Source organism: Solanum lycopersicum, chromosome 4 (genome assembly GCF_036512215.1).
Source record: "Solanum lycopersicum chromosome 4, SLM_r2.1".
Lineage (NCBI taxonomy): Eukaryota > Viridiplantae > Streptophyta > Magnoliopsida > Solanales > Solanaceae > Solanum > Solanum lycopersicum.
In genome coordinates this window covers 5,556,919-5,701,097 of record NC_090803.1, presented here as the reverse complement: position 1 = coordinate 5,701,097, position 144,179 = coordinate 5,556,919, and the positions used below count along the sequence as shown (strand labels likewise).

The 144,179-nt window shown below is 31.8% G+C and overlaps 15 protein-coding genes, 2 long non-coding RNA genes, 4 other non-coding genes and 1 pseudogene across 22 annotated transcripts in view; 7 read left to right on the top strand and 15 right to left on the bottom strand.

Annotated features, from left to right (window-relative positions):
* Positions 1-658, bottom strand: part of IMP1 (myo-inositol monophosphatase 1) — a 3,920-nt gene extending 3,262 nt beyond the window's left edge. Inside the window, 3 exon segments of the mRNA NM_001246972.1 lie at positions 295-345; positions 486-541; positions 646-658. Of these exon segments, the coding sequence (NP_001233901.1) occupies positions 295-345; positions 486-541; positions 646-658 (120 nt within the window).
* Positions 659-7,884: 7,226 nt separating this feature from the next.
* Positions 7,885-8,458, bottom strand: LOC101257951 (cysteine proteinase inhibitor 5-like). The gene has a single exon (XM_004237078.5). It carries the CDS (start codon positions 8,402-8,404, stop codon positions 7,994-7,996), a length of 411 nt encoding a protein of 136 aa, XP_004237126.1. The 5' UTR covers positions 8,405-8,458; the 3' UTR covers positions 7,885-7,993.
* Positions 8,459-29,520: 21,062 nt separating this feature from the next.
* On the top strand, positions 29,521-33,620 carry LOC101261404 (rho GDP-dissociation inhibitor 1). The gene is made up of 5 exons (XM_004236619.5): positions 29,521-30,228; positions 30,782-30,848; positions 32,057-32,275; positions 32,376-32,500; positions 33,249-33,620. Exons 1-5 carry the CDS (start codon positions 29,986-29,988, stop codon positions 33,324-33,326), a joined length of 732 nt encoding a protein of 243 aa, XP_004236667.1. The 5' UTR covers positions 29,521-29,985; the 3' UTR covers positions 33,327-33,620.
* Positions 33,621-36,287: 2,667 nt separating this feature from the next.
* Positions 36,288-36,900, top strand: LOC112941332 (uncharacterized). The gene has a single exon (XM_026030617.2). It carries the CDS (start codon positions 36,396-36,398, stop codon positions 36,711-36,713), a length of 318 nt encoding a protein of 105 aa, XP_025886402.1. The 5' UTR covers positions 36,288-36,395; the 3' UTR covers positions 36,714-36,900.
* Positions 36,901-37,794: 894 nt separating this feature from the next.
* LOC109119998 (BAG family molecular chaperone regulator 5, mitochondrial) lies at positions 37,795-39,371 on the bottom strand. The gene is made up of 3 exons (XM_019213312.3): positions 39,256-39,371; positions 38,821-39,109; positions 37,795-38,265 (listed from the first exon to the last, which is right to left on the bottom strand). Exons 1-3 carry the CDS (start codon positions 39,354-39,356, stop codon positions 37,921-37,923), a joined length of 735 nt encoding a protein of 244 aa, XP_019068857.2. The 5' UTR covers positions 39,357-39,371; the 3' UTR covers positions 37,795-37,920.
* Positions 39,372-40,552: 1,181 nt separating this feature from the next.
* Positions 40,553-44,549, bottom strand: LOC101261704 (fumarylacetoacetase). Its single transcript, XM_019213311.3, has 14 exons — positions 44,213-44,549; positions 43,074-43,152; positions 42,920-42,978; positions 42,718-42,842; positions 42,536-42,610; positions 42,367-42,442; positions 42,192-42,291; positions 42,047-42,106; positions 41,879-41,949; positions 41,750-41,812; positions 41,586-41,650; positions 41,394-41,490; positions 41,141-41,266; positions 40,553-40,782 (listed from the first exon to the last, which is right to left on the bottom strand). The coding sequence occupies exons 1-14, from the start codon at positions 44,414-44,416 to the stop codon at positions 40,720-40,722; spliced, it is 1,263 nt and encodes a 420-aa protein (XP_019068856.1). The 5' UTR covers positions 44,417-44,549; the 3' UTR covers positions 40,553-40,719.
* Positions 44,550-49,428: 4,879 nt separating this feature from the next.
* LOC138347845 (uncharacterized) lies at positions 49,429-50,486 on the bottom strand. Its single transcript, XM_069296390.1, has 2 exons — positions 49,749-50,486; positions 49,429-49,629 (listed from the first exon to the last, which is right to left on the bottom strand). The coding sequence occupies exons 1-2, from the start codon at positions 50,484-50,486 to the stop codon at positions 49,429-49,431; spliced, it is 939 nt and encodes a 312-aa protein (XP_069152491.1).
* Positions 50,487-53,524: 3,038 nt separating this feature from the next.
* Positions 53,525-53,615, bottom strand: LOC112941429 (small nucleolar RNA snoR109). Its single transcript, XR_003246712.1, has one exon. It is a non-coding gene; the product is annotated as a small nucleolar RNA snoR109 (small nucleolar RNA).
* A 126-nt stretch (positions 53,616-53,741) lies between these two features.
* LOC101262004 (large ribosomal subunit protein eL6) lies at positions 53,742-58,568 on the bottom strand. Its single transcript, XM_004236621.3, has 4 exons — positions 58,291-58,568; positions 58,113-58,155; positions 55,345-56,975; positions 53,742-54,094 (listed from the first exon to the last, which is right to left on the bottom strand). The coding sequence occupies exons 3-4, from the start codon at positions 55,876-55,878 to the stop codon at positions 53,939-53,941; spliced, it is 690 nt and encodes a 229-aa protein (XP_004236669.1). The 5' UTR covers positions 55,879-56,975; positions 58,113-58,155; positions 58,291-58,568; the 3' UTR covers positions 53,742-53,938.
* LOC112941431 (small nucleolar RNA snoR109) lies at positions 54,260-54,350 on the bottom strand. The gene has a single exon (XR_003246714.1). It is a non-coding gene; the product is annotated as a small nucleolar RNA snoR109 (small nucleolar RNA).
* LOC112941427 (small nucleolar RNA snoR109) lies at positions 54,614-54,704 on the bottom strand. The gene has a single exon (XR_003246710.1). It is a non-coding gene; the product is annotated as a small nucleolar RNA snoR109 (small nucleolar RNA).
* LOC112941430 (small nucleolar RNA snoR109) lies at positions 54,982-55,072 on the bottom strand. The gene has a single exon (XR_003246713.1). It is a non-coding gene; the product is annotated as a small nucleolar RNA snoR109 (small nucleolar RNA).
* Positions 58,569-61,928: 3,360 nt separating the features above from the next.
* LOC101262609 (uncharacterized) lies at positions 61,929-66,930 on the top strand. Its single transcript, XM_004236622.5, has 3 exons — positions 61,929-62,404; positions 66,009-66,167; positions 66,464-66,930. The coding sequence occupies exons 1-3, from the start codon at positions 62,108-62,110 to the stop codon at positions 66,530-66,532; spliced, it is 525 nt and encodes a 174-aa protein (XP_004236670.1). The 5' UTR covers positions 61,929-62,107; the 3' UTR covers positions 66,533-66,930.
* Positions 66,931-72,558: 5,628 nt separating this feature from the next.
* Positions 72,559-76,405, top strand: LOC101262909 (mediator of RNA polymerase II transcription subunit 11). Of its 2 annotated transcripts, none has more exons than XM_010320925.4 (4): positions 72,559-72,874; positions 74,168-74,236; positions 75,215-75,331; positions 75,754-76,405. In XM_010320925.4, the coding sequence occupies exons 2-4, from the start codon at positions 74,183-74,185 to the stop codon at positions 75,949-75,951; spliced, it is 369 nt and encodes a 122-aa protein (XP_010319227.1). In that variant the 5' UTR covers positions 72,559-72,874; positions 74,168-74,182; the 3' UTR covers positions 75,952-76,405. The 2 variants fall into 2 exon arrangements, with proteins under 2 accessions (XP_010319227.1, XP_004236671.1); XM_004236623.5 differs by having other exon boundaries at positions 72,752-72,879.
* Positions 76,406-77,370: 965 nt separating this feature from the next.
* LOC101263202 (uncharacterized) lies at positions 77,371-78,264 on the top strand. The gene has a single exon (NM_001365485.1). The coding sequence runs from the start codon at positions 77,437-77,439 to the stop codon at positions 77,947-77,949; it is 513 nt and encodes a 170-aa protein (NP_001352414.1). The 5' UTR covers positions 77,371-77,436; the 3' UTR covers positions 77,950-78,264.
* An 8,238-nt stretch (positions 78,265-86,502) lies between these two features.
* Positions 86,503-90,766, bottom strand: LOC101263506 (serine/threonine/tyrosine-protein kinase HT1). Its single transcript, XM_004236625.5, has 3 exons — positions 89,524-90,766; positions 87,921-88,376; positions 86,503-86,914 (listed from the first exon to the last, which is right to left on the bottom strand). Exons 1-3 carry the CDS (start codon positions 89,947-89,949, stop codon positions 86,663-86,665), a joined length of 1,134 nt encoding a protein of 377 aa, XP_004236673.1. The 5' UTR covers positions 89,950-90,766; the 3' UTR covers positions 86,503-86,662.
* An 8,817-nt stretch (positions 90,767-99,583) lies between these two features.
* Positions 99,584-105,381, top strand: LOC101263804 (uncharacterized membrane protein At1g16860-like). The gene is made up of 4 exons (XM_004236626.5): positions 99,584-100,666; positions 103,071-103,226; positions 104,327-104,538; positions 104,675-105,381. The coding sequence occupies exons 1-4, from the start codon at positions 99,923-99,925 to the stop codon at positions 104,865-104,867; spliced, it is 1,305 nt and encodes a 434-aa protein (XP_004236674.1). The 5' UTR covers positions 99,584-99,922; the 3' UTR covers positions 104,868-105,381.
* A 207-nt stretch (positions 105,382-105,588) lies between these two features.
* Positions 105,589-108,974, bottom strand: LOC101264111 (tropinone reductase-like 3). The gene is made up of 6 exons (XM_004236627.4): positions 108,251-108,974; positions 107,000-107,116; positions 106,685-106,819; positions 106,358-106,483; positions 106,170-106,271; positions 105,589-106,078 (listed from the first exon to the last, which is right to left on the bottom strand). Exons 1-6 carry the CDS (start codon positions 108,380-108,382, stop codon positions 105,929-105,931), a joined length of 762 nt encoding a protein of 253 aa, XP_004236675.1. The 5' UTR covers positions 108,383-108,974; the 3' UTR covers positions 105,589-105,928.
* A 13,251-nt stretch (positions 108,975-122,225) lies between these two features.
* Positions 122,226-124,261, bottom strand: LOC101259145 (receptor kinase-like protein Xa21; annotated as a pseudogene).
* Positions 124,262-124,298: 37 nt separating this feature from the next.
* On the bottom strand, positions 124,299-124,808 carry LOC138347844 (LRR receptor-like serine/threonine-protein kinase EFR). The gene has a single exon (XM_069296389.1). It carries the CDS (start codon positions 124,806-124,808, stop codon positions 124,299-124,301), a length of 510 nt encoding a protein of 169 aa, XP_069152490.1.
* A 6,011-nt stretch (positions 124,809-130,819) lies between these two features.
* Positions 130,820-134,699, top strand: LOC101260041 (uncharacterized). The gene is made up of 2 exons (XR_003246419.2): positions 130,820-133,915; positions 134,437-134,699. It is a non-coding gene; the product is annotated as an uncharacterized lncRNA (long non-coding RNA).
* A 1,619-nt stretch (positions 134,700-136,318) lies between these two features.
* LOC112941331 (uncharacterized) lies at positions 136,319-137,380 on the bottom strand. The gene is made up of 2 exons (XR_003246418.2): positions 137,275-137,380; positions 136,319-137,147 (listed from the first exon to the last, which is right to left on the bottom strand). It is a non-coding gene; the product is annotated as an uncharacterized lncRNA (long non-coding RNA).
* Positions 137,381-144,179: the final 6,799 nt, after the last annotated feature.

Genomic DNA, 144,179 nt, shown 5'->3' with positions numbered 1-144,179 from the left:
AAATCATATTGTGCATTTAGAAATAATAAGAATGTATATAGATAAAAAAAAAAAACTTTTAGAGATATATACTAACACTCTTAGCAAAATTCCTGGATACAACATGTTTCTAATAGAACTTTGACTCAAGTAAAGTATCTCAAAGCAGTTTGAAAAAGAGAAAACAAAAATGAAAACAGTAACAACAACGAAATAAAGCACTACGGAAAGCAGTACATAAATTAGTGCGATAACCAAAGCACACGAAACACAAACAATAAGAATCAAAGAGATTTAAAATAAAATAAAAAATACCTGGCCTTTGTGTACCACATGCTTGGTCTCATGAAATCCTTTGCGGATTATCTGCAAAACACCACAAAAATTGACACAATAAAATCATAGGGAACAGAGTAAAAATTTAAACTTCAAAAAAAAAATTGGAACTCTTTTTTAGGAAAATAAAAACAAAAAAATTATTAGGTCATTAATTTTGATTAATTAACCTCTCCAGCTCTTTTAGCTGCATCAACTGCAACAGCCAAGAATTCTTCTAGTGAACCTAAAATCCAAAAAAAATAAAAAAATTAGATGGTGATTTATACACAATTCTAAAATTAATATGTGAATGTGTGTTGTTTGAAGAATAGAGAAATGGAGACTCACCATTTCTAGCCATCTTTTGATATTATATTTTGTTGGGTGATGGATTGGAAAAGAGACAAGTTGATATCATTTAGATTTTATTGCTATACTTAGTGCAAATATAGTTTTTGGGTAATTACAATGTTAGGTTTAGGTTTAATGTTTGTTTATGTATATGATTCCATCTTTTTAAATTTAAGTGGAACTTTTCATATCTCGAGATTTAAATAGTTAAATATATAAATGAAAAATATTTAATTATTTCTTATCAAACTTAATCTGTTTGATTCTCAAAAAATAAAAAATATCACATAAATTGAGACAAAGAAAATATCAACATTATACATATAGCATGCCAACATCAAGGGTCTTTTGTAAATAATTTCTATTTCTATATCTTCACAAATAACCATGTCTATATTCTACTTCCTTAATTCACCTATGAAATTTCACCGATATATTATTATTGTGGTTGTTGTCAGCATCGAGTGTTCGCGGCAGACAATGAGAATAAGTTGAAATATTTAGTTATCAATTGAGACTAAGCTAAAATGTCTAAATATACACTATTAAAATTTTAAATTAGTTATCAGTTGAGACTAAGCTAAAACTTGTTAGATTTGAAATTTTATTAGTAATGCAAAGGAAAGATCAAAGTTCGAAAATAACACTTACATAATTATAGCAAATATTTTATTATTGTTAAATTAGTATGATATATGACAGAACAAAAATGCAATTATTCGTCGACAAATTTGTCAAACATGTCATTTTAATCCTAGAATTTGGAATTTTTGGAGTATAAAGGACAAATTATTCAATTGGAAAAGTATGAGAGGAATATTAGAAGGTGGAAGAATCTTTGGTTGTAAATTGTAATTAATGAAAGTTTTAAAATAGTAATTAAATGCCAAAGTTTTATACTTTGTGGGCAGTAGCACGATGCCTTTTTTTTTTTATGTCATTTATACGCATCTTAATTTATTATTATATCATCTATTCCATCCATAGGTATATAGTATAAGAAATCAGGTTCTTTTAGTATATATAATCAATTATTATTAAGGGTGGAAGCTCGATTTTTTGATTTGATTTAATCAATTTTCTGTTCGATTCTTTGATATTCGATTTTAGAATAGTGTGCACCATAGTTTATATTAAATTAAATCGATTCAATTTATTTTTTTCTATTTTGAATCGATTTACTTCGATATTTTTAAATCAATTTTTTAGTGTGAATCAAAATAAAGACAGAATATAATAACGATAAAGAGTTTCATCACATAAAAATAAAGAGGAAATAGATGATTTTTTTTTTTTAAAGATGCCAAAGGAATTTTTTATGTTTCTTGGCATAGATGGCAAGTCATGGTATTTTTATCTACAGGACTCATTGGATTTAGTCACAAAGAGTCTTGTGATGTAATACAATTGGTTCTTTTATCTGTTCAACAAGGATATTGAATTCAAGGTCATATTAACTTGACTCGTGTTGCTAATGAAAGTTGAATTCGAATTTGTCTGCTTCATGTTCCTTTGAGTAACAACAACTTTGGCTAGTAAATTTTTATTTTTTTTCCTCAGGTTATGATTACTTTGCTCTCCATAAGCGTGATTCCTTAAGAGAAAAACATTTTACTGTTGTCATTTAAAAATTAAAAATTTAAGTGGGTCATGAAAATATTTTAAGTTAAAATTCAAAAATGTATAAGTATTATTAATTAAGCAATATAATTTAAATATTTTTAAATTTATTAAATAAAACTTAGGTTCTTGGATGCATCGTAGTTTCGGAATCCTTGTACCGAACTTCGAATAGAAGAATCGAAGTTTCAGAAAAAAAATCGACACCAAATTGAAACATCGAAGAATTGACACCGAAAAACCAAATTTTTTTTGTTCGATTTGATTTTTCGATATTTATGCCTATCCCTAATTATTATACATCAAGATCAGAGGGCAGACCTAGGTTGTATTCAAGGAATTCACCCAAAAAATACGTTATATAAGTAGAGTCAAATTTTAATTTTATGTGTACGTATATTAAAATGAACCCCGTGAAACTAAGTTAGAAGCTTTAGCTCAAAGGGATAAGGGGTTCAACAAGTGGCTCTTATGTCATGAGTTAGAATTTCATGGGTAGCAATTTCACTTTTCTTTTTTCTCATCCTTTTTAATGCATGGAATTGAGCTTAACTTTTGGATTTGAATCATCTTCTACGCATCTTGATTTTTTATATTTTCCATTATATAATACTATTTCAAAAAAAAATTAAAATTTCTTATTTTTTTCAAAATTTCAAGTGAGCCAGATACAAAGTATCCCAACGTTAACCCACGATTTTCTTTTCTTTTTCATTCTTTTAGTCTCTCTCTAATTTCACTTCACAATCTTATCAGTTACGATTTTCATATCAATTTAATTTTCAGAAGAGTTCTCTCCGGTAAATCAAATTTAAACAACTAAATAGTTATAGGTGTCTCCCAAAAAAATAATAATTTAATACAAGTGTATCTGGATCGTTCTTTTAGTATTGGTATCACTTAACTAAACTTTTCTAATACTAGACAAATATATGATTATGATGATGATAAATGGGCTAAAAATAAAATTATGTATAATTTAGAGACGAATATATGATTATATTCGTCTTTTATTACAAAGTTGCTCCTGCATTTTAAGATCTACATTACCTTGGTATGTCTTTTATTATTTAGTTCTTTTTTCTAAAGTTTCATGTCATCCCTGGTGAGTTCGTTTAAAAAAAATTGGATATGTAGACAATAATGGTACATTATCATATTATTTTGTACCTTGCTTTAAATCTTATGAAGTTATACATAAAATTCTTAATTTTAATTCATTTTGTTTTTCGATATGTTTTCATTAAAGTATTCAATTATATAGTAGAAATTATTTTGATGGAATGTAATTTGCAGAATAATGTATCATATTATAAAATAGTTTAATCATGATATTTAAATAACATATAATGAATATATGATGTTTCATTTAGTATCAGATACAAATATCATCAAGTGGTATTGAGTATTAGTTACTATTTTTATCATTATGTATCAACTAAACAATAAGATTTTTTGTTGTTACTATAATGTATCATGTAACTAATTTTTTTTCTTAGTGACTGCTGAATGTTTGTAGCTGCCTTTGTTGAATTTTTTAGAGATGAAGTCATCATCCATCTAATGATTTCTAAGATGACTATCTTCGCACAAGATATGCAACATTATTATGGAAGTACAATCTCGACAAGGTCAAGGTGAGATATGTTAGTAATAGCGATGATCCACCAAGACCGAAGAGCTATTTCACTCCACAACAAGAAGATGACTTGGTTCATATAGATTAGTAATTATGTACCAATTCACAAACAACTTTTGATGTTTCTTGTTTTTAAGATAATTAACAAATATTTTGAAGGGTTTATTATTTTTCAAGATATATTTTCTCAATTTTTACAATTTTTTGTAACAAAATTGTTTATTTTGAAAATAATTTTTTATATTGTTAGTGCCTTGTTACATTTTGTCTATTATAAGAATTTTATACATCATAATACTTTATACTATATTATTATCTGATATAAAAATATCAAAAAAAAGTACATGATTCATGTATCATGATATGATACAAAAATATCAACTAAATAAGTATTTGATTCGTAATATTTAACAAAATGTGCAATCATATTGTTTTATGTAGTTCTAAGCAACTACATATGCATTTAATATTTAACCATTGCAATGTATATTTTAAGCATGTATCAACTTGATTCCTTTTGTTTGTGATACATTACTATTAACACTTCATTATACGTTACACACAAAATTTCTCGATCACTTTTGTATCAAACACAAAATCATATAGGAAAAATTATAGAAATAAACACCTCTCGTTTTACTTATTTCCATTATCCCCTATTACTTTTAAAAATCTCCAAAATCTTTTATTTCTTTAATGTATTTGAGTTGCATATTAATGTATCTGAGCTGCATATTAATATATTCGAGCCAGTATTTAATGTATTCGAGCTACATATCATGTATTCAAGCTAGTTTTTAATGTGTTCGAAACAATATTTAATGTATCTGAACGACCAATTAATGTATCCGAGACAGTATTTAATGTATCTGAACTACAATTATTGTATTTGATTTTTTTAATTTTTAAGAAATTAATATAATTAAAAACTTATTAGAAATGAATTATAATTTTATGTTAATACTATGGAATTTACACCAATTTTTTTTAGAAAAAAGTCGACCACAAAATGGGGATTCGAATTTACTTTCTTTTTAAAATGGTCTGAGTTGTCACGTTATTTATGCAAGGTTAGTTGCTAAAATGGCACTCTACTTGTGTTTCTAGAACCAGGTTTAGCAATTTTGTCCCTCTTTTTCTTTCTTTTTATGATGCATAAATATAGTTTAGTTATTCTGTCACGACCCAAAACGAACCGCGAGTGGCACCCACACTTACCTTCCTATGTGAGCGAATCAACCAATCTAAACCCCAACATTTCAATTATAATAAACAGAATATAATGCGAAAAACTTAAAACTCATTAACGAAAATCGATTAAATAACTTCTAAAACTCCATACTTATCATTTCCAAAATGTGGAAGTCATCACCATAAGAACATTCTATCCTCAAATTACTAATCTAAGAGTGTCTAGGAAGCTAAATAAGTAAACAGAAGGTCTATGTCCGAACTTCAAGGACATCAAGACATGAATGAGAGAGAATCCAGTCCGAGCTAGGAACAATAGCTCACCCTGAAATCTGGTATGCTGAAGACTGGCTAGAGTTGCGGACGAGTCGAAGTCAATGGCACGTTTGTTGCACTCCACAAATAACAAAGAAGAAAATTACAAGTAGGGGTCAGTACAAGGCACAAGTACTGAGTAGATATCATCGGCCAACTCAAAATAGAAAGCAATATATATCAGATAATAACATAAAATCGACTACCATACTCAACAGATAACAACAACAAGTACCATAACCATTGGCCACAACCCAAACACATCTATGAGGACTCACGCCTCCACACCATACTCTTTTGGAAAATAGGTTCTTTAAATTTGAGTATATTAACATAATTCAAGATTCATTCTTTTTACCATCCTGGTGTCGGAACGTGACACTCCGATCCTCTACTACTATCCTGGTGTCGGAACGTGACACTCCGATCCTCTACTATCCTGGTGTCGGAACGTGACATCCGATCCTCTACTATCCTGGTGTCGGAACGTGACACCCGATCCTCTACTATCCTGGTGTCGGAACGTGACACCCGATCCTCTACTATCCTGGTGTCGGAACGTGACACCTGATCCACTACTACTATCCTGGTGTCGGAACGTGACACTCGATCCACTACTACTATCCTGGTGTCGGAACGTGACACCCGATCCACTACTACTATCCTGGTGTCGGAACGTGACACCCGATCCACTAACCTCATTCTTTTAGTTCATCAAGCCTTCTGTTATACCAAGGCATCATCATTAACAGAGAGGGTTTTAGGTTTAAGCTTCACAACCTCATCTTTCCAACCCATTACAATTACATAATCACATCATGCAAGCATACAATTAAGCATATAGAAGACTTTACAATACTACCCAATACATATCATTCACTATTAAGAGTTTACTATGAAATAGCATAAACCATAACCTACCTCCACCGAAGAATCGTGATCAACAAGCTACTTCCTAATGCCTTTGCTTTCCTCTTCGTTCTCTCTTCTCTCGATCGTTCGTCCTCCCTTCTCTCTGTTCTTTCTATTTTTCCTTATTCAACTCTTTTTCTTTTACCCTAATTACCATATAATTAAGTATAAAAGATGGTAAAAGTAACCCACTATTTATTTCAAGGTTATCACCTTTAACCCCCAAGTAATTAAATTATTAACATTAAACTACTAACTTTATAACCATAAGCAGGAATAGTCCAAAGCACCCCTTAAAACTTTTAACAGAAATCCGACCTAGTCAGGGTTACGCAGCCTATGACGGTCCGTCATGACTGTGACGGTCCGTCACAAAGTTCAGAGAGTTAATTCTGTGGAAGGGCTCGTGACGGTCCGTCGTGCCAACGACGGTCCGTCCTGCCATTCCGTCGTGAAGTTCAGGGAGTCGACCTCAGTATCCAAATTTTCAGAATCTAAGTGTTTTGGAACGAGACACCCGCGACGGTCCGTCGTGCCCATGACGGTCCGTCGTGGGATCCGTCGACCCAGACAGTTATTACCAGAAATAAACTCTACTGCTCAAAACGACTAACAGGTCGTTACATATTCTTTCCATTACAATAGTTAATATTATGATTTTTTGCGATATTTGTTGGATGATTAATTAACATTAGCTAATTATATGTCTCTCTACGTTGTAAAGGCATACGATATCTAGGTATAGCTTATGTCTTATATTAGAAAAATTAAGGATATATATAACGGAGTCAACATGACGAACAAATCATCATTTCCCCATTGAAAGTTTTCTCGGTGAGGTGGTTATTTTTACAGTGTTTTTAATTGAATCAATGAGAAAAGAAAAAATAGCCATGTTTTACACACAAAAATATTAGAAAACTTCTCATATTTCAATAAAAATCTATTTCCCACTATGCATTTTCTCAATAAGCTAATTCAACGAAAAACTCATATTTTATATTATAATTTTTTCATTAATTCGAAATTGAAAAACTTATCTTTCTAAGAGTGAAAAGCCCAAAATAAGAACAATCGCCAATGAAAGATGACTCATAATTTGGCACATTAAATTACAAATTTTAATTCAAGATATTGAATTTTAAAAAGTCTATTACAAGAAAAATAATTTAATTCAAGAAGAAGATTTGCTTTAAAATTAAAGTAATTTTTTCATTAATAAATAAAGCAATCTTAAAAGTGAATGAACACAACATTTCTCGTGATGCTAAAATGTCTTTTTCCCCTTCTCTTTAACACACATGACAACCCTCCTTTGTACTTCATGACAAATTAATCAATTTTTTGTTTAGTGCTTCAAATTTATTATCTCGATTATTTTAGATTTTCATTATATTTGAATTTATTCAGAAGAGAGCGATTTATACTAGAAATTTCTCTAATCCTAAAGTCTAAATTCATCATAACTTTTGATTTGATTTAAAAATAAAAGGGGTCAATGCATATATCATATTCTTAGGAGAAAACCACATAATTTCAAAATAGATCAAGAGAAATTGTTTCATATAAATTGAAAATTCATTTCATTAGCTTCTAAATATTACATATATTAGATTTCTTTCGAAGAATAAAATACTTCGTTCAGATATAATGTTATTATCAACTAAATTAATTAGTAAACATACATTGTTGTTCTACATTTTCTATGCTACATTCTCTAAAGGAAGTAAGGTTCCTAAATTTCTCCCATGGCTTGTCCCACACCTCAGCTAAGTAGTTATGGGGTGGTGAGTCACCGTCTTTGGCGGAGATGACTAGTCGATAATTAATTCCGGCGACAACTTGGCTTTCTCCTTTAGTTATTTTTTGAAACCCTAATTTTGTCTTAGCCTCTTTATTGTGTTCATCTATCGCAAATTTTCCTATCTTCACGACCTCGGGGTCACTTAAATTGGTGATGGGATTCCAACCGCCTACGATAGCCCCTTTCCGACCGCCCTGTGCGTCGGAGACACGTAGGAGAACGGTGGCAACCACCACAAAGAGAGTCCCAAGGATGGGATTGAATTTGATGGCCATTTTTTCTCTAATGTGAAAAGAAAATATTTGTGTTATAACAATTAAAAGACTTCATTGGGTGGACTTATTTATAATGGAAAACCCATACTTGTCAAGGGACTTAAATTTCCGAATTTGTCCTTTAACCTAATTAATACTCCAATTTTATAAAAATCTATGTTTTTTTAAAAGAAAATTATATCATCAACTTACTTATATATAAAATTTGTATCTTTTTATAGATATAAAGAAATTGTTCCCTCATATTCTAATTGAACACATGAAAAAACTACATTTTGCCCTCTAAACAATTAATTATTTATTTGAGAAAATGCACAAGTACCCCCTCAATCTATGCTCGAAATTTCAGAGACACACTTATACTATACTAAGGTCCTATTATCCACTGAACTTATTTTATAAGTATTTTTCTACCCTTTTCGGCCTACGTGTCACTAGTTTAAAAGAAAAAGTCAATCAGCGTTGAGCTCACAATATATTGCCACGTAGGTCAAAAAGGGGTAGAAAATTATTAATAAAATAAGATCAGAGGTAATAGGACCTTAGTATAGTATAAGTGTGTTTCTGAGATTTCGAGCATAGGTTGAGAGGGTACTTGTGCATTTTTCCTTATTTATTTAATCATCTAGTATCCATTTCAAAGTCATGTTGTGTAAAATTTATACATAAAAAAAAGTTTGTATTAATTTTTTTAAAAAATTTTCAAATCTCGAACTCGTAACATCTAACTAAAGATAATATATTCCTTTTCTGACAAGTGGCTAATATATTTATTATAAAATAGACTCCCTGTAAAAAGAAGTTCAAGAAATTAAGTTTTATAAAACTTATCGAATTAGAATGAGGTTTTTAAAATTCTTTAAAAAACCTTTAGAAGACAAATAATTTATTAGTGGATTGAAATAAACTCGATAGCATGATATAGAAATCCCGATGATAAATTATTATTAATAAGAAATTAAGATGTGTTGTAGCTTGATGAATTGATAGGTACGTACATCCATATATATATACAAACATTTTAAAAAATAATAATAATGCTAACCTTATAAATTACTCATACACCATCAAATAAAGTAAATCATCATGCAAAATATACCTATATTAATTGAAGATTCATTGTATTAAATTCTATAAATCACATTAAATATTAATTCATCACTGAAACTTAGGTAAAAGTACATTTTTGGTTCTAGGCTTCTAGTAATTGTTTAAAGGAAGTGAGACTCTTAGAATTATCAGGCTTATCCCACACTTGAGCCAAGTAGTTATGCGTCGAATCACCGTCCTTGGCCTCTATGACCAATCGATAATTCATTCCCACAACAACTTGATTTTCTCCTTTTATTACTTTTTGAAACTTTAACGTTGTTTTCGCTTCTTTGTTATGTTCATCCACCGCAAATTTTCCTATCTCTATCACCTCCTTCGTTATATTGGTTATGGGCTCCCAATCGTCCTGACGACCGACGCTTCTTGCGTCGGAGATATGGAGGAGAATGGTGGTAGCCACCACAAAGAGAGTCACAAGAATGGGGTTGAATTTGATGGCCATTTTTCTTTTTCTTTGTAAGAATGGAAAATATAACTGTTGTGTGTGGTGAATGAAAAGACCTCATTGGGTGCTCTTATTTATATAGTGGAGGATATTCAAATTAATCATTTCACACTAATACTCCAAAATTTCAAAATGTATGAAATATGACTATATTTAGAAATTATACAATTAATTTCTTTTTTCTTCATTTTAATTTAGGACAGAAAATTTTGTCAACACTTGGGTAAGTTTTACCAAAAAAAGATGCACTTAGGTAAGTAAAATATTTGGGCTTTAAGCTCAATTTCCCAAAAAAGACACTCAGGGCTTTAGACCCAAGATCTTTTTCTGTTTGGCATGGGCAAGAGAGGCCCATGTTTTGCCACAGATTGTCCCTATTTTTTTTTGGGGGTGGGGTGGGGTAGTGTTTAATTAGGCAAAAAACAGAAATCACATACTTTTAAAGTAAAATTACTATTTGTTCCTTATAAGTTTATGATAACAAAAATTCCTCAAACTGATACAATAATATATGCATTGAAACATTAATCTGATGTGCGAGATACATTAATCGTTAAGTAAGATGCATTATATTTTAGACATGGCACACTAATCTGATGCGCGAGATACATTAATCTGATGTGCGAAATATATTAATCGTTAAGTAAGATGCATTATATTTTAGACATGACACACTAATCTGATGCGCGAGATACATTAATCTGATGCGTGAGATACATTGATTTCATGCACAAGTTACTAATCTGATGCGCTGATATATTAATCTGATGCACTAATACATAAATCTAATGTGCGAAAATGAAAAATTTTGGGAAATTGTAAAACTAATAGGGGATAATGGTAATAAGAGAACTTAAAGGCAGGGTTTCTGTCATTTTTCCTATTAAAAACATCCAACGAGACTATAAAAAATAGAAAATAATAAACCTTATCAAGTGATCATATAACATTAAATAAAATATTTCATGCAAAGCATAATCATATCATCAACTGAAGATTCGTTTCATTGATGTCAGCAACTTTTATAAATTACACTAGATTTTATTTTAAAGATTAGATACTTGGATCAGATTTAGTATCTTTATCAACAAAATCACTGCACATGTATATATATTCATCAAATTTAGTACATTCTACGAAGGAATTGAGTTTCATAGATTTCCCTTGCTCTTTGTCTGACACCACGACTTTATAGTAATGTGGTGAATCATGGTCCAGGGCGGAGATCATTAGTTGAAAATTAATAGAATTTATTTGACTTTGTCCTGATAATACTTTTAGAAATACTAATGTCGCTTTAGCCTTTTTATTAATTTCACGGATCGCGAATTTTCCTAATTTTACTATTTCAGGATCTTGTAGATTGGATATGTCAACCCAATCGTCTCCGTTAATTACTATTTTCCGACCGCCTTGTACCTCGGAGACATGGAGGAGCACGGTGGCAAACACCACTAAGAGAGTCACAAGGATGGAATTGAATTTGATAGACATTTTCTTTTTTTCTATGTTAGAATGGGAAAATATAAGTTGTGTAGTGATAATGAGAAGACCTCATTGGATGGACTAATTTATAGTGGAGAACTCATACTTGTTTGTGTGTTATATATTTGAAAAGAAATTATACAAATAATAATTAGAAAATTTATTAATTTTAATTGCTTTTTGTTTAAAAAGAAAACAAAGTTTAACTCGAGGACTTAATAGTCAAAGTTTTATAAAGACACATTGATTTGTGAATTATCTGTTAATTTGTTAATTATTATGTATGATAAATGTTTATAGTCAACTGTCATAGTTAATACAATTTGCGAGTTTTTTTTTTTTGTTTGTTTTTTTTAGTTTTTAGGGTGTGTTTGGTACGAAGGAAATGTTTTTGAATTTATTTTCTTATGTTTGGTTGGTGAATAGATAATATTTTCGGAAAATGATTTTTAGTGTTTAATTTATGAATGAAATTTTTTTTTGAAAGACATCTTTTATTTTTACTAGAGTAGAAAATAATTTATGAAATTGAAAATATTTTTTAAAAACAATTTTTTTAAGGGATAGGGGTAGGAGTGAAAAAATAAAAATTTGAACTTAAAGTATTTTTAAAAAACAAAATTAATTTTTGAGGGGGTGGGTGGGTGGCTGCTCGGGGGGGGGGGGGGGGGAATAGGAGTTTAAACATAAAAATTTGAAATTGAAAATATTTTTAAAAAACAAAATTATTTTTTTGGGGAGGGGTGGGGGGAGGGCTGGCCGGTGGTGGGTGGTGGGGGTGTAAGGGATCGGGTAAAAAAATAAAATTTAAAAATTAATTTTTCTTTTAAATTGTTGTTTTTCCCAAAAAAATTAATTTAAAATTGAAGGAGAGTTTTGGAAAATGTTTTGCTTAATTTTTGAAGGGAAGTCATTTTCCTTAATTTTCAGGAAAATGGGTTGATTTGAAAAACATATTCCAAAACTTTTGTCCCAACAAAAATGAGAAAATTGAAAACATTTTCGAGAAAATGTTTTTCTTCATAACAAAAACACTCTTAGTTTTGACCAAATAATCCTATATTTAAGTAATACGTCATAATCGTATATCTATTTCTTCTTTTTCTTTGTATTTTAAATACTCATTAATGAAAGATTTTTAATGCTAAATTTCTATCCGGAATAAATCAATCCCTAGAATATCTTTAAATTTTAAAAAGTTAGTTTTTATTGAGAAAATCAGACTTGATATACCTAAGTTTTCATTTGCAGCACTATGTTTTATAACTCATATAATTTAGAGAAAAGACATTTTAACTTTTCAATCGTTCTATTACCCCATTAAACAATTTTGAATAGATATAATTATATTATTTTGGCAGAATAGTCTGCTGGACCCTCGTACTTGTATCGAAATGTATTATCGACTACTTAGCTTTTTGTCATCTGGAATCCTGAACTTAACCAAAATGAGATTTTTAAATATTTCTGATCCATGTGTGTATCTCACTCTCCCTTACATAGATGACATGTTATATCCATGTCACATATTAATGTCAAATCATAATTTTCTTCATAATAATTTTTCAATTATTAGTAAAAGTATTAAATAAAAGATAAATTTAAAAAAATCTATTTTATCATATAAAATAAAATTAATATTTTTGTACACCTTTCCTCCACCTTTCCTAACTCACCATCACTGTCAAAACTCCACCATCTCCATATCCCCATTTTTTGCTTCTTCGATTTTCACAATCCAGCAATTTGATGAAGTCATGAAACTACTTCACTCGCCGCTAGTGCCATTTTAATTTATTATTGACATTTCTAATCCTCCCTATTTTCACTATTTCAACACCAAGACGGCATCGTAAAATCCATAAGAATCCAATTGTAAAACCCAATATAGCATTTCCAATTTTTCGGCATGGATATCAATACAAATTGATCGGAACAAGGTAGAGGATCTCGTTGATACCGGAGAAATGATGGAGCCATCCGTCGTCTCCATTTTTGACAGCGGCATCCATTTTTGCCGGCGTCATCACCATTTTTACTAGCGAGATCAAAATAACAAGCTAAGTCATCTAACAACCACAATAACAACAACCAAGCCACATATCAACAAGATCTAACCAAACTTTTCATAATCCAATGCTAACTACTATTTCACACCCCAAATTGCTTACCAATACAAGAATAATTTTGACACCAAAAGAGGTCAAGTTACTCATTAGAGATATCAACAACTCCACTAATTTCTGATTTTTCTTTGCTTATTATGTTCACAAAATTTTGCCCAATTTCATTTTTTATTAAGGGTAACAAAAAAAACAAGAAAGAAGTTAAAAGGAGCAAGGAAAGGCAGAAAGATAGAACTTCAGGTATGGGAGGTAAAAAAGAGGAAAAGTGATGATTGAAGAGGAAAAAAAAATAGGAATGGGTCGGGGAAAAAAGAAAAAAGTGAAAGAAAAATGAAGATAAATAACAATATGGTGTGGATAAGAAAGAAAAATAGGTTATGGTTGGAATTGCTGGAAAAAGGTAGTGTGGGAAAGAACATTGAGGTAGTGTGGAGAAGAAGATGGAGTTTTTTTCCTTTTTAAATTAATTTTTTTAAAAAAATAATTTTAATAACTTAAAAGTAAAAGTTGAAATTTCAAATATCACGTTCACTTGCCTTTGCAGGCGTGTGACTAAACTCTCTTGCCAACTCATCTATATTAATGCCACGTAAGGATGATCAATGGTCAGAGGGGTTTAATATATGGTTTTATGTTGAGTATAAGGGTCCAGATGACAAAAAGTTAAGTAGAAGAGTCCATAATACAATCCGATACAAGTACGAGGATTTAACATACTATTCTGCCTATTATTTTTTGTCCACTTGACATAGAGAGTGGTGTGCACTCTCTCAAAGAGAGTGAACAACCTATAATAAATAATATAATTTTATTTTTTATAAGTACTTTATTATAAAATATATTTTCTTATTTTTCTTGTTATTTTAACTTTTTTTCCTTTTTAGTTTTTCTTTCTCTTTCTTCTTTCTTCTTTCTTTTTCAAAAATCCATTCTCATCTCCATCCATTAAAGCTTTTACTTTCAATATCATTATTCTTACTACAATTTCACCTTCCCTTTTTATTACTATTAATATTACTCTCTTTCATTTTAAAATTTCATCTAAATATTTTTTTAAATTTCGAACAATTTGATAAACACATTAGATTTCATTATGATCACAAAGTATCATATAAATTTTTTTATCCGATTTCAATTAAGTTCTTTCAATTTTTGTGAATTAAATGATTCTTTTTAAAATTATTATTTCTAATTTTGAATTTATATGAAAATGAGTAGTTTATGATACCTTCTAAATTTTCTTAGAAAAATAATTAATTTTTCTATCAATAATTCAATAAAGTCTAAAAAATAATATGATATCTATAAAGAATTTGACCAGAAGAAGAAAAAGAAAATAAAAAAATGGGAGTAAGGCTCAATTTGACATGGGGTGTAGGAGGTGAAGAAAAAAAAAGATAATGGAGGAATAAATCACTTGAAAGTGAGAGGTGGGAGATGAAGTGAAATTTTAGATAAATAGAAATTAAAAGTCAAAAAGTAAGAGAGAGAGAAAAAAATAAAGTAAAAAAAAGAGATAAGGAAAAACTCAAAATAAAAAAAATACATTTTAAATTAAATTAACATGTGTCATATAATGATTGGTGTGTGAACAGATTTGCTTCTTAAAATTTGGGGCTGATCGAAAAATGGTATAATAATATATTTTCAAAATTGTTTACTGAGGTAATAGGACAGTTGCAAAGTAAAGTATCTTTTTGCAAATCCGAGACAAGATCAATTGTGCCTTATGTCTTTTCTCTATAATTTATGTAGATTTTAGTCTTTCATACACACCGTGTTATCAAATTTAATTTAGTCGTGTTTAGACTAAAATAAACACAACTAAGATAATTTGTTACTGCATTAAAATGAACTTAAATAGGGTGAATGTAACATAGAGGTTCCTTATAACACTTTCTTATGATGTAACTTTTATATATATATACACTCAGCAGTTTTGGCTCCACCCATATATATACTATGTATCAATATATAAGAAAAAATGATTGATTGTTTTACCCCTTCATTAAAAGATTACGTAATACATAAAAACTGTCATATATTATTTTTCTCAAATAATTATTAAATAATATATAAGACTTTCAAAATTAATTAAAGTCATACTTATTAAATCTTTACTCATTTTGTAAAAGGTGAAGTAAACAAAGTCATATGTTTTGTCTACTTCACGATGTATGAAATGATACTTGTTTCACTCACATCAAACTATCACATTTCTCCGGTGTCATGGAAACTACTTTTATTTGTTGCAATAAAGATCCAATTGACTTGTAATACGAACTTATGGTTAGTTGTTATAGTTTTTAAAACTTTTTGGGTATAAATCATATTTTTCTAAAAAAAATGAAGTATGTTTCCCAAATACTATGGCCAAACACAAGGTGAAATTTCACCCAAATAATATTTGTCAAGAATATTTGGAAATCTATGGACAAACGCTAGCTTAATCTTGTATAAAATTGATCAAATAAGCATATGAGTCCTAGTGACATAATATATATATAAGACATCACATAGAACATAAAATTATCATGTAAATCATCAAATAAAATACTATTTATCTACCGAATCTTTTCAATATTGATCGCAAAAGCTAAATGGTTGGATCGTAAGTAGTAAAAACATGTAAAGTAGTTTACTCGATTGTTGGCCAATGAAAAAATCATCAGATAAATATTCATAAACGATATAGAAGTTAAAAATAAAGGGAGACCATAAGCTTTGTTTACGACCCGATTTCAAAAACTAAAAAGTTCGAAGCTGATTTCGTAACTTTGGTGACTTGTTTAATTTTTTGAAAAATGAGTAATTTTGGGAAGTCGACACTTAATCATTTTGGAAAAATTAAGAAAATCATTTAATTTTTTTTAAAGAAAATGTTTAAATAAATCAGAATCGGATAAGGCTTCAAATAATTCTCTAAGGAAAGATTTACGCATCTTAGAGAATCCGCTAACATTCGGTTGATTACAGATTCAAAAGTTTGGCTAATTTATAAAGAGAACTTAACTTATTAAAAAAGACTTATTGAAAACTTGAATGAAAATCTTTTGATACTTCTAAAATTATCAAGAACAAATTTAACTTGTAACTTTTATCCATAGTTAAGTTTTGAACCATACAATTAATTCAAACTCACCAACATGGATCAAGGGACCTGTTTAATAACTATGAAATGATATAGAAAATCATTACGTCATTTTATACAAAGTTTTGAGTTATATTAAAAGACAACTAATTTATTTTAAGAAAACTTAACGATTTTATCCTATTTAAAAATTTGAACTAAATAATTAGTTCAAATTCGTAAACATGGATTGAAAGCTTTTCAATAACTATGAAAGAACACAAAAGGTTCTCAAGTCATTCGATAAGCTTAAATTAACTAACTTACAAGAGATTTTAAAAATTTGAATACTTGAATACAAATAAAGAAACGTAAAATCCATAAAAACCTCCAAGGATTCATCTAAGTTAATTAAGAGTAAAATATTGCAGCAACATAATAAGAGAAATATATATTAATAAGCTAAAACTAGGAGATACGAGTATAAAGCCTAATGAGAAAAAAACTAGGCTTCACGCCCTTTTAGAATTGGTTTTCTGATGGTATTGTATTGTGGGCAACTTTCACATATAGCAAACAAAAAATTCATATTTGTATGCTATAACATACTTTGCATAATTGCGCTCCATAGCAAACATAAAATTGTATAATTCGCTATACACATACAAGTGTATAATTCGCTGGCCTAAATTGTATAATTCGCTGGCCTATTTCGCTGCAATTGTATAATTCGCTATCCTATTTCACTGCAATTGTATAATGCATAATTGTATAAGTCACTACCTATTTCGCTGCAATATTAAGTGTATAGCAAGAAGATATATGTTTTTCTCTCGCTTTATACAAAAACAGAAACACAATATATACACTTCTGTTGTATAAAGCTAGAGAAAATTGTATTTCACTACAATTGTATAATTCGTTGACCTTTTTCTCTGCAATATTTGAAGTAAAATGTTTGTAAATTGTATAATTAAGTGTATAACACGAAGATATATGTTTTTGCATGTGTATTTACAATTTTCTCTCACTTTATACAAAACAAAAACAGAATTATACACTTCTGTGTATAAAGCAAGAGAGGCGAGCGAGAATGGAAAGTGGCGAGCGAGACTTTTGGGAGAGAGACGCTGGCAAATTTTAGCTAACGTTTGCTATGGAGCACAATTAAATCAAACCCTAACTATTCCATTTATTTTAGGTTATTAGTTTGTTATTATATACAATTTTCCCTTGTATTGTTGTGTGTGGCCCTTTTAGAATTGGTTTTAAAGGGATGGGCTGCTGATGTAATATTGATGTTGGGCTGAGAATGAGATTCGAATTGGTTTAAATTGGGCTTAGACTGATTTTAAAAGATAAAAATAACATCCTATACACATTTAAGACTATATATATCGAGTTATAAATATAATTTTTTTAAAAATAAATCACTTATAGTAAATTATTATCGAGTTATAGTATATCAATTAAAAATATATTCAATTAAAAATAAATTAAAAGTAATTATTTAAATACTAATTAATATGTTTAAATATTTATTTTTATTTTTACAGTCAACTCTTTTAAAACAAACTCTTTAAATTTTTAAACAGATTATAAGTATTAATAGTACCTTTTTAATAATAAATAATAAATTAATATTAATAGTACAGTTACCTTTTTTAAATCAAAAACTAAATTTTAGAGATTTGATTTTAATCAACTTCCTACTTTACCATTGTCCAACAATAACCCATCCCCATCACAGCCTATACATGATCACTATTCATCCTCCCAATACGCCTCACTCATCACCCATCACGCCTCATAGATCACTTTCTTCCCCAAATCCACAACTCAAAGATTCACAATTATTCTTCCACAACACGATTCAACAATTTTGTACGTTTTTAGGACCTTCAAAGAGTATATTCTGTTAAGTTCGTATATAATGTCGAAGAAAATTAGTGGAAGACCTCGTAAAAGTCGAAAATTGATTGAGGGGTCATCATCTGATGATCTTCATGTTCCTTCATTTAATATTTTGACTCAAACTCCACTACACGAATTCACTGGAAAAGAGACGGGTAGTTCTATTAAATCGAAGCTTCAAAAAAATAAAAAAATGAGGCAAAGGAAAGAGGGTCTCTAAAGAAAGGGAGAAGAGGAAGGGAAAAGCTATTCGAACATCTTCAGAATCTGATTCTGACTTAGTTGATGAAATAAAAAATCAAAAATAAAAAAAATCAACAGATATATATGAGTTCAATTTTTTATTTTGTTTGACAATTGTATTTTCTATGAATTTTGTATTAGTTATGTATGAATTATGGATGAATTGATTTTTTAGTTTTGTATGCGAACACTTTATGAGTTTCATAGTCATATTGTAGAATTTTGTTAATTATAATATGTATTACCATTGTATAATTTATGTATGATTTTGATGTATGAATTGATGTATTAGTCCTGTATGGGTATTATTTTGTAGTTTGAAAGTCACATATTAGTTTTTTAACAATTGTAATATGTATTGATATTGTATGCATTCTGTGTGGATTTATGTGTTAGTTTGTATGACTTTTGTATAAATGTTGTATGAATTGATATATGCATTGATGTATTACTGTTGTATGATTTGACAAATACTGTTTCTATGAAATTATATATTACGTTAAATGTTTAATTAGTATAGATACAATGTTGTCCATCACAATAAATCACGTTTTTTCAATAGCAAAATATCTTCAATCACTAAAAAAATAAAAATGCAATCTGTAAACAAGAGAGAGAAACACGATATCTGGAAAAAAATAACAGATTTCAATGTGATTTCATTTTATTAGAGCGTTTTAAGGAATCAAGTCACAATTTAATTTGGTTTCAACTAAATTGAGCTTTTTAAGGTAACTAATTAATCTGATTTTTTTTAAAAAAATCTTTAATAGGCGCTAATCAGTTATTATATTTATCAAATGTAATTATTTTAAATAATGAAACATGATGTTTTCCATTTAAAAGTTGATCCATTATTTTTTTTAAAAAAACAAATGTTTTATATTATTTAAAATCTACCTTTAATTTATAATAATATGCTATAACTTGATATATTAAATGTTATATACTAAAAGGCAAACTCTAATGCTATAGCTTGAGAATATTACTATAAAAAATGCTATATAGCTAATTTTCAGAAAATCTATATATTTCAAGTATATAGAGATATATTTTATAGGGGAAAAAAGAGAAATCGCCTTGAAAATGATTTCTAAAGTATTTTTATTTTTTTCAAAATAATCACTTCAAATTGTTTGAAGTTGGAGAAGCTTAAAAATTAATTAAATTGTTGAAGATCAAAATTGGGTGTCAACAAGCTTCGAGTTTAAATCTTAGATATGAAGAGAGCTTAAGTAGTTAGGGAATGTTTTCTTCCTTTAATAGACATTATGTGACGTGAACCTAAATAGTTAGATCAATAAATGATAAAAAATTTAAAAACAGTTTACATGGTTGTTGACCAACAAAAAGCATAGCAAAAATACATGAAAGAAAAAGAGTTAAATTATATAAAGGTTGATTGATCATAGGCCTCGAGTTTAAATCTTAATAATAAAGAAACTCTTGTTAATTAGGAAGCTCTTCCTTTTCTTAACAAACCTTACATTGAGTGTGATTCTAAATTAGTTGAATCAATGAATATCAAAAATTAAAAATGAGCAAATGGTTGAACAAATATATTAATGCATTCTCAAGTTGGCTAGAAACAAAAAAAAACACTCATAATCTGAGCTGTGTCGACCCTTTAATTATGATGCTCCACTCATGTTGAATTCTTAAAAAATACACTAGTTTCAGAGAACTCGACAAGTATTCATGGACATTTTTGAAGAATTTGAGCAGCATAGCTCATAACTAAACTTTATTATACAATACAGTAACTAATACTACTTCATATATAGTAATTAAATTCTTTATTCTGAAGTCATTTCAACTGGAACTTCAGTACTTTCTTTTTTCCTTCTACATACCTACTGCAGCAACACGATCAATAATTGTTGTCGTTGCTGCTGCAGGTGAGCTTCAGTAACTGACTTAGTTTTTGGTGCATTTGTTGTTCTTTTCACTTCAACTTCAGTTATTGGAGTTGACTCTACTACTGCAACAACCTTCTTAAAATCCAACAAAAAAAATTTCAATCAGTGACAAAAAGTATTAAGATGGTGAGTTTAAGTTTTATGCATTGTCGATATTTATATAATTTGGTCATTGATTAGTGAGTACTGTAATTGTCAGTAAATCTCTTGAAAAACATTAAGTGAGTATACACTATAATATTTATATAATCATGTCACTTATTAGCCAAGTACTGTAATTATATGTAATTTCTAAAGAGACCTAATTAAGTGAGGGTGTACCTGTTGGAAAACATATAAGCACAACAGAAGTATATTAGAATCTTTACTGCTTACATGAATAATAGATAACCAATACCATTTATACTAGACTACATAATTATGCTATAACACATAAATATACTAAAATTTAATTCGATAAAGACGTCTTGAAGCATGAGCATGTTAGACAGAATTTCAAGCGAATCTAAAAGATAGAAATAGCTATGGTCTTTTATAGTGGTCCCAAGTTCACATTCGAACTCTATTAATACTTGGGTGGGCAAGTATCAATTTAAAACTAATCATCTTTTCTAGATTGGAAGAAACCCTACTTATATAGATTTCTTTCCACTCCAAAGAGGAGAAGAAAAAGTCGTGCCCCATTTTACTAACCAGAAAAATAACGCTAGTTTCGTCTTTTTATCTAGAAATAGGATTCAGAGTTCTAGTTAAATATGAGTACGGTAGAGACCACAAAATTAATAACTGAGGCTTTATATTATGGAAATAATTTCAAATAATTAATTTGAATTATTCTTACCATAATAAATTACACATCATTCCACTAAAATTCGTAATTACACTCCTCTATTTATATTTCATAATTTCCCATTAAACACTTATGTAATTTCCCATGTTAAAATTTAAAATACTAATCAATAAATTAAATTACTAATGAATTTAACTTAATCATTAATTTCCGTTAGAGCACTACTTAACTTATTTCATGTGTCAGATTGATAAATCCACTTGCAAAGTTTGACACAATGAAAACTTATAAGTTTCTCAAAAAGGCATATCAATCAATCTCAATAACGAGACATGGATTCCATCAACTAACTTATTATTTCATCAATATATATTATTATCATCCAAACTTACCAGACATATTGACCTATCTCAGAATCTCACCTTTAAATAAATTAAACGATAATTTATATATACAGATCATAATAGTTATATCAGGATTATGAATATAATTGTTGTCAGTCAGTCTAAAACAATTATCTCTACTCAGTCCCGTTCAATGCATACAAAATGCATTAGGACAAAAAGTTGAAACTATACCGCTTACATAATTAGGATAAATTAAAATATAAGTACATTTCAAAATAGGTAAACCCCCATTTTGTCGATTTTCAAATGCAATAGTCCATGGACTTTCGGTGATCAAGAATTTTGACATGTTTTTAATCAAAATTTCTCATGGACATCCTTTAAGACCTTAGTAATAAATCCAGTCAGTCCCAAGGATCAAACTGATCGATTTTCAAGTTCAAACGAGCACTAAAACAGGTAAACCTCCATTTAATCATTTTTCTTATCTATAGTTCATGGATTTTTGGTGATCCAAAATTTTGATGTATTTTTAATCGATATTTTTTATGGACACCCTTAAGACCTTAGTAATAGAGTCAGTTGGTTCCAAGGGAAAAATCGACCTATTTTCAAGTTCAAATGAGCCCTAAAGATAACCCCTATTTTGCCAAATTTTGTGTGCCATAGTCCATGAATTTTTGGTGATCCGAAATTCCAGTATGTTTTTGGATGAAATTTTTCATGGATGTTTATTAGAACCTTTGTTATAGAGATAGTTGGTCCCGAGGGGAAAATCGATCCATTTTCAAGTTCAAACGAGTCTCAAAGCAAATAAACTCTACTTTTGCCAATTGTCATGTGCTATAATTTATGAATTTTTGGTGATCTGGATTCCAGCGTGTTTTTGGCTGTATTTTTTAAGAACATTTTTAAGACTTTAGTAATGGAGCAAGTTGGTCCCGAGGGGCAAACTAACCCATTCTAAAGTTCAAACGAGCTCCAAAACAGGTAAACCCAATTTTATAGATTTTCGTGTGTTATATTCCATTATTTTTGGTGATCCAGAATTCTGGCGAGTTTCTGAACAAAATTTTCGTGTACATCTGTTAAGACCTTAATAGTGGAACCAGTTGATCCGAGGGAAAAACTAACTCATTTTCAAATTCAAACGAGCCTAAAAGCACGTAAACCTCCATTTTATCGATTATCGTATCTATAGCTCATGGATTTTTTGTGATCTAGAATTAATTTACATGAACATCCATTAAATAACTTGGTAATGGAGTCAGGATGTCCCTAGGTTAAAATTAACCAATTTTCAAGTTCAAACAAGCCCGAAAGCAAGTTAATCTCAATTTTATCAATTTTTGTGTGTCCATGAATTTTTGGTGATCTAGAATTCCAGCATGCTTTTGGTTGAAATTTTAATGGATGTCCGTTAAGCCCTTAGTAATGGAGCTAGTTGGTCCCGAGGGGCAAATCGTCCTATTTTCAAGTTCAATGAGCTCTAAAGAAGGTAAACCCCTATTTTACCGATTTTATTGTGCTATAGGCCATGGATTGTTTGTGATACATCACTAGTGTCTTTTTGTCAATTTATTTCATGAACGTCCTTTATGACCTTAGTGATTGAGCTACTTGGCCCCGAGGGGAAAATCGACCCATTTTCAAGTTCAAACGAGGCCCAAATCATTTTGCCGATCTTCATGTGCTATAGTCGATAGATCTTTGGTGATCCAAAATTCTAATGTGTTTTTGGCTGAAATTTTTCATGAACGTTCATTAACACCTTAGTGATGGAGAATGTTGATCAGGAGGGGCAAATCGGTTAATTTTCAAGTTCAAACAAGCCACAAAGAGGCCAAACTCCCATTTTGCTAATTTTCGTATGCTATAATCTATGACTTTTTGGTGATTCGAAATTCCGACGTGTATTTTGTTGGAATTTTTCATGGACGCTTGTTAAGACTTTAGTAATTGATCCAGTTTGTCTGAGGGACAAACCGATCCATATCAAGTTCAAATGAGTCCCAAAGCAGATATACCCCAATTTTATCAATTTTCATGTGCTTAGTCCATGTATTTTTGGTGATTTGGAATTATGGTGTGTTTTTGGCTGAAATTTATTATGACGTTCGTTAAGACCTTACTGACGAATCTAGTCGGTCTTTAGGGAAAAATCGATCCATTTTCAAGTTTCAACGAGCTCCAAAGCAGGTAAATTTTCATTTTATCGATTTTCGTGTGCAGTAGTCCATGGATTTTTGGTAATTAATTCTGACGTTTTTGTGGCCAAAATTTTTCATGGACGTGTGTTAAGACCTTAGTAATGGAGCAATTTGGTCTCAGGAGCAAACCCTGGCCATTTTCAAGTTCAAACGGGCCATAGAGCAGGTAAATCTTATTTTACCTATTTTCTTGTGCTATAGTCCTTGAATTTTTGGTCATCCTAAATTAAGGCGTGATTTTGACCAAAACTTTTCATGGACGTTCGTTAAGACCTTAATAATGGAGTCAATTAACCTCGATGGGCAAACCACTTTATTTTCAAGTTCAAACGAGCCCCAAAGTAGGTAAACCCTCATTTTGCCAATTTTCGTGTGCTATAGTCAATGGATTTTTAGTGATCCTGAATTTCTTCATGTTTTTGGTCGAAAATTTTCATCGACACCCGTTAATGACCTTAGTAATGGAGCTAGTTTGTCCCAAGGGGCAAACTGACTCATTTTCAAGTTCATACGAGCCCCAAAGTAGGTAAACCTCCATTTTTTCGATTTTTGTATAGTATAGTCCATGGAGTTTTGGTGATTCAGAATTTTGGCGTGTTTTTGGTCGAAAGTTTTCATGGACGTCTGTTAAGACCTTAGTAATGGAATCAGTTGGTCCAGAAGGAAAAACCGGCACATGATTTTCAAGTTCAAATGAACGATAAAACAGGTAGACCCCCATAACGGGAAATAAGGATAGTCCATGAATTTTTTGTTATATATGTGATTGACTGTTTTTTGATCGAAATATTTCATGAACGTCCGTTATAACCAATTAAATGGTGAGCGTTGGTTCGGAAGGGCACAAGTAGGTCTTTTCAAGTTCAAATCAAGCATGAAATTAACGCCAACTTATTAAATGGTACATGTTGATTCATAAGGGCAAACATAGGACTTTTAAGTTCTAACAAGGCCCAATGGGAAAATAGGGATATCATGACAACAAAGGGAAAAATCAAAAGAGAGAAGATACATATTGGTGCTGGAAAATAACACAATGAGTACATCAAACACAATAGAAACAAATTATTCATGAGTCAAAGAGAGACACACATGGTATATTCTCAAATCCTTTCCCTTATAACCATGAACGAAAAAATCAAAGCAACAAGTCCGGCCATCGCGGATGGGAAAGCACTGGTGATGGCACTCCCAGGGTCCATCGGAGCCGCCATTGGTCCATGGTTGTGACCTTCATGGGCAGCCACAGAAACCACCATGATCACAACAATAACAATGATGAAATTGAAGACCCTGAATGTCATTATATTGCCTTCTCTTCAAGATTATTATTATCAAATGCTTAACTTTTATATATTTGAACAAATGACAATGTTTTAATTAGGCCTTCATTCCACATGTTTATATAGAAATATTGTTTAAGGGGTGTGGAAATTCCATCGTACTACTATTCATTTTACAAGTTTGTACTTTGTACTATCATTATTCTTATTTGATTTCTTCCATTGACTTTACAAAGGCAATTTTTTTTTTTATCATAATCTAAAAAGTCTACTGATTGTGATATTATTATGTTATACTTTTAAGATATGTATAATTATTTATTTTTAAGAAAAAAATATGTGTGAATACTTTTAAGATATGTATAATTATTTATTTTTAAGAAAAAAATATGTGTGAATAGATGATTCGAGCTAAAAGTCAAATAAGGCATCGAAGAAACAAAAAATATATTAAAGAGACATAATGTTTAACATGATTTAGTCAATTGACCTGTATACGATAAAACTAATATAATCGATCAATAACATAAAAATTATTTAGATAATATCTTTTTTTTTCTTAAACTTAAACTCTTTGATGATAATGTTATGAATGTTATTGTGTCCGAAAGGAAAAAATCTTTAATTTATAAAAGTCAAAAAGAAAAAAATCCTCCAAGAAATTGGTTGCCAAATATAAAAGATTTATATTTTTCTTTTGAGGAAAGAATTAAAAAAAATAATTATGATTAGCTCTTTGTCAATTCAAATAAAGTAAGAAAATCGAAATAAATCAAAAATACCTAACAAAAGGAGGATAATAGAGATAATCTCAACAAGTTAGAAGGAAATTTTAATTTTATTAGTATAGTTAATTTAGTTTGAAGTCATGACACATATTTTATATAGCTAAATATATTATCTAGAGAAAAAAGAATTTAGTGAGCTTCATGGATTGGAATAAGTCCAAGTTTCTTTTTGAGCGTGATAATTATTTTTTTTTTTAAAAAAAGTGATATTAATCAGAGAAACTTTTCTATATAGCTATTAAAAATAATTAAATTACTCTTTATAATTATAGTTTGATAATTATAATTTATAGTTACATGTTATAGGAGGAGAGAGGTGAGCGGAACTGGGAGAGAGAAAGCAAAGAGGCGAGCAAGAGAGAGCAAAGAGTTTAAGAAGTAAATTGTATATGTATATCATTTAGATAATTGTATACTATACATATGTATTTGTACATATGACAAGCGAGATTGAGTGAGAGAGGAGAGATGCGAGCGAGATTGAGAGAGGGAGGAGAGAGGCGAGCAAGAAAGTGGGAGAGAGATGAATTATATTTTATTGGTTAGATTATTGTACATTATACATACGTATTTGTATATTCTGATGAATTATACATATACAAGTGTGGTTAATTATACAAACTCGAAGTCAGCCCACATAATTAATTTATAATATTAGTCGCAAGTGATAATTATAGCAAACTATAACTATGATGAATAAGTAATATACGTTTGCTTAACCGAGTATATTTTTCCTATTAAGTTCTAGTATTGTTAGTTCGTTCACTATGACTCATTAAATCCAATGTTTATTAAGATTTTTTAAAATTTAAATGGAGACTTATACATCAATAGAAATTATGATAACTCGATGAATTATTTTCAAATACATCTTATTATTATAGAGTACACAAAGATTTATTATCATCCTTAATTATTATAGTCATAAGTTTTTTTTAAAAAAGAGGTTATCAATTAATTTTCAAACAAGCATGAAAAAATTAATGATATTTTTAATCTTTTGAGTTGTTTTGTATCGAATTGATTATAACAATTTTGAATTTCCAAAACTAACGTTAATAATATTTCACTGATTGAAAACAAACCTCCACTTTCTTTCATTATAAAAAAACTCTTGTATAAGCTCCTAATAAATGAAAATAAACTTTTGTAAGCTATATTACAATTGATTTGAAAAGACTGAAATTAATTGTGTCACCAAACTTAGTAATTATTTACGTTAAATGAGGACCCCTCCAAAACGAAATTATTTACTTCATTTTGTCCCACTAAATTATCTATCGTGGTTTCAAAAAGTTGTCTTAATAAGTTATTTGTTATTCTTATTTTAAATGATCAGAACAAAAATAGTTATTTTATCTCAATTAACTTTTACTATCGTGGTTTCAAAAGTTGTCTTAATAAGTTATTTGTTATTCTTATTTTAAATGATCAGAACAAAAATAGTTATTTTATCTCAATTAACTTTTACTAGTAATTTCTCTTAAAAATACAATCTACAATAGAGTAAATATTTAATGAAAAATATTATATTTACATAAATAAGGGTAAAATAGACTCCCTCCCCTCCAATAAATAAATAAAAAAAAACTCCTAGTTAATATTTCCTCCATTTCAAATTATTTATGTGATTCTTTTTTATATGTGTTTTAAAAAATATTAATTAAAAGGTGTCTTTTAACTAATTTACCCTTTATTGATATTTAAATAATCGTAACACCATCTCATAATACAATTGAGGTGTTTGTATAGTCTCCAAAGCAATGTCTACAACGATGAAATGTGAAGAAAATAATTAATTTTGTTTTAAATTTTTAGATAATAAATCATTTAAAATAACTATTTTAAAAAGCACGATACATAACTTGTGATTAAAAAAATATCTTTTAAGAAACATATATAGAAAGAAAAAAAATAAATAATACGAAGGGAGCATGTTAGAGTAGGATAAAGTCGAATACAAAATTAATGTGGATTACAAATGGTATAGACAAAATTATCCCAAATTGAAATTCACGTGAAAATTCATTGAAGGGTCACATGAAGTGTCAAATCTACTCATTAAATGATATAATATATTATTACGTTTCATGGTAAATGACAAATGGGAAAAACATAATTAATAACACTATAGATCTTGAACACTGTTTTGTTTCTACAAAAGTTGTAAAAATGAAATAGAAATCAAATTTGTAAATTGTACAAATGTAAGAACAATTATTTGCTATTTAGGGTATGAAGTTAATGATCCAAATTTTGAATCTCATTACTAACAATTATTTGCTATTTAGGGTATAATTTTTTGAAAAAATATTTAGATATAATTATTTTATAAATTAAAATTTTCAACTGACACATGACTGATGAGTTGAAATGTCTCAATGTTACTATAATCATAGGCATGCATTAAAATTAAGCATAATACATAAATATTATTTTTAATCTAACTTCAACAAATAACTATGTTCTCTAACTTTGAATCTGTATAAGTAAACACTTAAATTTGTATAAGATTGAACAAGTAGAAATAAATGTCCTACATGGCATAATATACGTAGGACGCCACGTAGGACACCAAATTGTCATATAGGGTGTCATGTAGGACCAATGTGTTCATTTATTTAATTTTATACAAGTTTAAGTGTCTACTTATACACATCCAAAATTAAAGATCATAGTTATAAGCTGACGTCAAGTTAAAGGTCATATTTATGTATTATGCCTTTAATTTGATAAATAACTTTATTTTTTTTAAAAAAAAAAAGTAAAAGAAAGAAAAAGACAAGTTTCCCAATCTAAATCCAATCTAGCTTTGCATGTGAATCTATAAACAACGACCAGAAAAAGTTAAAAGTAACGGTTGTGTCCACTTACATCAAGCTACAATAATATAATATGATTATATAATAAGATAATTTTAATAAATTTTAAGGAGTTATTAAATAATAAAATTAATGTCTATCGAGTATTCACGAGACATTATGAGTAAAAATTAAACTCAGGAGTCGTTCTAGTAAATCAGTGGTCTAAAGTCAAATTCAAATGGAAGCTTTAAATTTGAATATATATTTTTATAAAATTTATTATAGTCAATAATTTTTTCTTCCTTGAGACATATTGTTCATAATTTGTCAAACTTCTATTACTTCTTAACTCTTTTATGTAGAAAATTATTTTCTACAAATAAAAATAATACTTGATACTTTTTTAAAAAAAAAGACTTATAACCTATTATTTTTTTTTTAAAAAAAAAGGCCTCTCAAATTTGGGGGCTTAAGGCGATTACTTTTTTTATAAAGTTATAGAGTCGACCCTGATTAAAATATTTAATTATCAATCAATAATACATCTAAATACATTCTGTTATACTTGATGCTAAATTTGAGTGTGTGTTTATATCGTCGATCAAATTAATTATTTTTATTATTATTTCTCAAAATATTCGGATCACCATAGGACTACTTCCTTTATGGCGCCTTTTATTAACTTCCTCAAAATAACCCCTCAATTCTCTCTGTTTTTTCCCTTTCATCTATTATTTTTCTCTTGCTGTATTTTTCTCTTTAACAACTTTTATCCTTTCTGGGTATTCGTTTTTTTTTTCTTTTTACCACTTTTTCCTTCATCTGTATGTATTTTTTATGATGACCCACTTCTTGTATTTTAATAAAGATTGATTCTTTTTAGGTTTCTTCAATTTCTTTTTTGGAATTTTCTAATTCTGTTATTATCTTCTTGTTGAGTGAAATTAAATTGTGTGTGAAATTTCTTGTCAAGAACTTGTTTTTGGTTCATGTCAAGAACCTGTTTGATAAAATTCCTGAGTGAAAACTTTTAGATTAGAAAGTATGGGTTTTGATGACAAAAACAAGCAGGGTGAAGAGGAATCAGCCCCTGTTTGTGAGGGAAAGAAAGGTGGAATTGCTGATTCTGATTCTGAGATTGAACATGAGGTTCATGGGAATAAAGTTAGCAGACAGATGAGTGAAAGTTCAATGTATACTACTGAGGATGAAGATGAAGATGAAAATACCAATAAGATTGAGTTGGGTCCTCAATGTACTCTCAAAGAACAATTTGAGAAAGATAAGGTAAGGTGTCTCTGAAAAAAATTGAATCTTTGTGTTCTCTTGATGGTTAATTGTCTGTTTTTTATGTGGTTTTGTTTGTATGATATGATTTGTATTTTCATTTTTTGGGGGAATTTAGGACGAGGAGAGGTTGTGAAGATGGAAGGAAGAGGTTTTTGGTGTTTAATTGTATGCTTTTCATATGTTATTTGTTTGTAAGATGTGATTTGTAGGTTCATTTTTTGGGTATTTAGGATGATTATAGTTTGAGAAGGTGGAAGGAACAGGTTCTTGATGCTTAATTTTATGTTTTTTTTTGGGTAAGTGTGATCTGTATGTTCATTTTTGGGAATTTAAGATGATTATAGTTTGAGAAGATGGAAGGAACAGGTTCTTGATGCTTAATTTTATGTTTTTTTTGGGTAAGTGTGATTTGTCTGTTCAGTTTTGGGAATTTAAGATGATTGAAGTTTGAGAAGATGGAAGGAACAGGTTCTTGGTGCTTAGTTGTATGCTTTTCATATTTTTTTTGTTTGTAAGATGTGACTTGTATGTTCATTTTTTGGGAATTTAGGATGATGAAAGTTTGAGAAGATGGAAGGAGCAGCTTCTTGGAAGTGTGGATATTAATGCTGTTGGAGGTAATTAACTTGTCTTTTTTGGTTTATGAATTTTCTTCATCAACTTTCATGGATTTATGTGCATTTAGAAATTTATGGCTTTTCTATCCTCATCATAAGGTAAGGGTAAGGCTGCGAACACACCACCTTCCCCAGACCCCACTCGTGGGATTTCGCTGGCTATCTTGTTGTTGTTGTAGAAATTTATGGCTTTTGTAGTTTTTTTTGCTCATTATCCCTGTTTAATCCTTCTTTATGGTATCAATGACTATTCCTCTTACAGAATGACAGGTTGAAAGAGCATATCAGGTTATATGAGATCTTCCTATTTTCAAAACATATTTTGTAGTTTGAATTTTGATTTCCTTGATTAAATCTTAGGAAGGTAACTTTTAACAGTGTTTCTCTTTTCCTACCTGCATTGATCTTTCTTTTGGTCCGTGGAGTGCATGATAAAATTGTTAACATTAAAATGTATGTCTTACATCAGAGTGTACTTGGAATATCCTAATAAGATACAAATCATATCCATAACCAAACTGGTGAGAGGATGCATATTCACTGTAGAATATTCGAGATCAGTGTAAGCTAACTAGAGCGACTGTTATTAGCAAAAATATATAGGAGAACTCAAATCTTGTGAAATTTGACATCTTTCAGATTTTGTGATCAAAAGCTTCACATTAAAATCTCCTTATGCATCATTTGCTAATTGTTAATTGTTGAATTGGAACAATGCTAGACTGTGAAAAGCATGGATGGATCTTGTTTCTACGTGCAATTTGTACAGAGTGGTTCTTGTTTCATTGGGATATGTTCAATTAGATGGATCAAACTGTACATTTGGTTGGATCTTAAGAAACATATTTGTTTTGGATAAAATTAATAGATTTGGTAACAAGATTGAAATTTGGTTACGTTTAGTGTTAATACTAGTTCCACAAGTCATGACACAAAATTCTAAGTTTTGCTCTGTAAATCATGGTAATTCAATTTGAAATTCATGTAAAATTATTCTTCTGAGCGGTGCTGTCATTTGCAAATGTCACAATTCAAGAAACTTCTCTTCTTGAATTTCCTGTTATTAGTTTATTCAATGCTCTCCATGTAGGGTTTGAGACTGGTAAATTTTTAGTGAACTTTCATGCAAGAAGCGTTTCTATATATCCTACGAAGCCATATATTTGATAGAAAATTCTGACTCTTGCCTCTGCTGCTTAAAATTGTAGAGTCACTCGATCCAGAAGTGAAGATCTTGAGCCTTGAAATTAAGTCCCCAGGTAGAGCTGATATTGTTCTCCCAATTCCAGAGGATGGAAAACCCAAAAGTCCATGGTTTGTCCTGAAAGAAGGGAGTAAATACCACCTGAAATTCACGTTTCAGGTCAACAATAATATAGTGACAGGTCTCAAATACACGAACACAGTTTGGAAAACTGGTATCAAAGGTACTATGAATGCCCCTTTCATCTCCATCTCTCTGTAAAATGTCAATGTGAGGCCTAACAATTTATTTATATTTTACTTTTTTTCGCAAACCTATCTAAGTGGACAGCATGAAAGAAATGATCGGGGCCTTTAGTCCTCAAACTGAGCCATATACACATGAGATGCCAGAAGAGACTACCCCGTCTGGCATTTTCGCAAGAGGATCTTACTCGGCTAGGACAAAGGTGATTATGGTTCTCATTTCATGCTTCTCTGATAGTGGTGTGTTGTTTCATGCACTTTGATTGTCGTATTACTTTTTGAGCGGAGGGTTTATCGGAAACAACCACTCTACCTCTGAGGTAGGGGTAAGGTTAGGTACGCTGTACCCTCTTCATACCTCACTTTGTGGGACTTCTTTTCGTATGTTGTTGTAGCATATTCTCATCTACCATCCAACTGAGTACGTCCTGTATACCCCAGAAATTAATTTTTTAAGCTCCCACGCTTATCATGTATTAAATTTTGTGAACAGTCTTTTCTCCAGTATGATAGATTGACAGTAATGTTGCAGTTCATTACACATGGTCCTTATCTTTGCCTTATAGTAACGGGACCATTTGAGCTTCTTCGTCTGTTGTTTTCTACTACTCTTTAAGTAAGTGTAGGACCAACAACCCCATACCCAATGTAACCCCACAAGTGGGGTTTGGGAGGGTAGTGTGTACGTAGACCTTACTCCTTACCTTGAGAAGGTAGAGAGGTTGTTTCCATAGAACCTTAGCTCAAATAAAAGTTTAAGTAATCGTAGGACCAGTTTATGAAAATGCCAAATGAAGCAGAGTCATGGATGGTCATGGTTTCGAAAGCATCATTTTTATTTAGGCATTCACCTGAAGCTGAAGTTTGTGACATTCTAGACACGTCTTTCATCTTACACGCTATTATGTGTATCAACTGATCATTGTCATTTTCTTTTGTCTTGCTTTGTAGTTCCTTGATGATGATAACAAGTGCTATTTGGAGATCAACTACACATTTGATATTAAGAAAGAATGGCAGGCAATATGAAGCAAAATTTGTTGTTGCTCGAATCGTTTCCCCGGGACCTTCATGTGTTTTTTAGTTCTTCATTTTTTGTCAGTTTTTTTCAAAATAGGAAAAGGGAAGGGTGGAAATGATTAGTTTGTTTTTCTTTTGGTGAGTGTCATTCAAATAAAGCTGAGCTTTGTCTATGAATGATTTAGATTAACCAAGATTTCTTTTTTTTCTTCTTTCTTTTATGTGCTTTAGGTTCCTTTTGAATGTCTAGAAATCAAGAAGAGATTGTTTCTAAGGAAATAGAAAAACTTTCATTCACAATTATCATAAGTTTATTGCATTCTTTTACTTTACTTTCAACCAAAGATTTCCAATTTTAGGATCTTTGGCTGCTTTTCTCTTTATCTTTTGCTGGTTCAACCAATCCAACTTTCATCTTTCCTTTTCTTTTTCCATAACTGAATTGACATGATGGTTCATCATTTCTGAGTTATATGCCTACAAAAGATTGACACTTCATGTGCTAGATTATTCCGAGTTTGAGCTGTGAAAATATAGAATCTTGCAAAAATGCAGAATCCTTGTGTTCGGTTCTTTTCTGGATTTCATACCTAATGGGAGTTTAGTACGCCGAGATGCCCTTTGTTTTATCTTACCTTAGTAAAAGAAGAAGAGATGTTTCCATTATTTTGACACATTTGTTGCCTAAAAATCAATTGAGAAAACAAAAAAAAAAATGGATAAGAAATTTTGAGGTTGATTTTTTGGTACCAACTACTCAGATCAAAACCACTAAAGATATAATTGCTCAGAATGGCAATAAAAGTTATTTGTCCATCTGTCCCTTTTTTACTAGATAAGAAAATAAACTTGGCCAAACATACATATCATGACAAGTCTGACCTTTCTCCAACTCAAACATTTAAAAAAATAAAAAAATCTTATTAGTTGATTATTTGAAATTTTTGGTGATTTTTTAATTTCAATTCTCAATTTGTATTTTTTATTTTCCAATTTTAAATGGAAAAAAAATCATGATAAGAATTACATTTATTGTCTCATTTTAATTATCGATTTAGCTCTTTCATGCTCTTTAAAGAAAAATATAAGATATAATTAATCAAGTTTTCTTTATAGTTGGAAATAGTTGTAACTTTTAGTCTTGAAGTGGGTTTTGAGATAATTATGTTAAACTAAAGTGACCATTAAAATGGAAAAAAAAGAGTATAAGTGAATGAATGAAATAATATACTCCCTCCGTTTCATTTTATATGTCATTTTTTAAATTTTTAAAAGTCAAACAAATTTATTTTTGATCTTATATTTTTTATAGATCTTTTAAACATTTTGAGTTATCAATTATTGTGACTCAATACTTTTTACGTAGTTTACATATATATAAATATCATTTCAAAAAAATTGAAAAAAAATTTATGTGCAAATTTCCGATCAAACTTAAACTATTTGACTCTCAAAACATAAAAGGTGTCTTATAAATTGATATAAACGTTTTAAGACTTTTTATTGGTGAAATTTTAAAAGTTACTTTTTCAAATTTCATATGTTCAATCAACAAGTGTCACATAAATTACATTTAGGGTGTGTTTGGTATGGAGGAAAACATTTTTTGAAAAATATTTTTCTATTTTCTCATGTTTGGTTGGGTCAAATTTTTTGGAAAATGTTTTTTCAAATCAACTCATTTTCCTCAAATTTAAGAAAATAATTTCCCCCCAAAACACAAGAAAAACATTTTTCAAAACTATCTTCTAACTAACCCCCTAACCACCACATCCTACTAGCCTCCAACCCACCACATCCTACTAGCCCCCAACCCACCCACCCCTACCAGTCCCCCACCCACCCTACTAGCCCCCTACCCCTAATAAAAATTTAAATTTATTTTTTAAAAAATATTTTCAACTTCAAAATTTCAGTTTTTACCCCTAATTTCGACCCCCCAACCCATTTCAAAAAAAATAATTTTAAACTTATCTTTTAAAAATATTTTCAACTTAAAAGATTCATTTTTTTTCATCCTAACTTTCGACCCTCCCCAACAACCCCCCCCCCCTCTCCCCCACTCCCCAATCCAAAAAAAAAATAAAAAAAATTGTAAGTTTGTTTCTGAAAAGATATTTTAAACTTTGAATTTCATTTTTTTTCACTCCACCAAAAAAAATATATATATATTTTTTTTAAAAAAATCAACTTTAAATTTTAATTTTTTTACCCCTGCCCTCTGACCCCCCCACACCCACACCCACCACGAAAAAATTTATAAGTTTGTTTTTTTTAAAAAAAAGATTCAACTTCAAAAATTATTTTCTACTCTAATAAAAAATAAAAGATATTTCTCAAAAATATTTTTCAGAATAATTTTTTGAAAAATATTTTCTACTTATCAACTAACGTAAGAAAATAAGTCAAATATCTATTTGTTTTCCAAGAAAACATGTTACTTCGTACCAAACACACCCTTAGTCCGTTAAAGTATTGAAGGGAAAAGTATAGAGTAGAGCAACAAGGAGATGAGGCACTATTGAGCAAACCAAGACACAGCCAACTTTTAACTGCAATATACATTAAATTGAACTTAAATGCTCATAAAGACCAAGACCAGAGAGTGATAAATTGTAAGTTAAAATCTGTGCCAAAATATAAATTTTGTCTAACAAGTAGGGAAAAAATTTAAATGCATTTGATATTTATATCAAATAGATTCAAACTTATAATAATTAACAATTGATAAACACATGTCATATATATTTGATTTGACGTAAACATCTGACGTGGGACTCTTCAACCCCCTACCCCCGTATTCATTGGAATTCTCACATTTATTTACGAGATACTTATTTCGGATGAGTCAACTGAGTTATGTATCATGAACTTTGAATTGTGCACCAGGTCAAAGACTATACATTTAACACATAGGATAACAAAAGTTGAGATAAGTCTACTATGATACCAATAGTGTTAAACAAATACTCAACATTGACTACCCTCTATAAATACATCTCTTCCCTCTAGTCACCCTCACATAACAAATCACAAAAAGGGTGTCTATAAGCAAAGACATTTGTATACAAGAGACGAATGGGAAAGGGAAAGAGGCTAACAAAGACGCTACTCTTTGAGTGTTTGATAATTCTAATAATAGTGTGTGACATGATCATTTTGCCTAGTTTTGGTTGTCCTACAGATGGTAATGGATGCAGAAACTGCATAGTAAATCACATAAAAATCGACTGTCCAAAATGCGCGCCTATTATGCGCTGCATGGCCAAGTGCTTGTGGTGTGGAACGTCGCGTTCAAAATGCATAAAGAAGTGTGATTGCAAAGGTACTTACCCGAGGCTTTCGGATTGCAAGAATTGTTTGTCACAATGCAAATGTAGCTGCAGCTCTGTGTAAAACATGTCTAATTTTTGCATATGTAAGTTCTCAGTTGTATCAAGCCATGTAGAGAAATCAAGCTAAGGGAAAAGAAATGGTTGTTTAGAGGGGCTAGTTTATCATGTTATATTCACTTTGAAAGAAACATCAACTGCTATGTAGAGAAGTGTTCCAACAATAAGATCTTATTTTTACTTCATTGAAATGAACTGCATATGCTTTTGTTTGAGTACTATCATATGTATAACTGTTACATAGGTGAATTCAGGATTTAGCTTGAATTTTCTCATATTTTGCCTTTTGTAGCTTATATAGACTTTTAATATAACTTGGTAGGATTCACTAGCTGCTAGACATAGAAAGGCATCGAACTTTTGGGCATTGCTTGGGCCGAGCTAGGCTACTAAGTGAGTTAGAAGCACCCTCACTGCACACTTTCTATATATCTATCTCCATCCAATCAAACATGTTCCTGCCATAGAGAATCGGGCTCGACAAAAACAAGATAGGACCAAACTCTTTGCTTTCTTCCTACGGCGATGCTTTTTTTTTTTTCAAATTTCCCATCCAGTGTAGGGTACCCGCATTGAAGCCCAGAGTGATTCGGATTCTTATTGGGTATAGTTCATATAAGGGGAAACACTAACTATCATGATTTTTTGCTTAACAGGGCTCGAATTCGAGATCTCTGATCAAGGGTCGAGGATCCAATCCATCCACCACAACTTTGGTGGTACTAGATGGGTTCATCAACCTTAGTCTTGAAACTTAACAAGTTCATTTTCTTCATACATTCATCTTTCTTTTTTCTTATCAGATCAGTGTTAGTATTTTCAGCAAATTTTACAATAGAAAAATGTTCTGAAGACATATTAACCATAAAAAGTTATGTCTATCTTGTGGTCTACATCATGGAGACTTTAAAAAGTTTCCTAGTGCAGGAAAGAATTTTAGATCAAAGTTTCATTTAACATATAGAAAGAAAACGCTGCCGTAGGTTATTAGCAATGTTGCTCAAACTCTTCAGAAAATGTCGATTGATGTGTGTTATTGTGCATTTTTGGAGAATCAAAGACAGATGCGGTAGTATTTTGGAGAGTTTGAGCAACATAGGTTATAAGCATAGAGAGAAGGCAACAAGGCAAGAGAAGTCATATACAATCAGATCAACAATTCAGATACATGTATAGATATTGATATAGATATACGTATTAACATATTAAGATCATTGATCGCGGAGAAACCTTTGTAGGCATCGAAATCCCAAATGCTCAGCACAAAACGCCTCTAGTTCATCGCCGCCACCTCTCTCTTTGCATACATCCATTTCCATCCTCTCTACAACATCATCCCAATCCATTAGAAATCCATCCCAGTTTTGTATTTTAGTGTCAGAAACAGCATCTAGTATCTCTTGCAGCCCTACAATCCGGCGACTCAGATCTCGTCTCAGCTCCCTGACTGATGGATCAATTCCTGGAACTGAGTCTAATCTCAGTAGCAAATTCATCAGTGCCTCGTTCATCCTGATTTTCTCTCGTTCACTGGACCTTACAGCGTCAACTGTGTCCTGTTTATCAACAAGTGACATGTTACAAATGTGACTAGTGGGATCTGAGGAGGGTAGGATGTACGTAGACCTTACCCTACCTTTGTGGGATAAAGAGCTTATTTCTAATACACCTTCGTTTCAAAAGAAACGAAAACAAAAAACTAGCAAGATACAATGCAAACAACCATGATCAAATTTCGTTCACAAATCATGAAGGATGCGAGGTTTTGGCGGTATCTGACCATAATAACATACTCGGTGTAATTTCACAAGTGGAGGACATAAGCAGACCTTACCCCTACCCATTAGGAGACATCCTTGTCTCAAAAAAATTGAAAACAAAGCAGGATCGAAAAGAAATAACAGCAACATTTCATCAATTTGCAGCTACAGTTACCAGCTTAAAAGTTCTAGATCCGTCTCTTTATTTCAGAGTATATGAACTGAAATTGTTCGAAACACATATTTATTCATAGTTCTCATTTATTTTTACTGCATCTACAAATTCAAAAATCCGAAAATTAGAGAGAGCAGTAGTAAAGTGATAGAATTGAATAATCAATCAGTCAATACCTGTCGTTGGATAAGACGCTGTAAATAATTGGCTTCAGAATTGACGGCTGAGATCTTCTTTACAAGGTTTCGAACTACGTGAGATCTGTAAGCTGACTGTATCTTAACAGCAGCCTTTCCGATCGGAGCCGACGGGTTCCGAAGTTCATTATTTTCCGGCGGGGACTGAATTGGAATTTGGATGATCTTCGGGGTAGATTGGTCATTTGCCTCAAAATAAGTAACTGTGGAAGCACCAGCACCAACACCAACGCTGACGTCGACATCGACAGAAGAGTAATAGCTAGTTCTGCGAGAAGTTTTCATAGCTTTTAGTACAATAGTTCAATATTTACTTATTTGAAAGAAAATTCAAAATTCACTACTAATTCCGAAAAGTGGAAAGAAGAGGGGATGAATATTGAAGAACTATATTTATTAGTGTTGATATCATACTTTTTGGCGGGTATTGCGCATAGGGGCCGTTTGGGGACCCCTCTTTTTTCTTTTCTCTTTTTAATTTTACTTTTAACGGTCTTGTTTTCTGGCTTTTCCATACGTTGGTAGGGGCATGTGGCTGTCGGTTGTTTTTTTTATATCAATTTTATCGTAATTTATAAATCAAACAGTAGTTTTAAAACATGATACTTTTTATGTTTCATGTTATGTGGCACTTTTTGTATTTCAAAATTGAAAGAAGCTTAAATTGATTCATAGATCTTTTTAACATTTTGAATTATCAATTATTGAAACATATAGTATTCTTTACGTTATTTACAAATGTATAAGTTTCATTTCAAAAATTCCATATGTAAATGTCCGGTCAAAATTAAATTGTTTGTCTCTCGAAAAACAAAAAGTGTAACGTAAAATGAAATAGAGAAAGTATTACTCATACAGAATTTAATAACGGTATAACTCACCTACAAACCAGCTACCAAACGAGTGAACAAACCCTTTAGAATTGTGCTTTTTATGAAGGAAAATGCTTTTACCGATTTTTTCTTCTAAAAATAAGTGATTTTTTAACTTATTTTCTGGCGGAGGAGAAAATATAGACAAGGACTTGGACCTTTGTACCGACCCAAGCCTGATTAGTAACTTGACCCCGACCTTTGAGATCAACCCCTGGTCTAACCTTGATATCGAATCAGTATTCAGAACTTATTGATTTGATTAATTCAAATTTGTGTTACACGAGATCTAATTATTGTTAGATTGTTCTTTACGATAAAATTTTTCATTCTCAAGTCTGTCCATTATTTTTAACATTTTGTTTGCCCAATTCTAGAAGAAATACTTATGCATACATAATACATGTATCAAATTAGTAAGGAATGAGTACATGATGTGTGTAATTTTTACGTATATATGAACACTGCAAGAGCAGTTTGCTTCTGTAAATTTATAAACCTACTAATAGTTTGCTAAATGAAAATGGCAATAGTCTCAGTAGCTTTCTATATGGAACCACTTTCCTTGATAATGAGTAGTTTCATCTTTTAAAAATCGAGCCAGATTCAAAATTTGAAGTTTATGATTTCTTCAGTGACGTCAAGTTAATACTACACACTAATAAATCAGTTTCAATATCAAATATTCATAGATATTTAGTAGACTTCTTAATATTAACTAGAACAAAAGCTATTGAGTTCACGTGAACCTGTAACCAATTGTTGTTGACCTAAATGTTGGAAGGAGAAAAAAATAATATAACAGACAATAAGAACATACTGCCAGGAGCCAAGACATATTTCCACAATCGAATGGTTTTATTGAACGAATTGGTGATACTGCATACATATAGTTTGCGTTACATGTTACAAGTACAACAATTTCATGCATGAGTTTGCTTGTATTCTCCTAATTTTATTTCGATGAGATTGAAGAGGACTGGATTGAGCTAATAAATTCATGTTCTCAGTATGGTGATGGAAGAATTTTACCTGAGCATTTTCCGAAACCAACTGTATAGCCATTTCCCTGCAAACAAAAACGAATCAAGTCCTCATCCATTTTCAATGCACCAGCAACAATGTGAACAACAAAGGCAAGAATTATATAAGAAATGAAACTTTAAACGTAGGATAAAGGAGTTAGCTCGTTTAACGTTTTCATTTTGTATAAACAAGCAATTTGTTATATTCATGAATCGCTCATCTGTAGGTCAATCGACTCTTTTTTAGTATGTTTTTTCTTTATTGTCTTAGTTATCGCTGTCCCATGTTTGCATCGTTAGCTTCTACATGGTACCTGGTAATTTCGATCCCAACAATTAGGTGATAGACATAAAAAAGCTCTTCCTAATTGTATCAAACAAAAAAAAATCTGTATATCAAACCTTGCAACACCCTGTGAATATGACTTCGTCTCCATCTTCAATGAAGGTACGAGTTACTCCACCTAAAGATAGAGGTTTTGTTCCGTTCCACGTTAATTCAAGAAGGCTTCCGTAAGTTCCTGGTTCCTGGACGGAATATGAAGCATTACTTCAGAATACCAACAAAAGAAGTATCTTCCGAGACTCGACTTAAGAAGACACGAATATGAAAATTGGAAGAATACTTCAAAGATAGTTGGCCATGAAATCTTACAGGTCCACTCATAGTTCCGGATCCAAGAAGATCACCGGGCCTTAGGTTGCAACCGTTAACAGTATGGTGAGCAAGTTGTTGCGAAATTGTCCAATATCTATACCACCAAGATAGAAAGTAACTCAATAACATGACTACTTCGGACTCTATGATCACGAGAATGACAGTGGTGGAGACAGAATTCTTAATTACAAGTGCTTGAAGTTGCTTTTCGTGACAGCATAGGAGTGTTCTTGTCCAGCAGGTTTAATCAAAACCTTTAAGCAGAAGGAAATCATCAAATCCACATAAAGGAATCATATAGCACTATTAGATACTCATGCAGCCAACAACATTTAGCAGAAAATCTAGAATACCTCCAACTCTATGTCGTAGTTTCTGGATTCCTTCTCCGCGAGATATGGTAAGGGAGGAGGATTCTGCAATATAAAGTGTCTTAGTATTTAATGGCGTATTTCCTGCGGTGACTAAAGTAATAAAGCTACCTGCTTTGGACCATCACAAACAAAAGGTTCCAGAGCATCTAAAGTCACAATCCAAGGCGATATAGTTGTGCCTGATACAACATTTGTTACAGTACAATTAGTGGGAAGAAATTTTTATCTTTTGTAAATAATGCGAGCAATGAAAGTAGCAAGCACAGAATTACTTACCGAAGCTCTTCCCAAGAAAGGGACCGAGAGGTACACATTCCCATCCCTGGATATCTCTAGCTGCAGAGCTCAGCTTCTAATTAGTATGTCATCAGTATTTAAAGTCGATGAAGTAGAAACGAAACAAAATGTGTCTTGCACATACCGCTCCAATCATTCATCAAGACGAGGCCAAATATATGATCTGCAGCTTCATTAACATCTATAGGCTTTCCGAGTTTATTTCCAGGCCCAACTACAGCAGCCTTCAACCACAAATCAGAAAATTATTGAAAGGTAGTCTAAACTAGTGTTATTGTAACAGTCATGAGGACTCTTACCATTTCTAGCTCAAAGTCCATTTTACGAGATGGTCCAAAATATGGTGGTGAATTCCCTTTGGGACGATCCTGTCCTCTACATAAAAATATGACTAGGGTAAATATGAGAAGAAATCCAACTAACATCTGTCTGAGATTCTCTCGATCTTGATCGGAGAATATGTCTCACCTTGGTCTTATAATGTCAGTGCCCGATACAGCAATAGATGAGGCACGTCCATGGTATGCGATAGGAAGACAAAACCTGACAGTAAGTTAATAATCACATTGAGTAAAGAACATATAAAGGAAGAATAGAGTGCTTTATAAATTGGGATAACGAATTCTGGCTTAATTATTTGAGTCTCGTACCAGTTTGGTTTGATTGGGTTCTCAGAGCCACGAAACATAAGCCCACAATTCGTGGCATGATTTATGTTTGAATAGAAGTCAGTGTAGTCTCCAACGGCAACAGGAAGAAGCATTTCCGCATTGTCCTACAAAATTACATATCAGCCAAACCAACACGAACAGAGCCCTCTATTGCACATTGATGAATTTGAAAATGTCCTACCATAGGCTGAAGAGCTTTTTGCCTCAGAAATGCATCGTCACGCAATATTGGTTCAGTATCTATACAAAGAATAAATCGTAAACATAACTTTCTTCTGGCAGAGAATATATTGAACTTCAGACAGATGCAAAAAGTAACTAAAGAAAGTGCAGACCAGACAATAGCTTTTGTAATGTAGCACGAGCTTCCTTCCATGCAGGACGTCCCAGTTCCAGGAACTTGTTGAGATTAGACTGCACCATCGATGAGAAAAATCAATACCAACTCTGGCTTCCAATCCAAAACTCAATGAAACAAAACGGAAGACACGTAAAAGAAAGCAAGATTTAGTCTCGTATCACATGAGATCGCCAAAATGAATAGTACTTCGAAGTCTTAAGTTTCGACTACCAACAATATCAATCTACAACACTAAAATGGTTAGCAATTGTGTTCTCTCGTAGAGTATATAACAAGAAAGACAGGTGATTTATATTTTTCAGAAATGTTTTTTTTTTTCTATAAATAAACAAGAAGTGAAGTTGCTACCGGAAGAGATTGATGATAAGTTCCATTTGGCTAACTTTGCATCAACATTTTCACATTTTCATCTAACTGCTTGTAAGTTGGCTCTGACACCCCGACTAGCTCATATATCAAATTCTGATTCCCAAATGTGTGACCTGATTTGTATTTCACAAATTTTATGATTCTTATTCACATTCTTCGAAAATTTAAATTTTATGACTAGTCGTTTGTCTTTGGTTAAACAATTTGAAATACACCTCTGCCCAATATTAGAGCAGCAATTTGTGCTTCGCTAAGGTTTCAAAGGTGCTTCATTTTTAGTTGTTTATTTTAAGTACTTATTCTTCCTACGTTTACTTATTAAATAACTGTGTAAATAACTACGTAAAGTAATATTTACTCCGTCTCAATTTGTCTGTCTTACTTTCTTTTTAGTTTATTTTAAAAATTTATATATTTTTATTTTTTCACAACTGTTTAATTTCAACTTTCAACGTTGCAGATTTAAAAACCACTTTCAACATGACACATTTGAGACTACTTTCAACGCGACAGTTTAAAAAATATAAAATTAAAAATATTTTGATACGTTCAACATATTTTAATTAGTTTAAGACCTGATGATTTAAAGATGTTTTCCAGTTTCTTAAGTTACGTCTCAAGTCAAAATCAGAAAAGCAAATTAAAAATAAAAAGAGAAATTACATATAGTATTAGTACTCAAATTCAGAAATCTAAAACATTGAGTGATTGTTAAACTGGAAGAAGTGAGGAAATTTGAGAAACCTGATTGAAACAATCAGAATTTTCGAGAAGAGGACCGTCAAATAGATCGGCGGAAGCAATAACGGAGAGATCCAAAACGTAATCACCAATGGCGACACCAATTCTAGGTTCAAAATCCGGCGCAGGCCGGAAAACGCCGTACGGAAGGTTCTCGATCGGAAATTGGGAATCCGATTGAACTTCGACGAACGATTTCATTCCCATACTTACCGGAAAACAGCACCGGCCAAAATTGAAAACAGAGTAGAAGGAACAATAATGGAGGTTAGAATTTTTATTGTGTAACTAAACATAAACAATAGCAATAACTGAAGAAGATTACGTAATTTATTGAAATACGCCATGAATTAATAAAATGAAAATCACAGTACTGCTAGTTTGAGAAATGTGAAGCATGTGACTAATTCAGTTAAATTATTGCTACCCTGAACTATAGTGTGTATACTATTTGTCGTTGCATGAATAATATGAGCGGAATCAGAAATTTCAGTAACGAATTTAAAAACGAAGCGTGAATAGAGTGGGACTCGATAACACGCAAAAATTTTTCTAAAATTCGAATAAAAACATGAATAGATCGTAATTCTGGTATTTAAATAGTTGTGTAATGTGAACATTATGACTATGACAAGACCCACGAGAGATTAAGGTGGCTCAAGTCAAAGTCATGATCGAATATGATGCTTGTTTATTAGACTTATTTAAAAAATGAAGTTATAATTTCGCTATCGACTATTATTTTTTTGAGATCAATGAGCACTTGATTCTGAATGAGGCAAGTGCTATGAGGGGATAGTTGGTTAATGTCAACAACTTATTCTAATAAGAATCGTGATCGAACATGACATTTGTTAGGTGAATTTAGTTAAAAAAATATAGTTTCATCTTAGCTTTAATATCATTATAATTTTTGAAATGATGGTGAATTTTTTATTCTAACATATATATTTGAACAAAAAATATCTAATAAAAATATTTTATTACATGTTTTAGTGTTTGATTAGAATAAAATATAATACCCTAAAAAAATTCAATTATATTTGATGTGTACAATATAGATCTAATAAATTCTTTAATTCTGTTGTAAAGAAAGCTCAGAATATAAGATGAAAAAGACAAGAAGTATAAGATAGAGGAGATAATTTTCTTATTCAAGTATATCATACAATGGTGAATGATATCTCTATTTATAGTATTGAGATATCATAGTCAAAGGTCACCTTGAAATTTTACATAGTTATCATCAAGGTTCATATCACCTTGATATCTTATCACATTGGAAACACTAATCATGAATCCAATTAATTGTTGGATAACTCTAATGGATCATCCACATATACAATGGATTTACAACACTCCCCCTTGGATATACATAGATTATGTGCCTCGTTAAAACCTTACTAGGAAAAACCCAGTGGGAAAAAGCCTAGTGAAGGAAAAAGAGTACACATATCTCATAATACGCTTTGAATGTTGCCTCGTTAAAAACCTTACCAGGAAAACCCAACTTGGGACAAAACCATAGTTAAGGAAAAGAGTACAACGCGTATTTCGCTCCCCCTGATGAAAAATTTACTTGATATCTCGGAGACGGCGCATTCCAATCTTGTATCTCAATTTCTCAAACGTTGATGTTGGTAATGCCTTAGTGAATAAATCAGCAAGATTATCACTTGAACGAATTTGTTGAACTTCTATCTCACCATTTTGTTGAAAATCATGCGTGAAAAAGAACTTTGGTGAGATATGCTTTGTCCGGTCTCCTTTGATGTATCCTCCTTTCAATTGAGCTATACATGCAGCATTATCTTCGTACATTGTGGTTGGTATATTCTTTTTCAAAGAAAAATCACACATTTCCTGAATATGATGGGTTATTGATCTCAACCGGACGCACTCTTGACTTGCTTCATGGATGGCTATTATTTCTGCATGATTTGAAGAAGTGGCTACCAACGTTTGCTTCATTGATCGCCAAGATATTGCCGTGTCTCCACATGTAAACAAATAACCTGTTTGTGATCGGCTTTATGTGGATCTGATAAATACCCTGCATCTGCGTAACCAATCAGTTCTGATTTGGATTCATTGGAATAGAATAAACCCATGTCCATGGTCCCTCGAAGATATCGAAGTATGTGTTTAACACCATTCCAATGTCTTTTTGTTGGGGAGGAACTGAATCTTGCCAGTAGACTTACTGCAAAACAGATATCTGGTCGAGTATTGTTAGCAAGGTACATTAGTGCCCCGATCGCACTAAGATAAGGAGTTTCATCACCAAGAAGCTCTTCATCATTCTCTTGAGGTCGAAATGGATCTGTATTGATGTCAAACGATCTTACCACCATTGGAGTACTCAATGGATGTGAGTTATCCATGTAAAAACGCTTTAGTATCTTTTCTGTGTACGTTGATTGATGAACAAGTATTCCATTTGACAAATTCTCAATCTGTAGGCCAAGACAAAATTTTGTCTTGCCGAGATCTTTCATTTCAAATTCTTTTTTTAGACACTCAACAGCTTCTAAAAGCTCTTTATGAGTGCCAATGATGTTCAAATCATCAACATACACAGCTATTATTACAAATTCAGACCCCGACCGTTTAATGAAAATGCAGGGACAAATCGGGTCGTTTTTGTACCCTTTCTTTAACAAATATTCACTCAGATGATTGTACCACATCCTTCCTGATTGTTTCAATCCATACAGAGATTTCTAAAGTTTTATTGAACAAGTTTCTCTTGAATCTTTGTATGCTTCAGGCACTTTGAATGCTTCAGAAATTTTCATGAAAATGTTGTGGTCCAATGAGCCATATAGATAGGCTGTGACAACGTCCATTAGACGCATTTCAAGTTTTTCATGAACAGCCAGATTTATGAGATATCTGAAGGTGATTGCATCTACCACTGGAGAATATGTCTCCATATAATCAATGCCAGGTCATTGAGAAAAACCTTGAGCAACGAGTCGGGCCTTATATCTCATGACTTCACCTTTCTCATTTCTTTTTCGTACAAGAACCCATTTGTACCCCACTGGCTTGATACCTTCAGGTGTTCGGATTATCGGTCCAAAAACTTCACGTTTTTCTAGTGAAGCCAATTCAGCTTGAATTGCATCCTTCCATTTTGGTCAATCATTTCTCTGTTTACATTCGTGAACGGATTTTGGCTCAAAATCTTCATTTTGTTGCATTATTTCAATAGCAACATTATAGGCAAATATGTTGTCAATCACAACATTATTTCGGTTCCACAACTTTATCGTCGAGACATAATTCATTGAAATTTCATTATTTTCAGAAGTTCGAACCTCCTCCTCATCATGTGTTATGACTTGGGTCTCATCTTGAGAAATTTCTTTCAACCCATGATCATCTTGATCATTTATTCCTTTTCTCTTTCGAGGATTTTTATCCTTGGAACCAATTGGTCTACCACGCTTCAAATGTGGTCTAGACTCATTTGCCTTAACAATTTGTCCCGTCGGGATATCAACTCGAACTAGAGCATTAACAGCTGGAATATGCGATTTAGTAATCCTTGGAAGATTAGTAAATGCATCTGGTAGCTGATTTGCAATATTCTGCAAATAAATTATTCTTTGAACTTCTTGCTCACATTGGTTTGTTCGAGGATCCAGATGAGATAGAGATGATGAATTTCAATCTATCTCTTTTCCCAATGACTTATGTTCTCCCCCTAATGTTGGGTATACTGATTCATCAAAATGACAATTAGCAAATCTTGCCTTAAATAAATCTCCAGTCATAGGCTCCAAATATTTTATGATTGAAGGAGATTCATACCCAACATATATCAACAACCTTCTTTGGGGCCCCATCTTTGTGCGTTGTGGTAGAGCAATTGGGACATACACCGCACATCCAAAAACTCTAAGATGGGAAATGTTTGGTTCTTGACCAAAAGTCAATTGTAATGGGGAGAATTCATGATAATTGGTCGGCCTTATGCGCACAAGTGTTGCTGCATGCCAAATAGCATGCCCCCACATAGACACAGATAACTTTGTTCTCATTAGTAATGGTCTAGCTATTAATTGCAGACGTTTAATCAATGATTCTACTAGACCGTTTTGAGTGTGAACATGAGCAACTGGATGTTCAACTGTTATACCAGTACACATACAATAATCATTAAATGCTTGAGATGTAAACTCACCAGCATTATCTAGACGGATTGTCTTTATTGTATAGTCTGGAAATTGTGCTTTCAATCTTATTATTTGAGCCAACAATCTCACAAAAGCCATGTTGCGAGTTGATAATAAACACATATGTGACCATCTTGTAGAAGCATCTATCAAGACCATATAATATTTAAAGGGTCCACATGCAGGTTGAATTGGTCCACATATATCACCCTGTATACGTTCCAGAAACGCAGGGGATTCAATTCCAACCTTAACTGTTGATGGTTTAATGATCAACTTTCCTTGAGAACAAGCAGCACAAGAGAATTCCTTTGATTGAAGAATATTTGGGCTCTTTAAGGTGTGCCCACGTGAATTCTCAATGATTTTGCGCATCATATTAAATTCGGGATGGCCCAACCGGTCATGTCAAATGATAAAATCATTAAAATTAGTAAACCTTTTGTTTACTACGGCATGTGATTCAACTGTACTTATACTTGTATAGAACAACCCAGAAGAAAATGCAGGTAATTTTTCATGCACAATTTTCTTCTCTACATTAATTGTAGTAATGTAAAGGTATTCAACCTTTCCTTCATTAGCCGTCTCAACATGATAGCCATTTTGGCGAATAACTTTGAAACTTAATAAGTTTCTTTGAGACTTACTACAATATAATGCATTATCAATGCTTAATATTGTCCCTCCGGGTAGTAATAAGGTCGCTCTTCCAGAGCCCTCAATTAATTTTATACTACCTGATATTGTGTTGACATATGCCATTTTCATAACCAAATTAGAAAAATATTTCTTTTCTTTTAATATTGTATGCGTTGTAGCACTATCAAGAAGGCATACATCTCCATTACTCATCTTGAATCCAACTGACAACTAGGGATTTCTATTAATTTTCATTAAAATAAAATACATCAAAAGAAGGAAGAAACAAAATTAACAACGGAAATTTAAATACTTCAACATTAATAACATAATAATTAAAAATACATAAGTAAAATATTAACAAATTTCATTCCCCAGCTAAAAGATCAAACATTATTTTCGATCTCCAAAGAAGTCATCAACTTCCATATGAGTAATGTCACCAAGGCCATCAAAAACATCATCCTTTAAAGCCAAATTTGCTTCAACATCTTTATCATATTTCTGAGATATTCCCGGCTTATCACCATCTTTAAGAGTCATATGTGACTCAGCTCGAGCATTGGAAGAGGAAGCACCACTTTTATTTCCTTTCTTTTTAAAGGAATTTTGATAGAGCCTTACAAAATGTTCATGTGTGCGACATTCATTCTTCCAATGGCCTTTCATGCCACAACGACGACAATTACTTTTTGAGAGGTTATTTTGAGAACCATGTTGTTCTCCCTTTTATTACGACCACCACCTTGACGATTAGGGTATCGTCTTTTATCTTTGCCACGTCCCCGTGCATTATTATATCCCCGATGATCATCTCTTTTTACTTCAGATTGATCTCGTGCTTCCACCACATTTGCCTCCGGTAATGGAGCAGCTCCAGTGGAACGAGCTTCATGATTTTTCATTAAAAGAGCATTATGTTGCTCAGCCACCAAAAGACATGAGATTAGTTCAGAATATTTCTGAAAACCCTTTTCACGATATTGCTGCTGCAATATCACATTCGAGGCATGAAAAGTAGTAAGTGTCTTTTCCAACATGTCCTCATCTTTTATAGTCTCCCCACATAATTTCAACTGGGAGGTTATCCTGAATACAACAGAGTTGTATTCAATTACGGTCTTAAAATCTTGAAACCGTAAATGCATCCACTCATAACGAGCTCTTGGCAACACTATTGCCTTTAGGTGGTCATATCTCCCCTTTAAATCAGTCCACAATTCAAGTGGATCTTTCACCGTCAGATATTCAATCTTCAGGCCCTCATCAAGATGATGACGAAGGAAAATCATAGCCTTCGCCTTATCTTGACTCGATGCTTCATTTCCCTGAGTAATAGTGGCATCAAGACCTTTAGCAGCCAAGTGAATCTCAGCATCGAGTACCCATGAAAGATAATTCTTTCCAGAATTATCTAATGCCACAAACTCAAGTTTGGATAAATTCGACATAATGAAAATTATGAGAGAATATGTGAATTAAATAAAAATATTTATATAGTACCTTTGCAAGTAGCAATCTCGTGCTGATAACGTGTTGTAAAAAAAGCTCAGAATATAAGATGAAAAAGACAAGAAGTATAAGATAGAGGAGATAATTTTCTTATTCAAGTATATCATACAATGGTGAATGATATCTCTATTTATAGTATTGAGATATCATAGTCAAAGGTCACCTTGAAATTTTACATAGTTATCATCAAGGTTCATATCACCTTGATATCTTATCACATTGGAAACACTAATACATGAATCCAATTAATTGTTGGATAACTCTAATGGATCATCCACATATACAATGGATTTACAACAAATTCTTGTTTTTTAAATATAAAAATATTGAATACGAATGAATATTTATAATAGGCAAAAGTATCAATAATTGGAGAACACTTGTATAAGCATAGTATCAAACAACTTTTCATCGTTGATGTCACCATATCCCTATAATTACTGTCTAACAAATTAAAAGGCCCTATGCAAACAACTATAGTATCTCAAAACAAAATTTATACGCAATAGTTTATTTAAATCACTATTATATGGAATATAGTATTAAGGCATAGATTTGTTTTGTTCCCAACGTTGGAATTATTTGATTCAAACTCTTTTGGTGGTTTTCTTCTAGGATTTTTACCAACTAATCATAATTAAAACAATCTTTAAATAATTAATTACTTATAGAATTTTTCTATAGAATTACAAAATTAAAATGAACCTTTACATATACAATCTACAATTCCAGTGCATTTTCTTGTTTAATAATACATGAGAAATTATAGAAGCGAATTCAAAATTTACGAAACATCAACGGAGACTATTGCTACGTGATATTGATATTGCTTGGTGGGACTAATTATTAAACTGATTGACATATATTAATCAAATGACACCAATTTATATAGTTCATAGTTAATTGTATCGTAAGATTATTAAAGAAAATTTAATTATAAATTTGGAGAGTTTGCTTGTGTGTGAAAACGAATAACTTCGAGAGAATGATATATGAAATGAATATAGTAGATTACAAATTAATAACACAGAGACCATTGCATCACCAATCTTAAATCATAAAAATAGTAATTTGATACAGCTGATTACTTCAACTTGTCACACCCATCCAAAAATAATAAAATAAAATAGAACCAACAACCCAGAAATATATATTAGAAACTATTTTAATTGGATTGGTGAAGGAAATCTATAAGAGAAAAAAATAATCAATTCTTCACTTCTGACAAAAAATATGTTCAAGAAAATATCTTGCCGTGAGATTCATATAACCGATTCCAACTTATTAAAGATTGAAACATAGTGTATACCCATTGTAATGTCACACACGACTAGAGTCTGAAAATGACAAGTTTTACACAAACCTTGGAGAGGTTATTTCCAACAATTAAAACATAATTACTATTTTTATTTCACTACCAAATGAAAAATATTTTTCTCCGCACCGAACACACCCTTATTGTTCAAGACTCTTAGTACTATTTGGGGAGTAAAATATGATAATATCAGCTTCTTCAGGTAACCTAAAAGTCACTTTCTTCTTCAATTTTTCACTTGGACTTCTACTCATTGCTTCAAAATACCCTAATTCTCCTCCAACATTACCTCCAAAAACTAATCTTTCAGATGAAACACTAATTCTTGGAGAAAATAAAATATCTTTATTGATCATGAACTCTGGTGACAAATAAACACTAGGGTTTATATTTGATGAAGCCATGAGGATATCTTTCAAAGTTTTGTGAACTTGAAGAGGACTAGTTGTACTTCCAAGATTTCTTGAACAAGGGTCATTTTGTTTGATCTTTTTTGGTTCATGCACTTCTGAATTTGGCTTGATAAGACAACAAAGTTTTGCACCCATAATTGGAACTTTGGAAATAATTTGAGGACAAAAACGACGATAACAAAACCAGCGTATTGAATGAGACTAGAGAGGGTAAGATATAGGCAAACCTTACGTCTATGTGAAAGACAGTAAAACTGTTTATGATAGACCCTGGATTCGAAATTGAAGTACTTCGAAGCAAGATAAATTTTAGGAAGTAGCAACATCCAAGGTTAGAGGGAAGGGGTTGAAGAAACTTTTGGGAAGGAGATTATAAAGGGACATTTTTTGGAGAAACCTAAATGATAATGGTTGTATTTTAATATGCTCTATGTTTTGGCTTAGTTTTAGTCAAGGTTTATATTTTATGTGGATAGTACTTATCTGAATTCATTGTATTAACAATTGAGAGCAAATTAGATATTTTTTTACATGATTATCTGTTTTCAGAAGTATTTAAAGTACTTTGCTCTATGCAATTTATTCTCATTTATTCTAGCCTTGAATTGACAACGCAGGTACTTCGTGAATTTAGTCGAGTAGCACGCAATGTAACACAAACAAATATGCTCTATATAAAGGTAAATAGGTTCTTCAATGCTATTTAAAATAATGAAGGTTACCATGAAATTTGATTCCTTCTTAAGTAGTTGTTCATTGATATATTCACCCAAGACAAACATTTTTTTAAATAAAGGTAAAGTTCAGAAGACAAACATTAGATGGGAAAAAGTGAATTGTCAACTAATTGAAACCTGGTTTTGGAAAAGACTGATGATAAATGCAAAGCAAACTAACAATCCTACCATGATTGTTTGCATGCAAATGGATTGGATTTTCAACAAATCGATTCAGCAATACTTGTAAGTTGTATCACCACATCAAACTCAACTGTCTGCTAAAGGTACACAAGAAAAGCAGAAACCATAGAATTCTTAATAGTATTTTCTTGTATGCACTTATAGACGCGGACTGCTGGAAGTCGAAGCAGTCAGCCTGGAAAGTGCAGAGATGATTGGTTTAAGAGAAGGGCATTTTGAAAAGGCTAAATTCTATGCCATTTCATTCTTATACCCTTCTCATCCAAGGGACTAATATCATACCTCTGTTATGTGTGTGTGCAGTCAGAAAAATGAATGACAAGTATTGGAGATGTAAGAAGTTCGGTAAGCAGATATGTCGACAACAGAACAACAACCGGCCAGTAAACTCCTCAAATTGAATTCATGTGGCTACAGCCATATTGGCAAAATCAAGATCAAGGGTACATAATTTCACCCTTTTCTTGGTACATGCAGCTTCCAATAAGAATAACATCACATATTGACAAACTCAAATTGAGTGCACACATAATGAGAGAAGCAAGATTTCAGAGCAATAAACATTTAAGATTGTAATAAAAGAATAAATAGTTCCGACGGGGAAATCTCATATTGCATACTTCAATCTAAGATGATTCTCATCAACAAAACTTTTCATGTGAACAATCAAACTCTTTTCAAAGAGAACACAGAGAGATAAACAAGGTCAATTCAACAAACAAGAGTATTGTGCCAATAGTAGCCTAAAACACTAGCTCATGTGGTTTCATGCCTGACTTCAGTGAAAACCTTGCAGATAAATAACCCTTCAAATCAGGAACAGCCTCAATGGCCTTAATCAATGATGCATCTACGGCTTTCTGGGCATCTTTCTTTTCCTGTGGAAGCTCATTCTTCTCCTGAATTAGCAAGAACAAATAAAATCAAGAGAATCATCAGTATCTCAGTCAAAATCAATCGACACCCTCTTAACCCAATCTTAGTTAAAATTAGCTTCAAGGGAATTCGACATATCATTACATCCATTTAATTACATTACAAATAAATGAATTACAACGAGTTGGGAATGTAAGAAGTTCGGTAAGCAGATAAGTCAACAGTATAATGACAACCGGCCAGTAAACCACTCAAATTTAATTCATATAGCTACAGCCACATTGGCAATCAAGATGTTGGATACTGAATTTCACCCATCTCTTGGTACATGTAGCTACATTTGATCTTCTCTAATACTAGAGGCAGCTCAATCATTTATTGTCAATTTCACAGTATCCTCGTGTTTCACAACGACATCCCATATTGCATGTTCTAATTTAAAGATAACCAGCTTATTAAATTCTACATATCCATTTTTCAGATACTTCATATCTGTTCCATCCATTTAATTCCATTACGAGTAAATGAACTACAACTAGTATAAATGTAAGAAGTTCGGTAAGCAGATAAGTCGACAGCAGAACGACAACCGGCCAGTAAACCACTCAAATTGAATTCATTTAGCTACAGCCACATTGGCAATCAAGATATTGGGTACTGAGCTTCACCCTACTCTTGGTACATGTAGCTTTCAATCAAGCATTACATTTGATCTTCTCTAATACTAGAGGCAGCTCAATCATTTATTGTCAATTTCACAGTATCCTCGTGTTTCACAACGACATCCCATATTGCATGTTCTAATTTAAAGATAACCAGCTTATTAAATTCTACATATCCATTTTTCAGATACTTCATATCTGTTCCACCCATTTAATTCCATTTCGAGTAAATAAACTACAACTACTATAAATGTAAGAAGTTCGGTAAGCAGATAAATCGACAGCAGAACGACAACCGGCCAGTAAACCACTCAAATTGAATTCATTTAGCTACAGCCACATTGGCAATCAAGATATTGGGTACTGAACTTCACCCTACTCTTGGTACATGTAGCTTTCAATCAAGCACAACATTTTGATCTTCTCTAATATAATCCATCCTATATTTTAGCACACAAATATATTTTAGCACACAATTAGGAGTCAATCCGTTCCAACATTGTTGAACTCTGTTATCAGAGTTAATCTAACGACTTCACAAAACTAGAGAATTACTAAAATTTAAGACTTTAAACTAAAATCAGTTAATATAAACCAGAAATGAACTTTACCTCTTTCTTCTCTTCAAAAAACTCCCCTTCACCCTTTTTCTGCTTCTTCTCAGCTTCCTTAGCAAAATACTTATCATCAATCTTCTCAACATTCACTCCACTAACATCAACTTTCGTTGAAGTACCGATCACATAAGCTTGATTAACACGTCTTAAAGGAACCCCATTAAGCTTAAAAGGCCCAGTAACAAGAAGCAACCCAGATAAAAGCTGTTTCAAGAACACAACTCTCTTCCCCTTAAACCTACCAGCAAGGATAATCAACACTGTCCCTGGAGAAATACTCGCTCTTAGCTTCGTGGGTTTTGGTTTGTGCTTGTTTACAAGGGGTTTTTTCACGTCATCAGCAGGGTAGAACTTTGGGGATTTCTCAGCTGGTGGAGCTGAGATTGGTTTTTTCTGGTGTTGAGGGAATTTTCCACCGTTTTTCTTCTTGATTGCCCATAAACCCTTTTTGTGGTACATTTTGGAACGTGAGAACTTACCCACGCCGCGAATTAGCTCTGGGTTACGGAGTGTCTTCTTGGCCGCCATTGTTGAAGCTCTGAAGAAAGAGAGAATTAACGTTAAACCTAGCAGATTGTTATATACAGCTAGGGTTAAATGATGATGCCTAAAATGTCATATGTCCATTTTGGGCTTAATGTTTTGGGCTTAACTTGGATTTAGTGGATCATTTCATGTAATTAGATCCGGTTCACCTTTTTCACAAATGGACTCTCGTGATCTCGAATTTTTGATCCCTCTTGATAAAATTTTCAAAAAATAACTTTTCTTTTAGAAATTTCGTAGGGATAATTTTTTTATTGTCCATTGAATATAAGTTATCGACACAAATTAGTTTCTGTTTATAGAGTAAAAGTTCAAGATATTTCAAAATAGTGAACATGTTTAATTGACTACAAATCATGTCGTATATGTAAAAGTTAGAATTTATGCCTGACAGAGAGAACTGGATGAAGTCCTAACCATTTGTTTAGAGAAAAAAGAATGAGCTAAAACTTATAGAATTTCTAAAAAAGTTTTTGATTTCTTCCAAATATAGATAATTAATCATTTGTTTATGTCATGCTCCGAACTCAAGGAGTGCAACTGGTTACTTAATGCCAAAACTTGGGCCTAAATCGATCCGGATGAACCATTTGCTAATAGCGCATAGTAGTCACACTTATCTAAGAAAACAAACAAGTATATCTCGGCTTAAAAATAAGTCCTTGATCAGTTTGACCCTGCCAACAGCTATGTAAAGGAAACAACAACTCTCAACATCTTATATAAAGAAATAGTCAACTAGCAGATAAGCCATGTTTGAACCGTCGAGGCCACCATTTATATCTAGAAAAATGTAAACATTATATATCAAGACAGTACACCAAACAACCATCAAAATTTAGCAACCCAACAAACAAGTCAAGTATGACTGATAATGCAGTTATACAACCCAACACACAAGTCTGCAAGCCCTTAAGAGTAGTAAAGCTTGATCGGGACAAGGCTCGACCTACACAAAATTATATACAACAAAAGCCAATAAACCTGTCAACTCTGGCAGCACCGCAAGAAAGGGTCTAGTCAACATACCGGAACTTAACTATTCTGCTGGGGAAGTCTATTGAGTTGTCTGTCGGGATCTGCAAGCATGTACATTTGCGGCCCCAAGCAATGGGCGTTAGTAAGAAGTAACATATTGAATATTAGGACAAAAAATGAATCTAATAGGATTATACCCTTAAAATATTACTAAAAACGAAATAAATCTGATTGGGTAAGAAAAAGATCAACATATCCCTCACTATTTTCGGCTAACTTTCCTTAATCGGGCGGCCTCACTTTAAAAGGTCATATATCACTCATCCAAACTCGAAACTTAGCAAACATAGTGGATTTAAAAAGATGATTCAAAGATCTTTCCAATGGTATCTTGTAGCACGCGTAACTCATCCTATGCTAGATGTTATGGTTGTTTGAAATTGACCCAAAATTCATACTTAGCTTAAATCTCCTAATTTCAGATTTTTGTTATTTCCAATTTAGTTCTTTTAGAACTCAAGGTGTTACATCTAGTGACCTAACCTTAATACTTAAGAAAATTTTAATTTCCTTGGTAAATTTCTCTCACTACAAAGAACGGTTCGAGTTTTAGTTCAAAATTTTTTTAGGGTGTTACAAAGGTGTCGAATGAATCTATATACCTCTATCGATAGCCCTTGTCCGCGTAGTCACATAACTCTCTTAGGCAATGATATAGCCCCATAGGCAACACATAGCCCTTTCAGGCAATAATGTAGCTCCTTTTGCTATTTATATCCCTCGTAGACATCAATATAGCCCCATAGGCAACACGTGACCCTCTTTGGCATCAATATAACCATGTAGGCAAGACATAGCCCTCTCTAGTATCAATATAGCTCCGTGGGCAAGACATATCTCTCTTAGGCAATAACATGGCTTATTTGGCTGTTCATAACTCTGCAGCTAACCCAAATAGCCCCAAGGGCAATAACAAACAATTCAATAGGCTAAAAGCGAGCAATTTAGCCACAAAAAATAATGTATACGAATAGTCTCTAAATTGTTCCCTACATAGGGTCGTTATTAACAAATTTTGAGTTCCAGCAAAGAAGGATTACAACCACTTAATTAGTTAAGCACTACGATTATGTCTACGCGTTCACCAACTATAACAACCTTATCATATCGCTCCTAGACTTTAAGGAAACATGTCGTTTAAGGAAACATGTCGAACGAAGGAAATTGCCTTAACATACCTTTTTCAATGAATTTCAACGGCCTATCGGCTTCTACTCGATACTACAATAAGACAACACCACAATCAACACACAAGAATGGACATTACTATGATGATCCAACAAAAGGTACGAATTTTCATCGTAACTCACTATTAGCGGCTTATGAAGCCTTGAATTAATGAAATAAGGTTATTACCTTGAACTTAAGCTCGAAATAAAACTCAAAACCTCCGAACAAAGTATAACCCATGTTGCTACAACCACCATAGAGGTACACCACACAATCCACAACAAAAACTTTACCAAAATAACGAGCTCTCAACACAAAGGAACTTTCCTTAAGCTTGCAAGATGAAATCACCAAGACCTAAATAGTGTTTTATGAACTTGGGGAGAATTTCTCTTTATTTTGAGCTACTGGAATATAAAAATGAAAAAGAAAATGAAGCAGGTCGGTTAAATAAAGTTCCCACCGATCTTGGCAATTTCTCACCAACCTTGGCAAGTACTCATCGACCTTGTCCCACCTTACGTTTGCTTGCGTCATCTCACAAAAATATAAATATCTCTGTATTCTGAAGTTGTACTAATCAGCATTTTGATGCGTTGGAAACTAGACTCATATGCCTTCAATTTGATACTTTATGACCCCATATCTATTTATATATTAGGAGGAAATCACAGAGATATATGACCCAAATTTCAAAAAACTTTAAAAGAAACTTATAATAACTTTCGTCAACTTTTATTTCACAACTCGCTTAACATCAAAACATGAGATATGTCCATGGAACACTTAAAATATGACATACTCATATTAATCACTCAATCCATTAAGGCTCGGGTCAATTTAAACATTCTGAAAGTATGATTATTACAATTTATCACGATCTGTGAGTAGCTGGGATATTTAGAAATATCCTGCAAGTTATCTCGAAAAGAACGATGACTATATTTTTTGTCATGTTTTTCTTTGTTTATGATTCAATATTTTAGTGTCTAAAGCGTAGAGGAACCATACGAATCCATGTTTAATGTTAGGATGATAAAAAATTTAACACATTTTATTCTTATTGCTCTTTTCAATCTCAAAGTGAAAAGACTCAATAGAGGCAATCACAATTAGGATTGGCAAACGAGCGAATCGAGCCGAATATGAGTCGATCAAAAAACGAGTCAAATAAAAATGGATAAATTACCTGACTCGACTCATATTTTAAATGGGTAAAAATGAGTTACCCAATGGATAATAATGGTAACCATTTTTACCCATATTATATTAGAGATCTTGTTAAAAGCTTTAAAAAACAAATAAAAAAAAATTTAAGGGGAAATTTCACATATAGCAAACACAAAATTCATATTTATATGCTATAACAAAGTTTGCATAATTGGCTCCATAACAAACATACATATGTATAATTCGCTATACATATACAATTGAAACGAATTGTATTAAACGAATTATATACAACGAGAAAGAGAGAAATTATATACAATTTTGATTTGAATAAAACAAGAAAGAGAGAAAGTCATAAGAGACTTGGGAAGGAAAATATTTGTATTGTATAATTATAAGTGTGTAGGACGATTATCAATTTGTATAGTTTATTATTCATTCCAACTGTATAAGTATATATTTGAAATTTGTATATAAATAAGAAACTTACTTGGCTATAAGTTGTATAAGTATATGTTTTTTTGTGATGATTTTCAGTTGTATATATATATATATCTTATTATATGTATTTAAATATAAATCTATATATGTATATATAACTATATTATGTATATTCCACAATTTATATGCATGAAATTTGTATATAAATAAAATTTTGTATTAGCTATTAATAATATATGTATATGTTCCTTGTATTAGATTTGCCAATTGTATATGCACATATGCATATGTATATGTGAAATCTATATATGTGATTTTGTACTAGTGTAATATGCATATAATTAAAAATCTATATTAATGGAAATCATAACATAATTTAATTTTTTTAAAAAAATTGATCTGAAAAGAAATTTTAAGAGAAATCAAAAGAAACTGAAAGAGAAAAAATAGGAAAGAATTTATATAAAAGTAATAAATCTTTCGTTTCTTAAAATATGTTGGCCCAACCAATTTTTTTTAAAAAAATGATTTGAAGGGAAATCAACAGAAACTAAGAGAGAAAAGATAGGAAAGATGTTTGTATAAAAATAAGTCTTTCTTTTTTTTAAATTAGCGGGCCACAAAAATCAGGTAACATTTGTTGCCAACTGAAAATAAATAAAATAGTAGCTATAGTATTTATTTTGATTTAAATATTTGCTATTATGTACAATTTTTTTTTTTTATCACTCTACTCACTCCACCCCTATCAGTCCCCTCTACACCCCAATCCAATTCTTTTTTATTTTTATTTTTTTTTTAAAAAATTCTTTTTTATTTTATTTTTTTAAACTAAATTACAACCCGCCCTCCTTACCCCCAGCCCCTACTCCCCCCAACCCCCCCCCCCCGCACCCCATCTCAAAAAAAATTTAACAATTTTTTAAAAAAATTTCATTAATATAAAAAATTATTTTGAAAAAAATTACCACCCACCCCCCTAGACTCCCCCACACCATCTTAACCCCTACCCCCTTACCACCCCCTATCCCAAATTAAATGTAAAATTTTTTTTATTTTTTTATTTTATTTTTTAAAAAAATTTTTTTACTATTCAATCCTTTTATCACTTTTTTTAATTTGTTTTTACCCATTTTATTCATTTAACTACCCACTTTTAAATGGATAATATAGGTATCACTTGTTTTTTATCCATTTTTAAAATGAGTTAAATATCCAATTCATTTAAAATAGGTTAAAGTATTCATCACCCCCCTACCTCCTAAACTTGAAACTTTTTATTTGATGTATACTTAAACTATATTTTGTTTTAATTACTCCCTCAAACTTGTTTATTCCACTATCACGTAAACCTTTTGTCTGATGCTCCTAGTTGATTACACACGCGCGTCAGCTGACAAAAATAGTGATGATATGGATTCCCACCTGGATAAATAATAGCCACCTAGATTAAATTAATGGCAAAAAATAAATATCATATTCCAACTCCTTTGCCGGTCGCCGTCAATCTCCACCACCAACCACCGTATCTCCTCTTCTCATCTCTCTCTTTCCGATGCAAAATCAATTCCACTCTAACCTCCTTTCCGCTGCAAAACAACATGGTTTCTTCCAGCTCACATAACACTCCATCTCCTCTCACCTTGCTCAATCAACTGAATCAGAATCCTTATCCATTTTCAACGATGAGAAACAATTATGCTACTCGAAGAACTGACCCTTGGGCTTCGATAATGATGACGACAAGGACGGTGATGTCGTCTGCGGCCGGTCAATATTAAAAAAAATAGAGATTTTACATTTTTTTACTGTTGTAGCTTTATGACGTGCCAAAAAATCACTCTCTTACGTGCCTAGTAGAATGTGATTTCAATTTCTACGCCAAGTAGACAGAAAAGGTGCACACGTTGGATGAATAAATAAATTCGAGGATAATTCAAACAAAATAAAATTTAAGTGTACACCGAATAAAAAGCTTCAAGTTCAGGGTTAATGAATACTTCCGCCTTTAAAATAAGTAATATGAATAGATACACATATTATTTACCTATTTTGCCACTCCTACTCACAATAGACTTATGTTCAATAGATATAAGTTTTATAGGCAAAATTTTAAAATTGTATGTTGATGATTAATAGTTCTAAATCAGCAATTATTTTTTTAATTAATAATTGAGGTAGGTAAATAAAAATATCTAAGATATTAAACTTGCAAACATTTTATAGGTTAGATTTATTTTCCTACATAAAAAATAGCAAACTGTTTATTTTGCTCCCCAGCTAAGCACTTCCCAAAGGAAAAAAAAAATCCACTAAAAAGAGCAAAAAGCATAAGCGACTGATCGGAGAAGAAACAACTCGCCGCCGAGTTAACACCGGTTCGCCGTCGTAAATGGATGGAGTAGGTGCCCGTCTCGGCCGGTCATCAGCTAGGTACGCACCGACAACTGTATTTACTGGTCCGGTTCGTAGGTGGAAGAAGAAATGGATCCAAGGAACACCGCCCAGTTCCGGTAACAACCACAGTCGGAACACTGCTAACGGCGGCGTTAATGGCAGTAACATCTCTCATCTATTGCTTTTCAAGTGGATACCTATTACTGCGAGCCAGAACAATAATGATAGTTCCTCCAAAGACGACGTCGTTTCGGTGGAGGAACCACCTAAACGCAAATTCAAGTACATTCCGGTACTAATCTTCCTAATTTTACTTCTTTATGGACTTAAAATACTGTGTGCATTGTGTGTATATATGTATATTTTGGCTATTACATTTAAGTATCTGGTATCCCGAACCTACCGGCCTGAATATTCCAAATTGACAATGTGTATCACTGTATTGTATATAACTGTAAACATACTTCAATATAGTGCAATTTGAACTAGCTTTAATTTTTTTTCGTTTTTGTGGGATGTATTCCGGAAAAGATCAGATTTTTTGAAGGAAAGAACTTGGTGTTTAGGGTTCTGGGTTAATAGTTGGATTTGGAAGAAGTGGTTAGCATAGGCGGATAGAGTGTTTCGCTTCGTGCACAGAACACAAGGAAATTCAAGGCATGAGACTGTAGTTGACTGGAGTGGACACGAAATTTCTGACATTAGCTAGATCTCGTTATTGACACATAATTATCAAAAAATAAAGCGGTAGATGAGTAACAATTGGAGTTGTGTTTGCAGCTGCAGACATTGGCTTCATAAGTTTACCCATAGGTATAGTGATACACTACATAGCTTCCTAAATAGGACTTTATATGAGGTTGAGGCCCAGACACGCGAAGCAAGAGGAAACATGTATAGGTTGGATCATTAAAAGAAAGATGAGTAAAGTGTACAAGATCCCAGTCGGGCTACCTCTGAAGGAAGATGGTGTCAAGGAAGGGTATTTCGAATCTCGATTAAATGGCTGCAGTGACTTAAATGATGTGTCTGCCTTTGCTTATAGATACTACTAGTGCATCTGCCTGCGCTTCATCTGGTTGCGGTAAGGATTCTCTTACAAGTACAAAAAATCATATATTTGATGGAAGAAAAATGAGAAATACAAAAAAATTGACATGGATAAGTTAAATAAAGGTATGGACATTAATCCCACATTTAGTCTAAAATAATTGTTTCTACAAAGGAAATAAAACTTCAGGATATAGATGTTGAAAAGTTAGAACTACCATTTTAAGAAAGGAAACGGGTCAAAACTATGCCCCTGCTTTCATTTAATAGTTAGGCTTACCTTTCGTTACACTATGCGGTTATTCATGCCTCACCCGTACCCCTACTTGGATGGAAACCTCCAAATCTGTCCAAATTATTCAATTATTTTAAAATGAACCATTCCCAATTGAAACTCATGCCCGACCCATCTATATATCTTAACCTAAAATAATTTAACCCATTTCCCATGCCCATATTCAAAAGAACTTCATTTGGAGCTATTTCCATGGTTTTGCAAATTGTTTTTGCACATGTATGATGAGAAAAAATTGTTCTTCCTTTTAAGTTGTGTACTCCTTTTATATTGGCCTTTATAATATGCAACTAAAATTTTGTGCTGAACTTTTTCAATTTAAAATAAAATTAATCGATTTTTTCTTTTCTTCCATAATCCTTCTTCACCGAAAATTGAGTGTTGAAGAAATTTTCTCCTTATCAATGTAACAATGCAGCAACCAAGAAACAATATAGGATATGAGAAAAATAAAACGAAAACAACCCGTCAATGAATTTTATATGGGGAAAAATGAAGCTTCATCGGAGCAATGATATTGTCGATCAGATTTAATGTCAATAGAGGAGAGAGGGAGGTGTGGCTTCAACAGCATTGCCGGAGCAGCACCTAAAACGCAAAGATCTGGGCACTTCTAGATGAGTATGAAGGCTCTGTAAATTGAGGAAAGAGGAAATGGAGAGTGGCATTGTGGTGGATGGCCGGCTAGGGCCGTTGCCGGAGCTAGCAGTAGTCATGAGACAGTTGGAGAGGAGAAGTTTTTTCTTACTTTTTCAAGTCAATAACAAAATAAAAAGTTCAAAAAAGCAAAAAAAATTAAAAAAAAATACTTGTTCTTGATGAAGCTTTTTTATTTCATCAATCGTAATGTGTATTGTAAATTATTATAGGTGTTCTTGGTGTGGTAGGTGAAAAACATGGTAAAATGGGGGATTTTATTTTTCTGAGGAAATGTTTATTGATGAAGAAAAATAGGTTAAATGATTAGGTGAGTCAGATTGTACTAAAGGAAGAAATTGAGTGATTTGGGTTGAAATTGGGTATTTGAGGTCAATTTGGGGGAAATCGTAAGTTTGGAGGGTATGGGTGTTAAGTTAAATTGAGTGATTTGTGTTGAAATTGGGTATTTGAGGTCAATCAAATTTGGTTTGTGAGCTTGCAAAAGTGCATAGCTGCAGGACTATGAATAACCACATTGTATAACGAAGGGTTAACCTAACTATTAAATGAAAATTGGGGGTATTTTTGACGCTTTTCCCTTCTAATAAGCATAAGAATTCTAGATTTTGTGACAAATAAGAGAGAAATATGGGTCAAAAGAAAAGGACATGGAGAATAAGAATATAGACATAAAACCTGACAATCATGTTTGGGCTTCTTATACTTTGGGACTCTTATGTAACAGTTGTGGCTATTGATAGTGATTGTTGGACTCTTGAGTAACGGTTTCTCCTTTAATAATGAATTTGGAATTTTCAAAAAAATAATTAAACGAAAAGAATGTGTAACAAAAGCTAGAAAAAAGATAAATAGAAATGTTGGCCATAAAGAGGTGTCATATCACCTTGTCTATGCTCAGTTTCACATAGATATATTGATTGGTTGGACATAAGGGATATGTTCGTACATTATATTGTGATCTTGCAAAAGTGTGCATAGCTGCAGGACTGATATGCGTAGTTTTCCAAATAAACATGAAGCACAGAATTAGCAGTATGTCCTGAAATGTGGGGATCCGAATTTCAGAGTTCTTTAGTTGATAGAATATGGATTTCTTCATAAAATGAGGAAAAAAAATCCTCTGTGGCACCAAGAACCATAGAACTACTCTTCTGTGTTTCACGTTGTTTATATGAGAATTGTTGGTGGCCTGAATATCTTTTGACTTCTATATGCTTTGAAGTAACAGTACTGTCTTAATAGGTAACGAAGTATAAGTTTTTATTGACGACCATTTTCCCTCTTTATGGCGCCAAAGAGATTTCACTTTCTCTCCTTCAGAAATATAATTTCCCTCCCTTTTCTCCTACTTTAGTTTGACTAATCTATGTGAGAGCAAGACCAAATAATTCATCCGTTTCCATTTCTATGTTCCCCTTTTCCATTGTGCAGATCCAAACATGACACAAGGTTGAGAAGTACACTTAAGATATCCTACTGATGAAACAGTATTACCTTTTAACGTATGTGATTATGTGGTTCTCATGTCACTGCTTTCTTTGTTGTGTTAATGAGGAGATTAGTAAGACAGTAGCTGAGCCAGGGATTTTAAGAAGTACTAGAATTGTCATAGTTGGAATTATTGACATTCTCAGTATGCCTTATTTCCTAATGGATATAAATAGGCAATGTCAAATCAAATCTGCTACAGCTAATTGTATGAGTTATGCATTGTCCGTATTCTGGTGGTGAAGCATACTTGATCTATACCAAAGTAATATGCACTGTGCCAATTTTTTTTAATATTTATTTCCATTAAGTGGATTGCTTCTTATATGTCAGTAAAGATAACAGGATGGGTTTGTGCTATGCGAGTATTCTTTTTCATTTTTTCTTAAAATGGTTGAGATAGATTAACGTGCTTGAAGAACAAAAGAATGATGCATCTGAACAAGTTGAAGATGATATTAAGCCAATTGAGAGTGACACAAATAGTGAGGAGCCAACATCTCAGGCTGATGGTTTTGATGAAAAACCTGACATCAACGACGTGCCCATGGAAGAGAATCATGTACGTTAAAGCTATATTTCATTCATTTGCCAAACTTGTTCTATTTTTTTTTTTTTGGTTCTGTTTGATCTTTGTTTGTTTGTTTGTTTGTTCTTCCTGTTGATGCTCTTTAACTTCTTTGGAAGTGTTTTTTAGAAAATACGTCATGATTTTTCCCTCCTTCGTTTTCTTCTATGTGTGAACTTAATCTGATATACTCCAGTTATATGGCTAGAAACACAATCCAGATTTCACGAGTCTAACAATGAACACCAGATGAAGTGCCCGAGTATCTAAATTGAGTCTTTATCTTTCAGGATCCGAAGAGAAAACCTCCAGAACGACAAGACTTAAATGAAAGGACTTTGGACTTATCTTTGGGCTAGAAAGTTCGCGATGAGAACAATTCTGACTGAAAAACAGGTCAGGCAAGACTATACAGGGGCACCAAGTCATTATGGCTTTCCCAAAAATGTTGCCCTGTGTCAGTTGTGATTAAACTGTCTGTGTCATCATATGACACCGGCTTAATGTAATTGTATTCTGAAGCTATTGTGTTTACTTTGTAGAGGACTCGATTTTTCTGGGAACTATAGCAAAAAACCTAAATGTTGTTCCATCACATTTAAGTGCTAGAGCACAATGTGTGATATGTGCTGTTTAGGCGCCTATTAAGGGTTCGAACCTTGCTTCAGACAAGAAGCCTAATAATTTGAGTAGAGAACAGTAGGGGGGTGGAACTCATTATCCATCGAGATTCAACTGCTCTTGATAATTTCTGTCACATTGGAGTGCTATATTCATTTCTTTTATCCTCATTAGAAAGAACCAATGCTTTTAGCGTTTGAGAAAAAAATGAAATCTATTCTTGGCAGTTAATTATATATACATGGACCAGCCACTGCAATTCAAAGTTGTGTTTGTTTTGCATAAAATTTCGCGAAAGTGAGGCTGGCCACACAGACTATTTTCCAAGAGAGGAAGTCTTAAGTACTTTGCGTCTGTGCTCCAGCATCCGAGGTTAGTAGGGAAGTTGATGATGATGTCACACATCACATTGGAGCGGTATGGATGAAGAAGAGGTTTGTCTCTGTAGTCTTGTGTTATAAGGGGTTGAGTGTTGGTTAGTCAAGAAGTCAACAATTAAAAGATGCATGTTGCAAAGGTGAGGATGTTGAGATGAATGTAAGGACATATTAGGAGCAACAAGATTAGGAATGAAGTTACCAGAGAGGAGGAAGTGGCTTCTGTGGGGACAAGATGAGGGAAGGGTGAGATGGTTTGGACATGTGCAAAGGAGGTGTATTGATGCCTAGTGACGAAGTGTGAGAGGTTGATTGTAGGGGTACCTAGAATGGTAGAGATAGGTCGAAAAAGTATTTGGGAGAGGTGATTAGACAGAACATGACACAACTTTATATTACCGAGGATGTGACTCTAGATAGGAAGGAGCGGAGGTCACGTGTTAGTGCAGAAGGTTAGTAGGGGTGAAGTCTTGTCTTGTAGTGCATAGGTTTAGACTTGTTAGTGCATACCGTAGAGCCTTACTCAGTTGAATTTTAACTGAGTATGTTGTTCTAATATCTAATATTCACTAAATTTCTAAGTAAATTGATAGCATAAATATTTAATATGTTACCACCAAATGCATAGTGGGATTCTTATTTTTAACCTCGTTGCTGTTTAAATTCTAAATATGAAATATTTAAAGCTATTCTTATCAATGATCCGGATTCGAGTTTTAGGTAGGAGGTCTGCCTTTTAAAAGGAATGGATTACTAAGAAGTATTAAAATGAACAAATTATATTAACTTTGGGAAAGTTTAAACAGATTAAATAAATTGTCTAGTCATCAATCCATAGAAATTACTTAAAGTCTGTTTGGCATTGTCGTTGAAAGATCAGAAGTGCTTTTTTTAATTAAAAAAACACTTATTTTGAGGAATTAAGTGTTTAACAAATTCTTACAATTGCTTTAAATAGAAGCATAAATCGTTTTTCTATTCTTGAAAAGAAGTTAAATCAACTCTTTGAAAAAAGCAGAAGCAAAAATAGAAAATTATTTTTTTTAAGATTAAAATATACCTGACATACATATATATTTATCAATATATTTCTTATTATTTAAGACTAAAATATCTCTTATATATATACATATTTACCAGTATATTCCTTATTAATTAATCAACATATCTCATAATTTTGGTTGATTTTTATTCAAGAATTTTATTTTTTATAATAAATTTTTTATTTTATTTATGTTTTATATTTGTAAGTGTCTTGTAACGACCTGTTTAGTCGTTTTGAGCAGCAGATTTTATTTCTAGAAAAACAGGCCGAGACGATGGAACCCACGACGGAACGTCATGGGCACGACGGACCGTCGAGGGTATCTCGTCCCAAAACACTTAGAAATTCTGAAATTTGGGTGCTGAAATCGACTCTCTGAACTCTGTGACGGACCTGCAGGACGGACCGTCACAGGCACGACGAACCGTCGTGATCCACCGTTTCAAAACACTTCAACTCTTGAGAATTTGGGAAAGGGAACGATTCTCTGAACGTCGTGACGGAAGTGCAGGACGGACCGTCGTAGGTACGACGGGCCGTCACAGACTCCTTAAGGAAATCGAGTCTCCGACGAATCTGCATGACGAACCGTCGCGGGCGCGACGGGCCATCACAGGTTGCGTAATCCAATCGGAGTCGGATTTCTGGTTAAGTTTTAAAGGGGCGTTTTGGACTATTCCTGCTATAATTATAGATTTCGTGGGTTTATATTAATAACTAAATTTCTTGGGAGTTAAAAGAGGTAACCTTAAGTTAATTAGTGGGTTATTATTGCCACCTTTTATTCTTAATTATATGCTAATTAGGGTAAAAGAAAGAGGGTTTGAATAAGAAAATTTGAAAGCACAAGAGAGGGAGAAAACGAACGAACAGGGAGAGAAGAAGAACAAAGCTTTGGGAATTTGCTTGCTTGATCACTAGTCTTCGGTGGAGGTAGGTTATGGTTTCTCTTACGATATTCGTAGTAAACTCTTAATAGCGAATGATATGTATTGATAATATTGTAAACCCTGTTATGTGCTCAATTGTATGCTTGCATGAATGTGATTGTATAATTGTGATTATATAAGCATGATGAAGTTATTGAATCCCAAATCTTGCAAAATCCTAATCTCTTTGTTAATAATGAGGCCTTGGTATAAAAGAAGGCGCGATGAACTAAAATAATGGGATTGATGATGCCTTGGTAAGAAAGAAGGCTTGATGAATTGATAGAAGGAGATTAGGGGATCGGGTGTCACGAATCGACACGTAGAATTAGGGGATCGGGTGTCACGAACCGACACGTAGAATTAGGGGATCGGGTGTCACGAACCGACACATAGAATTAGGGGATCGGGTGTCACGAACCGACACGTAGAATTAGGGGATCGGGTGTCACGAACCGATACGTAGAATTAGGGGATCGGGTGTCACGAACCGACACGTAGAATTAGGGGATCGGGTGTCACGAACCGACACGTAGATTTAGGGGATCGGGTGTCACGAACCGACACGTAGATTAAGGGGATCGGAGTGTCACGTACCGACACAAGAGAATTAATGAATATGAGGGAGCGGAGTGTCACGTACCGACACAAGAGAAATAAAGATAATGAATCTTGAAAGATATTAATATACTCAATCTAATGAACATGATTCCCAAATGATTATGGTATTGAGGCTTGAGTCCTCATGTGTGAACTTGACGGTAATTGTTAATGATATAGTACTTGTTGTTGCTACATGTTGAGTATCATAGTTGATTTTATGATATTACTTGGTATATATTGATTTCTATTTTGAGTTGGCCGATGATATCTACTTAGTACTTGTGTTTGTACTGACCCCCTACTTTTATGTTTTCTCCTTTGTTATTTGTGGAGTGCAGCAAACGTGTCATCGTCTTCAACTCAACCGCAACTCTAGCCAGTCTTCATTATTTCGGATTTCAGGGTGAGCTACTGCTTCTAGCTTGGACTGGATCTTCTTCCTCATGTCTTGATGCCTTGAAGTTCTGGCATGGACTAGCTTTTACTTGTTTTAGCTTTCAGAATACTCTTAGTTTAGTAATTTGATCATAGATGTTCTTGTGATGATGACTTCCAGATTTTAGGGATAATAATAGTTATTGATTTTATTAATGAGTTTAAGTCTTCCGCATTACTTTCTGTTGATATTATATTGAAATGTTAAGGTTTAGATTGGTTGGTTCGCTCACATAGGAGGGTAGGTGTGGGTGCCAGTCACGGCCCGGATTTGGGTCGTGACATGTCTAAAGTTTAAATCCTAAAATACATCAAACGGGAAAGGAAAATGGCAAGCAAACATCATTTCTATTTATGCGAAGGTTACAATCTTTATAAAAAATCTTTAAGAAGAGATATGTAATCCCCTGATTCTTCTCTTCAATGATATTTTTGATTTGATGAAATATTTGCGGCTCAACTTTTGGAGCGAAGACTTCTTCGTACTTGCAACTCAACACTTGGAGCAAAGATTTGTTTGTACTTGCGCTCAACACTTGGAGCGAAGATATCACCATTGAAAAGCAAGGATTTTCATGTGTCTTCTTCTTTTCTTCCCTTCTTTTTTTCGGTCGTATGAAGACCTCTTTATATAGGCTTGAGCTAGGGTTATAGGAGTATTTTTGTCCAAGCAATTTTGGTCATTGGGCTTGAAGAGCATGAGTTGGGCTCGTCTCGTAAACTTAATGGACTGACCCAAATATAATTTGGACTCGATCGACGCATCATGGATTTAAGATTTAATTCAAATTTAGTATAAATTTATCAATAAAATTTCACTGACTACAATATTATATATGTATTATATTATACATATTACTTTATGTATTATTTTACAGAATTAGAAATAATAATAATGTCGATATTTTTATTGGATTAAAAAAGAGAAAAATTGAAAATGAAAGATTTAGACCCTCCCAAAAATAACAAATAACAAATTTTCTTTTCTTAATTGGCATATTATTTTATTTTAGATTGTGTTTTTAAAACTTTAAAGTATTATAATAAAAAAGAAAAAAATGATAGATAAGATTGAATTCGAAAAATAGATAATAAATAACAAAAATATTCTTCTTCGCAAAAAGATTTCAACAATATTTATCTTTTTACAATATTGATTGAAAATTTGAATATGTATATTTCAAGTGATTAAATTAAAAATATAATTAAATTTTATGTATTAAATGTTTAAAATAGTTTCTCTCTATAAAATAATTTTAATATTAAAAGCACATCGATATTTGTTTTTTTTCGTAATTTGACTTTCAAAAACACTTTTTAAAAAAATTATTCAAACACAAATTGCTTATAAAAACACTTTTTAAAAAAATTAGTCAAACACATATTGCTTATAAAAACACTTTTCAAATGAATTTGCTAAAAAGTTTTTTTAAAAAACTTGTTTTAAGAAAACGTTTTTGAAAATAAATAGTTTTTAGATTAGTATATATTCATTTAATCAGCAAATGTATTTTTAAAGGGAAAATTGTATATAGCAAACTAATAACCTAAAATAAATAGAGTAGGTAGGGTTTGATTTAATTATGCTTCATAGTAAACGTTTGCAAAAAAATTGTCAGGCGCCTCTATCCCAAAAATCTCGTTCGCCACTCTCCTCCAATCTCTCACTCGCTTCCTCACTTTTTACACAAACACAAGTGTATAAAAATTGTTTCTAATTGTATAAAGCAGAGAAAATTGTATAAATACATATATTTTTGTTCCTCTCTCTCCCCTCTTCCAGGTCTCGCTCGCCACTCTCCCAAATCTCGCTCGCCACCCTCGCCTTTCTCACTTATACAAACAAAAGCGAAATGTATAAATTGCGTTTCTGTTTGTATAAAGCATGAGAAAATTGTATATACACATGCAAGTACATATATTTTCGTCCTATACAATTATAATTATACAATAAAAATACCACCCTGCCCAATTTCTTTTGTCTTTCTCTCTTTCTCGTTTTATACAATTCTCAAATTGTATCTAATTTCTCTCTTTCTCGTTTTATACAATTCTATTCAATTGTATATTCCTTGTCAAGTCTTTTTTGTCTTTCTCTTTCTCATTTTATACAAATTCAAATTTTATATAATCGTTCTATACACTTATAATAATGCAATTTGCTTTATACGCTTCGTTTTTATACAGTTCTCTGCCCAAGTGTCTTTCTATTTTTTGTTTTATACACTTCATTTTATACAATTTGCTTCAACTGTATATGTATAGAGAATTATATAGTTTCTATGTGTTAAAGAATGACAAAAAGTCCCACATCGGTGATTAATGAGATGAGTGAACTCCTTATAAGGCTTGAGCAATCCTCCACCCTTTGAGCTAGCTTTTGAGGTGTGAGTTTCCTTTTGAGCTAGCTTTTGGGGTGTGAGTTACGCCTAAGACCTAATTTCACACTATGTTGAATTTTTTGTTTGCTATATCTTTTTTAAAACCTTTATAACATATTAAACAAATAAAAAATTGAAAAAATGTTTTTTTTTAAAAAAAATATGCGTTAATTTAAGCAATATGTTTATTCAATTACATGCTTGTATGATAAAAATAAAAAATAAAAATTACAGGCAACAACTCGGAGCTGAGACTATCTCCGACCACCGGTGACTGCCGTTCTTCTGCCACTCATAGCCGCCGTTGAAGGTAAGGTATGATTGACTTCTCACTTGTAGATGCCGATATCAGACATCTCGCTGGCTCCTTTTTTAATAATAAGAAAAATATTTCGTGCCTGTGCGTCTTATATGTATTTGTATTTGTATCTGAGCTTTGTTTCACTCATGCATGATATGAAATATCGTTGTGCATTTGAGCTGAATTTGGGGCTTTTTGGTTCTTTCGGAGCTTCAGGGATTTGTAATTTGAGGACCTTATTTTTTTGGGTCCTAAATCCACTGCTTGCTTTAGTGGCTGGCTTTAGGGTTGAGCCGCTGCAGTCAGAGATATGAGTGATGAATTCCTCCAAAAAATGGAGAAGAGAGAAGATGACAAAGAGTTAATGAAGTAAGTGGAATATGAAATTAGTGAGGTTTTGAGAGTGTAGGACAAATTTGGAACAGCGAAGAAACATAAGACTATCACTGGTTGCTTGTTTAATAAACTGCAGATCTCAGGTTCAGGGCTATTGAACGATTCGAAAGAGCTCATTCGGAGTTGAGTGAATGGCTACTCCGAGATAGAATTTGAAAAATTGAATTCAAATTTATAAGACTATTGAACAATTAGAAAATTGCAAAAAACGAAATGATTCCATTTGAACAGTAAGGGGTGATTAATCAAGTCTGGCAATGGGTTTGAGTGTCGAAGGAAATAGCCCCTTTGCAGAAATGCTAGAGGAAGACGGTGAAATGTTAGGATTGCTCGTTTGATAATCAGCAGGTCTTGGGGGTAAAGGCGGAGCTAGGATTTGAAGTTTACGGGTTCAGTGTTCTAGTCCTTGATCGTTCGGTATGGGGGATGGAATAGACAAGGATTTCTCTCGTGGGATCAGCTATCCAACTTCTATATGGAATAGCCAATCTCAACATTTTAGAACATATCGCATGAGATTGTTATCCTGCATCTTGCCAACTACACGCAGGATAAAATAATCTCTTATAAATTAATAATTTATACATATTAAATAGATTTCTTAAGACAAATATAGAGTTCAGAGAAAAGTTGTTGATTTCGGCCAAACCCGTACCTTGAAAGAGTGTAGTAGGGTGGTAAGTTTAATGGACATAATACTTATTAGATGTAAGTTTTTCTTCTGTTTTCGGATTGATTACAGAGGATTTAGGTTTCTGATTGTTTAATTATTTGACTGCAAAGATCTCAGAACCAAAATCTCTGAAAACTGCACATAATCAGGTTTTATAGATTCTGTTTATTTCTCCACATCTAGATCGCTCTACGGCATTGCAATTCAGTAATCTTTTTCTCCTGTCCTGACAGCTTCCCTCAGAATACATGGATTCGCAAAGCCAGAATACTTCATTGCAGCGGCTGCAAAATGTTGAGAAGGTAAATGTTTCTACAGGATTATTGACTTAAGATGGGTTGATTTCAGTAGCTGCTATTCTTTGTCATCAAAATACTTAATGTTCTGATTTCAGAATTGATACTACAATATTATTCCTTCCTTGCCCGAGTCCTTGTTACTTGTTCCCCTATCCTGTATACCAAAATGTTTCAAGAAAGAAAGAGAGCGAGGAGAGTACTTTTTGAATTTAGGTGAAATCCATATTTCGTTGATTGGGTGAAACACATAGACAAGCTTGAAGATATATGGATGGTGTTATGCCTCGGTAAGGGACTCCACCATTGAGCTCTCCTAAGCCTTCTGGAGTTCCGGATCCTTCAATTTCTGGGACAACCGGACAAATGAAATGAATGAGAACAAGAGCCGCTTGGCTAGATAACCATGACTAAGAATTTCATGTCACCCACCTAACTGTCAAAATGGGCTGACCCAACCCAACTCAACCCATCCTCAAATCAGCCAAAATAATATAATTCGAAGTCAGAGAATGAAGATGGGAATAGTGTTGAGATGACGACAATGATGAATAAATCAAAGACGCTGTGGACCGAGAATAGGATCTGAAAGGGCTTTTCAAACTTCTGCTTCTGTTGGTTGCTTTCTTCCTGTCTGGCTCATTGAGTATCTTCCACAAACTCCAGGCTGATCTTCAACAGTTGGAAATCAAATCGTATTCGAGATCGTCCTGTCATATGCCCTGAATATCTACTGACACGAGTTTTCTCTGGTCTAACGGAAACAGCATCTCTGTTGTTTCCTAGTCATTGGTTTCTTCAGATTAAAAACGTGGAGATGATATAGCATGTCAAGTGCAAAGGCAACTAATCGTAATTTGATGAGTAAATCACGATCATAACTTTCAATGCGGAGTCAGTAATCACTTTTCTTGATAGAAAAAATTGTAACTGAAACATTACTCTCATACCTTCTGTTGCTGTATCTTCCTCTGATGCTTGCAGAGGATAGTCAGAGTTCTGGAGCTAGCAGGAGGTGTAATGGATGAAATGGCAAATCCGAGCGGCCCCAGGAAGGAGCTTATTAACAACCATTGTAGTGAGTTCATGCAACTAATCAAGGTAAGGACATACTTTACTTCTTTGCACCTAGATATTCTTGAAACCTTTGTAAGAAACAGGATAGAAAACCATGTAATGTGTAATACAAAGCCGTTAAACTTTCTTCTTGTCACCCCTTGGCTTTGAGTGTATGATTCGATGACTATTCTCATGCTTACATGCTGTTTTGGGTCCTTCTATTATGTGTATTTATTTGCTGGTTGTTATTAAATTTGAACTTTTGTTCCACGTATCAAGGTAAAAATGGACAATTTTGGTTTGGTTTGATTTGTGAACTTTTACGTTGCGAGCTAGCTAGTCTGCTGTTGTCGTGGCCAGTTTAATATTATCTTTTGTCTGGAAATACCGTCTGTAACTTGAGATCTGATTGGAACTAGATCAGTTTAAGAACTAAATGGATGATATTTTACTAATTACAACAGGACATCCAAGTCACACTGCGAGAAGAAATCAAAAGTGCATGTGAATATCGTCCTTTTGAGAAGTGTGACTATGTACCAAGAATATCAAATGAGATCTGTTGCAAGAAACTCGATTATGTGATTTCTCAGTTCGACAATATGAAACAAACAATTGAGGGGTATCATGCTGCAGCATCAGACCATATGGCCCTTGATTAGTAGGTAATATACTCAGTGTTGCTTCTTGTTCATGTGGAAACATAAATATCTACGACAACAACTACTACACCTCAACTCTAAGCAAGTTGGAGCCAGCTAAAGGTTTATTTATTTAAAGCTTTTGAATCAATACCTCAGCACGACCACTTTTGTGTGAATAACTTTGCCGATGGATCTCTACTAATGATATAAAATCTTGTTGCAGTTTAAAATTTCTTCGAACATGATATTACATGTCTGTGAAAACTTAGGCTTTTCATGGTTGTTCAGTAAGCGATGAGTTGAAGTAGCTCGAATCTTGAATCAGAAATTCTCTTTGAAACAATTCTTGAAATGTCCCTGTACTGTTGCATTTGTATCTTATTTCATTCAATACTATAGTTCAGTATCTGCTGTTGAATTGTAGGAATGCTACATTTGCTTTTCACTTGTTTATGCAATGAACTTTGCTCAATCTTGCAAAATTGCTCTATACTTTGTTATTTATGTCATAGCTCAACAAACATAGTTTCCATTATTATTCATCATTGTATATGCAACCTGACACATGGATGATGTGTGATTCAAGTTTTCACTTTCACACAAGACATTGCTTAGAACCAACAGGTCGAACATGGTAGATCCACGATCTACTTTGCATGTTTCATCCTTTAGCCCTTCATCTATCAGCTTGCCTAGACAACTTGCTTGCTCCGTATTCCGTTCGATACGTTACACTCAGAAGATCCAACAAAACCCTAGTCTCTTTCTGCCCATAACCCATCTGTAAGACTGATCCACAAACTCAGTCAGACCATTGCATCACAGGTGACTCGATAAACATTAAATAAAAATTTATAATCTTTTTAGGATTACTATAGACTTGGCCAAAGATGTGATAAATAAGATTCATATATAGATGATATGTACTAGTGCAGGGTAGGATATAATATTATTAGAGAACTTTCATATTATTTTTCTTATTATTAATATATTTAACTTATTTTTATTTGGTATGATAATAACATCAGTTGAATTTAAATGAAAAAATGAATGATTACTTCAAACATAGTATTTTGGAATGAACCTGAGTTTGAATTTGTTTGTTTTACTTTTCTTTTTTCGTTTATTTAAAAAAGGATATCTTTTTCATTCTTGACCACAATTTTATTTCAAACTTTTCACAAAGCAATTGGCATGTTTAAGACTAATGTAAATTTTATTTCTTAAAGTTTATGTCAAGTTCAAATCAGACAAATAAATTGTTACGGAGGGAGGATGACAAGTCAATTCTTGTCCATAGGTAAACACTCCTCAAACCCTATCATCATTCATTTACTATTAAAATAAAACCAAAATGTTGTCATCATCAACTTCCATACACCACCTCTCTCTTTTCTCTTCTCATATAAAACTAGGCCTCATCACCTGTTCCTCTTCAACCACAAAAAAACCTCAAATTCTTTCAATTTTTCTTAGTATTTTCATTTCTTTGAAAATATAACTATGAAGAACAATCCTTATAGAAAATCCACAATTCATCCAATTACACAACCAGACCATCAACTTTCTTTATTACCAACAACAATCTTAACACTAACAACATCTTTATCTCAAGAAGACAAACAAATCTTGTCATATTTAATTTCTTGTTCTTCTAGCAATTTCTCCAATAATCTTGGAAATTGTACTACTCACAGCAACAACAACAACAAAAGTTGTTATTGTTTTAATTGTTATATGAGTTATTGGGTGAAATGGGATTCATCTCCAAATCATCAACTTATTCATGAGATTATAGATGCTTTTGAAAATATGGTGTTGGAGAAAAAAAAGGGGAAAAACAAGAAACAAAGGAGGAATAAGAATAGAAGTTCTTGTGGAATTGAGAAAAATAATGAAATTTGTTTAGAGGAAAATTCAACAAGTTATGATGATGTTAGAGAAGAGGAATTAGGTTCTGTTAGAAGATTTGTTAGTTTTCTTGGTGAAAGTATTTGGAGTGTTTGGCATGTCTGAAATGTTTATTGGGAAAATCTAGGTCCTCTATTTGTTTCATCTCATCTGATGTTCGATATTTATAGTAGAATCCGATGAAATATAAATTCGCGTAATGAAAGTCTCAAAGGCTTTCAAATGAAGGATATTTCTCATTCGAAACTTGTATTGTTCTCCTTAATTAAGGATGAAGGAGCGGTAATCATTCCGTTGGAACCCGTTCTAGATGGTTTTGTTCATTTTTCACTTCTATAGAAGTTTTTGTTGTTTCTTACTTATTCTTTGTTCCTATACAATATAAACTATGGTCCTTTTGGAATGTTCATGAGCTTTCAATTTTATTGTTCATAATTTTTTCTCATTAATGTTTTGGACTTCTTTTAATTTTCTACTTTTGCTCAAGAGTAGTATATGGAGTAATTGAGATGACAAATAAACCAAAAAAAAAAAAGTGAGTTTGCTTCTTGATTGTGGAAATGTTTTGTAAAGGAGACATTCTGTTGGACATTTTTACTGCTATTGTTAAAAAAGTATTAAATCTTTAGTTATAACTACTATTTTACATTCTTGGAAAATGGAATTTTAGTGAATTTTGTTTTTATTTCTTCTGTCCTCTTTTAATTATTATAGTTTTCTTTTTTTAGAGTTTTAACTAATATTTTACAATGTATTTTTTAATTATATTTATATGTAAAAAATTATAATTTATAGCATTTTTCGTATAATTTTTTGAATATTTAATTTTTTTATTTAAAATATTTAATCAATTTAATATAATTTAACTTTAAAAATTAATTAAATTGACTTTCAAAAAATACAATTTAAAAATTAAAAATGAACAAAATGAGTATATTTTTTTGTATTGATAATAGAGATTTTTTTGGACTCAGTCCATAATTAATGAATTTTAATCCTCTACATTATTTTCATTTAAATATACATTTAGAGAGTGATGCACGTTCAAAATTCCATAAATAATAGAGTATGGCCACATCCTTTTACCCATTTTAACTAAAAATAAAAAGTAATGTATAACAATCATATTCTTTTACTTCTCTTCACTTAAATATAAATTTAGCGAGCAATACATCGTTCAAAACTTTATAAATAATAAATTTGAGCATGAAAACTTTATAAATAATAAATCAAAGTTGGAGAATTTTGTTTAGTATGAGCATAATACTGATGATTTTATAAGAAAAATTATCATTTAAAAGTTTCTCATCAAAAGATATAATAGTAAATGTCACTTTCTTCTATTTGTTTTCTATTTTATTTTTCTACGTCATTTATATTTATATATATTTAGTAATAAACAAATTAAATTATGTATCCCCTCTCTCTCCCTACCAACAAACTTGCTCCTGCATCAACAATATCTTAATTAATAATTAAAAGTTTTTCATTAATATAATGATCAATTATTGTTGCTTAATTAAAGTTTCTCTTTTTTTTTTGTTTGGTGAAGTATGTTGGTCTCAACTCCTTTAACCTTCATAATCAAATTATTAGATGTTGCTATCATAACCAAATCTCTAATTTAATGATATTATAATCCTTTATTATATGTCCCCTTATTTATGGGTTAAGGAAGTTGATCTCAACTCCTATTCCATCCCTCATCAAACTATTAGATGTTAGGGATAAGAATAATCAGAACGCGAAATACTTTATCTATTAAATTAATTTATTTTTTTATAGTATGAAAATATTCATAACTCAATATATATATATATATATATATATATATATATATATATAGTTTCTTATCATATGGACATTGATCTCAACTCCTATTCCTTTCTTCATCAAATTATTTGATGTTTGAATAAAAATAATCGGAATACAATATGTTTTATGTGTTAGATTGTTTTTTAAATTTGATGATATTTAATAATTCCTTGTCATATGTCATTTTTTAGAAATTATTTTGGTACCTACATACATTAATCTCAACTCCTAGTCCATCCCTTGTCAAACTATTAAACATTAGGATAAAAATAATAAAAATGCGAAATATTTTATGTATCAAATTAATATTTTTTTAATAGTATATAAATAATCCCAACTCAATATTTAATTTAATGCTAATATAGTTCCTTGTCATATGGGCATTGATTTTAACTCCTATTCCTGCTTCATCAAAATATTTGATGTTCCAATTAAATAATCAATAATGCGGAACGATTTATAATGTATCAAACGGATTTTTAATAGAATAAAAATAATTATAATCCAATGTTTAATTTTTTATGATATTTAATAATTCCTTGCCATGTGTCATTTTTTAATAATTATTATTTTTGTAACTACATTGATCTCAACTTCTATTCCCTCAATCATCAAATTATTTGATGCTGAATAAAAATAATCAAAATCCAATCTTTAAATATTTATTTGTATTATAATACCTTGCCATGTGCCATTTTAAAATACCTTTATTTTTGTCCCACAATCATCAAATTATTAGATATTGGATAAATAAATAAATATATATATATATACATATATATATATATATATATTATAAAAAAAAAAAGAACATCTTCGATATTATAATTCTTTACAACAATGTCAGTATTACAATAAATTTATCTTAGGTTCCCTTATCATTCTCTACACGCTTCGTACTATAAATCTTTTTTCCTCATGAAAATATCAAAATTTCTAAGTAAATTGAAATTTTTTTGTTAAAAGGATTTAAAATATAAAAATTAATTAAACACATGAATAAGTCAAAAATTATTATGATCTTTATCGCTAAAATAAATTTCGTAATTAAAGTGGAACAAGATAGTCATGGATTTTTATCTTTGAATTGGTCATTAGTCAAGTATTATATATGACTACAAATAATCAAATGTTACATATAACTATGATAAAAGGCTTACTTAATTGCATGCGACGCATTTCGTTTTTCAAAATGTAAATCATTTAAGTTTATTTTAATATTTGAATATAAACTCTTTAATTTTTCTTGAAACGAAATTTATATATTTGTAAATTACGTAAAAATACTATAAGTTACAATAATAGACAACTCAAATATTTGAAAGATGTATGAAAAAATTACAGTAAAAAGTAAACGTATTTGAATCTCAAAATTTAAAAAAGTGTCACATAAATTAGAAGAGAAGGAGAGTATAATTTTCTTTCTTTGACTTTTGAGTGAATTATGACTTGGTCAAAATCAAGTCTATTAGTTGAATGGGTCTTTATTTCTACGTCTGAAACAAGTCAAGATAAAAGTTTGAAATCAGTGTGTTTTCTCATTATGGAAAAGAAGTGAAAATATTTTTCCATAGATTATATGAATATTGGATAATGTTTTGATAAAAATTTTGGGTCCTAAAGATTAATATTACGAAAAAACTTATTCGTATTGTGTGTTTATATCAAATTAATGTAATTTTCATTATTATGTAATTTAATGATATAAAACTGTCACGATCCAAAACCGGGCCGCGACTGGCACCCACACTTACCCTCCTATGTGAGCGAACCAACCAATCTAAACCTTAACATTTCAATGTAATATCAACATAAAGTAATGCGGAAGACTTAAACTCATTAATAAAAACCAATAACTATTATTATCCCCAAAATCTGGAAGTCATCACCACAAGAATATCTACTTCAAACTACTAAATCTAAGAGTTTTTAAGAAGCTAAAAATACACAAAAGCTAGTCCATGCCGGAACTTCAAGGCATCAAGACATGAAGAGGAAGATCCAGTCCAAGCTAGAAGCATTAGCTCACCCTGATATCCGGAGTAATGAAGACTGGCTAGAGTTACTGTTGAGTCGAAGATGACGGCACGTTTGCTGCACTCCACAAATAAACAAGAAGAAAACATAAAAGTAGGGGTCAGTACAAAACACAGGTACTGAGTAGATATCATCGGCCAACTCAAAATAGGAATCAATATATACCAAGTAATATCATAAAATGTACTATGATACTCAACATGTAGCAACAACAAGTACTATACCATTAACAATTACCGTCAAGTTCACACATGAGGACTCAAGCCTCAATACCATACTCATTTGGGAATTATGTTCATTAGATTGAGTATATTAACATCTTTCAAGATTCATTATCTTTATTTCTCTTGTGTCGGTACGTGACACTCCGCTCCCTCATATTCATTAATCCTCTTGTGTCGGTACGTGACACTCCAATCCCCTACTACTATGTGTCGGAACGTGACACTCCGATCCCCTAAATCTACGTGTCGGTTCGTGACACCTGATCCCCTAAATCTACGTGTCGGTTCGTGACACCCGATCCCCTAAATCTACGTGTCGGTTCGTGACACCCGATCCCCTAAATCTACGTGTCGGTTCGTGACACCCGATCCCCTAAATCTACGTGTCGGTTCGTGACACCCGATCCCCTAAATCTACGTGTCGGTTCGTGACACCCGATCCCCTAATCTCCTTCTATCAATTCATCAAGCCTTCTTTCTTACCAAGGCATCATCAATCTCATTATTTTAGTTCATCACGCCTTCTTTTATACCAAGGCCTCATCATTAACAAAGAGATTAGGGTTTTGCAAGATTTGGGATTCAATAATTTCATCATGCTTATATAATCACAATTATATAATTACATTCATGCAAGCATACAATTAAGCACATAGCAGGGTTTACAATATTATCAATACATATCATTCGCTATTAAGAGTTTACTACGAATATCGTAAGAGAAACCATAACCTACCTCCACCGAAGATTAGTGATCAAGCAAGCAAATTTTCTCCAAAGCTTTGTGTTTCCCCTTCTCGATCGACCCTCTCTCTCTCTTCTTGTTCTTTCTATTTTCTTTATTCAAACCCTCTTTCTTTTACCCTAATTAGCATATAATTAAGAATAAAAGATGGCAATAATAACCCACTAATTAACTTAAGGTTACCTCTTTTAACCCCCAAGTAATTAGACTTATTAACATTAACCCACTAACTTTATAATTAAAGCAGGAATAGTCAAATACGTCCCTTAAAACGTATAAAGAAATCCGATCCAGACTGGGATTACACAGCCTGCGATGGCCCGTCGCGCCTGCGATGGCCCGTCGCGCCTGCGACGGTCCGTCCTACTGCTCCGTCACAGACTTCAGAGACTCAATTTCTCTGAAGAGTCTGTGACGGTCTGTCACACCTGTGACGGTCCGTTGTGACGATCCGTCCTGCCATTCCGTTACGAAGTTCAGAGAGTCGATTTCAGTACCCAATTTTCAGATTTTCTAAGTGTTTTGAAACGAGACCCTGCGACGGTCCGTCGTGGGGCCCGTTGTCTTTGCCAGTTTTTTCCAGAATCGAAGTCTGCTGCTCAAAACGACTAAACAGGTCGTTACAAAAACACATGTTAATAAATTAAGATAAAGTAAAATAATAAAGTAAAATAACCTGTATATTTAAACACATGGCGTGCATATACTGAAGTGGTGCATACATTCGGTGCTAGATCTGTCAATATGGGCTAGGCCTGTTGGGCCGGTCTGTCCTTACCCGGGATTTAATAAAGCTGGGTTAAGATTTTTGGTGCCCGTTTAAGAAAAGAGATTTTTAGCTCGGCCTGAATAAGTCTGCTGATTTGTGGGACTTGAGAAATATCGATAGGGCCGGCCCGTGGATCAATAAAAATTAAATAAAAAAATATAATATAATATTAAAACTTAAACTTAAAGAGAGTCCAAACTCAAACAGTTAGCCTAATATTTATATTTAGATATTTATACTTTTACTTTTAAAAAAAAACATAATAAATATTATAAAGATAATTTTATTTGTGGATTTGATTAACAAGTAGTAATATTAATATCATGTAATATTGTTTTGTCGATATTCACGATAATATTTTAAAAGTAAATTTATAATTTAATTTAATAATTATAAAAAATATATTTTTATAAAAAGTGGGCTGACCCGGCAAGCCTGTAGCCCACATACTTGTGGGTTGGGCCGACCATTTTCTAGCCCACACTAAAAATAGGCTAGCCCGACCTAGCCTGTAAAATGTCAAAGCATCTATGGGTTAACCCGGATGGTGGGCTAGCTCATATTGATAGATCTATCCGACGCGAGTACATTTTAGGGAAAATTACATGGGATGGCAAACATCCCTATGTAATTAGTTAATAAGGGTATAGTTTAATTTATTTACGGTCAGTAAATACAGTTTCATTTTTTTGCCATAATTAATGGGATCCACTATCTATTTGTATACAGAATAAAAATAGTCATCCAAAGATCTTTATATAATTTTATTCAAAATCAAATTTATCTCTCCTATTTTCATTCCATATATTTTCCTAAAATTACTCTTCCCTTCTGATTTGAATTTCCATTGGGAAAATTTTGACCTCTCCCTCCAATGTTCTTCCACTTTTCGTAGGTAGTGCCAAATTCATGGCTTTCAATATTTTTTTTTCTTGATTCCTTCTACAACAATTGTATATGTAGTATGATTGTTAGTTTTTTCATATATTTTTTTAAAAATCTTTATTACTTATTAATTTACAAGTCTTTCAAAATCAGAATAGATGATTTCTGTCTATGTATGAGGATTACGAGAGGTATGTCATTGCATGTCAATGTTGTTGATAATCCACCTTCGTTTCAATTGGATTAATTCATGATTCTGGGTTAATGTAGGGTCTATGGCAAAACATAAACAAGTATAAGTTGAACAATCTATTGAAGAATTGAGATCCATGAAAAAAAATGACCCAATGGCAATTCATAAAGTCATTCAATTGAATCTGCCTCATCAGAACTGGACAAATTATGAAGAATATCGGGAATGTCAGGTAGTGTAATTTATATACAAATTACAAAGTTATGTATATAGTGGTTTGTATATTAAGTTAAATTATACAAAGTATTATGAAAAAGTTCTTAATTGTATATTCTATTAGTTGTATATCAATTACTAAAGTTAGGTATATAGTGGGTGTATATTAAGGTAACATATACAAAGTCTTATGAGGCAATAGCTATTTGTATACAATTATTTAATTTTGTATAAAGAAATTTGTAAATCACTCTTTAATATTATAATACAATATACAAATTCGTCGATATATACAAAAAATTATGAACATAATAAAATATTGTATATATAAACGTTACACCGTCAAATATAGAAACATATTTCAAGCTTATTATATATACAATTAACAAATGAATATTATATACAATCAGTTTAATCATTAATACTTTTTTTTAAAAAAAAAAAACAAAAACATGAATCACAGATGCACATATATAACTATAATATATATACCAAAATTATTGTACATTATACAAATTTCTAGAATTATACAAAAAGAAAAAATAGGAACATAATAAAATATTCTATACAAAAAGATTATCCAAAAAAAAATTAAAAGAATATATGATGGTCATATACAATTTAAAACACAAAATCAATTACACACAAATATTATATAAAATTATATACAATTTCACAAATATATACAATATAGTCAATTTATATATAAATATATCTCTCTGTGTGTGTGTTTCATAGATTTATCTAAAAAAAATTAGAAAAATATTTGATTTTGAACTGGCATTGTCTTTCTATAGCTTTAGAATTCTTTTTTTGAAGAAATATTTGATTTTGAATGTTTTGCTTAAATCATGGGATTAATTAAATTTATTGTTAGCATCTTTTGTGCTACTGTTATCATTTATTGAAAAATATTTTTTTTTGTATAAATTTAATTTAAAAAAACGTTTTATACAAATTTAGAGTCACCTAACAAACTAAACTATACCCATGGAATGTAATTATATAAACTATACCCATGAAATGTAATTTCATAACATCCGTTTGCCATATATGAAATTTTCCCTAAATTTTACCCCTAATAATAATATTTATATTTTAATATGTTAGTTCGAGCAAGTATTATAAAGTCAAAATTTAATAAAAGTGTAAGGAAAATGACTTTTTACCATAAATAAGCCGAGTTATTTGAAATATGACATCATTTAATCTTGATTACAAGAAGTAGTGTTTGATTATATATTCCTATAGTGTGATAATAAAATGTGTTTTTGCAAAAAAAAAAAAAATAATAAATTATTTTTGAAATAATAAAATTAATTTTTTTTATTTTTTAGCACAATTAAGAATTTCGACTGAAAGTGAAAGTAAAAATAAGTGATCTACTATGGGTCAAATATGGATACTCATATTTAACCCATTTTGATCATATTTGTAGAGACTTAAAATAGTCTGAATCTCATATTTAACCAATTAAAATATGAGTGATTCAAACCATCAAATATAGTCAAAATGAACTCATTTATTAATATGGGCTGAAATTGCCACCCCTAGTGATCGGCAATATGGGTAAGACTCGGAAATAAATTAACTAGTGTATAGTCGATTAGGGATTATCAACTATTCTGGCTTTAAGCGGGCAAGTTAAAGCCTACAAGTTAGAACTGAATTGTGATCCTTTGTCCAGGCCATTTCCGTCAAACTATGGGAAAACACATTAATGGTGTGACTTGTGAAGTAATTACATACAGAAAATCTAAATGAGATACATTAATGTCAGAATTTCTTAGACACAATGTTATACATAAAATAAACTACAACACAGTTGATGAATATACACTATACAAGTAGCTAGTTAATTTACCAAATGTACCTATTGAACAATTAGAATGATATATTAAATGACTATGAATTATTATTGATTGATAAAAGATTCAAACATTTACAGGTATAGATGAAGAACTCATGGATACACAGCCTTTCAAACGTTCAATAATGGCGTTCCGGCTAACTAGCCCTGAATGAAGGGTCATTGGAAGTCCTTCCTTGACACATTCATCGTACTTTTCGAGTGCAGATACAATGTATGTGAAATCTGGCCTTTTCGAAGGGTTAGCTGCCCAGCAACGCTTTATAAGTTGTGCAAGCGCGAGTTGACAACTTGCTGGCATAGGTGGTCGTTCGTTCTACAAAATAACAAACGTTGTACAATCAATCAACGAACCAGCTTATAAATAAGAAAAAAAACTTTTGAGAAATGTTTAACGTGATGCCAAAAGTAAAAGAAACTAAGGCCATGACCTCCATTTGTATGAAAGGTTCTGGCAGAAGCGGATTCAAGATTCAAACTTACGAACATATCAATCAACTTGAAGTTAGTCTCAAACCGGTTGAGACCAACTTAAAATGCGAAAAACTTTTGAGAAATGAGGATGACTTTCATTTGGCTCAAAGGTGGCCCATCACAAGGAATATGGTTCTAGCAGAGGTAGATTCAAGATTTAAAAAACGAACATTAATAAATCAACCAACCAACCAATACATCTTAATCTCAAACATGTCAACGCCACGTTAAAATACAAAAACTTTTTAGAAGTGGGTAATGTGGAACTATTAGGCCTTTTTCAGGTCTAACTAAGAATCAAGTCAAAGTAAAAGTTTAAAAAAAACTATGGTCATGACTTTCATTTGGCAAAGGCGGATTGAAGATTTAAGTTTTGATGAGTTCGATCTTCATATTCTTACTACTCGATCCATTATAACTTTAGAATCATGGTATCAAAAGGTAATGTATATCTAAGATCCATGTCAAAATTGTTGGGTTCGGTTGAACCCCTAACTTATTATCTACGTCCACCATCGGGTTCTAGGTAGGGAAAAGAATTTCCGATATAGTGATGAAGTCAATTCTACTTCTCATACATTTGGTTGGAACTTCTCACTGTGGTTTTTTGTGCTTCTAGGAACATAAACTATCCAACACTATTCCCGTATTCAAAAGAATTTCAAACTCGAATTCATCAAGTTCAAATTCTGAATCCACCTCCGCAAGTAGTAACATTTAACAAAGGCTATTTGCACCTTGACCACTTGGCCTAGCTCAGGAAACAGGGGAAATTGCCAAATTTTAATTAATCTAAAAACACAAAATCAACTATGAAAAATGATAATTGAGTTTTGAATTAGGCAAACCTTTTCAGCAACAGCAAAAGCAGCCTGAACTGGTGTCATTCCTTGAAATGGTAACAAAGCTGTTGTGAGTTCCCACAGCACAATCCCGAAACTGTAAACATCAACTTTCCGCGTATATGGTTTCTCCTTGATCATCTCCGGTGCCATCCATCGATACGTTCCCATATTACCTTTAGCCTCTCTGCATTGTGTTTCAAGACATGACGTGCCAAAATCCGCGACCTTAACGCGCATCTCATCATTTAAGAGTAAATTACTCGATTTCAAGTCTCTATGGATCACCCCTTGTGAATGAAGATACTCCATTCCTCGCGATATATCGAGGGCTAACCTCAGAATTGTTTCTGTTGAGAGTGAGTATGGCTCTTTCTTGTTGAGGTACATCCTTAGGGTTCCTTGTGACATGTATTCTGTGATGATACAGTACACGGGAGGTTTCTTACACGCGGCGATGAACTGTAAGATAAACAAGAGATGTTTTAGTAAAAAAAATAGGACTCATTGGCAAGCATTCATAAGTAGCTATGTTGCTCCGATCCTCTAAAAATGCATAGCTTTTGGATGGTTCGACACACGTCACACACTAACTGGCAATATTTTTGAAGAGTCCGTGCAACATAGATTAGTAGGCTAGGTATTAATTTGTTGAAGCTGCATCAACTTTATTAAATTTCATATTGAATAAAATTACTTAGTGATAATGTTCTCTGTAAACTTTCTACAAAAAGGTCTTGAGCTACTTCTCTGAAGCTGAACAGGAAAAAAAAATAAAAAGAAAGGAAAATCATGTTCCTTTATACTTGGAAACCAAAAAAATGCTTAAATGTGAATGTACCAAGTGCTATAAAGAAACTTTAAACTGTAACAAAAAAATCATAATACAAAAGCACACAGATATTTGGTCGCAGCGGAAAAGTAAACACTTCAACTTTGAGTATGCACGTCTAGACACTTCAACTTGTCTCCATTGCGTCAGTTAAATAACCCAAATTACAAAATGATACTCTAGACTCCTCAGCATCGGGTGTCTACGAGACAAAGGGGGGATGAGTTGGAGTGTTTATTATAGGTTGTGATTGTGCTTTCAAACAAAAAAACTACAAGTAAATGTTATACTCCCTTTGTTCCAGATTGTTTCAGCATTTCCTTTTTAGTACATTCCAAAAAAAGATAACACATTTCATTATTTGCAAAACAGTTTAACTTTAACCTTCCATTTTACCTTAAATACGAAGCTTTTATAGTCACATAAATGTTACGCAAATATTTAAGATCACAAGTTTCAAAAGTCTTACAACTACACAAATCATGTTTAACATGATAAATTTCAAAAGTATTACGGCCACACAAATGTGATAGACATGTTTGAGATCACAAGTTTTAAAAATCTTATATTTACATGAATGATATGACATGTTTAAGATGACGAGTCTCAAAATACTTACAACCACACAAATATTATGACATATTTAAGATTGCGAGCTTCGAAAGTCTTACATCAACACAAATGTTACAACACCTTTTCTATCTTAAACTCTATATTCACTCAAACTACGTCACGTAAATTGAAACAAAAGTAACGTATAAGTAAAGGAAATTTGACCTGAACTATATTGGGATGATAGAGTCTAGAAAGCAAAGCAACTTCAGACTTGAACTGTTGTTCAAGCTTAGCTCTAGTCTCCTCCTTATGTGTGGGAATCCTGACCATTTTCACAGCAACTGCTCTCTGCTTATAAATGCCTCTATAAATTCTGCTATGTGCACCAGAAGCAAATTTATTACCAATAAAAAGCTGAGATAAATCAGCTGTCCATTCTTCTTTTTGATCCTCTTTTGAAGTTTCCCAAGCTTCAACATTATCAGATTCCAATATCATTGACCATGACTCCAAACTATCAAATCTCTTCTTCTCCATTGTTTCAATATTAGCTGAATTCCACTGTGTCCTTGATGAGGAGGAAGGAACTGATAACGGTTTGCTCCTCGATCTTCGCAGCTTAAATGGATTGAAACAAGAAGTAGCCATTGAAAAATTGAAATAGAATCCAATTCTTGGTTAAAGATCAAATCTTTTTCACCCTAAAAGATGTTGGAAAGTGTTAACAAGAAGTGGACATTGAAATAGGAACCATTTTTTGGGTTAAAGATCAAATCTTTTTCACTTTTTTCAGCCTAAAAGGAAGTAGAAAAGTGCTAACAAGAAATAGCCATAAAAATGGAGACCAAATGTTGGTTAAAGATCAAATTTTTTTCAAGATGTTGGAAAATGTTGACATAAACCAAATATTGGGTAAAGATCAAATCTTTTTTCACACTTTTAGCCCAAAAAAAAAAAAAAAGCTGTTGGAAATTTCCACAATAGAGATACTTCCAAAGGGTGTTTTTGTGTTTTTGAATTTCAAGAAATGCATGAACTAATTCAAGAAACATGGATTTCAAAAGGCATAAGTTAAAAAGAAGTGAACTTTCTATCAAAAAAGAAGGAAAGATGTGTTAATCTCCAAAGAAGAAAAAACCCCATCAAAACTTTCTACAAGTTACAAGAAACAACAGAAAGAAGAAAAAAAATAGTTAAAAAAAATCAAATCTTTTTCACTTGGAAAGTGTCAAGATAGAAACTTTCTCAAAGGGTGTTTTTCTTCTAGATGTTTGCATTGATTTCAAGAAATGCATGAAGAGATTCAAGAAAATGGATTCCAAAGGGGAAAAAAAGAGTTAAAAAGAAATGAAGTTTATCAAATGAAAGATGAACAAAATGGTTAATCTTCAAAAAAGAAAAAAGAAGAAGGCTCATGAAAATGCAATAGAAAAAAAAAAGCAGAGAGTATTTTCAGGGGTGTCTCGTGAATGTATTTGAAAGAGGAAATTAAAAAGGGTTTTGTATGTAAAATCTAACACTTTTTCTTGTTTTCCTTTGCATCTATCAATCATCAATGTTTAAAAGTTGGCAAGTGGTTACATTGTCAAAAGCCTTATAAATTATCACTTCTTCTTTTAGAAAAATTTCTAAATTTTCAATACAACAACAATTAACATATCCGCTTTAATCCATAAGTGAAATCTGAATAAGATAATAGAAAATAATATATTCAGTATATTTAACGAGTGAAATCTAAAGAGCATAATATTTAAGCATAAGTAGAAACGAGTGAAATCTAAAGAGGATAATATTTAAGCATAAGTAGAAAGATTGCGTTTTTTAAACACTCAATATAATTGATCAAATTGATGTGAATATACATATAATATAATTTTTTAAAATACTTATTTTGAATTATTCATCCTATGTCTTAGCATTCCATCTCTTTCTTTAATTTCCTTCATGTCTACATTACATCTCATTCTATTTATTTTTTTTAAGTATAATATACTACATTATAATAATTTTGGTGACAAATGCATGGAAAAAATTTCAAGAACTATTTGTATATGGTATTAGCAATTTATTAATGTCATTTCACCACTTCCTATATTCTTGAAGATAAGAGAAGCCTTAATAGGCAATCCTTTAATAAAAAGTTTATTATTCCTATAAATATTATATTGTTTGATGTGGGAAAAATATGAGCCTAGGAGATCCTAAATTAGCCAAAGGAATCAAAGTATAGCCTCATGTGTCTTCTATTTGCTTGTGAGTCAAGTCTACTATTCCAAAATAATTCCTATAAGCTTGGAATTTTTTCAAGTAGGTTACCTTCCTATTCAAGATAAGATAAAATATCATATTCTCACGAACGGTAATTTGACTGACGATGAAGAAATAGATTTAACCATATCTTTATCGGGAGCTAGCTACTATATCAATGGTTCTATCATCACACAGTAAAACGGGAGCTCTCGTGGAACCTCTAGTGGATAACACTCAAGTCAAAGTACTTAAGTCATATATAATTGTATTGTATGAGTCAACTATAAGGTACAAATGTATGTAAATTAAAACTAAACAATTAATACTATATTAATCTCATAAATATTTCATTTAGTAAGATGGACAAATCTCATAAATATTTCAGATTGGGTTTAAATTTGAGTCTTTTAATAACAACCAAAAGATGGTCCACCAGTAAGATGATGGATCTGGAGTGACTTCAGGCCCAACATTTGAAAAACATAAAAACTGGGCTGGACTGGACTGGAGAGGAAGCCCAAATAAACCTCAGTTGGATTAATTAGAAGAGATTTATCTCTTTTTGGAACAACTGTTTAAGAAATCATAACTTTTTATTTCTCTTATAAAACTCATGAACATGTTAGACTATGGTAAGAATATCTTTGTTGAACAAAACTAAATTACTTATGAGAAAATGTTAGACCAACAACGTGATATACCATAAGCGAGGTCTGAGGAGAATGATGTGTACGTAAACCTTATACCTAACTTTTGACGATAAGAAAATTGTTTCTGATAAATATTAGGCTCATCTAAATCATTCCAAAGTTGGTTTGAAGAAGAAAAAATTTAATTGGCAATACCAAATTTATTTTCTCCTAATAGGAAATGGATGATAGAGCCCCACTAGTTTGAATTTTGAAATCACAATTTTTCTCCTTGTACTTAATTTGAAAATTAGGCATCTATTGATTTTTATCGTTCATAGATGCTTGTGTTGGTAAATAATAAATAGAAGTTTTTACTTTTAAATGAATTACTATCAATTGATTAATAAATTAAGGGGTCGATTCGTAGGAAGAATAATGAGAAGTAGTTTATGTATTATGTATGATATTATTAATATCTTATTTTGAAGATTTTAGGTATATGTATAATTAATTCGTGGATTAGTTATACACCTTACATGATATTAGAAGATGTATTACTAATACAATTATTCTTTTGGAAGTATTAGTAATACATAGGAATTAATACCTCAAATCATTCATTTTTATTTCTTTTTTAATTTTATATTATTTATTTAAATAAATTAGCTTACACAATTATTTAGAGAGAGTTGTTTGTTACTAAATATTTTCAATAGAAATCAATATAATATTTGAAATGTGGGTTACTTAATATTTACTAATTAAAAAAATAAATTTGTGTTTGACTTTCTAATTGTTTGTATTTTGAACAATTTTATGAAATAGCATACATAGTGAAACTATAACTTGCAATTTTTATGTGAAAATGTAGATGGTTTACTCAATTTTACTATTGTTTACCGTTTTTTCGATTTTAAAAATAGATGGTTTATCTTTTTAAAATTGAAAATTGACATTTGATGAGTGATTTATTAAGATGATACTTATTTATCCTCAAATAAATTCAAGTGAAAAAATAACAAACACGTCAACAAAATTGTTCTTCTCCTGACTAGTTAGAAGGTCATAAAAAATTATATTATCGAATGATTATTTACCTTGACTCAGTTACATAATAAAAATTAAAAAATATAATTAGAAATAAGTTTTTTTAATAGAGTTTGAATCCAAACACAAGAAGAGGTGAAAATAATGAACCAAACACTTGAACCAATCCCTGCATTAATATATTCATGATTACTTATTTTTAAATTGCTAATCTTTATATTATTAATCTTTGTACCACACGACTTTGAGAGGTTAAATATTTTGTTAAGATTTTCTAGCTAGAAAGTCATTTTGTTACGCCTAACTATTTACCAACATGGAGGATCTAGCTAGGAAGCACAAAGACTTCATAATTTATTTTTTTGGTCGAAAATTATATATAAAATATTAATATATTTTATCACATAAAATTTATTATGATAAAAATAATTTTTAATAACAATAAATATATATATAATAAAAAGTGTTAAAATATTTACTGACATTAATTAATTAATTAATTAAATTCATATCCCTATAAATTTTTGGGTCATTTAAAAAAAATTAACAATCGTCAGTAGCTAACAATTATCAATTGTCTATACTAAAATAATTAGCACCAAACATAGCGTATAAAAATAGCTTTCTTAAGCCTAAAGTTAGGTGTTTGTATAGTATTCCCGCAACTCAAGTTTCCCTACTATAATTTTTTTCTAACGTGATATCTGCATTAAAATTTGATTAAATTTAATTTTACACATTTAAAATTTAATTATTAGAATAGCGTCACTTTCTACATAATTTTTTCGTTTCCATAAGTTTAAATTTAAAATTTTTAAGATAAAAAAATTTAAACCATTTCAGTCACGAGTCATGTTAATTCCTATTATTGTTGGTATTTTATTAAAATTGTTATAGTGTTGAAGCATATGATTAGCTACAAGTTATTTTAATAGAATGATTTGGTTGGTACGGATTTTAAAAGTTTAAATTTAGAAACCTTGCCCATGTTTAGTCAACAAATGCATTAATTTATGTCTATGTCAAATAACAACCTTGCTATTTTAAGAAAATATTAAAATAAATAAAATACTTAACAAGTTATATATAATAATATGTCCCGTAAAAAACTACAACTTGTAATAATTAAGTTGAAAAAATTAACAAGTTATTTCAAGTGTATAGTCAAACTAGAATTTCTTTTTCAGGTTTTCTTTTTATAAAAAATCATGCACTTGTATTATAGATTAATTAAAAATAATAATAATATATATATCAAATTAAATATTGAAAAAAGTGAAACTAATTGAAATTTTAAAAAAATTCTTTTGATATCTGTTTTCAAGATCGATCAATTCGAATTTGCATAGAATGTCTCATATTTATTCACGCATACATATTCCACTTCATTTGCTATATTATTAAGAGTTAGATTTGTTCTCTTTCCAACCATAGCGAAAAGTTTTCAGCGTGATATTTTTTGAAGTGTTTTATTACCAAATATCATCATAATTCTTTAGTTTACCTCTTAAAAAACAAATCAAAATCCTCTTTTTTCTTAATATATACGTATTTTTAATCGTCTCCAATAATTTTTCTTATATGCTTTGAATATCTGATCGATCTATACTTACTTTCATTATGTCAATTACTATTGTAGTATTGTTGGTGATATATCACTATTTTAAGATGAATTCATTTAAAAGAACAAATTTATTTTTATTTTCATTTAATCATTACATTATCAGGTTGGTATCTAATTAGTATGATGTGATAATTGCAAGATTTTGTCCCATATTAATTTGCAGTGTATTAAGCTTGAAAAACTGAATGTGTTTCATTAATTTGAATCTAAATTGTGACAACAAAAGGTCAACCACCCTTTTTGGACATGAGATTTGAAAGTGACTATTCCCTCTGTCGGATTCGTTTGTCATGGTTTCTATTTTTAAAGTAAAATTATAAAAATTTTGACTAACATTTTAAGATATAATTTTTCATCATATTAATATGCAAAAAATTGTAATTTATAGTACTTTTCATATAGTTTTAGAATATCTAATTTTTTTGTTTAAAATATCAAATTGATATAATCTAATTTAACTTTTAAAATTAATCAAATTGACTTTCGAAAAGTGCAACATGACAAATAATTCCGGATGGAGGGAATATTAAGTTTAACAAATCAAGAAGTTCAAATATCAATTATATATCTTCCATTCATTTTGTACCATCTAAATTTATATATTAGATACCTTTAACGAATTTCTTTTTAAAATTAAGATGTATGAATTTATATATATATATATATATATATATATATATATATATATATATATATATATATATATATATTAATTATTGATAAATCTTTACTCTAAATCTATATATTAGTTTAACAAAACTTTTTTTCTTTACATGCGTAAAGACGTAAACAAATGTCAATAAGAATAAAAGTTCATGATAAGATTGGGCAATGGAACGGGATATACTGGTATTGGTTCGATACCGTTTCGATTCGGTTACCTACGGGACGGAACGAGACATCCTGGATCGATACACGGAACTGAACGAAACAGAGGTTTGGTACCGGTTTATTCCGGTTCTGATTAATTAAGTTATATTATATATTTATAAATTATAATTTATATTTTATATTTTATAATTTGTGTAATTGTTTTATCCTTATTTTTATTTAATTTTTCAAAATTGCAAATTTAAGTTATTTAAACTACAAGTTATAAATATAACTTATGAATTATAACATATTATTAAATAATAAGTAATAACTTATAAACTTCAAAAGATTTAAATCTTGAAAACTTAATTAGACTTAAATTGCAAACTTAATAAGTAAATTTTTTTAATAAAATATCTTTAAAATAAACTTAAGTAAAAAAAATTACATTATAAATTTAAAAATTATTAATTTAAACTTAGGAAAATAAAAGAAATATTATATTTTCGTAATTTAAAAAAATCATTTTTTGAAATAACTGAAAGTGTCATCCCGTTTATCCCATCTCCTTCCGTTCTGATTCTATCCCGCGTGAAACTTATACAATGTTGATTTGATTTAACATTGTAATCATATAACAGACGAAACTACAGTGTTGATTATGTATTAAAATTATTAGACTTATAAGAAACAAGAAAATAAATTGTGATTTTTTTTTATATACGAAACATCAAAAATAAAATGGTTTGAGAAATAATCGCCCAAGGCGTTGACGCCCTTGCGCCTTGTAAGGCTCATTGTTTTTTGAGTCTTACGTTAATAAATCTAATTAAAACGGTATTAAAAGAAATTGCTCTTTTAATATCATAATTAATTGAATTGCCCTTTTGAAATTTTCCAAAAAAATTATTATCCTTTTGATTTCAGACTTTACATATATAGTCTTTTCTCCCTCGCGGAAGGGTAAGACACACATACTTTATTCTATCATTTCGTTGTTATGAATAATTTCTACGATGGATAGGACTATTATACAATACTTGAATCGTTAATATAAAGCTAAATAGTTGGTTCTCCTCATTTTCTTTATTTATTACTTGATGAATATAAATAAAGTACATAATCAAAATATATTCACAGAAAAACTAATTTGTAAGGGTGATATAAATTCATTTTGTGGCTAGAATGGAATTAGTAAAGTGAAGTAATATAAAGTATGAGAACTTAATTAAAACAAAATAATGTAACTAAAGATTGTTTTATAGTGATTATATTTTACAATTAATATTTTACTATTTCAACCGTATTTTTATTATAAATGTTTTCATGCTTTATTATTTATTCTTTAGAATAATGTTTTATTGTAGCGATTAAAATATTTAAATAAATAATATTATTATAAAGAGATTTTGATTATATTATCGTTACAAATTATAATATAAGAAACTATTCACTAATCAAAATTTTGCATAAATATAAATTTTATCATATCTATTTCTTAAAATTGACTCTTTTTATTTAATTAAAAACTTTGAATAATAATAATAACAACAACAACAACGTAGGGGAACCTTGACCTAAGTTATTCACATGATAATTCTAGGGCATACAGATGCCCCAATAGTTTTAGTATCTGTCACCGACACAAATAAAATAAAAAGAGAAATTAAAAAAATAATATTTAATTATTAAAATTAATTATCATAAAAAGCCAAAAAATTGATGGAGTAAACTGTCAAATCAAGATCTGCTGTCTAACGTCATTTTTTTTATCAAAAAAAAAAACTTAACAACTTAAATAGAAAATGCTTAACAATATGGATTATTGGGGATGATTCGATCTTTAATTCTTAATTTAAAATTTCGAATTTAAGCTAAAACAGTGAAGAAAGTTAAATTGGAAATATAGATAGATTTCATAATATAGCTGACTTTTAATAATATAATTGATTATTTAAATTTTTACTTTATTATTAAAAATTAATTTTTATTTTTGTAATTTTAATCGAATCTCAATATTAATTTTAAATATTACATAAAAACATATGAATAAAAATAACACAAGTTAATAATAATTTATACGATAAAGCAATGAATAAAACTGAAATTAGAGAAAATGAATATAATCTCTTACATTTTTGTATCTCCAAATAACACAAGTTGATAATAATGTTTTTTTCTTGATTGTATTTTTGTGGGAAAAAATACTAACCTCGAATATAATAGACCAGAACCAAATTTTATTACAAAATATAAAGTAATAATATAAATTTATAATATGGAACCAAACTATAGTTTTATCTTTGAAAATTGATGTGTTTTTACTTCTATTTTTGTGTAATGATCATTACATTTTTATTGCATTTTTTAGTGAGATAAGTTTCAAAACATATCTAAATTATACCTATTTTGAGTTTTAATTGTGAGTATTTGAGTTTCATACTTATTAAACTATAACTTTATATTTAAGTAATTGTGAGCGTTTGAGTTTCATACTTATTAAACTATAAATTTTTATTTTGAGAAACATAATTCTCTCTTAATACCATTCTCATCATAATGTGTGTAATAACTCTCTTTTTTATTTTAAAAAATTGTCACATCAAACTTCACATAGACAAAAATTTAACCTTGATAAAAATTAAATAAATTACTAATATTATTTGAATTAAAACTTTAAGAAATTATTATCCAAGAAAATAATATTTCTATTATACGGTAAAATGCAAAAAAATTTATTATCGTACTCCATCACTTCCTCTCAATCTCCTCCTCCTCCCCCGGACATCTTTGATTTTTTTTTTCAATTTTTTATAAAAGAATTTAATTTTTTTTTCAAAGACAAATTTAGATAATAAATTCTATTCATCCCAATCACTTTCATTTTTTTTCTCTCATTTTGTGTTAGATGTATATATATCGAAATTATTTTTTATTTGCGTTTGCAAGATATTTTTTAATTCGTTACTTATTTATGTTATATTTGGTACATTAATAAAAAATTTAAAAATGTGTATATACATATCTAATATAAAATGAGAAAAATATTAAAAAAATTATTAGGATCGAACGGTTACATTGGATGTGGTAAATTTTTTTTTAATTAAATTTAATAATATAATCTTTTTTTGGGGGTTGGGTTGGGGAGGGGAGGGAATGAGTGGGTGATTTTTGTAAAGGAGTGGGAGGGGAAGGGGGGTGGGAGTGGAATGGGGAAGGGTGTGAAGTGGGGTAAGAAAAATAATTATTTTTTTAATTTTTTTTTATAAATAATAATATTTTAATTTTTAATTAATATTAATAATTTTTCATTTAATTTTTGTCAAATTGAAATATTTTGTCCATGTGAAATTGTCATGAGTCAGTTTTTTCAAATAAAAAAAGAGGGTATATTACACACATCACTCAAATGTGTTTCTCAAATTAAAAGGTAATAATTTATGTATAAAATTTAGGGCCCGTTTGGATGGACTTAATAAAAGCAGCTTTAAAAAAGTACTTTTAAAAGTGTTGAAACTTATTTTTAAAATAAGCAGTTATGCGTTTGGATAAAAGTGCTGAAGTTATTATGTCAAATGTGAAAAGGGAAAAATGGAGAAAGAAATGTTAAGATTATATGGGTAATTTGGAGATTGTATAAAAATATTAAGAGCAAAAAGATAAAAATGTGGTCAACTTAAAACAACTTATAAGCTAAAAAAAAAAGCATCTCTACCCCAACTTTTAACTTTTGGCTTAAATAAGTCAAAAATCAGCTTTTAAGTTAGTTTGACCAGCTTTTAAGCTGAGCCAAACATGCTCTTACACTCTTAATAACAGTATAAAACTAAATAAATAAATAAATTTATATATGTTTTTGTATCTTATCTTTTTGAAGAATATAATAATAACACAGTGTAATAAAAGTAGTAATGATTAATTTAATTTTACTTTTTATCTGATATACGATACTTATATTAAAAATTAAAATATAAATTTACAAGTCCAAATTAATTTTTCATATTTAAGAATTCGAACTACAAAAACTTTTACGAGCGCGTAATACAGCGACACAACAAAGGAGTAGAAAGACAGCTCACGTTGTACTGAAAATTAAGACAGGGGACAGAAACGTCATTATCATATTCTTGAGGTCCTTTTTCGTCTTTTCACACTTCCATCACCTTCATTTCCATCACCATTTTCACTCTCACTCTAAAACACTCTGCTTCTGCAACTTCACACTCTCAAACACACACTTTCTCTCTCTAAAAAAATGGGTTCTCGAACCGGGTCACACCAGCTAAGCAACGGGTTGATCGTCTCGGGTCGACCCGAACAGCTCAAGGAACGTCAGCCTACAATGGGTTCACGCGCAGTGCCATACACCGGCGGTGATATCAAGAAGTCCGGCGAGCTTGGGAAAATGTACGGTGTTGGGGACTACCCGGGCCCACCACCAATTTTGAAACCTTCGTCAAGAGGATCATCTGCTTCACAGCATAACAGTGGATCCGTGAGATCCGGTCCTAATTCCGGTCCGGTTGGGCATAAACTCACTAATTCCGGTTCGATGCCGAAGAAATCATCTGGGTCTTTCTCCGGTCAGCTTATGACTCCGATTCAACCTACTGGTCTGATTACTTCCGGTCCGTTGAGTTCAAACACTGGTCGGAGGTCGGGTCAGCTTGAACCGGCTGCTTCGTTTAAGAAAGTTGTGTATGGTTCGTCAGTGACGAGCTTAAATGATGAGATAAAGCTGGGTTTTAAGGTTTCAAAAGTGGCAATGTGGGTGTTTCTGGTGGTTGTGTTGATGGGTTTAGTAGTGGGTGCTTTTCTGATGGTGGCGGTGAAAAAGGCGGTAATTCTTGTTGCAGTAGCTGGAATTTTAGCTCCATTGGTGGTGATTTTACTTTGGAATTTTGCGTATAAAGAACGAGGATTGTTGGGTTATCTGAAGAGATATCCTGATGCTGAGCTTAGAGGTGCCATTGATGGACAATTTGTCAAGGTCACGGGGGTAAATTCACATCCATATTCTAGCTTTGCTTATACTACTTCTCAATTTGCATTCTTGTTTATCTGGTTTTAACTGGACACGGAGCTTAAGAAAGTAGATGATTTTTAAATCTCGTGGTCATGTATTTAAATGTCCTTTTAATCTTGTGTGGTCTTAAACATGCCAGATGCAAAGTTGAAATTAAAGGGTTGCAAAATTAAGTAAAACGACATTCTGATTGAAGCAAACTCAAAAGGAAAGTAACACAAAAAAATTGAAATGGGGGAGTATTGAGTATGATTTGGTGAGGTTGATGTGTCTAATTCTTGTCTTTAGTTATGGTTTTGTCATTAGGTGGTAGTTGATAACTTAATTGTATTTGATTAAGCAAGACATAACTAATGCTAGTTTGAGATTTACCATTTTGTCCTTGGAGGTATAGATTAGTAAAGATTGCTTATTTGTGTTCTTGAATGAGATTCTATATGTGAGGATCTTTATTGTTCTTTGATTTTGAGTTGGAAAGAAATATATGTTCATATTGGTTAAGTTAGAAGTAACCAAGATTCTGCTTAAGGGTGGGTTAAAGCATATAACTTTATCTCTGGTTGCAGAAGTATAAATACTCTAAGTAGTTTCTATGTTCTTAATAAGGCAGATTTGTTGTAGGAATGTCAGAGGGGATAGTTTCATGACACAAACCTATGGGATCCGTGACAGGCAGTGGTCACTAGTCACTACCCTTGCCAAGCCAACTTGGCTTATTGACAATCCAAGGCAATAAACAGTAGTTAAAATACCGATAGAATCCATAACATAGAGTAAACTAGCTAAATAAATCCCATGGTACACTGATATAATCCGAAGTACTAGTTTGGACACAACTTGTTGACATAAATGAAACAAAAATAGAAAGTAAGCAGAGCCGCCAATGTAGAACAGTGGATGGTTCATGTCTCTGTGGAAACTCGATGTAATCTACTAGCCACACTGCTCACTAGTCACTAATGCTAGGCACCCAATCTGCATTTTATGCAATTTTTGGTTGTAAGATATTTTAAATAGTTTTCAAATTTAAGGAAAACTGAAATACATTGAGTCAGTGAGTAAAGAGTATTTGAATATATGTAAAGTTCGATTTTTTTTTTTTTTGATGTGCAATAAAATTCGTCTGGGACCAACCGCAGTCTTTGAAACTCGGGTTAATGAGCTTCCCCCTCTTATTTTCTCTTCTTAAATATCAGGTTTAGTTAGCATGTTGCAAGGCTTGAACATGTGACTGAAGTCACAAGTCTCTTGACCTTTCCCACTTGAACCAAGCTCTGCGAGCTATGATTGAAGGCTCCTTTAAATGTGAAAACTTTAGTAGGACAACTCTGTGTAATTAGTAGAGGTGTGTAGAACTAGAACTGACCTGGACACCATAGTTTATAAAAAGATTCATTTTAGTAGAGGATAATTTAGATCAAGGTGAAAAGTAAATCCTCATGGTTGGTATCTTTTTTTTTTTTAATGGCAAAAGTATTTCAAGTAAAGGTACAAAAGTACAGGACTTTATAAAGACCAAAAGATACTAAGCTACATCAAATATGCTTACTACTTCCTTCGTCCAAACATTTCTAGAAAATCCATGTACTGTTCCATACCCATAATCTGCCTACTTTTACACCAGAAAATAAACCACTAGATTGTTCTTGATTCTAGAAATACGACTTTTTTGGCCTTCAGAACGAGCTCTATCCTTTCCGACTATAGAGAAATGCATAAAGGAACAGGTGAAACATATCTGTTACAGATCCTTAAATTCCTGTCCATGCCAGCATTCTAGCAAACTCCTACTGCATGCTATTAAGCATTTTACAGGAATACTGCTGAGGACCTTTTGTTTAGTGATAAGAGCAAAATACGTGATATGTCGGTTAGGAGTACGTCACGAGTTTGAATCCTGCTGGTGAACTAAAATCTTGGTATTTAAATGGAGAAGGGTTGAGGGACAAGTCCATTATTTATCAAGTATCAAACCTTGTGTCCACTCTCTCCCTTGGAAATCTCTCAGTTATAAATCAGTTTGCAGGAGTCCATCTTTAAGGTTCCATGGTTATCATCCTTCTCAGACTGAAGAGTACTTAGAGTGTGGTGGTTATTGGTTAACCTGTGGGATTGAATGTCTACTTCTATCATCCAAAATGAATTTTATATTCCTCCTTAAAAATTACTCTCGAGTTCAGAAATTGGCATATGAGGTGGGTTCTGCATATTTGGCTGGACACTATACAGAATTACTTGCACACTTTCTGATTTTAAAAAAAAACCCTCACATTGAGAGCTTTTGAAAGAGAATTCTACAAAAATTAGCTCACAGTTATTAAATTCTACATTGAATTTGGAGAACAGTATGAAGGGTATAATATATTGTTTTGTGTAGGTTGTCACTTGTGGAAGTATCCCACTTGAAACTTCTTTTCAGCGGACAGCGAGATGTGTATATGCTTCAACAGAACTGGACGAGTACAAAGGTTGGGGTGGAAAATCAGCAAATCCTAGCCACCGTTGCTTCTCATGGGGACGCAGGCATTCAGAGGTTAGTTTTGCATATATTAACGATTGCATTTATAGGCTTATTTGGCAGATTGAATTGGTGTTAACCATGTTGGTGTTTTATTACAAGTGTCATATTTTTTTTAACACAGTTGCTAAGATATACTTGCTGGGTTCTTGTATCAATATATCCCCCATGAGAATTTTTGTAATGCTTCCAGGTGACTGCCATAGTATCATAGTTTTATTATGTAGGAACTTGAATAAAGTTATATCAACTTAATGAACTGAAAGATTAACAGCCGGGGCATGTGGGAGCCCATAAATTGTTGCTGTTCAAGGTTGAACAATTAGGAGTTGTTTGGTGGAGTGTATAAGAATAGTGTGGAATAAGGTATATTAGTAATGCTGTTATTTTCTTATACCTTTTTTGGTTTGATGTATTAAAAATAACATGCATTGCATATTTCTAAAGTAGATGTTGGTTGTTTACAAAAAGATCCCCCACAAAATACAGGGGAAAGAATGTGTAAAAGGTTTTGAGGGGCAATTGTATCTTTTAACCATGCTAATGCAGGCACTAAAATTCTAATATCATGGTTGTCATGCATTAGTTATACATAGTATAATACAAAATAGAGAGGTTGATAAAGTGTACTAAACAAGATATTAGTAATACACAAAGCTAATGCATGCACTCTTTTTTCTAATATATCCTACCAAATGACTCCTTAGTGCTACAGCCTACATGTTAACCCTTGCAAGTTCATAGAATGTCAAAGGCCTGCGACGGGTTATGACTGTTCAAGGTTGAACAAATTTACATGACATGGCAACACCCTCAAGTTTGTATAGTGTCAACAAGCCTCCTGATCACCATCATATGCTAACAATTGGACTTATTCAATATCAGTAACTTCATCATATGCTAAATTCCTGACTAAGGCTTTAGCTGGTTAGCTTTTGCATGGTTGTTGACTTTGTGTTGCTGCAGTATTAGCGATAGTAAATTCTTCTGATGCTGTCTGAACACCTAAGACAGATGCTTCTTGCCAACTGGGTTTCTATATTGGCCCAACTCCAAATATTTCATCCAAAACTCCTATCAGAAATTCATGGGTTGTTTTTACCTTTTGATAACAGAAACATGTGGCTGATTTCTACATCTCGGACTTCCAGTCTGGATTAAGAGCTATGGTGAAGGCAGGTTATGGAGCAAAAGTTGTCCCATTTGTCAAGCCAACTACAGTCATTGATGTGACAAAGAATAACAAAGAGTTGTCTCCCAACTTCCTGCACTGGCTTGCTGATCGGAGCCTCTCAAGTGATGACCGCATAATGCGCCTCAAAGAAGGGTGAGTTGTGGATTGTGGGTTTATCTCAGCAATTTCACGAATTTGATAGATCATATTTACGTTCCTTTCATTATAAATTTGTTACTTCCAACTTTCTGAGACTTAGCTGATTCTTTATGGTTTCTCCTAATAACAGTTACATCAAAGAAGGAAGCACTGTAAGTGTAATGGGGCTTGTAAGGCGCCATGAGAACATCCTAATGATTGTTCCACCAGTAGACCCTATTTCAACTGGTTGTCAATGGACCCGTTGTCTTCTCCCTACTTACATCGAAGGTCTCATCTTGACATGTGACGACAGTCAAAATGCTGATGTTATCCCTGTATAAGTTTGCTCATATAGTTTCAATTTTGATTTCTGATAAGTCATGGCTAAAGATTTGAGCAGATGGCAACGCAAGGACAGCATAGCTCGGTTATGCCCTGATAATCCATATATGGTACATGAGCAGAGAAAAACTGAAGATTGTAGATGTCTAAAGTTTTATCTTCCCAAGTTTTAGCTGATATCCGAAAGGATGAGGAGGATAAAAGCGTGCTATATCTTAAGCAGCTACGCGTGTTGTATCGTGCTAGTCTCTATCTGGTGTGATTTCAGCTACTTACTTTATTATGTATATAAAACTATCAAGGTGTTCATATATGTTCATATCTTTGTTCAGCTTTCATTTCATATGCACATTTGCCTGTGGGGTTCTCTTTAGAATAAGTAGTTTCCATATCAGTGTAATGATTCAGCTTCTCTTATAATTGTATTAGTAATACTATTACTATTTCGTTAGTTCCTAATATCTACTATCACCAGCTATTAATGAAAAGCTTATGTCTCACTTTTTTCTTATACTTGAGTCGTGTTTATCAGAGACAACCTCCCTACACTTCTCATTTGGATACAGTGATGAACTGAGAAGGATACATGTGAACAAACCAATGTTTAATTATTTATGGTCCTAATAGATGCATCTTCGAGATGGTAATATGTGCTTATTATCATCTTGCAACCTGACGTTTGCAAAACTATTGGCAAAAATAATATAAACAGGAGCATGCTTCCCAAACTTCTAAGGCTATTCACCTTGATAATGTCATTTCATGACAAACTTCTGTTGATTATTATCTATCAGTTGAAATAATAGTTGAACATCTTGTAGCTATTTGCTCTCAAGGTGTATAGAGCTAAAAGAAAGAAGTTCTACAAAAGGAATAAGATAATGAAACTCCGGTGTGGGTGTCTGTTGTTGTAACGACAAGCAGAGAGCAGTGTCTTCTTGGTCTGATTCATGCTTCCCCTTTGGTATCGGTCACAGGACTTGCATAACATCATAAGCATGTCCGTCCTAGGCTGATGCAAGCTAACTAAAACAGAAGGAGAGGCACTGTGATAGAGAAGTTAAAGTCTGGAAGGCATTCCTCCAGCGACAACCAGAGTTTCTCCAGTTACATAAGAAGCATCGTCAGAAGCCAAATAAGCAACAGCAGCGGCCATGTCATGTGTTGTTCCAAGCCTATTGAGTAATGTCTTACCCTCGATCTCTCTCCTCTAAGCACAATCAGCAACTAGTTAGTAAGTAAAAAACGGATACTGATAAGATTTTGCTATGAGTAAGAGATTTAGTTTAATAAGAACTTACCACTTGCTCATTACTCGTGATGAAATCAGCAAAATGCGTAGGAACAAAACCCGGTGCTACACAGTTTACACGAGTATCTGGACTCATTTCAGCTGCAAGAGCCTGGCTTTCCAAATAAGACAATAAGAAGGAGGTATTAATAGAACACATTACTCATGTGCCAGGGACGCCAAGTTAAACATTAGTACCTTGGTAAGTCCGAGTAGTGCAGTTTTAGTCACCCCATACATACCCATTGAAGCTGGTGGCGAGTAACCAGAAATTGAGGAAATTAGAACAACTGATGAACCCTTCTTAAGGTAAGGAACTGCATCCTGTAAACAGTATAAAGATCAAAATATTCAGCGCAATAGCAGAACATGAAGGAAAAGAAAGGAATTCGAGAATTTGAAGTATATTGGAATATGTGATATACTAGAACAAATAGTCATTGCCTTTCGATGTATTCAATAAATGCTTGACGAAGTAACACATGCATTTGCAACATTGTTCTCGTGAATTTTTTATCAACTTACTTGTAGTAGTAGTATAGCGGCCTTGACATTGATATCCCACAGCTTGTCAAGGACTGATGATTTAGTTTCTAATATTGCGTCTACTGATGGATTAACAGCGGCATTTGACACAACCACGTCTAGTTTCCCATATTTCTGAAAATTACAAATTTCAATTAAAAAAGTCAGATCATACGAAGTATAAAGCATTGACTTCTCATTTTCCGTAGTTAGATCAAAAACCATTCCCAAGAAAATAACAGACAATTGACCTCCAAGATACGCAAGCACAGACCAAGAAGTGTTAATTTAAGACAGTAACAATTCAGTTCATACCTGAATGGTCTTGTCTATCAAATTCTTCCTCTGTTGTGCATTTGAGACATGACATACTAATCCCAACACTTCAATTCCTCCATCTCTCAGTTTCTTTACTGCTTCATCTACATTTTCCTGTAAAATGAAATAGACACTACCTAAAGTCAAATCTTCAATATGAAGAGAGTAAACAATACACAAATATAGAGAAGTCCAAGAAAAACAGTGACACTGTTTCTATTTCTTTGACGCAATTTTTGCTACAAATACTTGTAACTACAAAAAGTTATGATCCGCTGAAATTCAAGTCGTTGTAAATTCTTTTTTCGATAACTCTAGTGTCCAGGCCAGCTTGTGTACACCCCCGATTAATTCCATGTGGTACCTAATATCTCCCATCAGCACAGGTAATTTCCCACCAAGGCTTGGACATATGCAATTTGAACCTGAGACACAGGCACTAAAAAGCTAAATCCCGAACCCAAACAAGTAACTACCCAAGGACAAAACATAAGCGATTTGAACATTACACCTAAGGCAACCAAAAAGTTAAATCCCGGATCCACATGGAATTAGATGTGTTCATCCTCTGTGGTTACGAAGTCACACATTGACAGTTGAAAAGATTGGGAAACTACATATAAATGTAGGATCTCTAAACGACGTAACACCTTTTGAGTTAAGCCGTGAGGGTCTTGGCTTAAAATGGACCATATCAAAATTTGAGCTCATTTAGCCCAACAATCCGTCGTTCATAGATCTGTGTATGTGTGTGTGAAATTCTAATAAGGGAAATTCCCAAATCACATAAAGCACCACGTTGGTAGCTGAAAAGATTGAGAAGCTTCCTATAGGATGTAGGATCTCTCAACGGTGTAACGACTTTTGAGGAAAACCATGAGAGCTTGAACCAAAACAGACAATAGCACATCATGTTAAAGAGTATTTTTGAGCTGATTTAGCCAAATAATCCTCCATTCATAGGAATCATGTGTATGTGTGAAATTCTAAAAAAGGATCAAGTTATTCAGTTCATCAAACATTCCTTTGTCAGCATATACAACCAAGACATTAACTTTAAGCAAAATCTGAAATACCCATTTGAAGAATCAGCCAAAATTTTGGCAAAGAAACAAACCCTTTTAGCATATACAACCAGATAAAAGGATAAAGCCATTAACTATAAGCAAAATCTGGAATACCCGATTGAAGAATCATCCAAATTTTGGTTAAAAAAAACAAAGTAAAAATTGGAGTGAAGAAATTAACCTGTTTGCGAGAGGAGATAACAACAGAAGCACCTTCAAATCCCAGTCTCTGAGCTATGCTAAATCCAATACCTTGTGAAGAAGCTGTTACAATCACCACTTTCCCTTCAAATCTTTTCCCAATTTTCTCCATTTTTATATGATTTTTGTGATTAGAGAAAGAGAGAGTAATACGAGATTTACTTCTTCTTCTCCTTATCTTCTTAGATAGACGATGTGAATTTAATAATCAAATCATAAAAATCATCGATGTCAACAGTAAGTAGGCAGAAAAGTATATAACTCAAAAGGGTGTTTAAACCGGTCCTCCAAAAAAAATAAAATCATTTTGACTAATTTTCAAAGAAATACATAAAATCTTTGAATATTTATTTGCCTAAATACATAAAATTAAAATTAAACACAGTATGTTGGCAGCACTAAATAAAATCATTTTTTTTCTTTTTTGTAACAGAGGACAACAGATTACCAATTTTTTTCTTTGGAACTCTCTGGTATTTGTTGGAAGTCCAAAGAAGAAAGTAATTAATTAGTACAAGGAAATGAAAAGTGCTCAATTCACTGATTGTTTTATTACATTTCAAAAAACAAAGTATTCAAAAATAGATAGGTCCAAAACCACTCAAATTAAATTACAAACAACTTTATTAAAGAAATCAGGTAAACAAAAAGCATCATATTGATTTGCAGCTCAGAAAAGAACACCATAACTTCTATGTTTCCATAAATGCGTTCTTGATTTTGTTAAGCCTCTTCACTACTTCTTTCATTGTCAATCGTCAATCTTGATTCTGTCATTTTCTTTGTGCGGTCTAAACTCAATTCTATCATGGAGGCTATGCACATTTCAATTTTACCAGTGATTTGTTCTTCCTCACAAAAAATATTGACATTCACAACGTCCATCATACTCCCTGAAAATGATTGTTTTATCCATTTCCTCAAGTTAGATTTCCATTGCATATCTCTTCATCTGTTGACCTTCTTTTCGTCAAAACCTCCATCAACATGATGCAATAGCTATAAACGTCACCACTAGCAGACACTATTCCCTCCGAGCCATATTCTTTCTATGCTATTTCACTACACACATATACAAAAGAATCAATTATATAATCTGTTTTTGTATATATATATATAAAAGAATCATTGTATAATCTGTTTTGGTATACTTATACAAAAGAATCAATTATAATTTGTGTTTGTTAGTCTCATCCCACGGGCACATCTTGACTATGAAAAGCAGAGAGATAGATAAAGAGAAAGAAAGAAAGACAAAAGAAATCTGGGCATGAAAAAATCATATTTGTACAATTATAAGTGTATAGGATGAAAGTATATGCATTTGTATTTGTATATAGAATTTTCTCTCGCTTTATACAAACACAAAGACAATATATGCATTTTTGTTTGTATTAAGTGAGAGAGACGAGTGAGAGTGGTGAGCGAGATCTGAGAGAGTGGCGAGCGAGGTCTAGTTGAATGGAGAGAGGGAATGAAAATATATGTATATGTATAATTTTCTTTCGATTTATACAAACACAAACACATTCTATACGTTTGTGTTTGAATAAAAGCGAGAGAGATGAGCAAGACTGTCACAAAAAGGAGAGTGGCGAGCAAAATTCTACCAAAGAGAACGGCGAAAATAACAACAATTTATTATAAGATATAATTAAATCAAATCATAATTATAATATTTAATTTGATTTAATAGTTTGATATTATTTTCCTTAAATGCAACAAGTATTGGTCATTATTCATAATATATCATATCATATCATATTTAATAACAGTTAGTATTAAATAAATAGTATTAAATAATATTAGTATTTACTGTGTACTAATCCTAATAGGACTAGGATTAAGGAGTACTAATCCTAATAGGACTAGAATTAGTACACAGTAAATACTAATATTATTTAATACTATTTATTTAATATACTATCTGTTATTATCATCCTAATAGGACTAGGATTAAGGAGTACTAATCCTAATAGGACTAGGATTAAGGAGTACTAATCCTAATAGGACTAGGATTAATACACAGTAAATACTAATATTATTTAATACTATTTATTTAATACTATCTGTTATTAATATTATTTATAAGTGGGAAGATTCAAAGCTCAAAGTTGAATTACCATTTTACCCTTATATTTAAATAATTAAACAAATATTATAAACTATAATTAAAAATTTAATAAATAACTCATTTAGATTGGTGCATGAATCAAATTCACATTAATATATTATAAGTGGGAAGATTCAAAGCTCAAAGTTGAATTAACATTTTACCCTTATATAAAAATAATTAAACAAATATTATAAACTATAATTAAAAATTTAATAAATAACTCATTTAGATTGGTGCATGAATCAAATTCATATTAATAATTAATTACTCTATTGTGAAAATCAGGAGTATTTGAAAAGTTTTTCCATTAAACAAATTTGATATGGACTAAAACCATTGAACTAATTTAATGCAAATTAATTATCTACTCAAAGGTCATTATAGCTACTTCTATAAATTACCTAGCATGGTCTTCATATAAATGACAAGAAGAGGATGAGAGATTATCATGTAAAAATGAACTTTGCAAATTATTTTGTATGTGCAGTAATTATTTTTTGTTTTTATCCGCTCCTTTTTGTCCGTCCTAAGTATTATATATTTCCTTTTTATATATGTTGATGTACTTTCTTATGATTTTGTTTTTTTATTAGAATATTTTGTATCCTACATGAAGAAAATAGTAATATACAATTCATGTTCTACTATGTATCTTAATTACTAATGAAATTCATATTTATGAAAGATTAATCAGTTCATTTGACATGCTTATTTGGCTCTCGATAGAGTGTTCTACTTTAGTATAAATATATTTTTGAAATTATTATTTATGAGTAGTGAGAATAATGACTAAATAAGAAATATATATATATATATATATATATATATATATATATATATATATATATATGAACAAAAATAAAATGGCCCACCTAATTGGAGATAAAGAATGGATCATACTCTATATAGTATATATGTGATTTTGAGGTTGTATTTTTATTTTAACTTTTCATTTATATGTATAATTTATTGATCTTATCAGTCTATTATATGTTTGTTGGAACATTCATTCTTCAAATTGATCATATATCTAGAATAAGTCATTTTGAAAAGTTCATATTGCTCAATTTATATTAATTATTCAAAGAGTAATGTTATGAAAAAAAGAGTATTATTCTTTTCTCTACATAAATCATGTGTACAATACTTTTTAAGGTTGAAAAGAAGACGTATATGTTATATAATGATAAAAATAATTGACATATTAATCATGGAATGACTTCAAGTGTGTTTCGTAATATACCAAGTGTTTTTATCATAAGTTTGCATATGTACTACATTGACGAAATCTTTTAGCATTTATAAATTTTATGCATCAAACGTCTATCTACTATGATAATAAGGTATTTATTGTTGATGTAAAATTTTAACTATAGCTAGAAAATTGTCAAACTCCAAACTATAGATTATTGATTGGAGCTGGACCCATAAATAGTTAGTAGTAATTATTTCTCAAACTAGAATGTCTACTTTTGACTTAGAAATATTATTTTATATATGATAATGTGATATTCTTCTGCCTAATTATTGAATGTTAATTATTTTTCATACACATAATTTTTTAAAATTAAAAGCTCAATGTGAAGAGTCATTCTCCACTATTTATGTAAAAACACTTTGAGAATTAATTTTTTAATATGCTTTTTAAGAACCAATTACTAAGATTGATATTATCATAGGAAGGAAATTACACTATTCAAAATGAGAAGAAAAGAGAATGAGAGAAGGATAACAAAAAACTAACTACATATATCATCTATTTAATGTTCTTCATAATATATTTATTATTATTTAGCGAATAAAAGATAAATGGTTAAACTACTATTGTTAATTTAAGCATCTTTTTAATTACTTAACTTTTTAGTACATAAAAATTTAATAATAATAATAAGGGACAAACTGTCACGACCCAAAACGTGTCGTGAGTGGCACCCACATTTACCCTCCTATGTGAGCGAACCAACCAATCTAAACCCCAACATTTCAAACATAATAAATAGAAACACAATGCGGAAGACTTAAAACTCATTAACAAAATCAAAAATCAACTTCTAAAAACTCAATGCTATCCCCAAAACCTGGAAGTCATCATCACAACAACATCTATCCTCGAATTACTAAGTCTAAGAGTACCTAAGAAACTAAACATAAATAACAGCTAGTCTATGCCAGAACTTCAAGGCATCCGGACATGAAGAAGAAGATCCAGTCCAAGCTAGAAGCTTTAGCTCACCCTGAAATCTGGTGTGACGAAGACTGGCTAGAGTTGCGATTGAGTTGAAGACGACGGTACGTTTGCTGCACTTCACAAATAACAAAGAAAACAATTACAAGTAGGGGTCAGTACAACCACAAGTACTGAGTAGATATCATCGACCAACTCAAAATAGAAAACAGTATATATCAGATAATATCATAAAATCAACTACAATACTCAACATGCGACATTTACAATTACCATAACCTTTGGTCACAACACCAAGCACATCAATGAGGACTCACGCCTCCCCATCATACTCATTTGGGAATTAGGTTCATTAAATTGAGTATAATAACATATTTCAAGATTCACTCTCTTTATTCCTCTTGTGTCGGAACGTGACACTCCGATCCCCTAATACTACGTGTCGGTTCGTGACACCCGATTCCTCTAATACTACGTGTCGGTTCGTGACACCCGATCCCCTTAATACTACGTGTCGATTCGTGACACCCGATCCCCCTAATACTACGTGTCGGTTCGTGACACCCGATCCCCCTATTACTACGTGTCGGTTCGTGACACCCGATCCCCCTATTACTACATGTCGGTTCGTGACACCCGATCCCCTAACCTCATTCTTTTAGTTCATCAAGCCTTTTTTTATACCAAGGCATCATCATTAACAAGAGGTTTTCAAGATTTAGGATTCAATAGCTTCATCATGCTTATTTCATCACAATTATATCATCACATCCATGCAAGCATACAATTAAGCATATAGAAGGGTTTACAACACTACCCAATTCATATCATTCGCTATTAAGAGTTTACTACGAATAGCATAAAAATCATAACCTACCTCTACCGAAGATTAGTGATCAAGCAAGCAAATTTCCCAAAGCTTTGTTTTCCTCTTCGTTTCTCCTCTCTCTCAATCGTTCTTCTCCCTTTCTCTGTTCTTTCTATTTTTCTTATTCAAACCTCTTTCTTTTACCCTAATTAGCATATAATTAAGTATAAAAGATGATGAATTAACCCATTAATTAATTCAAGGTTATCTCCTTTAACCCTCAATAAATTGGATTATTAATATTCAACCACTAACTTTATAATTATAATCAAGAATAGTCCAAAATGTCCCTTAAAACATTTAACAGAAATTCGACCCAGCCTGGGATTACGCAGTCTGTGACGGCCCGTCGTGCCTGCAACGGTCCGTCCTGCTGCTTCCGTCGCAAAGTTCAGAGACTGAATTTTACTAAAGGGCCTGTGACGGTCCGTCCTGCCATTCCGTCACGAAGTTCAGAGAGTCGATTTCAGTACCCAAATTTCAGAAATCTAAGTGTTTTGGAACGAGACCCCCTCGACGGTCCGTCGTGGGGTCCGTCGTCTCAGCCAGTTTTTCCAGAAATAAAATCTGCTGCTCAAAACGACTAAACAGGTCGTTACAATAGATACCAATTTACCCATCGTTCGTCCTCGAACGATCAGAAGAAAAGAAACAAGGGCGAAAATAAGTACCTGAATCTGTAAACAGATGTGGGTATCTTTCTTGCTTATCAGCCTCCTTCTCCCAAGTGGACTTTTCAACTGGTCGATTCTTCCATTGAACTTTGATGGATGCAATCTCTCTTGACCTCAACTTGCGGATTTCTCTATCTAAAATAGCAACAGGCTCCTCCTCATAAGATAAATTCTCATCAAGCATAACTGAATTCCAACGAATGATGTAGTTTCCATCCCCATGGTACCTTTTCAACATAGACACATAAAATACCGGATGCACTCCTGACAGTCGGACTTCTCTATCTAAAATAGCAACAGGCTCCTCCTCATAAGACAAATTCTCATCAAGCAGAACTGAATCCCAACGAATGATGTAGTTTCCATCCCCATGGTACCTTTTCAACATAGACACATAAAATACCGGATGCACTCCTGACAGTCCTGGGGGTAAGGCCAATTCATGAGCTACCTCCCCCACGCGCTTCAGAACTTCAAATAGACCAATGTACCTTGGGCTTAGTTTACCTCGCTTACCAAACCGCATCACCCCTTTCATGGGCGACACCTTTAGCAAGACTTGCTCACCCTCCATAAACTCCATGTCTCTAACCTTTCGATCCGCATATTCTTTCTGCCTGCTTTGAGCCGCTAAAAGCTTTTCTTGAATGCATTTTACTTTATCTAACGATTCCCTCAGAAGATCAGTACCCCAAGGTCTAATCTCAAATGCATCAAACCAACCAATGGGAGACCTACATCTTCTCCCATACAATGCCTCGAACGGGGCCATATTAATACTTGAGTGATAGCTATTGTTGTATGAGAACTCTGCTAAGGGTAAGAAGTTATCACAATGACCACCAAATTCTATCACATATGCACGAAGCATATCCTCCAACACTTGAATCGTTCGCTCAGACTGACCACCGGTCTGAGGGTGAAATGCAGTACTAAGATCTAACCTAGTACCCAATTCAGCATGCAATGTTTTCCAAAACTTAGAAGTAAACTGCGTACCTCTATCCGATATGATGGAGAGCGGAACCCCATGCAATCGAACAATTTATGAGATGTAAAGTTTGGCTAACTTCTCTGCATTGTAAGTCACCTTAACCGGAATGAAGTGAGCAGACTTAGTTAACCTATCAACGATTACCCAAATGGAGTCATACTTACCCATTGTCTTTGGAAGACCAACCACGAAGTCCATTGCAATTCTCTCCCACTTCCATTCCGGAATGGGCATTCTCTGAAGTGTTCCTCCGGGCCTCTGGTGTTCATATTTTACTTGCTGACAATTTGAACATTTGGCAATAAAATCAACAATGTCACGCTTCATTCTACTCCACCAAAAGTGTTGCTTTAAGTCGTGGTACATCTTGGTTGCACCAGGATGTATAGAATACCTTGAACTATGAGCCTCTGTAAGAATAGTGTGAATCAAATCATCGACGCGGGGTACACATACCCTTCCCTTAATTCTCAAAACACCTTCATCGTTGATTTTTGCTTCTTTAGACTCTCCTCGCAGCACTTTATCTCGAATCCGAATCAGCTTCTCATCATTAAACTGCTTTCCCTTAATCTTGTCAAGAAAGGAAGATCTCGCCTCCACACAGGACAAAAATCCTCCCTTCTTATTTATTTTAGCCTCATTAAGTCATTAGCTAGAATCTGTACCTCTCTAGCCAATGGGCATCTTGAAACTTGCAAGTGGGCTAGACTTCCCATGCTCCTTGCCTTCCTACTTAAAGCATCTGCCACAACATTGGCTTTTCCCGGATGATACAAGATAGTGATGTCATAATCCTTCAGTAGTTCCATCCATCTTCTCTGTCTTAAATTCAAATCTTTCTGAGTAAAGACAATACTGTAGGCTACGATGATCCGTGTAGACTTCACACTTAACTCCATATAGATAGTGCCTCCATTGCTTTAATGCAAACACTACCGCGGCCAATTCCAAATCGTGGGTAGGATAATTAAGTTCATGCAACTTTAATTGCCTCGAAGCATAAGCAATTACACTTTTCTCTTGCATTAGCACTGCACCCAAACCAGAATATGATGCATCACAATAAACAACGAAGTTCTTTCCTTCCATTGGCAAGGTGAGGATTGGTGCAGTAGTCAACAAAGTCTTGAGTTTCTGAAAGCTTTCTTCACACTTGTCCGACCATACAAATGGAACATTCTGTTTAGTCAAACTTGTCAATTGGGAAGCAATAGAAGAGAACCCCTTGACAAATCGACGGTAATAGCTAGCTAAACCAACAAAGCTCCTTACTTCTGACACATTAGTAGGTCGTACCCAATTCCTCACTGTTTCAATCTTAGATGGATTCACCATCACTTCATCCTTAGAAACTACGTGCCCTAAGAAGGACACTGAATCTAGCCAAAACTTACACTTAGAGAATTTGGCACAAAGCTTTCTCTCCCTCAACATTTCCAACACAATTCTCAAGTGCTCCTCATGTTCTTTCTTGCTCTTTGAGTATACCAGTATATCATCAATGAATACAATGACAAAGAGATCCAAATATGGCTTAAAAATCCCATTCATCAGGCTCATGAAAGCAGCAGGGGCATTCGTAAGCCCAAAAGACATTACTAAGAACTCATAATTCCCATACCTGGTACGAAAAGCAGTCTTGGGCACATCTGCTGCCCGCATTTTCAATTGATGATAACCAGATCTCAAGTCAATTTTTGAGAAGGTACAATCACCTTGTAACTGATCGAAAAAATCATCAATGCGAGGAAGAGAATACTTGTTCTTAACCGTTACCTTATTCAGTTGTCTGTAGTCTATGCACATCCGAAAACTTCCATCCTTCTTCTTCACAAACAAAACAGGAGCACCCCAAGGGGATGCACTTGGTCTAATGAAGCCTTTGCTCAACAACTCTTGAAGTTGGGCCTTTAACTCCCTTAACTCAGTGGGAGCCATTCTATAAGGGGGTATAGAAATGGGGCGAGTACCCGGTTCAAGATCGATGCAGAAGTTAATATCTCTATCCGATGGCATACCAGGAAAGTCTGCAGGAAACACATCTAAAATCTCGCGGACTATCGAAACTGACTCAATTGAAGGTACTTGGGTAGTAACATCCCTGAGGTGTGCCAAGAAAGCTAAACAACTCTTACTAACCATTCTCTTAGCATGAAGAAAGGAGACGATACGAACCAGATTGGAAGTGTAGTCACCCTCCCACACTAACGGATCTGTCCCAGGCTTGGCTAACGTCACAGTTTTAGCATTACAATCCAAGATTGCAAAATTTGGAGAAAGCCAAGTCATACCCAGAATTACATCGAAGTCAACCATTTCTAAGATAACCAAGTCTACATGAGTATTGATCCCCACAAAAGTCACAAGACAAGACCTATACACCTTTTCAACTATCACAAACTCACCCACCGGAGTAGAAACACGAATAGGCATGTCAAGCAATTCACAATGTAAGTTAAGACCATTAGCAAATGAGGAAGATACATAAAAAAATGTGGATCCAGGATCAAACAATACAGAAGCCATGCAATCACAAACCAAAAGATTACCTGTGATGACAACATCAGATGTCTCCGCTTCGGATCTCCCAGGGAAAGCATAACAATGGGCCCTATCACATGTCTGCCCGTTGCCCCTACCATGTTGCGCTGCAGTAGTTCCAGTTTGCCCGTTACCCCAGCCGTTTTGGTGACCACCATCACCTCGGCCACCACGTCCTCCCGAATAACGGCCTCTTCCATGACCACCTCTACCTCTGATTATTGGGGGTTTGTAACTCGGTTTTGGACAATTCCTCCTAATATGTCCAGTCTCTCCACATCCATAACATTCTCTGGATTCAAGCATAGGTCCCTGTGAGAATGACGAAGTCTGGGAATAACCACTAAACTCAGAGAAATATTGGCCGGTCTGCGGTGGACCCCCAACTACAGTCTGTAGTGAAGACTGGATAGGTTGGGCTGGGTAACCTCCTGAACCCTGCCCTCTGGAGTAAGAACCATTAAACTCACCTCCCTTACGAAACCTTTTAGATGTCGATGCCAAGGTGAAGTCATCTGGCTTCACTCCCTCCACCTCTATCACAAAGTCTACCACTTCCTGAAAAGATTTCATTGTAGCCGCTACCAGTAAGGCTGAAATCCGCAAATCTGACCTCAACCCCTTCAAAAACGGCGAATCCGCTCTTGTGGATTGAAACAAAGCTGGGTGGCATACCTGGATAATGCGCGAAACTTAGCCTCATACGCAGTAACCGACATCCTATCTTGCTCTAGGCTCAAGAACTCATCTCTCCTCCTATCCCTTAAAGTACGGGGTATATACTTCTCCATAAACAAGCTAGAGAATGGTGCCCAAGTCATAGGTGGTGCCTCTGTTGGTTGACACTCAACATGTGACCGCCACCACATTTTGGCGTTCCTTTGAAACTGATAAGTCACAAACTCAACGCCAAATCGTTCTACTATACCCATCTTGTGTAGTAGCTCATGACAATCAACCAGAAAATCGTAGGCATCCTCAGATTCAGCACCCTTGAAGACTGGAGGTTTCAATTTCAAGAACTTACTGAAAAGTTCACGCTGATCGCTTGTCATTATAGGCCCTGTAGTCAAACGAGGAAACATGCCTATTTCCAATGAGGCATCCATGCGGGGAGCCTCAGCAGCGGCCTGTCGTACTTCCGGAACCTGAGGTGCTGGTGCAGAAAATGCTGGAGGTGTCTGGCCTGATCAGATAACCCACTAAGGTAAGCAAGAACCTGATTAATCATCTCTAGGGTAGGTTAATGTGGTAATTCCTCATTCTGCACTTGCTCATTCTCCCCTTCCTCCCCCTCTCTTACTACTTCCTCAGTCGGTGGAGGAGTGACCGCCCTAGTACTAGATGGCTCCTCTTCCTCTAGAGGATGTCCTCCTATGACCTCTACCACGGCCTCTTGCCACTGTTCCTCTTCGAGCTACAGTCTCAGTGGCTGGCTCAGACGCCTCTTGTCTTGCCGGTGCTGGTGTTGGAGTAGTTGTTGCTCTAGTTCTAACCATCTGCGAAATAGAGTGAAGATGGTCAGATACCAATTTGTATCACCTAGATAGCAATTGGATCCAAGCAATAGCACGAAAGAAAGAAGAATGAAATTTTCCTAAAGTCTTATAGCCTCACAAAGAAAAGTAAAGGTGTCCCCCTACCGTTCCTTAAGACTCTACTAGACTCGTTCTTGTGTGATGAGAACAACGAACCTAATGCTCTGATACCAAGTTTTTCACGACCCAAAATGTGTCGTGAGTGGCACCCACATGAACCAACCAATCTAAACCCCAACATTTCAAACATAATAAATAGAAACACAATGCGGAAGACTTAAAACTCATTAACAAAATCAAAAATCAACTTCTAAAAACTCAATGCTATCCCCAAAACCTGGAAGTCATCATCACAACAACATCTATCCTCGAATTACTAAGTCTAAGAGTACCTAAGAAACTAAACATAAATAACAGCTAGTCTATGCCAGAACTTCAAGGCATCCGGACATGAAGAAGAAGATCCAGTCCAAGCTAGAAGCTTTAGCTCACCCTGAAATCTGGTGTGACGAAGACTGGCTAGAGTTGCGATTGAGTTGAAGACGACGGTACGTTTGCTGCACTCCACAAATAACAAAGAAAACAATTACAAGTAGGGGTCAGTACAACCACAAGTACTGAGTAGATATCATCGGCCAACTCAAAATAGAAAACAGTATATATCAGATAATATCATAAAATCAACTACAATACTCAACATGCGGCATTTACAATTACCATAACCTTTGGTCACAACACCAAGCACATCAATGAGGACCCACGCCTCCCCATCATACTCATTTTGGAATTAGGTTCATTAAATTGAGTATATTAACATATTTCAAGATTCACTCTCTTTATTCCTCTTGTGTCGGAACGTGACACTCCGATCCCCTAATACTACGTGTCGGTTCGTGACACCCGATCCCCTTAATACTACGTGTCGATTCATGACACCCGATCCCCCTAATACTACGTGTCGGTTCGTGACACCCGATCTCCCTAATACTACGTGTCGGTTCGTGACACCCGATCCCCCTATTACTACGTGTCGGTTCGTGACACCCGATCCCCTAACATCATTCTTTTAGTTCATCAAGCCTTCTTTTATACTAAGGCATCATCATTAACAAGAGGTTTTCAAGATTTAGGATTCAATAGCTTCATCATGCTTATTTCATCACAATTATATCATCACATCCATGCAAGCATACAATTAAGCATATAAAAGGGTTTACAACACTACCCAATTTATATCATTCGCTATTAAGAATTTACTACGAATAGCATAAAAACCATAACCTACCTCCACCGAAGATTAGTGATCAAGCAAGCAAATTTCCTAAAGCTTTGTTTTCCTCTTCGTTTCTCCTCTCTCTCGATCGTTCTTCTCCCTTTCTCTGTTCTTTCTATTTCTCTTATTCAACCTTCTTTCTTTTACCCTAATTAGCATATAATTAAGTATAAAATATGATGAATTAACCCATTAATTAATTCAAGGTTATCTCCTTTAACCCTCAAGAAATTTGATTATTAATATTCAACAACTAACTTTATAATTATAATCAGGAATAGTCCAAAACGTCCCTTAAAACATTTAACAGAAATCCGACCCACCCTGGGATTACGCAGTTTGTGACGGCCCGTCGTGCCTACGACGGTCCGTCCTGCTGCTTCCGTCGCAAAGTTCAGAGACTGAATTTTACTAAAGGGCCTGTGACGGCCCGTCACGCCTGTGACGGTCCGTCCTGCCATTCCGTCACGAAGTTTAGAGAGTCGATTTCAGTACCCAAATTTCAGAAATCTAAGTGTTTTGGAACGAGACCCCCTCGACGGTCCGTCGTGCCCATGACGGTCCGTCGTGGGGTCTGTCGTCTCAGCCAGTTTTTCCAGAAATAAAATCTGCTGCTCAAAACGACTAAACAGGTCGTTACACAAACGTGCCAGGCATGTTCTCAGAATCTAGTATTGAAAATTTTAACCTTAAAAGTTGAATTGTCATTTTGCCCCTCTACTAAATTAAAATAACTTAATTTATTTTTTAAATACTAATATTTAATTACATAATGTTAGAATATGAATTCCAACAAATACACTTTAATTTTTTTAGATATGTCATTATAATTATAATTAATTAGGTTGAATTAAATTAAAGTAGAAAACATTAATGTATGGAACTCTTAGAATTTTGTGATTTTTTGAATTTTGAAATTAACAGAATTTATCTATCATGAAACAATAATGTACGGAACTCTTCAAAATTTGTGATTCTTTGAATTTTTAAACTAAAATAAATTTATCTATCATGATTCAATGTGCACCATTAAAAAATTTTGGTAGGTGAAATGACAATCAAATATCACTATAAATACAGCTTATTGCTTCCTAGGTCATTACATTCATCTCTTTTCTATCATCTACCTATTCTTTTTTCTTTTTTTAGATTTATGATATGAACACAAGTCGGTGAGAAGTTAACTGAGGATAAGAACAAATAACTTTATTCTAAAATTAGAAGAGAAGCTTTTTTAGATTATAGTTGAATATAGTTCAACTATTAAACTTAACATTATAAGATATGACTTATATATTTCTTTAGATTTTTCTTATGTTAGATTATGATTTTATGTTTTTTTTTTATCATTTTGGAGTTATGATATGGTTGTTCAAAATGAATTGGTATGCAACCCATATTTTTATTTAATTATGTATTATTTTGCAAAATAAAACTTCTTTATTTTCTTGTTATTATACTTTTTAAGTTTTATTTAATTATAAATTTTTTATTAATACATAATGAATTTGATAATACTTGAATGCTTTATGTAAAATATACTTTTGTTTAAATAGAAATAATTTTAATATATACATAATAGTGATATTAAGAAAATAATAATAGTGATATATATATTGGTGATAAACTAGTTAGGCTTATAAAAGTCGACCTCGATAAGTTTGGGAGCCAAAGACGTCAATAATATAAAATGCAATCAGCATTATCATTAGGCGTGTGGGGTCCGGCCTGGTCATGTTTGGGAGTCAATTTAATTGTTTATGTTTTTTCTCACATTTAAAAGAAGTTTATTAATTTTCGTTCAAGCATTCAAAACATAAATACAAATAGATAAAATAAAATAAAATAGGGTCAAAACCACTCAAATGAAATTACAAACAACATATGACTAGCTCCAATATTACTATAGGAAGACTTAACTGAAGAAACAAAAACCATCATATTAAACCACTTTTACGTTTCCAGAAATGCGTTGTTGATTTTACAAAGCCTCTTCACTACTTCTTTCATGGTCACTCTTGATTCTGCCCTTTCCTTTGTGCAGTCTAAACCCAATTCTATCATCGACGCTATGCACATTTCACTTTTACTAGTGATTTGTTCTTTCTCAGAAAAAAGATTGGCATCCATAACGTCCATCATATTCCCTGAAAATGATTGTGTTATCCATTTCCTCAAGTCAAGATTGTCACTACATATCTCTTCATCTGTTGGCCTTCTTTTCGTCAAAACCTCCATCAACATGATGCCGTAGCTATAAACATCACCACTAGCAGACACTATTCCCTCCGAGCCATATTCTTAGAAAAGGATTGAACAAAAGTTACTCAATTGAAATACAACAATAATCCTCTTTTTACTTTTACAACTTGGAGAGGCTTAATATAATTATGATAAGAGAAAATCAAAGAGAGTAGATTTTTTTATACCTGGTGCAATGTATCCAGGAGTGCCCAATGTTTCTGTATAAGCCATTGACTTGCTTATGGCTAAAATTCTAGAGATGCCAAAATCACCAACATGAGCTACCATATCTTCATCCAAAAGAATGTTGGCTGGCTTTAAGTCGCAATGAACTATTGGAGTTACATGACCATGATGTAGATATTCAACTGCCATAGCTGCATCAAGCATCACAGCGACTCTTTGACGAAGGTTCAAGTGCCGATCTTCTTTGTACAACCAATTCTCAAGACTTCCATTGGGCATAAATTGCAGAACAAAGGCTCTTATATAGTCACTAGAACACGTAGTAATCACTGAAACAAGATTTCTTGCATATTCGGTATCACTGAAACTTCACATTCGGTATCAAACCTCTTGCATACTTGCTCATTTTCCAAATCCAGAACCTTAATGGCCACTGCAGTTCCACCAAACAATGCACCTTTGTACACAGAGCCAGAGCTTCCCTCACCAATTAAATTGGATTCATCAAAATTATTTGTTGCTCGTTGAATCTCGTAATAAGAAACTAATTGATGAGTCCCAATCTCCAGTACCTTCTCTACATCTTTGGACTTCCCTTTCTTGTGTCTTTTCATTATCCAAATTGCAACCAACAAGAATATTAGAAAGGATGCAATAATCAGTGGAGTAACAATTTTTATCACAACCTCCGTAAGCGTTGATTGTTTTCCAGGATTAGTGATAACACAAGCAGGAATCTCCAATATGTGCATTCCACAAAGACCTTTGTTCCCGAGAAATGATAACCGAGTGGAATTTGCAAACACACCACCACTCGGTATTTGACCTTCTAAATCATTAAATGAAACGTTAATGCTTTTGAGGTATGAGAGTTTTTCCAAAGACTTAGGAATAGTACCTGACAATGCATTTGAAGACAACTCCAAGAATTCTAAGCTTATCAGGTCGGCAAAGGATAATGGAATTTTGCCAAAAAATGAATTGTTCGACAGGTCAAGAGACTGTAGATTTTGGAGTTCCCCCAATCTGGTTGGTATCACACCTGAAAAGTGGTTACTGGAAAGATGTAGTCTTACAATGGCTTTCAGTCCTCCAATATCTGATGGAACTTCTCCCTCTATTGAATTCTGTGACACACTCAGATAGAGAAGACCACTCATCTTCCAAAGGCTTAACGGAAATTTTGATGAAAATTTATTAGAACCCAAATAAAGATATTGTAGCATGCTTAGATTTTCCTAAGCATTCTGGAATTAATCCAGAGAGCTCATTCCCATCCAGATATAATTTAACCAAATTAGACAAATGGCAGACTCCCTCTGGAATATGTCCCTGCAACCCCTGGAGTTGTTTAAGCTTACCAAACTCGGAAGGGATATTCCCTGCCAAGTTGTTGTCTTGAATGCCTAGGGATGTAAGACGCTCAAGTTGCCTATACTAGTGGGGATGAGGCCATTGATGTGCGCATTTGCTATAATAAAGTTTTCAATAGTAGATGAGAGATTCCCAATAGAATTTGGCAGAACGCCACTCAACGGATTGTTACCCACTTGTAGATATCTCAACATCCTACAGTCCGCCAAAGAATTGAAGAATCGCAACTCACGCTCTGTTGGTTCATTGGTAAGTTGATTATGATGTAGGAACATATGTCGTAGCTCACGAAGATTTCCTAAATTAGTAGGAATAGTTCCTGTCAGAAAGTTTTGTGATAGAGAGAGTATCTGAAGCTTGGAAGCATTTGTTATGAACAATGGAATTTCCCCTTCAAGCTGATTCTCTCCCAAGTAAAGTTCTTCAAGGTTGGGAAGATGAAGACCTGTAGTGCTTGGAATTCTTCCCGAGAGTTTATTGAAACTGAAATCGATCACTTCCAAAGAAGATATGTTAAAAATAGCCTCTGGAATTTCACCCATAAGATTATAAGCTGATTGTTTTCAACATCAATAATTCGCAAGCGAGGAATGTGGCCGATGCCATAAGGGATGCCACCGTGGAAGCTGTTGTTGTGGAGATTGAGAACACTGAGGAAGGACAAATTGGCCAAAGATGGGGAAAATTGTGCCTTGAAGTTGCAAATTTGGAAGAGCCAAGGCCATGACCCTTTGCCTTTTTGGACTGCAAGTGACACCAAACCAAGTGCAAAAAGAGGTCCAATTATTGGCCAAAAAATGAGTGGGAGTTGTAATAAGATTATGGAAAAGCAATAGGGCTTGTTGATCAGTCTCATTTGAGGAAGAGAGTGATACAGAAAATTGAATTAGAAAGAGAAGAATCAATAATAAGAGAATGTTATTCTTCATGATTGATTCAAAGCTTGATTTGGTTTTCAAATGTATTATTCCAATATATAGCAACACTTATGTTGTACGTTGACTTGACTGAGCAATTGGTCTTCACAATATTACTATTTCTCAAGTGCAAACGTATCACATCAATCATGCAAAACATTAAAATGAAAATTTTTAGTCTTAAATATGTTATTATACTTGTATGACTATAATGTGTTTGTTTTCTCATTACGGATAAAAGAGATAATGCACAATACCTTCTAGATTATGATGAAATTAGAGAGATACACCTTAATTAAATTAAGGTTCTATTACCCCCTAACCTTATTTCTTTTGTAATTTTGTGCACCTTTTTGCTTTACGTGTCACACTCCATGACTCCACGTAATTGAGGCGCGCGAGAAATATTTGGATGTCACATAAGCCAAAAGATGCACAAAATTACCAAAAAATGGGTTCAGGAGTAATAGAACCTTATTTTGGTTAAGATATGTCTTTGAAGTTTCGGTCATAATCTAACGAAATACTTAAACCCTTTTCCTAAATAAAATGAAATATATATATTTTTTACAAGCGTACTAATGAAGTTAAATGGTTTTAATCTCACAAACTTATTTCACATTACGGAATTGCGTTATCTAATTAAGGGTTGATTGAGAAAAGTCAGTCAACTCAAATATATATATATATATATATATATATATGTATATATATATATATATATCATAATAATCATTTTGATATTTCAAGACAAATCTTCTAAGATAAATATTTAATATTTGTTTTTGTATATTTATATTTAAGGAATATTCAATTTTAAGAGGATATAAAAGTCCAACAATATTTTTAAGAATATTTTTATTTATATATATTTTACTTTTCATGTTGTGCATTGTTCACCTTGCCTTTTTTTTGAGGTTTTGACCAAACTAAGTCATTATATAAAGCAATTCACCAAAATAATATGTTTTTTTTATAATTTTACAAAACTAGTATAAACGTATTCCATAATAACGTTGTAGGATATATTTTATTTTTTAAAAGCTGATAGAGTCTGATTGATATACGTTACTCACAGTAACGTTTTAGGAATAAAACGTTACTTATAGTAACGTATATCAACCTAATGCTGTTAGTTTTTTTAAAATAAAATATATCATAAAACGTTATTGTGAAATACGTTTATGCTAGTTTATAAAATTTTAGAAAAATGTATTACTTTGGTAAATTATTTTATATAATGACTTAGTTTGATTAAAAATTCCATTTTTCTTGTTTCTCATATATTAACACATAATTGAATGTGAAGATGAACAATTCAAATTATGTTTGCATCTTTTGTAATCCAATATGGTTATATATGTTGATAGTTTTTCGTTTGTGTAAACGTATTAAAAAGATAAGTAACTTCAGCGGGTAATGCTTATCATTATATTAGTTGATAATAATTTTGTGTATATGATTGACAATACAAGCAACATCAGTTGATAATATTTATATTATACTTCCTTCATTTCATATTAATTTAATTTTTAAGATATTTTTTATTTTTCAAATTAATTTAATTGTTTAGTTTTCAAGATTACTTTTAGAGTGTTTTTTCAATTTTATTCTTCATTAGTTAGTATTGAAATTAGTGTTTAATTAATATATAGTTATTTTAATCATAAATTTGAGAAATAATTAATAAGGGTAAAAATAAAAAATTATGTTCAATATATGTCTTAATCTACTTTGCTTAAAGGATGCGAAATACAAAAATTAAATTAATATAGAACGGAGGAAGTATTAGTTAATAGTTTATTTACAAAAATTATTTGTAAAAGTGTAAAATTGTTTTCTTATCATTTAGTAATCCAAATAACTTGTTAGTGTTCATATCTTCTAATGCATGCTATGTCCATTTAGATGATTTGAACTAAATATAGTTCTAATTTAGTGATTTGATCAAATGGTAGATCAAGTTTACTTTCCCATCAAATTTAGTTTCCTCAAATCATTTAATAGGTATTTTGGCAGAATAATCAAGTGTACTAATGTAGATAAGTAACTACATCAGCTAATGAATTTTGGAGAAGTAACAATATTGGTAAAGGATAATGAAATGATATAATTTTTTTTTGCTGATTATAAGGTGATAAAAAGAAGGAATAATTACTAAACTACATAATTTTACTTTATCTATTGAACAACTCTTTTATTAAAATTCAAAAATTTCTTTTATACCCAATGATACTTTAACATATTTTTTGCGTTGGAAATCAAAACTTGAACTTCCCATCTCCAAAAATATCGCCCAAATCTCCCCCCCCTCCCCCCCCCCCTTCAAAAAAAAATGTTCGGATAAAATTTTAAACTAAATTTGAAATTCAAAAAAATACAATCCCTATTCATCCGCTTTAGAGTTTCTCAAGTAAGTTTTTCTTCGATTTTTTTTTAATTTTTTTTTTGTGTATGTAATGTTCTGCATTTTCTAAAAATTTTATAGTATTCTTTTCAGAATCAAAATTTTTGAAGATTTTAGTTCTAAATCGTTTTATGATCCTAACAAAATCAGAATAAAAATTCCAATTCATCCGATTTAGAGTTCAGAATTTGTTTATCATCTTCTCCAGTAAGTTTTCTTGCCTTCTTTCTTTTTTACATTTCTTGTGTATCATATGTTCTTTCTTTTCTATTTTTTTTTCAGAAACGAAAGTTTCGAAAATTTGAGTTCTAAATCGTTGCATGACCCTATAGTCCTGACAAATTCAAGTTCTAGCAAGAGATATTCTTCAAAGAATAGACATGCATCTACTTCGGAAGACCCAAAAATCTCAAAGAAAATGGATAGAAAGGCGGCACCTCCGATCATTCGGCCAACACTACCTACGGTATCAACATTTGTATCCCTATCGATCCTGATTTTTGTATCTTTTTCGTTAGTTGGATGATTGTTTTATTTTTAAAGTATCGTTTATTTCATTGCACTCATGGAACACAAAATATTTTTGATACTTTTATGTCTAACATATTCCTTATGTTTCATAGATAAAATTTTAAGTATCAGTTTACAATTTTTTGATACTTTATTTTTTTGGATATATATATAACGACAACTAAAATATTTAGGTATTTGTGTATCTATTTAGTTCAAAATTCGTTTATCATCTTCTCCAGTAAGTTTTCTTGCCCTTTTTTTTTACACTTGTGTATCTAATGTTCTTCCTTTTCTATTTTTTTTTTCAGAAGCGAAAGTTTCGAAGATTTGAGTTCTAAATCGTTGCATGACCCTATAGTCATGACAAATCCAAGTTCTAGCAAGAGATATTCTTCAAAGAATAGGCATGCATCAACTTCGAAAGACCCAAAAACCCCAAAGAAAAGGGGTAGAAAGACGACACCTCTGATCATTCAACCAACACTACCTACGGTATCAACATTTGTATCCCTATCCATCCTGATTTTTGTATCTTTTTCATTAGTTGGATAATTGCTTCTTTTTTTTAAAAAAAAAAGTATCGTTTATTTCATTGCACTCATGGAACACAAAATATTGTTGATACTTCTACGTCTAACACATTCCTTAATGTTTCATAGATAAAATTTTAAGTATCAATTTATAATTTTTGATACCTTATTTTTTTTTGTATATTTATATAACGACAAATGAAATATTTAGGTATTTGTGTATCTACTATGTATTGGACAAGAACATTTACGTATCTAATCTGTTTTAGTTGGATGTATTGTTGAAATTTAGTATAAAAGTGCATGAAAATTGATGTATATAAGATTATTATTTAAATATCATATTGATATGTAGGGGTTATTTAGTATCAATTTTCATATTTATTGTATCTAAAGTAAACAGAAAACATATTAGTAATATAAATTTTTGTGATGTTTTTTTTAAGTGTAAGTTTGACTATTTAGTATAAAATTATATGAACATTAATGTATCAAAGTGCATGAACACATAAGATTATTATTTTTAGTATCATAATGGTATGTAAGTATTATTTAGTATCAATTTTCATATACTTCATTGTATCTAAAGTGAACAGAAATCACGCTAGAAATATTGACATAACATTCCCTTGATCCAGCAAGAGAGGACCAGAAAGTCTATTGTATCATGTACTATCACATCAATTATACAATACATTAATTGCACCCCTCTGTCTCCGATATCCATACAAGAACATCCGATAATTTAGTTATGAAATTCGTAAAATAATAATAGTTTAGATTTATTTCAACCAATTCGCTCATCATTTAATTGTGAGTATGTTTGTTGGTTATATGACATAGTCTGAATCTATAAAAATTTTGAAAAGACAATGAAAACTTTTAAAAATTTTAGTCTTAAATATATTATTATATTTGTATGACTATAATTTATTATCTAGATTATAGATGATAAATATTATTAAATTAGATATTTTAGTTAGAAGTTAATCTAAGGAAATGTAAAAGATGATAAATATTATTAATTAGATATTTTGATAAAAAGTGCAAAAGTAATTAATATTTTAATTAAATTGTATTATACAATTCAATATTATGATTAAAGAGTTAAGTGTTTTATAACATTTTAATTTAAAGTAATTATAACATCATAATTCAACTTTTTATTTTTTTTTATTTTCACTTTTAGTAATATATAATAAAATATATGATCAATTAATTTGAGGATTCCCACAAACTTTTATTGAATTACAAGTAAAAGAATTAATAAGAAAATGTGCTTCTCCATTGGACATAGAATGTTTGTATTTAAAAAGTTCATTGTTATATTTATAGCACCAAACAAACAAAATATCGAAAAGGATAGACTCTAATTTCCAAAAATGTGAAAACAGATTAGTATGGAGGAGGAAAATAAGTAGGAAAAAGATGTTTTTGCGCTATTGTTACTTACGACGTCTCTTCTTTTACGCAATTTCTGATTAGTTGTAGTTTTTTTAAGGACCAAATAAGAGATTTTAACTTTTCGGAATATTTAACATAACGAATAATTCTTTATTGAAAAAGTCTCAAAATTGCAAACAATTTTAATCGGTAATATGAAAACAATGTCATTTTTTCACAAAATAGAAAAAAGTTGGGTAACTTATAATAGAAAGAGAAGACAATATATAGTCTATGTAAACTCATAAGTGAATTAGAGTTATAAGCACCTCATTTTTCTATGCTCCACTATGATAATCCTTCTTCATAATACATAATTATGAAATCAAGAGTTTATCGCCACAAACGTTTTTAGAGATCAAAATTTTTTTTAAAATTATTTTTAATCTTGTCAAATACTTCCTAACTTATTTTAAGTCATTTTGACTTAATTTTGAGTTATTTTTGTTTTTGTTTAACATTTCTAGAGATCAAAAACTTACATAAATGAAGGTTGTTAGATGAAGGGGCAAGGGAGTAGAGAAAATTAAAGGAAGAACACGTTATCAAAATCAAAGATACCACTAATTAAATATGAGTTCGGAGTGTAAAGAGTAGAAAATGTTAACTAAAACTTCAAAACAATAAATGAATTTTTTTAAAATCAAAACGGCAAAATCACTCATGAAGTAGCGATTTTGACTGTCGGAAAAAACAAAATTGTTGCTGCGATATGTAAAATTTACTTTTTTTAACAAAAAATTTTCAACAAATCGCTGCCACGGCAGCAATTTTCAAAATCAATTTTTTTAATAAATCATTGCAAAGGAGAGATTTTACGTTAATTTTTTTTTCTTTTTCAAAAAAAAAATTTAAAATCAAATCGCTGCCAAGGCAGCGATTTTGAATCAATTTTTTTAAATTTTTTAAAATCAAATCGCTGCCAAGGCAATATTTTGAACCAATTCTTTTAAAAAATCAAATCGCTATCAAGGAAACGGTTTTGAATTAATTTTTAATAAATCTCTGCAAAGGCAACAATGTTAATTTTTTTTTTATGATTTACTAATTTTTATTTTTTTAATTAGTTAATCGCTGCTGCTTATTTTTAATTTTTTTAGTCTACTTTATTTTTTTCATGGTAGTAAATCCTGCCTACTTTAATTTATTTTAATAGTAGTAAATAGCTGCATTTGCAGCGATTTTATTTAAATTATTATCATTTTTAAATATTAAATTACTATAGCAATTTTAGTTCTTTTTAAAAATATTTTTAAATTTCGCTTTTCACGTAGTGATTTCATAAACAACAATGTACTTATATATTCATACATATACTCACAATTATTACTTCCAATTGAAGTGTGTCATTGTGGGAGAGTCTAGCCAAAATTTCAAACATTTGAATTTTTTTTCATGAGATTCAACTGATAGGTAAATAAAGTAATGTTTTCTTACTTCTTTATATTATTTTTCTTATATGTAATATATTTATATTATTATTTTTATAGGTATGATCAAATTCAAAATGCAGTGAATTATCGTACACAAATTGTAAATAATAATGTTATGGGTGATGAACGAGTTGGTGAGTTGCACAATGATGAACCTTTCGAGCATGAATTGACAGTCATTGATGATATGTATGACGATGATGATGATGATGTGGATAATGCACCTAATGCATCCATTGAAGATCAAAGTATTAATTATCATTGAAGAAAATGCAGAAGATTTTATCTATACGAGAGATGATGGTTCCATTCGAACGACACTTTGAAATTCAAACAAACCTAAACATATCCAGTCAGGTTCGATTGTTGAAACTAAATATTTTGTAGTTGTTTATTTGTTTATTTACTTATTTATTTATTTTATGTTGATTAATTTAATTTGTATATGCAACTAGGTATATTATTTATGAATAAGATGCAAATGAAATCTGCAGTAAGAGCATAAAGTCTTGCTATTAAAAAAGAATTTCTTTGTGATAAATCCAAGAGTAAAAGTTGGGAAAGTTATTTGCAAGCGTCATAAGTTAGGGTGTGATTAGATGATTGGTTTAGAGAGATTTCAAGCGGTATGTGGAAGACAGGAAAAATGGTTAAATCGCATAATTGTCTTACAAATAATTATAAGGAGGATCATTTCAATTTGAATGATAACATGGTTGCCACTTCATTAATATCATATGCTATGCAAAATTCAGACATAAATATTAAGATGATCCGTGAAATTATCAAAGGAAAGCATCACTATACTCCTAGTTATATAAAAGCACAAAAAGTCGAAGAAAAGCATTTCGAATGGTTTATGTTAATTTTGAAAGTTCATTTAAGGCATTACCTCGGTAGATGACTGCACTACAATTATTCAATCCAGGCACTATTATTGGAGTCCGGAGCTTAAAGGGTGAAAAATGTTAACAAAAATTCCAAAACGATATATGAACTTTTTTAAACCAAAATAACAAAATTGCTACTTCGTCCATAAAATCGCTACTTCGTAAGCGATTTTGTCCGTAAAATCACTGTTATATAGCAGCGATTTGCAAAATTTGCTTTTTTTAAAAAAAATAAAAAAATCCAACAAATCGCTGCCAAGACAGCGATTTTCAAATTAATTTTTTTTAATAAATCACTGCAAAGGTAGCGATTTTAAGTTAATTTTTTGCTTTTTTTAAAAATCAAATATCTGCCTTGAATCAATTATTTTAAAAAAAATCAAAATCGCATATGAATCAATTTTTTTTTTAATAAATTGCTGCCTTAACAGCGATTTTACACTTTTTTTTAATTTTTATGTAAATCACAGCCAGTGCAGCAATATACTAAATTTTGTTATTATTTTTTTAAATTTTTTTTAAGTAAATCGCTGCCAGTGTAGCGATTTATGAATTTCGATGCCAGTGCAGTGGCTGTGATTTATGGGAGTTTTTTATTTTTTACTTTTTAATTACTTTTAAATAGTGTAGCGATTTACGAAATTTTTGTTTTTTTTAAAAATCTCTTAAAAATAAATCCTGCCTATTTTCTAATTGTGTAGTGAAATTTCTGCAATTTTTTTTTCCGATTTACTCCAAATTTTTTTTTTTAACTTTTAAAGTTAATCACATGTGAACTTTACAAAAAATATTCACATGACAAATTTTTACAAAAAAAATTCACATGTCAAACTTTTACTAAAAAATTCACATGCATTTATATGAAATAGTGTCAAAGTCACATGATACATTATTATTTTCTTATAAATTGATTGAGTTGTTCATTCAAATTGTATTGTAGTTTTTCAAATTTTTTAAAATTTTTAAAAGCGTTTTCTAGTTTTTCAATTTTCCAAAGTTTTTAAAAGCCTTTCTCTATAAGGGAAGTTTGAATTTATTTTAATTTTAATTTGTTTAATTAATTTTATACTTTTATATGATATTGTGGATATATTCATCTTTTGATACTTATATTAATGTTAATATTTAGTTTTACTTTTTGTGTATGGATATGCATCCGTCAAATGTGTACTTACATCCTGGTCCAGTAGAGCATGATGTATTAAAAATTCAAGTTCATCATCGTTCCGAAGGAATCTGGAATGGTAGCTTAAAAGAAGAGAAGTCTTGCTTATATACGCGTCGTGGTGATATTGAATTTTGGCAATATGTAAAATATCATCCATTACATTTTCGCATTCATCAGTATTTTGAAAATTGTAGATTTAAAAGAATTCTTGATGTAGGATGTGTGTCGTATGACTCCGGATTAATTTCTTCTTTAATTGAAAGGTGGCGTCCAGAAACACATACTTTTCACATGCAAACTGATGAGGATACCATAACATTACAAGATGTTGAAATTTTATTCGGAATGGTAATAGATGGTAGTCCTATAATTTTAAATGGAGCTTATGCTTTAGGAATTATAGGTAGACAAGAAATGATGTTTGAATTAACATGGTCGTTACCTGATAATAGTTGTTTTTCTGGTGTTAGTAGATTATTAACATATAAATTGATTAAGTATATTGAAGGTTTGAATGGTATTACTGATCACTCAAATGAGCATGAAGTGCAACAAAGATTTAGATTATATTTATTATGGTTATGTGGTGGATTAATATTTTTAGATAAATCTAATAATAAGATTAATTTGGATATTTTGATTGACATGAGAAATTTAAATGTAATGTCAACACAAGCATGGGGAGCAGACGCATTACATATTTGTATAATTGCTTATGTCGTGCATCAATGAAAAATCAAATGAAGTTTGTGGATTTCTCTCTTTAGTGCAAGTATACATATTTTTTAATTAAATATTTTTTATATACTAGTAATATGCACTTTTAAATTTAAGTGTATTCTATGTAATGGTGAATTTTGTTTATGTAGATTTGGGCATGGGAACGAATTATTCCCCTGCAACCATTGACAAAGCCTCTAAGGACCAATCAACTTGAAACTTCAACTGCGCTTGCACGTAAATGGACGCGACGTAGAAATCATCACAATGAGGCACGAACTGTAATCGGTGTGACTATATATGTACTAGATAATCTAACTGATGAATAGGTATTTATTATTATTAGTATTTTAAACTATTCATATTTTTATTCCATGTTAAATAAAAATATGTTTGGTAGGTCTTTATATGAGACACTTATGTTTTACTACCCAAGAAATTATATGAATAAAATGACATATACATAGATTCTTGATAGGTCCTTAAAAGTAAGATATTACATGACATAATGGTACCAAAAAATTATTTTGTAAGATTGTTCATTTTCACGTTACACCTTTTTTTTATTTTTCTACTAATTTTGTTTTTATAATTATCTTACTTAATTATTTTTTTTATAATTTATTTGGCAACCTTATTCGGAAGATTTTATTAATGGATTGCCTGAGTGGTGTCGGTTAGGACAACGTGTCTGGATGACACATGTGCCACTTATTTATGGAATTTATCGAGAGTGGCACATGGTTGATCGTGTTGTGAGACAGTTTGGTTATTTACAACATATTCCTAGATCGTGTACCTAATTTTTCGAATATCATTTTAAGCGTGATAAACGATCCAAAATAAAACAAGAAGATATAGATGCATTTAACTACACACAATATTTATGGGAACAATGTAAAAATCATATATTTCGACCTCCATTTGTAAGTGATCAAACAGATTACTTTCGTTGGTACATGAGGCATACTCGCATGTTTATAGGAAATCCACAACATGTTTTACAAAAAGGGTATCAATACATGGCAGGAAGGCATGAGGCATTAGTATTTAAAATTTACACAATATACATACTAATGCCTCATGTCTTCCTGCCATGTATTGATACCATTTTTGTACAACATGTTGTGGATTTTCAATTAACATGCGGGTATGCCTCATGTACCAGCAAAAGTAATCTGTTTGATCACTTACAAATGGAGGTCGAAATATATGATTTTGACGTTGTTCCTATAAATATTGTGTATAGTTAAATGCATCTATATCTTCTTGTTTTATTTTGGCTCGTTTATCACGTTTAAAATGATATTCGAAAAATTGGGTACACGATCTAAGAATATGTTGTAAATAACCAAACTGTCTCACAACATGATTAACCATGTGCCACTCACGATAAATTTCATAAATAAGTGGCACCTGTGTCATCCAGACATGTTGTCCTAACCGACACCACTCAGACAATCCAATAATAACATCTTCCGAATAAGGTTGCCAAATAAACTATAAAAAATAATTAAGTAAGATAATTATAAAAATAACATTGGCAGAAAAATAAAAAAAAATATGTAATGTGACAATGAACAATCTTACAAAATATTTTTTTTGTACCATTATGTCATATAATATCTTATTTTTAAGGACCTACCAAGAATCTATGATATGTCATTTTATTCATATAATTTTCTTGGGTAGTGAAACATAAGTGCCTCATTTAAAGACCTACCAAACATATTTTTATTTAAAATGGAATTAAAATATGAATAGTTTAAAATACTAATAATATTAAATACCTGTTCATCAGTTAGATTATCTAGTACATATATAGTCACACCGATTACAGTTCGTGCCTCATTTTTGATGATTTCTACGTCGCGTCCATTTACGGGCAAGCGCAGTTGAAGTCTCAAGTGGATTGGTCCTTAGAGGCTTTGGCAATGATTTCAGGGGAATAATTCGTTCCCATGCCAAAATCTACAATAAATAAAATTCATCATTATGTAGAATACACTTAAATTTAAAAGTGCATATTACTAGTATATAAAAAATATTTAATTAAAAAATATGTATACTGCACTAAAGAGAGAAATCCACAAACTTTATTTGATTTTTTCATTGATGCACGACATAAGCAATTATACAAATATGATAATGCGGTTGCTCTCCATGCTTATGTTGACTTTACATCTAAATTTCTCATGTCTATCAAAATGTCCAAATTAACATTATTATTAAATTTATCCGGAAATATTGATCCACCACATAACCTAATAAATATAATCTAAATCTTTGTTGCACTTCATGCTCATTTGAGTGATCATTAATACCATCCAAACCTTCAATATACTCAATTAACTTATATGTTAACAATCTACTAAACCAGAAAAAACAACTATTATCGGGTAACCATCCTGTTAATTTAAACATCATTTCTTGTCTACCTATAATCCTTAAAGCATAAGCTCCATTTAAAATTATAGGATTGCCATCTATTACCATTTCGAATAAAATTTCAACATCTTGTAAAGTTATGGTAGCCTCGCCAGTTCGCATGTGAAAACAATATGTTTCTGGACGCCACCTTTCAATTAAAGAAGAAATTAATTCGGAGTCATACGGCACACATCCTACATCAAAAATTCCTTTAAATCTACAATTTTCAAAATACTGACGAATGCGAGAATGTAATGGATGATATTTATATGTTGTCAAAATTCAATATCACCACCACACGTATATAAGCAAGACTTCTCTTTTTTTAAGCTATCATTCCAAATTCCTTCGGAAGGATGATAAACTTGGATTTTTAATACATCATGCTCTACTGGACCCATATGTACGTTCACATTTAACGGATGCATATCTATACAAAAAAAATAAAAATAAATATTAACATTAATATAAATATCAAAAGATGAATATATCTACGATATTATACAAAAGTATAAAATTAATTAAAATAATGAAAAATAAAATAAATTTAAACTCACCTTATAGAGAAAAGGCTTTAAAAATTTTGAAAAATTGGAAAACTAAAAAAGGCTTTTAAAAACTTTGAAAAATTGAAAAAAATACAATACAATTTGAATGATTAGTTCAACCAATTTATAAGAAAATAATGTAACATGTGACTTTGACACTATTTCTTATAAATTCCCGTGATTTTTTTTTGTAAAAGTTTGACATGTGAATTTTTTTTGTAAGAATATGACATGTGAATATTTTTTGTAAAGTTGACATGTGATAAACTTTAAAATTAAAAAAAAAATTAGAGTAAATTGATTTTTTTTTCCAGAAATTTTGCTACACAATTAGAAAATAGGTAGGATTTATTTTTTGGAGCTGTTTTTTTTTTTTAAAAAAAAATTCGTAAATCATTGCTAGTGCAGTAATTTATTTAATAAAAATTTATAAAAAAAAACTCCTATAATCGCAGCTCTCGCAGCAATTTACTTAATATTAAAAAAAAATAATCATAAATTGCTTCACTGACAGCAATTTACTTTAAGAAATTATTATAAAAATAATAAAATTCAGTAAATGGATGCCTTCATAGCGATTTGATTTTTTTTAAAAAATAAAAGTTGATTCAAATGCAGCGATTTTGTTTTAATTTTTTTTTTAAAAAAGCAAAAAAATAATTTAAAAAATTAACGTAAAATCGCTGCCTTTGCAGCGATTTATTAAAAAATAATTTTGAAATTTTGATTTTGAAAATTGCTGTCTTGGCAACGATTTTGTTGGATTTTTTTTTAAAAAAAGCAAATTTTAAACATTTTTTTCGGCGGTCAAAATTGTTACTTTGTAAGCGATTTTGCCATTTTGGTTAAAAAAAATTCATACACCGTTTTAAAATTTTTATTAACATTTTTCACCCTTTCGGCTCTGAACTTAATTAAATTTCACTATTGAAATGGAGGAAAAACTAATTCATCAACTATCTTCTCAACCAATTCAAGATTTCTCGTACTTGAGAGTTAATATCTGAGATAGTTACTCAACTTTAAATTGTTTACTTAAAAAGAGACTCAATTTTATTTTATAACTCAAAGTTATTCAATTATTAATATTTCACTTAGAAAGTCACCTAACAATTTATATGTTAGAAAGTAATCGATCAATTTAAGTAATTTTTTCATTATATTTTATCTTAAACTATTTTTAAGAAAATAATATGATATCTATTTTAAAAACGTAGAGTAACAATTGATTTACCAAAAAGAAAATTTTGAAATGATAAGAAGTGACTAAAAAAAAGGGCAGTAACGATCTTCTGGTATTTTCTTTAAATGAAAAGCTAGTAAAAGAAACATTAACTAAAATAATCATCCTTTTCTTTAAAAAAAAATAATTTAATTATTTTTTTGTATTTTTACAAAATTTAATGAAAATGTTATTTAAATTGATTTAGTAACTTTGTAAGTGAAATATAAATAGTTGAGTGACTTTTAAAGTGAAACATCAATATTTGACTGACTGTTAAGTTAAAAAACAAAATTAAGTAACTTTCTAAATAATTAACAAAAAATGAATGACTTTTTAAGTAAAATATTTAAAATTGAGTAACCATTTGTGATATTATCTCTCTAGTTGATCGAAAAAGACTTCACCATAACAATTACAGTCTCTGCAAATATTTTCAAATTGCGAAGATATATGTACTCTCACAAAACAAAATGATTTATATATTATTATACGCCAAAAAGCAACATCTAAAAATCATTCACCGAAACAATATTAACTGCACACTTACTAACTCAAATAAATTAGTCTTCTCTATCATGTTTATATCGCATAATTAAATTATTTATTGTTCATTTATATTTTTGTGATTACATAATATATATTTAAATTAGGGTGTATAAAATTAAATCGAAAATCGAATCAAACAGTAAGTCGAGTTAAATCGAAAAAAATTTGACTAGTGGTTTAGTTTGACTTGATTTGGTGTTGGAAAAAAAAACTTAATTATCTTTGGGTTGGTTTGGTTTAAATTAAAAAGACCAACCCGACATTATATATATAATTTTAAAATTTTATTTATACGTAAAGATATTTACTTCGATATAATTTTTAAATATCTCTTATACTTTTTCATATTTTTATCTTTAAATATATTTATTTCATGTTTGGAAGTTAGAATTCTTAATGATCTAATAAAGATAGTACGTACATGTTGATAATTATAATAAAGTTTAAATAAAAAATCAAATTAATACTAATGCAAAAAGAAATCAATTCAACACTAAGAATGATAATATTATTGAATATTTACTTTATAATTTTATACAGATTTAGACAATTAAAATACATGATCTAATTTTAGTTTCTTTTAGTATTTAGTCATGTAACTAATACTTAGTAAACTTATTTCATTATGACTTATTAATTTGCAATACTTGTTTTACGCGATTTTATTATTATTATTATTTATTTTGGATATTTTAGTGTCATTAACCATATCATATTTTTTGTTATTTCTTGAGAAATAACTTAGATAGTTGCATTTTGGAAGGACAAAAGAAATATTTGAAGTATAAGTAAGTCATATATTTGTATGAATACTTTATCGAAAAAATCCAAAACCCCCGAAAAAACCCAAAGTTGAAAAACCTAGATTCTATTGGTTTGGTTTGGTTTATAAATTCAAAAATCCGACACAAATAGTTTGATTTGATATCTGAAAAACCTGAATCAACCCGATAATGTACACCCCTAATTTGGAAACTTTCACATATAATCACTTAAAAATAATTAATTACTTTACATAGTTATAGTTTGATAACTACAATTGGTAGCTACATGTTATATAAAGGAGAGAGGCAAGCGAGACTGGGAGAGAGAGGAGAGAGGTGAGAGAGGGGAAAAAGAGTGGGAGGGAGGTGAGTTGTATATGTATATTGGTTATATAATTGTATATTATACATATGTAATTGTATATATGACAAGAGATATTGGGAGAGGGAAGAGAGACGAGCGAGACTAGGAGAGCGAGGAGAGAGACGAGCAAGATCGAGAGAGGCAAAGGAGAGAGGGAAGAGAGGTGAATTGTATATGTATATCATTGTATATAATACATATGCATTTGTATATATGGCAAGCGAGATTGGGAGAGGAAGGCGAGAGAGAGAGGGCAGAGAGTGGGAGAGAGGTGAATTGTATATGTATATAAGTTAAGTAATTGTATATTATACATATGTATTTGTATATGCTGACGAATTATACATACACAAATGTGACTAATTATACAAATTCGAAGTCAGCGTACATAATTAATGTATAATGTTAGTAGCGAGTAATAATTATAGCAAATTATAGCTATAATGAGTAATTAAATAGTATAAATTTGCTTAATCGCGTAAATTTTTCTAATTTAAATGATAAAATAATGATAGATAATGAAAAATTCTTAAAGGCATTACAAAATTCTTCATTACTCACCTATCCAACAACCCTTAACTTATGTCCCTTCTAAAAATAATTTGCTGAAATTAATGAGTGGTTAAAACATGTATGTTTCAAGAAAATACAAGATTATCGTTATTTATTAGAAATAAATTATGATGCTAAATGACCACAAAATTTGGTCAGAAATTTTAAAAAATTATAATTCTTTTTAACATTAACTGATCTATTTTTCATTTTTTAGTTAAAAAATATTAAAGGTAAATGAATAAAATATTTCTTAAAAGATAAAATAATATAGATAAACTAAAATTCTGGCCATATTTTCTGATCAATTTTTTTTCCAATTATTTAAATGTCATTGGTTGTTAAACATTTTAAAATTTGAACGGACTAATAAAGGTGAATGGTTGTGATTTCCATAACCTTTTGTCATCAAATTGAAGAAAACATTGGCCATATAACCTTTTGAACGGACTAATAAAGGTGAATTGATTGACGAAGAAAGAAAGATTATAAATTATTTATATTAAGGGATAGGGTCAAAAATATTCTTTAATTTTGTTTTATTGGTTGATTATACTTTTGCCGCTAAAATAAATAATCTATTTCTTTTTTTGATACCATATTAATTTTAGTTTTTCACATGACATGATTAAGATCATAAGATTAAAAGACAATTTTATACATTTGACATAACTTTAATTAGGATCACAAGATTCAAAAATCTTTTTTATTTTTCTTAAACTTCGTGTTAAGCCAAATTAAGTTACTCTTTTTTAAACGAAGGGAGTATTAAAGTTAAAATGTTAAAAATGTTTTAAAAAGTAAAGTAACATAGGTAAAATAAAATTTTGGCCAACTTCTAACTAAATTTTTTGTCCAATAAGAATTTTTTCAATTAATTAAATATAATTATACTTTTCTATAAAAGTAAATTGGTTGTTAAACATTTTTAAATTTGAATGGACTAATAAAGGTGAATGGTTATGTGTCACGACCCAAATCGGGCCGCGACTGGCACCCACACTTACCCTCCTATGTGAGCGAACCAACCAATCTAAACCTTAACATTTCAATATAATATCAACAGAAAGTAATGCGGAAGACTTAAACTCATTAATAAAAACCAATTCAATAACTTCTAAAAACTCAACACTATTATTATCCCCAAAATCTGGAAGTCATCATCACAAGAACATCTATCCTCAAATTACTAATCTAAGAGTATCTAAGAAGCTAAAATATGTAAAAAGCTAGTCCATGCCGGAACTTCAAGGCATCAAGACATGAAGAGGAAGATCCAGTCCAAGCTAGAAGCATTAGCTCACCCTGAAATCCAGTGTAATGAAGACTGGCTAGAGTTGCGGTTGAGTTGAAGACGACGGCACATTTGTTGCACTCCACAATTTAACAAAAAGAAACATACAAGTAGGGGTCAGTACAAAACACGGGTACTGAGTAGATATCATCGGCCAACTCAAAATAGAAAACAGTATATATCAGATAATATCATAAATCAACTACAATACTCAATTTGTAGCAACACCATGTACAAGAATCTTTGATAAATGACGTCAAGTACACTCATGAGGACTCAAGCCTCCATATCATACTCATTTGGGAATTAGGTTCATTAGATTGAGTATATTAACATCTTTCAAAATTCATCACCTTTATTCTTGTGTCGGTACGTGACACTCCGCTCCCTTACTACTATGTGTCGGAACGTGACACTCTGATCCCCTAGTTCTACGTGTCAGTTCGTGACACCCGATCCCCTAATTCTACATGTCGGTTCGTGACACCCGATCCCCTAATTCTACGTGTCGGTTCGTGACACCCGATCCCCTAATTCTACGTGTCGGTTCGTGACACCCGATCCCCTAATTCTACGTGTCGGTTTGTGACACCCGATCCCCTAATTCTACGTGTCGGTTCGTGACACCCGATCCTCTAATTCTACGTGTCGGTTCGTGACACCCGATCCCCTAATTCTACGTGTCGGTTTGTGACACCCGATCCACTAATCTCATTCTATTAATTCCTCAAGCCTTCTTTTATACCAAGGCATCATCAATCTCATTACTTTAGTTCATCAAGCCTTCTTTTATACCAAGGCATCATCATTAACAAGGGGTTTTCAAGATTTGGGATTCAATAGCTTCATCATGCTTATTTCATTACAATTATATAATCACATTCATGCAAGCATACAATTAAGCATATAGAAGACTTACAATACACCCAACACATATCATTCGCTATTAAGAGTTAACTACGAATAGTATAAAAACCATAACCTACCTCCACCGAAGATTCGTGATCAAGCAAGCAATTTCCTCAAGATCTTTGCTTTCCTCTTCATTTCTCTCTCTCTCTCTCTCGATCGTTTCTCCCTCTCTTTCTGTTCTTTCTTTTTCTTATTCAAACCCTCTTTCTTTTACCCTAATTAGCATATAATTAAGTATAAAAGATGGTGAATTAACCCATTAATTAACTCAAGGTTACCTCTTTTAACCTCCAAGTAGTTTGACTTATTAACATTAACCCACTAACTTTATAATTAAAGCAGGAATAGTCCAAAACGCCCCTTAAATTACTTAACAGAAATCCGACCCAGCCTGGGATTACACAGCCTGTGACGGGCCGTCGTGCCTGCGGCGGTCTGTCCTGCTGCTCTGTCACAGAGTTCAGAGACTCAATTCTCTGAAGAGTCTGTGACGGTCCGTCACGCCTGTGATGGTCCGTCCTGCCATTCCGTTACGAAGTTCAGAGAGTCGATTTCAGTACCCAAATTTCAGAATTCTAAATGTTTTAGAACGAGATCCCCTTGATGGTCCGTCGTGCCCAAGACGGTCCATCGTGGGTTCCGTCGTCTCAGCCTGTTTTTTCAGAAATAAAATCTGCTGCTCAAAACGACTAAACAGGTCGTTACAATAGATACCAATTTACCCATCGTTTGTCCTCGAACGATCACAAGAAGGAAAACAAGGGCGAAAAGGAGTACCTGAATCTGTAAACAGGTGTGGGTATCTTTCTTGCATATCTGCCTCCTTCTCCCAAGTGGCTTCTTCGACTGGTCGATTTTTCCATTGAACTTTGATGGATGCAATCTCCCTTGATCTCAACTTGCGAATTTCTCTATCTAAAATGGCAACAGGCTCCTCCTCATAAGACAAATTTTCATCAAGCAAAATTGAATCCCAACGAATGATGTAGTTTCCATCCCCATGGTATCTTTTCAACATAGACACATGAAATACCGGATGCACTCCGGACAGCTCTGGAGGCAAGGCTAACTCATAAGCCACCTCCCCTACCCGCTTGAGTACTTCAAAGGGACCATTATACCTTGGGCTTAATTTACCCCTTTTACCAAAACGCATCACCCCTTTTATGGGTGAAACCTTCAGCAAGACCTGTTCACCCTCCATAAACTTCAAGTCTCTAACCTTGCGATCCGCATATTCCTTTTGCCTACTTTGCG

Bases quoted from the DNA above. Each gene is read 5' to 3' on its own strand.
- LOC101257951 (XM_004237078.5), bottom strand. From the start codon at position 8,404: ATGGCCATCAAATTCAATCCCATCCTTGGGACTCTCTTTGTGGTGGTT.
- LOC112941332 (XM_026030617.2), top strand. From the start codon at position 36,396: ATGGGAAAGGGAAAGAGGCTAACAAAGACGCTACTCTTTGAGTGTTTG.
- LOC101261404 (XM_004236619.5), top strand. From the start codon at position 29,986: ATGGGTTTTGATGACAAAAACAAGCAGGGTGAAGAGGAATCAGCCCCT. The intron at 30,229-30,781 runs GTAAGGTGTCTC...TTGGGAATTTAG, and splicing joins AACAATTTGAGAAAGATAAG to GATGATGAAAGTTTGAGAAG. The intron at 30,849-32,056 runs GTAATTAACTTG...TTAAAATTGTAG, and splicing joins GGATATTAATGCTGTTGGAG to AGTCACTCGATCCAGAAGTG.
- LOC101263804 (XM_004236626.5), top strand. From the start codon at position 99,923: ATGGGTTCTCGAACCGGGTCACACCAGCTAAGCAACGGGTTGATCGTC. The intron at 100,667-103,070 runs GTAAATTCACAT...TGTTTTGTGTAG, and splicing joins AATTTGTCAAGGTCACGGGG to GTTGTCACTTGTGGAAGTAT. The intron at 104,539-104,674 runs GTGAGTTGTGGA...TCCTAATAACAG, and splicing joins ATAATGCGCCTCAAAGAAGG to TTACATCAAAGAAGGAAGCA.
- LOC101263506 (XM_004236625.5), bottom strand. From the start codon at position 89,949: ATGGCTACTTCTTGTTTCAATCCATTTAAGCTGCGAAGATCGAGGAGC. The intron at 88,377-89,523 runs GTCAAATTTCCT...TTTATCTTACAG, and splicing joins ATCATCCCAATATAGTTCAG to TTCATCGCCGCGTGTAAGAA. The intron at 86,915-87,920 runs GTTTGCCTAATT...GTTATTTTGTAG, and splicing joins CTTTTGCTGTTGCTGAAAAG to AACGAACGACCACCTATGCC.
- LOC101262609 (XM_004236622.5), top strand. From the start codon at position 62,108: ATGGATGGAGTAGGTGCCCGTCTCGGCCGGTCATCAGCTAGGTACGCA. The intron at 62,405-66,008 runs GTACTAATCTTC...TGGTTGAGATAG, and splicing joins GCAAATTCAAGTACATTCCG to ATTAACGTGCTTGAAGAACA. The intron at 66,168-66,463 runs GTACGTTAAAGC...TTTATCTTTCAG, and splicing joins TGCCCATGGAAGAGAATCAT to GATCCGAAGAGAAAACCTCC.
- LOC101262004 (XM_004236621.3), bottom strand. From the start codon at position 55,878: ATGGCGGCCAAGAAGACACTCCGTAACCCAGAGCTAATTCGCGGCGTG. The intron at 54,095-55,344 runs GTAAAGTTCATT...TTGCTAATTCAG, and splicing joins TTTTTGAAGAGAAGAAAGAG to GAGAAGAATGAGCTTCCACA.
- LOC109119998 (XM_019213312.3), bottom strand. From the start codon at position 39,356: ATGGAAAAGCCAGAAAACAAGACCGTTAAAAGTAAAATTAAAAAGAGA. The intron at 39,110-39,255 runs GTATGATATCAA...AACTTCTCGCAG, and splicing joins TGCGCAATACCCGCCAAAAA to AACTAGCTATTACTCTTCTG. The intron at 38,266-38,820 runs GTATTGACTGAT...GTTGATAAACAG, and splicing joins AGCGTCTTATCCAACGACAG to GACACAGTTGACGCTGTAAG.
- LOC101264111 (XM_004236627.4), bottom strand. From the start codon at position 108,382: ATGGAGAAAATTGGGAAAAGATTTGAAGGGAAAGTGGTGATTGTAACA. The intron at 107,117-108,250 runs GTTAATTTCTTC...TTCATTTTACAG, and splicing joins TTATCTCCTCTCGCAAACAG to GAAAATGTAGATGAAGCAGT. The intron at 106,484-106,684 runs GTAAGTTGATAA...TACTGTTTACAG, and splicing joins CCGCTATACTACTACTACAA to GATGCAGTTCCTTACCTTAA.
- LOC101262909 (XM_010320925.4), top strand. From the start codon at position 74,183: ATGGATTCGCAAAGCCAGAATACTTCATTGCAGCGGCTGCAAAATGTT. The intron at 74,237-75,214 runs GTAAATGTTTCT...TGATGCTTGCAG, and splicing joins GGCTGCAAAATGTTGAGAAG to AGGATAGTCAGAGTTCTGGA. The intron at 75,332-75,753 runs GTAAGGACATAC...TAATTACAACAG, and splicing joins AGTTCATGCAACTAATCAAG to GACATCCAAGTCACACTGCG.
- LOC138347844 (XM_069296389.1), bottom strand. From the start codon at position 124,808: ATGGGTGAAATTCCAGAGGCTATTTTTAACATATCTTCTTTGGAAGTG.
- LOC101263202 (NM_001365485.1), top strand. From the start codon at position 77,437: ATGAAGAACAATCCTTATAGAAAATCCACAATTCATCCAATTACACAA.
- LOC101261704 (XM_019213311.3), bottom strand. From the start codon at position 44,416: ATGGGAATGAAATCGTTCGTCGAAGTTCAATCGGATTCCCAATTTCCG. The intron at 42,979-43,073 runs GTCTGCACTTTC...TTCTTTGTATAG, and splicing joins ATTACAAAAGCTATTGTCTG to ATACTGAACCAATATTGCGT. The intron at 42,843-42,919 runs GTAGGACATTTT...GTAATTTTGTAG, and splicing joins AAAAAGCTCTTCAGCCTATG to GACAATGCGGAAATGCTTCT.
- LOC138347845 (XM_069296390.1), bottom strand. From the start codon at position 50,486: ATGTCGAATTTATCCAAACTTGAGTTTGTGGCATTAGATAATTCTGGA. The intron at 49,630-49,748 runs GTTCTCAAAATA...TCCTTTAAAAAG, and splicing joins ATAAAAGGGAGAACAACATG to AAAGGAAATAAAAGTGGTGC.